This window comes from Mytilus trossulus, chromosome 4 (assembly GCF_036588685.1).
Source record: "Mytilus trossulus isolate FHL-02 chromosome 4, PNRI_Mtr1.1.1.hap1, whole genome shotgun sequence".
NCBI lineage: Eukaryota > Metazoa > Mollusca > Bivalvia > Mytilida > Mytilidae > Mytilus > Mytilus trossulus.
Window position 1 is genome coordinate 3,500,885 of NC_086376.1, and position 144,179 is coordinate 3,645,063.

Genomic DNA, 144,179 nt, shown 5'->3' on the forward strand with positions numbered 1-144,179 from the left:
ATCGAGACCTTTGTTGGCAAAGGAAAGATTTAGAAAAGATCTTTTCTCTTTTTCATCTTTTCCAATGCGAACTGGCTTGAAAAGTCTGTGACTAGCAATATCCGAAATTATAGCTTGTAGTTTGTATTGATTTGAATGAGGGTTTGTTACAGTGGATTCCAAACATAAATTGAACAGAGAATGAAGTTTTGAAAGGGGTAATGAATAAAGTTTCGTGCGAATGTGATGAATACCTAACGGTTTTTGTGTGCATGGCAGCAAGTCATTAATAGAGACATCATGCAGAGAGGGTGATGTATAATGACGATGGCCATGACTACGTCTACGTCGAGGTTATAAGTGATCCCAACTGTCTTTCGTTTAGCACATAAAATAGATAAATATATACACACACACATATTTATTTCATTGAAAGTCCTCATCAATATCCTTTTTTTAAGAATAGCTCTTATAATATTATCCAGAAAAGGAGAACTATTAGTTCATGCTAACGTTTTATCAGACAAAAATAATTGATTCTGTTCTATTGGATTTTCTCATTCCTCTCTTCAAACAGGCATCTTGCGGCATGTTTAGGTTGAACGTCTATTAGAAGATCAAAAGGAAGGCACGTTCCATTTATGCATTTTTTGTGATCATCTGTAATATATAAAATCATTTTACTATTTCACTACTTGTACTTCTATAAATAAAAAGAATTAGAGGCTCTATAGAGCATGTGTCGCTCATCTTGGTCTATGAGCATATCAGACGACATTGACCACGAAAATAGGCTTCATGACAAAAATCTCTTTTTTGCTGATCTTGTATTACTGCGGTATGGGCTTTGCTCATTGTTGAAGGCCGTACGGTGACCTATAGTCTGTCATTTTGGTCTTTTGTGGACAGTTGTCTCATTGGCAATCATACCACATCTTCTTTTTATATATACATTGTATACCGCTGCTCGAAAGTCATTAATCGATTGAGAGAATACAAGTCCGGGTTACAAATTAAAACCAAGGGAACACAACAACTATAAGAGAAAAACAATGAAACAACAGAAACACTAAAGTGCAACAAAAAAAACCCAAACGACAATGTTACACACACATAAACCAGCTAAAAGATAACAACTGCTATGTTTCTGACTTAGTATAGTACATTTTGAGAAAAAAATGGTGGGTTGAACCAGGTTTTGTTGCTAGCCAATTATTGCACTTTTGTTGCAATGTTAAATATAACGCTAGAACTGAAGGACAACATTACATGACAGGACTACATGATCTGATGAGTTAAGCCTTTTCCAACTGATTTTTATAGTTCGTTCTTATGTTGTACTGTTATACCACTGTCCCAGGTTAGGGGAGGGTTGGGATCCCGCTAGCATGTTTAACCCCGCCACATTATTTATGTATGTGCCTGTCCCAAGTCAGGAGCTTGTAATTCAGTGGTTGTCCTTTGTTAATGTGTTACATACTTGTTTTTCGTTCATTTGTTTACAAAAATAAAGCCGTTAGTTTTCTCGCTTGAATTGTTTTACATTGTCTTATCGGGGCCTTTTATAGCTGACTATATGCGGTATGGGCTTTGCTCATTGTTGAAGGCCGTACGGTGACCTATAATTATTAATGTTTGTTTCATTTTGGTCTTTTGTGGATAGTTGTCTCATTGGCAATCATACCACATCTTCTTTTTTATATACAGTACAGATAAATACAAGACCCATCAGAACAGATAAATACAAGAAAATTCAGGTCAGAGGAATACACAAATAAACAATCGAAATATACATTTCGACATGCTATTTGAGGTCATCATTATGAACCTATTTTCTTCTTTCAGATTTGCTCTATTTATAAAGGTTCAAAATATAATAGTCAAAACTTGCATTTTACACCTATGTTCTATTTTTAGCCATGTCAATCATGTTGGTAGGAAGGCACGGATATGTGACACATTTTTTAAATAAGCTAACTTAAGGATGGTAGTGGCTCTGCCTCAGTTTCGTTTAATTTGTCTGAGTGGTTTCAGAGAAGATAATTGTAAAAGGTTACAAAAATTAAAAACTTTATCGGAAAATTTTTCTTTATGGGGTCATATTTGTCATGTTGACTTATTTGTAGATCTTACTTTAAGATATTACTTAAGTCTGGAGCTGGCATGTCAGTTAACTGCTAGTAGTCTGTTGTTATTTATGTATTATTGTCATTTGGTTTATTTTCTTTGGTTACTTCTTCTGACATCAGACTCGGACTTCTCTTGAACTGAATTTTAATGTACGTATTGTTATGCGTTTACTTTTCTGCATTGGCTAGATGTATAGTGGGAGGGTTAAGATCTCACAAACATGTTTAACCCTGTCGCATTTTTGCGCCTGTCCCAAGTCAGGATCCTCTGGTCTTTGTTGGTCTTGTTTTATTTTAATTTTAGTTTCTTGTGTACAATTTGGAAATTAGTATGGGGTTCATTATCACTGAACTAGTATATATTTGTTTAGGGCCAGCTGAAGGACGCCTCCGGTTGCGGGAATTTCTCGCTACATTGAAGACCTGTTGATGATCTTCTGCTGTTGTTTTTTTCTACGGTCGGGTTGTTGTCTCTTTGACACATTCCCGATTTCCATTCTCAATTTATTGAACAAATTTGCTGCTTTTAACAGTTTATATCTGTTTATTATAATATTAAAAAAGTCTAAATGTGCTTCAAATGATCAATTTAAGCAACCCAATAACCGGTTGTCTTATGCGTCTAAATTTTTTTATCACAGATAAATCCTGCCCTTGTGAACTTTTTTAATCCCATGTCAGATAGGTCAAAATTCTTTAGTGTCAGAGCTGTAAGCCAAACTTAATTTTACCCTTCTTTTTTTAGACTTAGCGGCCATCTTGATTGATGCGCGAGGTAATCGGAAACAATTTTTAATTAGTTACTATAAGGATGATGCAGGCCAAGTTTGGTGTCATTTGGCCAAGCAGTGTTAGGGAAGATATTTGTAAAATTAAACGGACGACGATGGACGTCGGCAATCAACGGACGCCAAGTGATATGACAGCCTCACTTGGCCATTTGGGTCCAGGTGAGCTAATGAAATAACATTGAAATTAAAATTGAAATATATATTAAAAAAATCAGCTTACAAGTATATTACTTTGAGTAAAAACAAATGCATTAACAGTGAACCAGGGAAACAAAAGTTTCGTTCCTTGATTTCGTGTTTGACGAATGCGGCTGGGAATGTTTTTGTTTAATTCATGCAAGACTTACTAGTAAATTGATATCAAAGGTACCAGGATTATAATTTAATACGCCAGATGCACGTTTCGTCTACATAGTACTCACCAGCGACGCTCATATCGAAATAGTTAAAAAGCATAACGAGTACCAAGTTGAGGAGCATTGAGAACCCAAAATTCCAAAAAGTGCTTTATATGACCAAACTTTCGGAATTATAGGTCTTCAATGCTCTCAAACTTCGTAATTTGGTTAGTCATTTAACCTATTTTGATTTGATAGTATCTGATGGCGTGGCAATATTTGTTGTAGACGAAACGTGCGCCTGACGTCTATGATGTGATGTGATTGCTCATGAAATAACTTTTCAACGGAAACCAAATGCCGTGAACGTAGGCAGGCAACAAAATAAGTTCAGAGTAGTATAATGTTAAAAAAAAGTGTAATGACAATGTCGTAATTATGATATTTATAGGCAAACCAATCAAGATTGTTCTGCTATTTAATGTATTTTAACAACCAGTTAAATTTACCATATGAACAAATATGCAATGAGACCGTTTCCGCGAATATTGTCTCCAGACATTAATGGTTAGATATGCATTGACGTATATATCCAATCAACATTTACAGTGTTAATTTAACAATAATGTATATTTCTTTATAGATGTTAATTTTAATCAGCTAAATTCAAAATTAATTGTGCTTCGTATTAGGATTTTGTCTATATAATGAATAGACTTTTTGCATTTTAATATTGCATTTTTTTCTGTTTTTTTTTAAATTTGAGATTTTTGATATAATTTCTTAATATACACAGGTCTTAAATGTCAAATATTTGAACATCTGTAACTAATAATGAAGAGTTTAATAAGTTGCAATAGTTATCAAAGGTACCAGGATTCTAATCTAGTACGCCAGACGCGCGTTTCAACTACAGAAGACTCATCAGTCACGCTCATGTCAAAAGATTTATAAGTCAAACAAGTACAAAGTTGAACAGCATTGAGGATCAAAAATTCCAAAAAGTTGAGCTAAATACGACTAAGGTAATCTATGCATGGGATAAGAAAATTCTTAGTTTTTCGAAAAATTCTAATTATTTTAAACAGGAAATTCATAAACATGACCACATTATTGATATTCATGTCAACGACTACTGGGCTGATGCTATCCTCGGGAAGAAACGTCTACCTGCAGTGGCATTGACCAGGTGGTGTTAATAGTTATCAAAGGTATTAGGAATATAATTTAGTATGCCAGACGCGCGTTTCGTCTACATAAGAATCATCAGTGACGCTCATATCAAAATATTTCCAACCGAGATTCACAAGAAATGTCTTACATGAATGTTAATATCTACCTCAAGCACAGATAACCTAAGCTGTATTTGGCAAAACATTTAGGAATTTTGGTCCTCACTGCTTTCAATTGTATTTGGCCTTTTTATATTTTTTGGATTCGAGCGTCACTGATGAATCTTTTTTAGACGAAACGCGCGTCTGGCGTATATACAAATTTTATTCCTGGTATCTATGATGAGTTTATATACCCCAAATGACGTAATCCCATTCATTACGATATAACTGATATTATTTCTTTACGATTCATGCATATATTTGAGCTCTTACAGCTACTAAGTACTACAATTCATTAGAGGACTTACCTTTGTAATATGCATCTTTACAAGCTAGGAATAAAAAGAAAGACTTCAATTTCAATAATATTAATCTTAATATTTTATTTAACATTACAATCGATATATGGGGATTTTATGTACGCACGGATTTTAAGCGTGTATCTTTCTTATCATAAGTTATAGAATATCTGTATATAACATGTTTAACATGTATATCGTGTATATACAACTCCATGCATTTCACGTACATGCATATCTACAATGTGTGTATTTCAGGTTTAGAATGCCAAGGAACGTATCCTATTATAAAGCTTAAAAAAATCACTTTATCGTTCATTTAAAGTTTTTATTAATCCAGATATTCAGAAATGAACTGGAATTGAATTAATGTTTTCTGAATTGTCCACATTCAATGACCCTATCATCACCCAATCTTTTGAAATTAGGCAATCGTACTGCACATTTTAATGTTCGAAACGGACATACAGGACACCATTAAGTATAAGGCATGTATTGGTTCAATAACTTTCTAGATATTATAATCATAACAAACTCATGTCCTATGCCTGGAAGCAATGTTTCATTTTTCGAGCTGAAATATATAATCGGCCAATACATGTTATTTTGTAAATTCTCTGAAGAAAATAGATTAATATGATACAGCTGTTAGATTTATGAAAATAAAAATTTTGCTTACATGCACTTTTTTGGCGATACAATGTTCTTATCACATCAAATATATGAAGAGGTACGTTCAAAGGTATTGGAAATCTTTTACTGTAATCGCTTATGATAGAATATCTCCAGAACTTCCAAAGTCTGTCAGAATTATTTTGTACCTCTTCAAATCTATAACTGAAACAAAACACATAATTACATGTAAATTTTCATTATTATATAGTTCTGTGCATGTGAATTTTTCTTCTTATCTATATCACATAAGTGCCCAGAAAATCAATCTGACAATATAAGAGTAGACCATGATTACTGAATTCTTCCCCGAGCTGGACTTTAACCTGTACTGTTTATTTGTACGACAACACCACCTAGCATTGCACAGACGCCTTAAAGATAATAAGTTAGCAATATCCTTTAACTCTACTTTCCGCTATATAGATGACGTTCTTTCACTAAACAATTCAAAATTTGGTGACTATGTGGAACGCATCTATCCCATCGAATTGGAGATAAAGGATACTACAGATACAGTTAAGTTGGCTTCATATCTTGACTTACATCTAGAAACTGACAATGAGGGTCGGTTGAAAACAAAACTTTACGACAAAAGAGATGATTTCAGCTTTCCAATTGTGAACTTTCCATTTCTAAGTAGCAACATTCCAGCAGCACCTGCATACGGGGAATATATCTCCCAATTGATACGATATTCCCGTGCTTGCATTTCCTATCATGATTTTTCTGATAGAGGGTCACTGCTCACAAGGAAGCTATTAAACCAAGAGTTCCAAATGGTGAAGTTGAAATCATCCCTTCGTAAATTTTACGGACGCCATCACGAGTTGGTTGACCGTTATGGAATAACCGTTTCACAAATGATATCGGATATGTTCCTTACGTCGTAACTACAATCACCTTCCCTTTCATGAATTTGACCTAACGAATTAGACTATTTACCGGATTTGTAATCACATAAGCAACACGACGGGTGCCGCATGTGGAGCAGGATCTGCTTACCCTTCTGGAGCACCTGAGATCACTCCTTGTTTTTGGTGGGGTTCGTGTTGTTTATTCATTAGTTTTCTATGTTGTGTCATGTGTATTATTGTTTTTCTGTTTGTCTTTTTCATTTTTAGCCATGGCGTTGTCAGTTTGTTTAAGATTTACGAGTTTGACTGTCCCTTTGGTATCTTTCGTCCCTCTGTTAACACATATCGCCACGTGCAGTGTTTATAATAATAATTGCAGTGACACAAATATACTAATTGAATTTTGTAGTAGTTGTAACAATAAAGGTGTATCTTATTGGCTGTGAGATAATTTGACCCTGCCGCTTTAGTCATGTTTACTGGCGACTATATTTATAGACTTTTGAAATATTCCGTAGAGGTCAGTTTAAGATCAACCGCACATGGCAAACTAGTAACGACATTTTGTTGGTAGTTAGTTTTTGCATAGGTTCGTTCATTTCCATGGTAATTATTTGACACCGCCTCCATTTACTTCGTGTACAAGTAATGCCATTTAAAACAATTCAATATTTGTTGTATTGTACCATATTATCGACATTGCACGTTCACAGGTATGGCATGTTGTTAATATATACAGTTGATTATGTTTTTTAGTTTAATGAAAAAAGTATGGAAAAGGAGGATAGTAAGTATTTCCGTGAGTTTATGAAGCACCAGGGTAATTACGTTAAACATCAATATGCTCAATAAGCTCAAATCAATATGTAAAATTTCACATAAATGGTTTCACATTGTCATACGCAATATCTAAAACAAATAACCAAATAATAAACGACTGAAATGACCGCACCTTAACAGATTGCATAAAAACGAACATTTTTAAGAAAAAAATAAATTTGTTATGTAAAGCTGTAAACCTATATGTTGTCTTCCTGCTACAGTTCAATTTGTTTGAACAAGAGACGTTTTTCACAGTAATTCTTCAGAAAAAATAAATTTGTTATGTAAAGCTGTAAAACTATATGTTGTCTTCCTGCTACAGTTCAATTTGTTTGAACAAGAGACGTTTTTCACAGTAATTCTTCAGAAAAAATAAATTTGTTATGTAAAGCTGGAAAACTATATGTTGTCTTCATGCTACTGTAACAGTTCAATTTGTTTGAACAAAAGACGTTTTTCACAGTATGATTTTAGAAAAAGTTAGTGCAATATAGTATTGTTTAGAAATGTTTAAAACAACATGTTGATACTTGAAACAAGACTTGGTAAGGATTTATAATTATACCTGAATAAGGCAATTACTAAATTGACCAACAAAAGGTTTGATATAAGCATGTATATGGCTGCAATAATCATAATTGCCCAGTCGTACTCAACACATCTCTCTATACTTGGATCACTCTCCCATTCTGATTGGATAAAGGTGCAAGACCCGTTGCTGTTATTTTCACCTGAAGAAATCAATAAATGGTCAGTTTAACATTTTCAGTGCAATACAATATGTGTAATTCGAAAAGATACTGAACAGTTGTGCGTTGCATTAAATATTTTATTGTTTTGCTTTTTTATTAAATTGGTGTTGTATGCAGATCTATATAAAGGATAAATGTTCGTAATAACTCCAATCATCTTTAATGCAAATAATTTTCTCTCTCTCACTCCGGATGGAATTTAATGACACCAAATAAATCGTATTAGGCCAGCAGCACTTTAATCTTACCAACGGCCTAACAAGTGCCGACATCGACACGAATTGTTTCATTCACAACAATGATCCTGACATTGAAAATTTGGTTAAATCGCATAATTCCGATCTCAAGGCAGTTTCAGACAAACATGCACCGATTCAAACAAAAATCATAACGATGCGACCGAACACGGAATGGTATGGCGACAAAATCCGCAAAGCAAAGGTCGAGCGTCGGAAAGCTGAGAGAACTATGCGGAAAACAAAGCTCGAGGTTCACAAGTTGATATACAAAGAATTATGTGTTACATCAAATAAAATACTAATACAGAGTAAAACTGATTACTATTCAAACAAAATTTCGGATATTGGAAATGATCACAACAAACTTTTCAAATTAACCAACGTACTTTTTGGAAATAGTAATGACGTCATCCTTCCATCACATCAAAGCGAGTTTGAACTGTCAAATCGTTTCGGACATTTTTTTCTTGAGAAAATCGAAAACATCAGGACAAGTTTACTTTCGGGTAATAATTCTATCGACGATATTGACCCTCTACGAGCAGATATACGTTTTGAAGGCAACACTCTCACCGACTTCCACCCTGCGTCAATTGATGAAGTGTCGAAAATAATTCTAAAAGCGTCAAGTAAATCTTGTGAACTCGACCCAATCCCGACTACGCTTTTGAAAACTTGCGAACAGCTTTGCCAGCAATATTACGATGATCATAAACAAGTCATTATCAACTTCTACTGTACAAGTATCGTATAAAGAGGCTATTGTGCGACCTCTGTTGAAGAAACCCGGTTTAGATAAAGACACACTGAACAACTATCGCCCGGTTTTGAACCTTCCTTTCGATTCTAAAGTTCTCGAAAAAGTTATTGAAAGTCGTCTAGAAGAGCATCTATTGTCAAACACTCTTCATGACACTGCTCAATCTGCCTATCGTGCGGGACACTCAACCGAAACAACGTTACTTCGAGTTCACCAAGACATTGCAAGTGCGCTAGACAGAAACTGTTGTGCCGTTTTTTTGATGCTCGACCTTTCTGCGGCGTTTGATGTGATTGACCATAACATTATCGAAGCTAGATTAGAATATGCTTTTGGAATCTCAGGTTCTGCTCTGAAATGGTTACTCTCTTACCTCCGAGATAGGACACAGCGTATAGCAGTAGGCTCGGCCCACTCCAACGAATTTCGTCTTAATTGCGGTGTGCCGCAGGGCTCCGTGCTTGGCCCGAAGCTATATGCTATATTTTCGAAGCCGATCGGCGAAATCTGTAGACGTCACAACATGTTTTATCAATGCTTCGCCGATGATACGCAGATCTATTTAGTTTTCGAACCTCTTGATAACTGGAAAAACACATCGAATCGAATTGAGGACTGTTTGGCCGATATAAGTTCCTGGATGTGTGTAAACATGCTTAAACTGAACGAGGACAAAACGGAACTGATGCTATCATCATTACAAGTTCTGAGTGTATTAAAAATCTGGGCGTTCATTTTGATAACACTCTGTCAATGCACCAACAAGTCAGTTCAGTTTCGAGATCATGTTTTTATCAAATACGAAATATAGGCCGCATACGTCCGTATATCAACGAGGATGCATGTTAAACTCTGGTCAATTCGTTAATCATTTCTAGATTGGATTATGGCAACGTTTTACTCTATGGACTACCAGCTTACATGATTCAGAGAATACAAAGAGTTCAGAACACTGCCGCGCAAGTGGTTACAAGAAAAAAGAAATACGAACACATTACTTCGACACTTGAGTCTCTTCACTGGCTGTCTGTGCCATACAGGGTGCAATACGAAATATTGTGATATGTATTTAAGTCCGTGAAACATGAAGCGCCATTATATCTTAGTAAATTTATACAGGCCATCAAGATCATTAAGGTCTGAAAACAACTTAAAGTCATAAGAAACCTCAAATAAAAAAAAATTAATGCATATGCTTTTTATAACTCAATGGATAGTTTTCATTATAAAACTTATGTACATATACTTTTTTCTGAAGAAAATTCTTTAATTTATTCATAGTTAGAAGAAGTTTACTTTATTTCAATTGCTTGCTTCCAGCAACCAATTCCCCCGACATATTTTCCGTATGCAAAGTGACCTCAGTGTGACCCATCTCGTAAAAATCCGGTGATCACAATACGCATGGATGTCCTTAAAATAAACTATTATCTGAATTTACAATTAAACACGTGCTCTCTTTCCATGCTTTTTTGTTTATTTTTTGTCGATTGTTGACAAACAGGTGACCATCGTTAAACTTCGGCTTCAAAACACGAACTGTTATTACCTGCCATATTTTTTAAACAACACTGACTGATTGACAAAAAAAATTGACGATTATACGAAATTTACACGAAAAAATTATAAATTCGTGCACAGAAGACTAAGTTTATGATGTTTGTATGCATTGGTTCAAGATTTGGAAGAACATAATTTTTCACCGGTCACTCGTTTCTTATGACTTTAACACTCGTAACTCCTATTGTGCGAACCAAAACCTACGGCAATAGAAGATTTGATCAAGCAGGGGCCATCCATTGGAATGCATTACCAAAAAACTTCAAAATGCAAAGTCTGTGCCTGTATTCAAAAAGAACTTAAAAACTCACTTTTGTCGACAAGCATTTTTGATCCCTTAAATTCGTTTCTGTGATACATTGTGCCATAGACGTTAGCCTGCTTTTGATTTATCGAACCTTTCTCTTAACTGGAGATATGTTTCATTTATAATATGTACATTGTATGTTTTTAGTAGCACACATATTTTTCATTTCAGTAATTATATTTTTACATGGTAATATTCCTTTTTCATCTTTTGAATACGTTTTCAAATTTTTAACTTATATTTGATAGTTTTTAATAGCAATCTTATTTTAGACTTTTTGGCTATTTATTTTACCAACTTTATTCAGTATAATTTTTTTAACTCGTTTTTTTTTTATTATTTTGATTCATTGATATATATATTCCACGTTTTTGTAAAAAAAATCCACATTATTAATCCTTTTATCTAGAAAAGTTTTAACACTTAAAGATTTATTTTGTTTGTTCATGTTTTATATTTTTATCACTGTCTGTTTGTATATTTCGTTTAACATGTGATGTAAAGCGCTTTGAGTAATATTGTGTTAGATTTAACGCTATAGAAAAATTGTAATAATAAATAATAATAAAGTGATATATAGACTAGTGGCCTATCAAAGTCATTTTAAAAGTCTCCAATATAACGATCCATTTGGTATATGAAAAAAGATGTCAACAGATATAACAACCTGTTAACTTTAATGTGTTTTCTGAATGAATTATAACGGCTTTTATTCCTACATTAAAATGAAATACGCCAACTAACACAATTTAAAAAAATACAGTATCCACGCGGTCGTTTTTAACTAATGCTATTCTCAGCCCATCCATAATTTATTGACTACTCTATATATTGTATTAGGTCTGTAGCACACTGTGTAAGTAATAATAAGTACTTTGTATATATTTTTTTTAAAAATACAGAAATCATTTGCACCTCTAGTTTCAAGAATTGGTGCGTACATTTGTAATCACCAATAGTAATTAATTTACAAAATGTTATATACGAAACAGGTGCTAAAGATAATTGAAAATCATAAAGCGAAAAAAATTGAGAACGCCAGTGAAAGAAGAAAATAGACCAAATACAATCACCAGTGTACAAACACATATGAATGAAAACACGAACACAACAATATTATCAGGGGTGATCTAAGGTGCTTCAGAAGAGTTTGAGTCACATGGAGATAGTCGTTTTCAGTAGGTCGTATTTAAAAACAAAACCTGCAATTTATAACAAGTTACCTTTCAGATCGTCAAGAAAAAGTTCTCCATAGATTTGCCAATATGGGAGCGATATTATTTTCCAGAGTCTCCAATAGAGCACTCCTGTTCCACGACTTGGCCACATGTCGTAGTGATGTGGGTACATGTTTGAATGATACAACACCCCAGCGCACATGATGAAAATAAACAGAATCCAGCTGAATTGTATTAACTCTTTTAGCTTGTAAAATAAACAAAAACATGATTCACCATATATGTAAGAATACGATGTTAAAAGTTATTTTGAGAAGATAATATATCGTATGGGGTTGAATAATTTTCTTTATATGTAATATCATGCATATAGTTCAAACTTTTATTTCGATATGCTAATTTCTTTCGTATTTTGTAATACATTTTTTTTTATTCTGCGGATCGATGTCATTAACAAAGTTGTCGATAAGATATAATTAGGGAATGTTTTGTATTAATATTGCTTTAATTATATTTCAGCCAATTCAGCAATTCGATGTCAACGATGTGATCACTTTCGAATATGTAGTCGATTTGAGATGCAACTGGTTTCATATTTGACTATGCAGCATGGGCTTTTTGTACTGATTGTTGAAGCTTATAACTGCTAATGTATTTGTTATGTTATCTCTTTTTGAGCGTTGTCTCATTTGCAATCACATAATGTCTTCTTATTTTGATATTTACCTTTCTTTATGTAAAATGTCATAGTATTTTAACATTCTAAATAAATTATTTAAAACAAACTATTTTTGCACTCCTTATCACTACATCAAATGTTTTGATTTTCCCGCCAAAAAATAAGCTTACCATTTTGCCGATCATTATTATCTTCGGACCAAAGTAAGTGAGTACCAACATACTCTTCAAAAATCTCATGTACATTATGAACAGCCCTAGGCTATACAGTCTTATTTCTGTGCGTTTGTATTCATCTGCAGAAACAATTCTGACCATAAAGGCTGCTCCAATGATAATGTATGATAACCAGGCCAGAAGTTTCCAAAAATCTTTTAGATATGCAATCAGTCGAAACTTTGGCATTTGGAAGAGTAGAAGCGACCTCATATGTCTCTGAAAGTAAGGAAATTCTATTGTTTGAAAGAGCCAATTAACTTTTATTTTTAGGACACTTGGAAAACAGATGCTTAAGATTTTCCTCTTTTCTAAAAGGCACCATAGTAACTCCATTCTGTTTGTGAAAACCATTTCTACAATATGTTTGTCTCTAACCTTGTCAACCAAACTAATTATCAGAATTTATTGTCTTTAACCAAACTTATAAATTAAGCCATTAGTTGTCACGTTTTAATTGTTTCCATTTGTCTTTTCACGGCCTTTTATAGCTGACTATGCGCTATATTTTGCTCATTGTTTAAAGTCGTACCGTGACCAAATGTTGTTAATTTCTGTTGTGTCCTTTTGTCTCTTGTGGAGAGTTCGTTTCATCGTCAATCATACCACATCTTTTGTATGGGCTATAGTTACGATACAATTGTCAGGTCATTAAAGATGGCATATTTTGGAATTATTTAAGATATAATCAAAGGGTCTTTGCTTCAAAAATAAACACACATCTATTTTAAGCAGTTGTTGGATCTCTTTTCATATATTTAATGATGGCATGATACTAAACACATAATGGGAGGGCTCAAGTTTGATTTTCATATGATGAAGACAAAATAATTAAATCAGTTTAATGAATGTTTATAGCTAGAGCTGGGATGTTAGTTTCTGCATTTAGTCTTTTATAAATTTTAATGAACTATTGCCATTTTCCTCTGTTACATATTCTGACCCGGACTTCTTTTAAGCGAGTTAACTGTGCGTATTGATGTGCGTTTGTTACTTCTACATTGCTAGTGGTATAGGGGAAGGTTTGAGATCTTCACCGCATTAATGAGCCATTGCCAAGTTATGAACCTCTGGATTTGTTAGTCTTGTATTTTAATTTTTAATTTTAATTCAATAATGTGTCAGAGTTAAGTGTGATGTTCATTTTCACTGAGCTATTACACATTCATGTTTATGGCCAGCTGAAGCCCACCTCCATGTGCAGGATTTTCCTACTGTGAAAAAGGCAATCGATGACGCTGTTGTCTCTTTAACGCATTCTTCATTACCATTCTTAATTTAATTTTCATACACTTTATAAATATATGTGGATATCTTGTAATTGATGTCAAGATACGTCACGCATTACCAATTTAAAAAAAAAATCTTTTATTAGTTCTGTCCACTTAAGCTTCTGTGTGGAAAGACCTTTTGTATTTATTTTGATTGTTATTTTTTTCGTCTTTGATATGGCATGACATATACCAAATAGTGTGTCAAAATCAAATTGTTAGGCAATTTATATAAGTGTATAGTGAATGGGACAGCAAGGCGAAAGGAAAAGAAACATCTTTCAGATGCACCAGCTTCATACTTAAGCACCTGGTGGGCTTAATAAAAAAAAGACGAGAAAAGATACAAGAAAGGAAACGAACAATTACTTATCAATCCTGTCTATTTCTGTAACGAAAATTTCTGTTTTGACCAATGGAGGATGCAAACTCTAGATTACTAATTTCGTCATTAAACAAATAGTCTTGAACTTCATTCTATCTTTTTGTTTACTTTTTTTTGTTTACTTTTTTTTGTTTTGTTTTTTTATCTACGCCCAATTTCCCCAGCATAGATGCTCGCTTGATGAAGCAAGTTTGTGTAGCAAAATATTATGTTTATTCCGTATCATTATATATATCTTTAACAATTTAATTATACAAACATGTGTTAAAATTACATTGTTAGGGAATTCTTGAATTTTATTTGGGTATGTATTAATCTTCTAAATAATACACGCGTAATATATATATATATATATTATATATGTCCGTTTCTTTCATATTACTATAGTGAATGTCAATAAAAAGACTTTGGTAGTATCGAATAACATCTCAATATACTTACAAGAAGTACTTCCTCTAATAAATCCAGTAATATCCAAAGATGAAGAATAAATTCTAAAGCTCCAATTCCTCCGAGAGCATTCTCACTTTTTACATCCATTAAAATGAATGCACTGTAAATTACCAACATAACCAACACCACAAACTTAAAATACAAAAATATAAAATCGATTTCTATGAAATACCAGAATATGCAATATGCAATAAAATAATATACAGAAGAGCCAAATATATGAAATAAAAACCTAAAAAAGCATACAGTTTGATTAAAACAAATCATAGATAAAAATTAACAATATTACACAGAGTAACTACTAAACCAAGTTTGAATAAGTAAAAACAAAATGGCACACGGTGTTTAAATGTGACTTGAAATGGATTGCTGCAGTTGATAGTTTGATTCTACACTCCCCTAAAGAAAAAAAAATAATTTAAAACTAAAACGAATAATAGCACAAGGCAGTATAAGGTATATATAGTTTTGACATGAAATAACTGCGACTTTATATCAAATTAAGACAAAGTAGCCGTTAATGCTTAAAAATGAAGAATTTAACAAAGAAAGTGAACGGGCTATGAGTTAGTGGTTTTATACCTTTAACCTAGTAAGTGTAGTTATATGTTAATGTGTTTTCAATATTTGCGTGGCTGTAGTGTAATGAGAAATATTAACCCCGCCACATGTTTGCGCCTGTCGCAAGTCAGGAGCCACTAGACTTTGTTAGTATTGTATATTTTATAAAATTTACTAATAGTTCATTTATATGTTTTGGTGTTTGGTGTGACGATCATTTCTACTGAACTACTAAACTTTTTGTTAGGGTCAAGTTAAAGCCCGCCTTCTGATGCTGAATTTGCCTCGCTGTATTGAAGATCCTTTGGTGTCATTCGTATGTGTCCTGCACACGTTGTTCTCTATTTGACACATTTCCTATTATTTTCATCCTCAATTTCAATTCAGTTATTGAAAGATTAAGAAAACTAAGCACAATCTCAAAGCAATGATTCTTATCAATATTAATGTTCTTTTGAAAAATATAATCTTAAAATGCACTAGTTCAATGATATTCATCTTATTCCATATATCTAGAAATTCGTTTTTTTATCAACATTTTTTCATGATTTTATATGTGGCGCCACTTACGTAATGTACAGCAAATGTCATTGCTGGAGAAAACCAAGCTTTCGTCATGTTTTCGAAACGTCTATGACCTCGACCATAGCAAAATAGACTCTGCAATAAATGCAATTGAATTGTTTTAATCAACAACAAAAAGTTCTTTGTATAACAGTATAAAACGATTTCAATTAGTTGGCTTCTCTAATTAAAAACAAGGCCAGTAGTATGACGTGTTTGCAGGTTTAACAATACAATTAAGGTAGATCGTGTGGAGACAGAGGCTCAAAACTGACAATTAACTATATTGTCTTAGAAATGCACCATATGCAAATGGTTTAAACTCAAAGAGATGTATAAGACATTTACATTAACATTGTTTTTTGATTTTGCCATGTGATTATGGACTTTCCAAATTGATTTTCCTCTGAGTTCAGTATTTTTGTGATTTTACTTTTTACTTCAAAACGTTTTATATTATTACGAATCTAATAAACATTATTTTAGTCTTGGAATGGATTTTTTGCTAGTAAATTAGGAATCTAATAATTGGTTCTTAATATTGTCCTTGAATATCACATTAAAGGAAATAACCTTATACCACTGTGGCAACTGAACTGCAGAATCATTGTACCATATTTTACTCAGGAGGCGCTGGACACAAGGGTGACCGATCACGTCAACCATTCCGTTTTCATAAGCACATTTTATTGGACCAACGCTCATACCCCATATATCGTCTACAGAATTTACTAGCGACATACAACCTTTTTCATCTTCGTCATACAATGTATTCTGAAGTTCCAATGCCCTTTTTTCAAAAAGCCTAAAACACAGCAAAATATGATATGATCTGTTTTAAATTGAATATCTTTTTATCTGAAGCAGCGACATATATAATGATAAAGTACACGATACAAGTGTTTTGTCTTGCGAATAAAAGTGCTGCTGAAACACAATTATTACAAATACCTTGCCCATGAACAATGCTTCTGCCAAGGAAAAACGAGTAAAAATAATGTTTTTATTCAATATATAATAAATTGACCAGGATAAATGACTAACAATACTTAATAATGATCTCTTAATGACAATTTATTCTTTCATAGTGTATTAATTTGCGTTTTACGATTTAGTTAAGCCTGCCAATTGATATTTTATCGTGTGTATTTCTATGTTGTGATGTTATGCTATTGTTTCAGAAAAAAGGGAGAAGGTTAATTCCGCTGTAAATGTTTGCGTCTGTCCTGAGTCAGGAATCTGCTGTACAGTAGTTGTTGTTTGTTTTGTAATACTTTTTTTAAATTGTTATTTGGATGGAGAGTTGTCTCATTGGCACTCACACCTCATCTTCCTTTATCTATGTATTTATAGAACAGATGTCATATAAAATAACATTGATGTAAAAAAATATCAAATAACATTTTTATAGGCAAAACATATCACCTTGAATGTTGTGTTAAATCTTCATGTAACTTCCGATCTTTGCCTGTGTGAACTTTCTTAGCCATATTCCTTAAAACACTACTTGCCATAATCGCTGTAACTGTTAGAAATAACGTTATTAGATTTGAAGATTATAAAGACTATATAAAAGTTTTCTTTGGGAAAGTAAATTAAATGGCACCGCAATACATTATTTTACTGATGTGTCTAAAAGAAAAAAACACTGTGTAATACCATTACTAAATCTATGGTATTTCGTATAGCTTATGTTTTATGGGCAATCTATATAAGTAAAATGGTTTTAAACAAATGTATATTGATTTCGAAACCATAGTTTTCCATTGGGCAAGGAATTGTAAATCGTCGTGATTATGTAGTTTTAATATGTCCCGTACTTCTATAAAGATCTATCAATTGGTAACATAATTGACAGTTAAATTTAAAACTAAAAATAAATCAGAAACAGCTTTTAAATATCAATCTGAAAACATCATTATAGAGATTAACATAAGACAAAATTATCTGAAGAAACAATATAATCTGTGTTCCGGATTTCTACTCATATAGATATCAAAAGTACCAGGATTTTAATTTTATACGCCAGACGCGCGTTTCGTCTACATAAGACTCATCAGTGACGCTCAGATCAAAATAGTTAAAAAGTCAAATAAATACAAAGTTGAAGAGCATTGAGGATCCAAAATTCCAAAAAGTTGTGCCAAATATGGCTAAGGTAATCTACTCCTGGGGTAAGAAAATCCTTAGTTTTTCGAAAAATTCAAAATTTTGTAAACAGAAAATTTATTAAAATGACCATATAATTGATATGATTGTTTTGGCTATTGTGTACATATAAAAAAAAAAAGATATGGTATTATGGCCAATAAATCAACTCTCCACAAGAGAACAAAATGACACAGACATTAACAAATATAGGTCACCGTACGACCTTTAACAATGAGTAAAGCCCTTACCGCCTAGTCAGCTATAAAAGACTCCGAAATAACGATGTAAAACAATTCAAACGAGAAAACTAACGGCCATGTTTATGTACAATAAATGAACGAACAACAAGTATGTAAAACATAAACAAACGACAACCACTGAATTACAGGCTCCTGAATTGGGACAGGCACATAAATTGAGGATATAGCATATTTTATATGATGCCTGTGGCTATCTAATTAAAAACCAATTTATCATCGCTCCCGTTTTCTGATACCTCAAAGCGGGTTTCGTTAGATCTCCCACGTAACATATCATAAAACGGAGCGATGAGAGATTGGTTTTTAATTAGATTGTGTCTTTGGTTCCGAATACCCTTTCAATATAACATTTCTGTAATCGTGTTAAATATTGTTATACAGTGTGTGAATAGCTGTCTCGTCGTAAAATAAGAATGAACAGAAATTGATACAATGAAATGGAAACACAAAAAATATGAAGCATTTAAAACATGATGAAGAAAGAAAAAATGTTACAAGAATTTTTCAATAAAACACTTCTACCAACTTTTAAAATTAAATATATACTTACGTAATGGATTTTTGCATTTGGACCAAAATACTCCGGCTAATTCTTTTCTGTTTGCAAATAAAGCCCATGCTAATAAATCTTGATATAAATCATCTACAAAGATTAACGACTATATATGTTTATATGATTATATGCTATGATCGTGACAGAATATGTCCCGGGTGATCACAGATATGAACATTATTATAAAGCTGACGTTATTTTTATATAATTTAATTTTGGTTGTAACGCCTCTTCTGATCGGCTGACGTTATTTTGTTATCACCCCATATACATAATTTGGTCATGTGACCGTGACGTCATCAATGTTTTTCATGGTTTTCTACAGTTTAAAACGAAATTTAGAATTAAATCATAAGAATTGACTGTAATTTTTGTCTGTCTATTCGAAATAACATAAAAAGAAATGTGGTGGACACTGTTAAATAACCAGCTACAGGCTTAACTTAACAACTCTTTAGGTTATTTCAGACAGAAAAACAATATACAGTCATTCCTTAAATGTATAGTAAATATAAGCTCTGCTAATCCTTTATTATTTTTTACTACGCAATCTAGACTTTATATTTTGACCGGAAATTTACTTTATAATACTCATATTAGAACCAATTTGGTGACGTTACTGGACGGACTGTGACTAACATTTAGAATACACAGAGATGGCATGTACATGTAAATGTCATCCCGGCAAAAGTTTGACGACATTCTAACACATTAGGTATACAGACATTTATTGAAATAGAAAACTCTCTAAATTAAGTTTTTCTCACATTAATACTCATTTATCAGAATTATAGACTTAAAGAAATCACTGTGTAAACTCTAAGTTTTCTTTACTATACATTTTATACCCCCTCTCCTGTTTCAATTTTTCAAAGAATTTGAAAACAAGACTTTTATTATTGCCAGCTCACCCTATTTGCATATTTTCTGATAAAAGATGCCTAGAACCTGTTAAAAACCGTTTTGATAGCATATTGAAAGCATATCAGAATATTATAAATGTAATGTTTAGCAGTCAATCATTACAACATTCAAGATTATATAAAGTATCCAATCCAGCCTCGGTCTCCAGTCCACATCTTACTGTATGCCTATTTGTCAATTAAAGAACACATTTTCTGCCTCAAATGGTCAATTTGGAATTCTTGTCACAACAGTATCATCTGTAACCATATATCTGACACAATTTAACTACTATATACTAGAAGTTTTAAAACAAAGCCATATTTGCAATAGTTGTTGTATGCAGATACCAATCTGAGATATACATTCACTTAAAATGTTGTAGAGATGACTGCTAACATCTGATTTTTGCATAACTACCAAGCATAGTTATTGTTTTCTATATCAAGAACTTTAGAATCATAAAATTATAGAATTTACAAGTTTAATTATTTGTTTTTTGACCCAGGGGGTAGGCAATTTATAACTTATACAGTTATCATAATAAACACCCCTCGAATTCCGTACCTTTAGACAAGTCTTCGTTTTTACCTTCATCTCTATTTGCTAGAAAAAGTAAACAATCGTCAAAACAAGATACATAATAACACAATCAATTGTAGTGCATAGAAAAAATACGTTTTACGTACATTATCGATTGAAACAAATAGAAACATTATAGAGAATTTTAATTCAAACAGTAGTATTCAAAATGCAGACTTTGCAAGTGGCATTAAGTATATTTGTAGATGTGGTGTAAAGAACACGCATCATTACCAACAATAGACAATGTTCTTCATCGGATGTTGTATATGATATAATTGAATGCTGTTTTCACGAGCGCTTCGTTGAAGGTCACTCTCCTTGATTAATTAGATGCTAAAAATTCTATGTCCGTGGGTGCTATCATACGAGATGGGGTCTTTCAAATGAAAAAAAGATTAACAAATATTAAAAAAACTAAACCTGAATTATTATTTTTAAAAAGGTGAACAAATAATAGGGTTTATATCAAGCATTATACATTTTTTGGTACACAAGTGGACCACGCGGAATAGAGCTGTCATAGCTCTGACTTGGTACATGCGTTTCCCGAAAAAAAATGAGAGTTCATATCAAACTATATCAAAATCGCACTGTTATTAAACATATAGGTGTAAACAGGTTGACAAATAAAATCCAACTTGAATATAGCAAATAAGACAGTGATTCATGACATAACTAGACGTAGTATAAAATGAAAGATAAATCATCAGAGTTATAATTGGTTAAGCAATTGTTTGGAATTCTCAAGCAAACTGTTTTGAATGACTGAGCGAGAAACTATACACATGGAAAAAGTATTGCAACACATTGATTTTTTAAAAACTTTAAAAATTAGTTTCTTTTTTTGGATGGAATATGATAAAATATTTGTAAAATAATATTGAAACGTAGTTAATGATAACATTGGCATGAAAACGATAAAAAAAATTATGAAAAAAATGTTTTATCTAACTAGAATATCACATCATGGTAGATCGTTTTACGCCAAAGAATTAGTACTTTGTGCGCAGCCTCCATTCAAACGGATAACCACATCTTAACGTCTTCTGATTCCTGCCATAAGTCGACTTATTTGTTCTTCTTTAGTTACAGAAAACCATCATTATTTTGCCTGAATGAAGTGGCTTTTTAAAATTAATTTCAATTTCTTTATTTTTTTAAGCTTTACAATTTTTCTTGAACTTTGAATTTTTTACATTTTTTTAATTTTTTTTTAAATTAAGATAAAAACAATAGGTACATTTAGTTTAGGTGAGAACAGGTTTTAAGGAGTACTTCATGGGTAATTGCATCCTTAAGGTTGTCTGAAGAAGTTTTGTTTGAAATTTCAGGTGGTAATTTATTCCGGTTGAATGTTTGGCTGAAGAATGAGAATTTAAAAGTGTCTTTATTGCATTGGAGCTGTCTGAATGTTAATTGATGAGTAGAACTTGTTTTGGACTGGCTCTTTATGAGAATATGTTGAGATGGTATTGCAATTTCGTTATTTATTACTTTGTGGAACATTTGTAATCTGGTTTTCAGCCTTTGTTCTTGTAACGTTTGCCATTTCAGATGTTGAAGCATATCAGAGACACTGCTGGTGTTGTGAAATTTGTTGCAAGTATATCGTGCAGCTCTTCTTTGCACTTGTTCCAGTCTGTATATAATTTCTGATGTGTGTGGGTCCCATAATGTACAGCAGTATTCAAGTTTTGGTCTTACTTTTGTTTGATATGCTCTTTAATTCACTAATTTTGAACTTGGTGTTGCAATACTTTTTTCCATATTTCCGTTTGTAAAGTTATATGAGTTTTTGCAGTGATTTAGTTTCTGAAAAGGACATTGCGGTTGAGAGGACTCAAGCAAACTTATCATTTGAACCATTGCAAGGTTCATAGTAGAAGTTTTTATTTCCTCGGGGGATATTGCTATTATAGACGCCGCCATATATTTGATAGCATCTGATCAAGACAACATTCGTTCTGATATTTGTATTTCTTTCATGTGCTTGTTTCTGAGCTAATAATGAAGTGGAAGATAAAATATACACATATATTGATTCGACTTGATAGTTATATAAAAATGCTTCAAGTTGCGCTAATAAAAACCAGAATGTCTAAAATAAAGAACTAACTTTCTGAATATGTCAAGAGAATAGAACATAACTGCCTTGCATTATCAATGACATCACTTCTGCGTATCACACAAAGATGATTCAAATGATTATTGCATGTGCACCAAACCTTTCGACAACGAGTTGATGACACACCCTGAAATGTATGTACAAAAAAAAATATAACTGAATCGCATAGTGACTCAAACAGAAAAAAATATTCAAAAGACTACTATTACATGTATTATACGAGGATCAAATTTGCTATCTTATGTTGAGTACTTCGGTCTTTTTCTAAACAGACAGATTATTTTTAATTTACTTAATGAGGAAACCTATTTTGTGTGTCTGGTCACCTTCTTGTCCGTAAAGCTTTTTAAATTCTTATTCCTTCTGTCATTAAGATCGGTTTGGATTTATGCATACTTCTTCCACCTTCTATACATTGCGCATGTACAGAGTATTTTGATTTTTTTTGAAGCACCTTAAATTTTAAAAAGTAAAATCACAAAAATACTGCACTTCTAGGTTAAATTTAAAACGGAATGTACCTACGCAAATGGCAAAATAAAGAGCTCAAACAAATCAAAAGAATGGATATTAACTGTCATATGCCTGACTGTGTTCAGACATGTTCTTAAAAATAGTTGTATAGCTAGCAAACCTCTCACTTGTATGACAGCCGCATCAAATTTTATTATATTGACAACTGTGTGTGAACCAAAACAATGTTTTGACTAGTTTGTCAAATTCTGGTATATTTTTCTTCTTCAGTAATACATACAATATATAAGTATTCGTTACAATCTAATATGTTGTTACATTCACGAGCGAATCGAACAAGTTAACTGAGATATATAAACACAAAGATATCGACTGCAAAACTTTAGCCAGACTATAATTTTCCTCGGAGTTCATTATTTTTGTAACGTTAGTATTTTCGTAGTGTTGTGAATAATGACATAAGCGGGCGAAGATTTCTCTTCTTGAAAATTAAACAAGACTCAGCAGGACATGGTTACTGCAATCTTCTTACTTCGGTCAATTTTCATCTAACTGGTAGTTAACAAATTATTGTTTATTTGTCTCTCTATTGGCTCTTGCCAACTTTTGGGATATTTGGATTGTGTAAAATTATTGCTTCGCAAAAAATGCATGTTGCAAGACTTTTGCAATCTCATCCTTTATAACGTTTTTTCATTTGTTTGGAAAAACAATATATTCACACCTATTCAACAAATAAAAAGATATTTGCGTATGTGTGCACTATACAATGATTACATTAGTAATTGTGCGGTCATCTTAATTACATCTACATTATAACCAAAATATGGAAATAACAGTTGTAATTATAATAATAATCATTGGTTCATAAAAAAAGTATAAGATGATGAAATATATCCATTTAATCAGCTACGAATGTTTATAAGCAAACAGTACTCACAAAATGGATAGCATGTATCTTTGTACAGTCGATACCGTCGCAGTTCTTGCACTGAAGGGTCTAAAATGACAGACAACAATCTAAAAATTCAATTTAATCATTCGCAATTTATTTATTAATGTTTGCTAAATGCCTATGGTGCATCTTTCACAAATAAAGGAGACTGACAAACGCCTAACACCAAACTTGTATTTTTTATGTGGTCCAGAAAATGTTTAACAAAAATTACAAGTTCCTCGTACATCTCGGCGCACATGTATTTAAACATAACTAAATTCAGGTTGTTCATATATGTTATATCATCGTTGTTACGATATGATCGTGCATGTTCACAATATACGAAAAACATATACTTGAATATGCTCCTTACAAAGAAACTGCCCCAACAGAGTTATGAGGAGGACACATGTCATTCCGTACATTATACATTTTATGGACACCTTCAGGAATTGGCCGATCTATACGATGTGACTGTGTATTCTAACACTTGACACTTTTAACACGTCTGGCGTACTAAATTATAATCCTGGTACATTTGATAACTATTAACACATCTTAGATTGTAGTCAAACCTCGTGGTTGTTTGTCTGCAAAGTGCCAAACGTAATATTATAGCGTATATAGCGTATGACTGTTGTACGGACTGTGAATTGACTTGGCAAATACGACATTTCTCAGTATTTTTATATATCCAACATTCATGTATTTATTGATGATATATCTATTGTGATTTCGGCTGGATATTGTATTACATGTTTTATTTGTCAGTATATTTGAATTAGATTTCATTTTTCCTGGATAAAGTATTGTGTTAATCCTAATAATTATAACGTCATCAAATCATTTATTTTCAAATTTAGCCTTTCAATACCGTCATAATCATGATAATTTTTTAGGGTTACCCTTTTTTAGACTTGTAATGTGAAATTAATTGTATGAGTTTCAAAATTATATATTCGTTACAAACAAACATCACTGTTACAGAACTCATTTGCTGACTGCCGTCAATGGAAGCTGTTCGTTGTTATCCTACAATTTACATGGTGTAACGACTATTATATAATATCTATGTGTGCGTTTCTCTGTGCTGAGTGATCCTGAGTTTGTTTTTACTGTATTTCTATTACGTAGTGTTGTCATTTTAGCGACTTTTTGTACCGTCATATAAACGAGAGGTTTAAAACATAAGCCGTAATAATTGGTTCTATCAAATTTTAAAAAAAACATATTATAAAATGTTCGGTACCGAGTCAGGAATATGGCAGTTGTTATCAAATTATTAAGTTCGTTTCTATATATATATTGGCGTTTTTTTTTTGGTTTCACTTCAGGGTTTCTTTTGTTCCGTTGTTGTTTTATACTAATAGTTGATGGGGTTTTCCTCGGTTTTAGTATATTACCAGATTTGTGTTTTTATTTCAGAAATTAGTAATGAAATATAGAAAAATATTTATTCCTTGGCTATTAAATGTATTATAGATAGCAAACAACAAGTTTTCCAATATAATATCTTACGCAGAATACACTCATATTTATGTTCTTGAAAAAGATAATTTTTCTGAATCTAATAATAAAATTGAGAATGGAAATGCGGAATGTGTCAAAGAGACAACAACCCGACCATAGAAAAAACAATAGCAGAAGGTCACCAACAGGTCTTCAATGTAGCTAGAAATTCCCGCATCTGGAAGCGTCCTTCAGAATACTCCAGTTGTAAAAATATAAATACTATAGAGAGCACATACTTTTAGAATGCATAGAAATTAAACATTTAAGATCGCAGTAATGTCGTGGTACGGGTGTGGTTATGTCTTTATGATAAGTGTGGACCAACTTCGAACATATTTAAACAAACCGTGGTGCGGTTGTGTCGAAATGAGTAGTTAGATTGCAATTATGTCGATGTAAAAACGCAAAGGTCACTGTACCACCTCAATACGACCATCAAGTTCTCTTCACTACATAAACGATTCAATCTTTTACGACTATTATATGTTTATACCACGCTGTGCAGGACCAAAGTATGATTCTAGCAAGTTCATGTCGTCTTCTTCACGCTGTTCTTATAACATATGTACGTTCTTACTTCGACCATGTTTACGTCCTCAGTACGACAATTTAGAGATCTAGTCATTCTTATTGTTATTGACAAATGAAATATGTAAAACCTCTCCAGGTATTTTTATACATTTTTATTGAGAGAGGAAATATAATAAGAAATGTTAAGACGGCGTAGGTCCTGTTTGGTTCGTCCTTGGTCATTAACCGAAAGAAGAGGATGAACCTTCCTTCTTTCATTTTTTTGAATGGCCATGACTGTGTTGTTTCCGAGAAATGTACGTATTTATTAGAATTAGAAGGAATGAAGCAGTATTTAAATAGAACACGATGTTTACGTTATTGCTGAAAACCGTAGACAGATCGTGGTATGAGCGTAGTAAGATCGTAGTTTGTACGTAGTAAGCGACAGTCGAAGCGTGGTAAGATCGAATAAATCGTAGTATGGTCGTAGTAAGAACGTAATGAGAGTAGTAAGATCGTCAGAATCATAGTGAGATTGAAAAATCAGCGAGATGATAATGTGGTATATGTAGCGGGAACATCACAGTTAGTCTAAAGAGGATCGGACTCAGAAGCATCGTGAAAATATTTTCTTGCCGCTCATACCGCTACCTCACCACGATCTGAATTTATTTTAGATAACGATGAGCGTGATGCAATCGTGGTCTAGTGTGACGGGGGCTTAAATTTTCGAAGACTTATGGAAATGTTATAATATTAAATCGTTCTATACATGAGAGATTTATCGACAGATTTGGGGGGGGGGGATTTTAGAATGTACTTAATTTATTTTGAATATGATTGCATATTCGATGAACTCAACACAATTCTAAGATGTATCATATACTGTGTATTCACACCGTAGAGTTGTAAATTTGTACTAATTCGTAGTTGCATTATAACAATTGCAACAATGTCATATGGTGTGTATATATGTGTGTATCACAGAAGTTTAAACACCAAAAATATATAAAAAAAAAAAAAAAAAGATTCATCTAACCATACCTCGCTATAAAGAGTGTTCATATTATTGCGATCGAATTTTATCCCATGTTGAATTAATGACGATACATAATCATCTCGATCAGCAATAATTGCATGAAGAAGAAGCACTTGCAAATCCTATAAAATACAAAAAAGTTATTCAATCTAGGTTTATAGCACAATGTGATCAATTGTTAAATACAAGTTTAAGCGACTTAAATTGAATACCTGGTTTGATTCAAGAAGATACTTGTATCTACGTTTGTCATTTTTTATATGAAGCAAAGTAGGACAAACTATTTCAATTTGTCTTTTAGTTTTGAAAAATGGATCTTAAATGTGTTAAAAAGTAAAATCACAAAAATACTGAACTTCGAGGAAAATCAATTCGGAAAGTCCATAATCTCTTGGCAAAATCAAAAAACAAAACGCATCAAAAAAGAATGGACAAGAACTGTCATATTCCTGACTTGGTACAGGCATTTTAAATGTTAAATAATGTAATGGACAAGAACTGTCATATTCCTGACTTGGTACAGGCATTTTAAATGTTAAATAATGTTTGCTAGATTGACAGAGTCTAATATTTAATGAACTATAAAATATCTTTGGACTTCATTTAGTAACCACATCTCATTTAAGCCATCTTCAAAATAGGTAGTTTCACAAAAACCTAAAAGCCCGGCTGTAATTGTTGTTCAGAATTAAAGAGCCTTCGAAGAGCAAATGAAAGATCCAGCAATATAACGTTGGTTGTTATTTAGGTATTCAATACAGTGGAGAATGATCCTGTTCTTTATCTTTGTTTAAAATTCTCAAGATCATAGAACAAGTATATGATATGTTTCTTGGTTGTATTAAGAGGGGGACATGTTGAATTTGCAAGTGATTTTTTCTATACCTAATTCATTTACTAATCAGGCCATGTAATGTGGAATAAAAACAAAAACGATGTTTTTACTTTTTTATCTACGTGGACAACATATTTGTCATGAAGGTTGGACAGGGGTTTTGCAAGATTTTGGTCTTAAAAGATTGTGTATAACGTGTTTTCTGAATCAACTGTTTCAACAGCCATAAGGAAAGAAAATTTAGGTCTGCTTTACTGAGTGGCTAGCACAATTCCAAGCTTAATTCAAAGGGCCAGCCAGGACAGTTAAAAATCTAAAAATCTAGATAATAAAAAAGAAATTAAACAATATTTTTTGTAAACTGTATTTACAAGAAAGAAATAATATGTGTTTAACTCATATATTTTTGGATCATTTTTATAAAATGAATGGATTTGTCATGTTTGCATTGTTTTACAGTTAAATGACCATGTACACTAGATGGAAACTTTCAAACATTCTGTCATATCTTTTAAGTTATGTACGAACTTGATTGGTCTAAGTCTTAAAGGCGTTTTTGCGGTAGTTTATGTTTTATATACATAAATAGATAAAAGCATCTTAGATATTTTTACAGATGTTATTGTCAAAGTTGAGTATCAACTACTCCCTCTTTAGTAATAAAAATAATGAACGTGCTGCAAAATATTTTTTTTATCTATCGATTTTTGATGCCATGACAAAATGATTTATAGCTATGAACTCATACGATTGTACTGACACCATAAACACAATTCCACATTATTATGAATATTAAGGAACGTCAAGATGGAAATGTCCACCTTAGATAATGCATAAAAATGGGATAACATTGATACCGAAAGCAGATGATTTGAAATAAATCCTTATTAGTTGCAATGTTTGAACCAAAAATTCTGAATGAAAGAACTAGAATTGAATGTTTTGTACTATTTCATTCATTATAGGATTAAACACATTTTTTCTAGAGGTTATTGGTGTGTAAACCGGGGCGATTAACTTACAAACTGAATAAAAGTCAAAGGACTTTTATGTTGAGTTTATAAGTAAGAGCCCCGGTTTACACATCAATAACCTCTAGAAGAAATGTGTTTAATCCTTATAATTCTTCAGCCAAACATTTGTTTTTTTTGTTGATGGCTACTAAATATATTTACCATCAAAAGCACAATGGCAAGTCGTAACAAAGGAGTACGCCGCCATCTTGACTTTCTAAAAACCATAAATGTCCGATAAATACAACGGAATCTTAAATGAAATAGCACATACCTCAAAAATTTCTTTTTAATTAAAATGTTATCCGAATTTGAGACGTAAACGTAACGAAATAATCTTTCCCTTGAAATATTCTAATTCGCCAAATCTTTCATGAAATTTCGCGGAATTTTATCAATTTTATTTTATATATTTTCGAACTTTTAGTGCATTATTTTTTTATTTTTTTTGGTCATATATGCACTAGGATAGTCACAACTGTTATGCAATCGTTTTTAAATCTCAATTTGCTGAAAATCCCGGGATCGGTGCAAGCTTGTGTTATCGCGCATGAATAGATTACAAAATTAGTTTCGGAAACATGGTTTATCGAATTGTAATCTTAGAGAAAAATTCTAATTGACCAATCAAATTCAAGTATTTATAGATATGCAAATCATATAAAAATTATTTACTAATGACCTGTTTGTATTGTATTGAATAAACGCTTGGTCATTACTCCTGCTGTTGAAATAATGATTATGGGGTATCATTTATTTTTAAAATATTTTATTAATAATTTTTTATCTAACCTCTGTTGTGTCTTTCAAATGTCCGCTCTCTTTAATATATTGGTAAACTATGTAAAAGTATAGCGCTAATGATCCAGGTGTAAGAATAACCGGATACAATTCCTTTAAGCTTCCAAGGTTTTCTGCACCTATAAATCAAATTGGACAATTTTATTGCTTTCTATCAAATCAACGTCACGTTTTAATGACGAGTGAAATAAAACTGTTAGATTTAACCATATGATAATTTTTTGTTAAGAATAATTGATATTTCGTTACATTTTACAAACAATACAATCCATATAACTTCGGATATTTTTCTGACATTACAATACTTAGAAATCGTTCGAAATGCTAAAACATATGTGCATTGATTTTGTTTATCAGTTTTAGAAATTAAATAAAGTTCTAGTCATAGATGTACTTATATCAGATTATAACATGGCATTTTTCATATCGCATGTAGTATCAGTCCTAGGTTCAATATCAGCCCAAGAGCTGCATGGATCGAGGGTTGATATTGACCGAGGGCTGATAAAAGAGGGACGAAAGATACCAAAGGGACAGTCAAACTCATAAATCTAAAACAAACTGACAACGCCATGGCTAAAAATGTAATATATGTGATATGAAAATTGACATGTTATGATCTTGTTATCATATGCTTCAACAATTGAGAAAAAAACCAGATTGATATATAATTGATCCTTTTACGTGGTTCCCAAATAGAATTTCAAAGAGAGAAAAGTTCACGGACGTCGGTCCCTAATTTTAGTACATTCGATATGAAATCTTTTTACCATATGCCTCAATAGAGAAGAAAAAGATTTTAAGATGGACGAATCGACAAAAAAAATCATCAATTAACATAATTAACACTGTTTGGAAAAGTCAACTTTTAAAAGTAGCTTTCTAAATTATGTTTGAAACTTTTAAAAAAATCTATTTATCTAATAATTTGTTTGTTGTTTTTTAACCATTATTTTACACAATATACTTTTCAGTATCCAAATAATTGTTTTGTACACTACTTTATACTTTGAATTACAAAATACGTTGAACCACAAACGTCAAAATTATTCAATTAAGAAATACAATTAACTTTTAGTGGATTCTTTTGAATTCTATATAACTTTTGGACTATTTTAAATCTCGGTCTATTTCTGAAATTTATGCTTACATACTTTTAATTTTTTAACCCTGTATGCTAACATTGCGAAATGTGAAATTTTAAAATTGTTTGTATTTACATTGAACGAAAAATATATGTGACATATGCAATTTTCTGACGTTAGACACGTGTAGATAGATGTTTTTGTGTTCTGTTAAATTGTTCCTTTTAAAATTGTTACACGATGATGACTGCTGTATCCATATTGTGACTATTTTATTTAGTGTGTCTGTTTAGTTGATATTGAGTTACGGGTTGATTTCTTGAAGTTATTTTCATACCAAAAAAATAAATGAAAGAAGACCAGATTCATCTTTATCGGTTAAAAAAACCCTGAAGCATATCTAATCTTAAAACAGTTGTTTTTTCACTCGTTTTTTTGATTAATAACGCATGAGTTTATTACTTATTTTGGACTTTCCCATTTTGAATTTATCATGTAGTTCGGTATTTTTGTTACCATGTTTTGCTATACTGACTATCTTCATACTGTTAAAACTAATTATTCAAAACCGGGATATTCATCAATGATCGCTGTCTCAATTATGATGTTCCATATTTATACCGGAAATAATGTCATTTAATTGAATAAAATGTTTTAGGTTTATAAAATGAACTTAGTTTTTTTGCGTAAACCCCTGAGGGTTTACGCAGTATATATTGGACGAGTGATGTAGTCTTTCGGAACACCGGATGTTATTCGGAACACTTCTGTTCTTTCTATGACCACCTTTCAAATACATGCGCAATAGCTATGACCACTTTTCAAATGCATGCGCAAAAGCTTACTAATCTGTTGAATATGCATTAGCATCTTAAGTTGCTATAGAGATATTTTACGTATGTTCTGAAATTTATATAATACTTTCTTGCACACGATTACAAGCTGCTAATATTAACCTACATGCGTAGTATTTTAATTAGTCAAACGATGTAACCAGCTGTGCTAGATATGAGATAAGATTTTATGTAAACAATGCGCTTTATATTCTGAACGAGAATAATTAAAAATAAAATCTTTAGAAAGAGCTTTAGTAGCATTTTATTTTAGATTTTACGTTAAGTGAAGATGTACATGTTTTTTATACTGAAATTAAAGGGAAGTCTTTCTTGCATATGATTAAATTACATTTTTTTTTTAAATGTTGCAACTTTAATAAAAAAAAAATGGTTATCAAAAATAAAATTAAATAGATATTGAATATGAAAAAATAAAATATTTTGAACGAGAACAATTAAAAATAAAATCTTTAAAAAAATTATTAGCACTTTTTGAAATTTTACGTCTAGGATAGACGAAGGACATGGGAATCGTAAATAAGTGCCTCAAAAAGGTGTAAAAACGAGGATTCGTTTATTGAAAATAACGTTGAAATTAATTATGAAAGTTATGTCCGTATTTATTTTCATTAATATTGCAAATTTAAAGTTATTTTCTTTGTTTAAATATTGCAACATTCTTTACTTTTTTTTAAAAACCAGGAGGTCACATAATAACCTCTGAATCCTTTTCGTCATTAAAATGCGACTGATAAGTATAGATATTCAATATGAAAAGGGGGGAAATAACCGTGACTGAAATCTAAATCTAAAATTTGTTTAAAAAAAAAACACATTTGACCATGCAGATGTAAGAAATGATACTTCAAGCAATGAAACTACGAATTAAATGTGCCACTTTCATTACGACTGATAACCTAAAAATGAATTATGCATGCATTTTTAGCAGACTAAACCAGGTCGGCGATAAGATGTCGAATATAAAAAAGATATGCCACGGTTTGGTGTCAATGAGACAACTATCTACAAGAAACCAAAATAACACAGGAGTACAAACTATGTGTCTCCGTACGGCCTTCAACAACAGACAAAGCACGTACCGCATAGTTGGCTATAAAAGGCCCCGAAAAGACAATGTAAAATAATCAGTCAAAAAAGAAAATTAACCAAGTCCGTATCATCGTATGCGTAACTTAGTTGCTCACCAGAGGAACGCTACGCAAGCATTTAAACCCGCGTTCCATAAGTTTGAAGTACGTCGAAAAGCAAAGGTATGCGCTTGGTGAACGCTTTTCCTGCAGGAAAATTTTAATGGAACATAAAAAATTTCATTCAGCTCAAGCGTTTGTCAAGCGTATACCTGTAAACTGCACGTAAATATTATACACTCTGCACGAGCGTTGAAAACGCTACAGATAAGTTTTAGACACGTTAAGGGCACATTGCATACAAAAATACTCGTCGCCTTAAAGCTTTCATTTAGGAGAAGTCCGATACGGGTGAAACTTCATCAAACCTACAGAAGATATTACACCCTCTCCAACCATGCAACATGGGACAAGACATAGAAGTACAGGAACTACTCCCATTAGTTTCAGCTGTACAAGATCTACAAAAATATCCCGTCTGCCTCAAAGGTGCATAGGATCGACCATGGTCCAGCACTAATGATACAAGTATCAACCAGAGTTACAATGACGTGGTAGTAAGTCTTGAAAGGCCACCGAGCGGCCTCCAAAAATGAAAAAAACTCTATTTAGTCGGCTGTCAGTTTCTAATTCTTATGCACAACAAAAGTAATATAAAACAATACATCTTTATTAAACAATTATCTAATATATATATAATATAATGCCAAACAAGCATTTGGGTTTACGATTGCATTTCTTTTTTTAAAGAAAGCAACTTGTTTTATCCTTTAGCTATATCAAATTGATTACAAAGTTACGTTTATGTTGAAATGAACGCAGTACGTACCAGTGTTTTCAACAACATTCAATGTAGTAGATTTCTTTGTTGGCTGTTCTTTCCCTTGGGATGTATCATTTGTAACGTTTGCATTTGGATCCTCTTATGTAATATACAAATACAAATAATTGAAAATTAAATTGCTTTCTTTATATGTATTGTCACATTTACTTAGTATGTTTCATTGGTTTGATCACACAATGTCGTCAATATAACGGAACCATAAACAACCGATATACATGTGGGAGATTTAGTTATAAGACCGGGTTTAATCCATATTATTCAGAAAATGCGTATTCCGAGTAAAAAAAATGACAGTTAATGTTCACTTGTCCGTTGATTGGTAATGTTTTGCTTTTGTCAGTTTTATGAACATACTCTTTGTAAATGTGTCTTGTTGTTCAGTATTTTTGATATATTTTTTGTATCCATATTTTTAAAAACTTTTTTGTTTAAAATCGGAATATTCTTCTGTTTGCTGTCCCAGAGACGTTGTTACCGGATATTGCAACGTTTGATCAATTAAAAAATGTTAAGAATTTAATATAATAAACTTATCACTGTTGTATAAATTTTCTATATTTTTTATCATTTATCTAGTACCTACCAGTTTTGTCAATCGTATTCGATATAGAAGAGTGTTGTTGTTTTTGTTCTTTCTCGTTAGAAGTCTTGTTTTCTTTCGGGTTTGTTACAATTGCATGTGATACAGGTGGGATGTTCTTAATATCTTCGGTGAAATATCAAACATATCATCGCAAATTAAATTCTATAACTACATTTTCTTTATTTTCATTTTTCTAAAGTATAACGTATTTTGTAAAAGTGGAATATTCTTTTAGAGGTGCTGTCTCATTGACATTGGTTAAATAAATACAGCATACATAGTTCAAAATTAGTTGTTTGATATTGAACATAGTTACCATTTACGACCTCGACCAGAGACCTCAAAACGTTTATGAATTTCTCAATTTGTATTTGTCTTAAATTATATTTGATATCCTATGTCATAATTACGGGGCGCCGAATGGGACAATTGTGGTTTTGTACTCAAAATTCAATTTTGTACGGACAAAAGTGACTTTTGTTCAACAAAAATGAGTTCAGTTTAACAAAATTTGTATCATACTACAAATTTAAAATTTTGTCATACAAAATTATCTATCAGCGGACAAAAGTCACTTTTGTCATGACAAAATTCATGTTTGTTACACAGACTTTACTTTTGTTACCTAATTTGAAAATTGGGTGACAAAAGTGAATTTTGTATTCAAATTAGTTAAGTTTGGTTTCTGTGAACAAATTTGCATACAAAATCGACTTTTGTTACACAAAATTGACAAAATTGACTTTTGTCTCAACAAAATTGACAAAATTGACTTTTGTCTCAACAAAATTGACAAAATTGACTTTTGTCTCAACAAAATTGACAAAATTGACTTTTGTTAGACAAAATTGACCAATGTGATCAACAAAATTGACAAAATTGACTTTTGTGAGACAAAATTGACCAATGTGAGACAAAATTGACATTTGTCTCAACAAAATTGACAAAATTGAATTTTGTCTCAACAAAATTGATTTTTGTCTCACGATAGTCAATTTTGTCTCACGAAAGTCAATTTTGTCTCATAAAAGTCAATTTTGTTGTTACAAAATTGAATTTTGTCGTGACAAAAATGAATTTGGCTCAACAAAATTGACTTTTGTCTCAACAAAATTGACAAAATTGACTTTTGTCTCAACAAAATTAACAAAATTGACTTTTGTCTCAACAAAATTAACAAAATTGACTTTTGTCTCAACAAAATTAACAAAATTGACTTTTGTCTCAACAAAATTGACAAAATTGAATTTTGTCTCACAAATGTTAATTTTGTCTCACAAAAGTCAATTTTGTCTCACAAAAGTCAATTTTGTCTCACAAAAGTCAATTTTGTCTCACAAAAGTCAATTTTGTCTCACAAAAGTCAATTTTGTCTCACAAAAGTCAATTTTGTATGCAAATATGTTTATATTTGCATACCTTTTAGACAAAATTGACTTTTGTCATGACAAATATGAATTTTGTCTACAAAAATGAATTTTGTCATGACAAAAATGAATTTTGTCTACACAAATGAATTTTGTAATCACAAAATTGATGTTCTCACAAAACAAGTCTGTAGCACATAGTTTTGTAAGACAAAAATGATTTTGTTATGACAGAATTGAATTTTGTACAAAACCACAAGAGTCCCATTCGGCGCCCCATAATAATTGCCTTCAAATTATGTTAGTCCATGTGCATTGGAAATGTTTTATTAAGATAAACGCTTGATTGACCTACTTCAGTTGTTTATCCGATCACGTTTAGTAATTCTTAATATGACGGAGGGATACTCTTTGTTTTATGTGTAATTAATGTAAAATATTAACAAGAAACTCAAACTTAATACTGATGAACAGGAAAACAATCGTCTCAACAAATTCCTCAAGATATAAAGGATCAAAAACCCTCTTTCCCCAAAAATGTATTGAATTGACCTCAACATCTCTTAGCGTGTGTTAAATGTATAAACAAACTCAGTTTTGGTAATTTACACCAATTTTATTGGAAAAAATGCAAAGGCAACTACACCAAATTCACTTATTTCTGTTGCTTTCAAAAAACGTGATAAGTATCGAAAATCACTAAATAAATAGTTCCATGTTTCTTATTTATGTACAACCTCATTCCCCCTATGAAAAAAAATTGTGGATTAACCATGTTCAAAACCGAATATCTGAAAGCCAAAGATGCATAAGAACAGAAACAGTTGAAGAGCAAAACGTACTATTGCACAAAAACTAATAATCTATTTTTAACCATGCATTTAATAAACATTCCTTTATTAATCAAACAACACATTTATCTATTTTTTTAACACTAATTTGTGTTAATGTGTGAGACATGTTTAATGCTTTTCTGCCTTGACTCGAATTAATAAGCTATTATTCAAGATTTAGAAAGAGGTGAGCGCTCACAAACATGTTTAAAACCGCTTTATTTTTTATGTGTCTGTTCCAAGTCAATACCCGTTAGTTTGGTCGCTGGTTTATTTAATTAGAAAATGCCTGTACCAAGTCAGGAATATGACAGTTATTATCCATTCATTTGATGTGTTTGGACTTTTGATTTTTCGTTCATTGTTTCGTTATGAATTAGGCCGTTAGCTTAGTTTAATTTTTGGGTCGGATCTTTTATAGCCTATTTTTGCTTAAATGCACTTTATTTGAACTGTGGTAGATTTTTGTCTCATTAGCAACCATATCTTATAAACTTATTTTTATATCACTTGTGTGTCATTTTGAACAATAAAACATGTATCAAAAGTTTCAAAATAGTTTGGTAAAGAAGTGCACGCTCTTAAATTAGATTCTAAATACGGAAGATAGCTCTTTGTTTTCTGTAACAAATTAAAGAAAATATTAGAAAATTAATTGTTACAAACCAGATGATTTGGATGAAGCCGACGACATTGTTCTTGATGTTATGTCGTCGTTACTTTTAACCATAATAACTGGTGACAAAGGCCTAACATTTGTCATACTGTCTGTGTCTGCTGAATACAAGATACACAAATTAAAATAAAGTTCGCATCGTTTTGGTATCCTTTGTAGATACTCTTTGTTTTTAAAAGTGCGACGTGTTTTCGGTCATAATGCAACGAATTTCATATATCTAATTATTAGGACGAGTAAAAAAAAGGGGCGAAAGAGATCAGAGGGACATTGAAACTCATAGATGGAAAATAAACTGACAACGTCATGGATAAAAAAGAAAAAAACCAAACAGACACTTTGAATGGTTTTACACCAGTAATTTTGGGGCCCTTTATAGCTTGTTGTTCGGTGTGAGCCAAGGCTCCGTGTTGAAGGCCGTACTTTAACCAATAATGGTTTACTTTTTAATTGTTATTTGGATGGAGAGTTGTCTCATTGGCACTCACACCACATCTTCCTATATCTACATAAAAGTACACACGACACAACATAGACCACTAAAAACTAAGCAAAACGAACCTCATCATAACTGGGGGTGATCTCAGGTACTCCGTGAGGGTAAGCAGATCATGCTCCACATTTGACACCCGTCGTGTTGCTAATGTTGTTACAAACCCGGTCAAAAGAATATTTCGGTGGGTCATATTCGTAAAAAAGGAACAAGATTGTTGTTACGACATTATGAACATATCAGAACAGGCTTTAACAAAAGTCTTTAAAGTACATAACCCTATTAAAACGTTTCCGGGGATAATTCTATGAATATAGAAATAAATACGGCGAAATATAGTCTTAGTTGTGGTCCACTACAGTATTACATCATATTGCAATAAAGTTTGATTTAAAATTATTACAATATGCATCTTTGAACTTTGACAATATATTGTGCTTCTGTCGGTAAGACTGATGTCGACAGCGGATTATGCCTTTAATTGCTGGCGGCTGATTTCTTAGCAGATTAAACAATTGTAACATACCTTGTGTATCAACTATACTAACCAGTTTGCAACAGAAGTTATTTCACTATAATTTTGGGAAATGTGAAAAGAGCAAATGACGTTTTATACAGTACATGTAAGTACCTATAGATGTTTCCCAACTTTCTTTGAATATATTGCACTGATCTGTTTTATGCACATGTCAGGAAACTATGTGTATTGAGAACAAATATTTTATATTCTATTTTTCAGTAAGTCTACATAACGAATCCATGATATCTCGGTCTATAACAAAATCGGACTATAATAAACTCGGCCTCCCAAAATCGGACTATAACAAACTCGGACTATACCAAACTCGGACTACTAGAAAAATATAAGTATGATGTTGTGGTTGTTGTTGTTATTGAAAATTTATTTTCAATTCTTAATTTAAAATGAATTTTTATCTTCAATTAATTAAATAATTTATTTTTGAACATTTTTGAAGGGGATGAAAAAAAAATACGTTAACAAGATATATTTAAAAATAAAAGTACAAAAAAAATCTTTTTGATATTCATATATTGAAAATTTACCACTGATTTGTAGTATTAATTGTAATATAAATGTCCCTCTCAGAATAAATTTTTATTATGTCTCGGTTATTGTAATAGAAAGGTATATACTATGAAAATTAGAACGAGGGGCTTTGCCCCAAGCTCTTATTTTCATAGTATATACCTTGTTATACAATATAAAATTAAGCACATATTTACAAATTGAGTAATCCTGTAATTAGTCTATTGATATGTTTTGGCTGACTGGAAGTAGCTCATTTACGTAGTTTTGTAAATCTACTCACTATAATATCATTGTAAAAGTGGGATTTCAAAAGGCACTTGACTTTAGAATGTAAAGAAAGTAGCTGCTGGTGTAAGTATGTTTATTGATATAAAGCGTTGTTTTACTATACATGTACTTATTTACATGGTAAGATGACAAAATGAATTGACCAAGAGCAGACAATTCTGAAATTGCAGTGAAAGCTTTACATTCTTGAAAACATTTTTTTTATTTCACAAAGAACCTAAAACTATCTTGAAAATGCTTTTGAATGAGTACAAACAGTTGGATCCCCCTCTCACATCTTTGGTTGAAACACCTTTTTAAAATGGCTGGATCTGCCACTGGTATGTACCCATAGGTAGTCTAGTCGATAGTGTATATGCATGAAATATTTGTCACTTGACATTAAGCAACAAATTATCGTCCAATTTATAACTAAATTTATCAAATTGCTTTATTAATAATTTAATTAAAATGCAATGCGCCCATTTCAATTGCTGAATCCATTACAGTTTAGTGGAATTGTTAAGAAGCCATTCACTGTCAATCAAATTTCTCTTTGTTTATTTACTAATCATAAACATCAAGGATTAAACACAATAAAAACAGGAACACACGTCAATCATACATATCTTTTGTCAATAAACATCATAAATCACAATAATATTTAAAATATAAGTTAATTGTCCTCATTTTAACATATCTAATTCAACTCATGTAACAAATATTAATCATTTCTATATACGATTTTTTTTTTTAAATATTCATTATAATCTCATAAATTCGTATATAAGTTTTGTTTTATTACAGTAATCTTCTAATCGTAGTCCTAGTTTGTTCAATATATTTCTGCATACAAATAATGGTAGGCCGAGTTTGTTATGGTCCGAGTTATTTATAGTCCAATTTTTGTATAGTCCGACTGTGCTTTAGTCCGAGTTTTCCAGCAGCGTACATAACACGCGCCGATATAAAGCTGAACATGCATTACTATTGGTACTTAGAGTTAGAAAGGACACTACGACGCACTAAAGATATCGAACAGCACAACGAATCACTCCAATCACAAAAACATGACTCCACCAAACCAAAATATACTTACTACAGTCCTCTGTTGGTTCAAACTTCCACAAAAACCATGTATGGTGTATGGCAAATGGTGCAATGGTAGAAGGTGTATGATGTAGAGTGAATGGTGTAATGGTTTATGGTGTAATGGAGTATGGTGAATGGGGTATGGTGAATAGTAAATGGTGTATGGTGTATGGTATAATGGTGAATGGTGAATGGTGAAATAGTGTATGCTGTAATTGTGTATGGTGTAATGGTGTATGGTGAATGGTGTAATGGTGAATGGTGTTATGGTGTATGGTGAATGATGTATAGTGTCAGTGGGAAAATTACATCATCCAAGAACTGTAGCTAAAACTGAGAGAACAAAACAACAAAAGGTCCTAAAATAAGGCACACAATATAGTGTTGTATTTCTAATTGTTTGTGTCCTTTAGATGTGTATTGTTTAATAAGATAATTGTTTTATAAAATGGAGTTTACATTTCCCTTTATTCACATTTAAAATTTATAAAGTGCATATTTGACATTGTATTCAATACATCATATACATACATACCATAAATGTTCTTTCGATCAGGCATCCCCTGTTCTATTTTTGGAATATCTAGTAAAAACAGGTTAAGGGTTATTTAATACATATAATTGATTAAAGTAATGACTAAACATACGCTCTCGATATCAGTGAACACGACACGGTTTTCTACAATATATATATATATATATATATATACAACTCGTCTAAACATCAACCCAACAATGTTAGATCTGTAAATTTGCTTTCGCAAATTTTTGGTTCTTCCCTCGCCGGGATTCGAACCCATGCTACTGTGATATCGTGACACCAAATCGCCTGCACTGCAGCCGTCCCGCTAGACCACACGACCACCTGGGCTTTCAAAAAAAGAGCTTTCGGTGGCCATATGTTACCTTTCCACGTCAGTTTTAATCTAGCGGCGTACTACAGTACATGATATATTAGGCATGCAGATGTTATTGTTACAGATCAGCTAAATTATCTATAGTAAAGGATCCTACAAATTAATGTAAGATACAGTCACAGAAAATAATTATATTCATAAGTACGTCTGAGTCAGTGACAAACCTACAACAGATGTGTCCATCGGATCGCCATCAATGATGGTGATCCGATGGACACATCTGTTGTAGGGTTGTCACTGACGCAGACGTACTTATATATATATATATATATATATATATACAATCTTATAGTTCACTTGTATCAAAGGGATAGTAACACAAACACCTATCATAAAAAATACAGTGATCACAGGTGATCAGACAGGGAAACGGGATGCTGCTCCGCATGTGACACACGTGATATTGAACCTTAAAGAATATAGTCGATAACAGTTGTTATCTGATTGTTTTTGGTTTGACTAATAGTGTCATACACAAAAGAGTAAAATTTGCATGCATCTTAGGGAAAGACATAATTCTTTTAGTTAAAGTCAAGTGTATGATGTATAATAACCAGTTTTAACTCATCGATGGATTATTTATGATTACATTTCAGTGTGAAAGTCAAAATTCAAAACGATTATCAAGTAACAAGTCCATTTTCAGTAAACTTTGTATCTTATTTTTTGCTTAGTCTATATTGTAAATACCTTTATCAGGTTTATCTGGAACATTTGGTACCCAAGTTTTAAATCTAGTGTATGGCTGAGGGCTCTCAGTAGGTGATGTTTGTGCTACATAAACAAGAATTAATCAAGTTTAAACCTCGATATAAAATGACTTAAAGTAAAATTGTGTATCCCTTATTACATTTACGCTAACCTAATCTAAATCAATATTTTGATGTTTAGAATATTTTTTTGGCGATCTTGGTGAAATGGCACAATTCAACTGTAAAATAAAACCAAAAGACATTTTTGAATTACATTAATCAGAAATAAAATTGCTTTACAGCGTTCAAGAGTTCTGTTTACACGATAACAGAATTATAAGGCGATCATTTAAGAAACCTTTTAAAAGATGAAAAAAGGTCTGCGTGAAGAAAATCCAATGACTTTATGATGTATACTTTGATGAATTTGTAAACCGTACCATGTACTCCTTGAAGAGACCATCCTTTCAGAATTGCTCTTACAATTACGTCTTCCATTTTCCCACCATTTTTGCTGTGCAAGTCAAAAATTGTTACCTAAAATAATATAAACATGAAATCATTAATACATATATTTCATGAAAGAGATTTACTGCTCAAAACATTTGCCTCCAAAAGTTTGTACGACATTGAGGCTTTACTGGCTTACTACAGAATTGATATGGGTAAGGTTTCCTGTTAATGTAGACTAGTGTTTAGTTCGAATATAAGACACACATCAATTAGTACCTTTATTGCAGTTATATTTGTATAATTTGTTAAAACTTTGTTAAATTCTAATAGTACTTGAAGCCAAAATATATAGAAATACAAAATGTAATGAAATAACAAAGAAACCATCACTGATGGTACAATAGAAAAACATTTTTATGCTTATAGGTTTAGACTGTGCTTGAAGGAAAACTGTATTGAACAAATACTGCTTTTCAACGTTGAGAATGCTAATCTCTTTTTTACCTCACTATTCGTACATGCTCTGAAAGGTGTAGACAAAAGGCGAATAATATATGACGAGCAAATATCATAAATGTTTAAAGTCATTAAAAAAAAAATCATGAAAAAGTTAATGTGGATATATTTTAGAGATGTTACCTACAAAAGACAAGTGTGAGTAACATATTTGTGAATATATGAAACGTTAAAAACACATTGACCGTTAGTTGACCTCCAGCCAATTTTGTTTTTCGTCAATAGATTACTCTCTTGTCAAACTTAAGCACCATTTTTAGTAATTTGAGAGCCCCATCATCCAAACTAGAGGTATCGAACTCCTTGACGAAAGTCAATCAAGATCACAACCCGTCCTCTGTCAAACTACCATTGATATATTTCAAATATTTTTTTTTCAATTAAGTTTTGAAGTTTTCGTAATAACTTTTCTCACCATGTAACGATATTTCTCTATTTCCTCCATCATTGTCTTTAAATTCATATATTCTTCACTGTTTATGCAGATTCCAAGTAATAAAGCAGCATTTTCGGCTAAAATTCGGTCTTTCTCACTAAAATTCAGAACTTACTTTGTTATATTACTTCACCGAGATGATTTGAAAACTCATTTATAGAAGAAAATAAGAAAAACAAATTACCGTGATAACACGACAAAAGACAAAAAATATATTAAAGAACATGAACCAAACACTAAACTTAGAGTAAATGTAGATGCCCAAGCAGGATAGGCGATTTCCTGCACCAGTAAGTAATATAAAAGTGATAAAGAGAACTGAACATTTGATGACCGAAAGTTCTTGTAGATTGTCACAAGCGCTTATTTCAGAAAAAAATTGTAAGCGTTCCGCGGAACCCAGTGTCTCGCCTACTTTTGCTGTAACAAAAATGAGGGGGAAAATACAAATATTCTTCTTGATACTATCTTCTGATTGTAAGAAGCTTCTTTCCAAGTTTGGTAAAAATCCAGGATAGTTTATGAATATAATAAATGTTTAAAAACTTTAACTGCAGACTGTATGTAATGTTAATTTATAAGTAAAATACAAAATATTAACAAAATTTCCTTCTTAATACTAGCTTTTGATCATAAACAAGCTTGGTACAAATTAAAAGTAGTATAAGAAAGATATTTTTTTTTTAAATTCAACCACAGAGTGAATGTGTTGTTTCTTGGCCATTTATAAGTAAAAGAAGGAAAATATGTAATTTTATTTTTTCAAAATTTACTTCTGGATACTATCTTTTGATCATACACAAGCTTCTGTCCACGTTTGGAAGTAATCCAGTATAGTTTAAGAAAGTTATTAAAATTTCAAAAACTTTAACCACAGAGTGAATATTTGTGGACGCTGCCGACACCGACGACGACGGAATTTAGGATCGCTTAGTCTCGCTTTTTCGACAAAAGTCGAAGGCTCGACAAAAGTCGAAGGCTCGACAAAAATCGCATCACTATTCCTGAATTAGACCCGTACCGTCTTCGATTATCTCCACTTTATTGAGATCGATAGTGAGTGTAATCTAACGCGAAAGTTACATAATGGAAATCCTCATGGTCATCCGCTGTAGAAATCGTTTTTTCCTCTGTGAATTTCGTTAATATATAGATTATTTAAGGTAACTATGAACCATACACCAGCGGTTTGATGACAGCCTCTTGTTTATCTTTAAATCATCTTAATCTGTTTAGATTAGGCAATATTGAGTGTTTCGCCTGCCTGGCTGGTCATGATTGAATTTGTGTGTTTTGAAATAACGTTTTTTACTACAGTTTTACATGTAAATAAACTACAGATTGTCAAAAATCTATAAAGATAAGATCAATTTCAGATAAAACCATAGAAGCATTTCATTGACTTACAAGAAATGAATTGCTTAATTCCTATTGGCTTGACTTGGATATAGTATTGAGATCATAAATATACTAATTGCTGAAGTCAATCGTAGTCCGTTGCAGACGGACATACAACAAGTTATAAGAACAGCTAACACTGCTTATTTAAAAGAGGGACACAAGAGACCAAAGGGACAGTCAAACTCATAAATCCAAAACAAACTGACAACGCCATGGCTAAAAATGATAAAGACAAACAGAAAAACAATAGTACACATGACACAACATAGAAAACTAAAGAATAAACAACACGAACCCCCACCAAAATTAGGGGTAAATCTCAGGTGCTCCGGAAGGGTAAGGAGATCCTGCTCCACATGTGGCACCCGTCGTGTTGCTTATGTGATTACACATCCGGTAAATAGTCTAATTCGGTAGGTCACATTTATGAAAGGGAAGGGGATTGTAGTTACGACGTAAGGAACATATCCGATATCATTTGTGAAACGTTTTTTTCATAACGTGAACCACCTCGTGATGGCGTTCGTAACATTTACGAAGGAATGATTTCAACTTCACCATTTAGAACTCTTGGTTTGAAAGCTTCCTTGTGAGCAGTAACCCTCTATTGAGAAAATCATGATTTAAACTAGAATTATTATCAATTAAAAGAGACCGGTTGGACTATTAGAAGTTGACATGAATATCAAGTATATTGTCATTTTATAAATGTCCTGTTACAAAACTTAGAACTTTGCGAAAAAACTAAGGATTTTCTTATCCCAGGACTAGATAACCTTAGACTAATTTGGCACACCGTTTTGGAATTTTGGATACTCAATGCTCTTCAACTTTGTTGTTGTTTAGCTTTATAACTTTTTGATTTGAGTGTCACTGAGGAGTTTTTTTAAATGAAACGTTAGTCTGGCGAAAATATGAAATTTTAATCCTGATATCTATGATTGTATTTCTGCTCGAATCCAAACAAGTTTAATAGGCCAAATAAAGTATGAATTTGAAGAGCATTGAGAACAAACAGTTCATGAAAGTTTAGTCAAAAACAGCTATAAGGTACTTTGTTCATAAGGTAGTAAAAATTAAGTAATTTAAAAATTACTTAGTTTTGTAAACAGATAATTTAGAACTATGACAACAGCCGCATCGAACAAGTGGTTGTGGAATAAAATCATCAAAGAAACCAGGATTAAAATTTTGTATTTGCGTAGACAACCGACCACCATATTAGATTTCAAGATGCAAGTCAAAATATAAAGCAGACTAAGCTGTATCTGAATTTCAAATTATTAAGTGAGAGAAAACCATCCATATACCGAAATGTAAAGTTAATAGGCAATGCTACCTTCTTTGCATTAATTGAAAATAATTTGTTTGAATCAGAATGAATGTGTACAAATTATGATCTATCCATCCTTCTTGTATCTGCGTTCATGATATTGTTTCTACGTTCATAATTTTCAATCTGGAACACAGTAGGACCAAAGAGTTTAATTTGACTTTTAGGCAAGAATAGGGAATACTTGTAAAGGGTAGAAGATATCAATTGTTTTAAACTATAGCAAAAAGTCAAATCACAAAAATACTGAACTCCGGGGAAATTTAAAACGGAAAGTCACTAATCAAATGGAAAAATCAAATGATAAAACACATCAACCGAATGGACAACAAATGTCATTTTCGTGACATGGTACAGGCGTTTAAAATGTAGAAAATGGTGGATTGCATTAGTTGTATTAGATTATATGTGTTCTTAAATACATGTCCATAGCCCCATCAAGGCTTTGTTATAAATGAATTTTTGCATATAAGACATTATTATAACCGTAACTCATTAGGAGAGAGTATGCGTGTCCTGTTTTCTGATTCACCATGCTCTCCCTATCGAGATTATCCTTCGTTAACTTGTATATATGACATTTTCTAAAGTCTTATGCATCAATAATAACTGACCTGCTGGATGTTTCTTTGATGTATTCAATAATAAAATCTACTGCTTTACCAGAACCTTTTACTAAAAGAACTGGTACTTTTCTTTGAATAAACGACAGTATTTGATGGACAGTAGTGACGTCACCTTCTACTGCAATAATTACTACTGGAACTCTCATGTTGAGAACAGCTGCAACAATTGAAAGTTATTACACACATAGGCAGTTATAATAAACAGCTTTCCTTAGAAGAAAGATTTGTAAAATAAGGTGAAGTTGAGTATTACGGGGTAAAACTGACTTAAATACAGACTTAATGGATGCTTAATTCATACTCAAATCGTGAGCGACAAACCAATTATGTCATGACAATATGTGACACAAATCAAATTAACACAACATCAGCCTAAAAGCATTTAAATTTAAAGAAAAGAAAAAGAATATCAAATGTTTTCTCTATACGTTACGCATTTTGACATAGTTTGAGAACATGGTAATATAAATTGTGCAATAAAAAAGACAAAATTAATAATATCGAACATTCGACCTTCATGTCCCACATTTTAATTTATCGCACCGCGGGTAAAAAATTAAATCATAAAAATATTGAACTTAAAGGAAAATCAATTCGCAAAATTCATAATCACATGGCAATATCAAATAACAAAAAGTACCAAAAACGAATGGACAAATTATCGCGTTGTGATTGGTTTAACGCCGTTACATGGTGACCCTCTATGAGACAGAAGGGAGTTAGTAAATTTCATAGGGGGTTCATGCCGCGTTAATGGTGACGTAATGTATTAGTGTTGTTGTGTTGCATTGTTTATTATTCAACAAAACGCAGCAGAAAAAGTCCAGCGTGTTTCACATTTTTATTTAGTGTTTTCTATGTAAAAATGACATTTATTAACTGGACAGTTATTCCAGTGTTTATTATATTGATTTAAATTTAGTTTTCGGGAAGTCATTAAGAGATAGATTCTTGGATTATTTATCGACAAAATATTATCAAGATAACGATAAGTGTTGATTGGTCTTTTCTTAGTTTGTACCTACACTGTCTCGGGTGGGCGGGAAGTGATTAAAGGGGGAATTTCGCTGGTTTTCTATTACCCCACTCTTTTTATATAATTTAGATTTATGTATATCTTTTCATATATTATGAGGTAAAAATGTTATCTTTTACCATAGTGTTTGTGTTTCGTTTGGTGTGTAATGTAACAGTGGAATACAAAAGTACCGAAAGAGAGAAAATTGGTTGATAAAACGATCAGGAACACCAAGAAAGACGACAGCCAAAGATACGGGAACTTATCATATATTTCTGATAGTTTCCCGACATATAAACATATTTTCAGGCAATTAAAAATGGAAATTTGAAATGTGTAAAAGACAACAACTCGACCAAAGGACAGAAAACAGCCGAAACTGTGAATCATAACCATACTTGATAAAGTCTGCTTCATTTTGTATTAAAGGGGGACAAGAAATGTCAATGGTAATATCAAAAATATGTCTTTTAATGCTCTTCAACTTCGTACTTTATTTGGCTTTTTTAAAACTTTTTTGGATTGAGCGTCACTGATGAGTCTTTTGTAGACGAAACGCGTGTCTGGCGTATATATAAAATTTAGTCCTGGTATCTATGATGAGTTTATTTAACTGTATTGCCGTTATACACGTGCTTACCCCCAATCTGCATGCTTCTTTGTTGATTGTTTACTTCGGTGACAATCGGGAAAACTCGGCTTCAAAACACGACTATCAATTAGCTGCTATCTTTTCACAACAGACCGAGTGAAAAATGTTTATTACGATTATACACAATGGATGCGTAAAAAATGATAAAATCGTGTACAGAAGACTAAAGTTATGATGTATACATGCATTGTTCAAGAATTTGATTAACACTATTTTTCACTAGAAACTAGTTTCATAACTTTATTAACATGAGTTGCATCAAATAAATTTCAAAAGAAGGAAACTTTTGGCATTTTTAACTTTTTTTGGATTCGAGCGTCACTGATGAGTCTTTTGTAGACGAAACGCGCCTCTGGCGTATACACTAAATTTAGTCCTGGTATCTATGATGAGTTTATTGTTCATTAATAATTCCTCTTTTCTACAATATCTATAAATAAACAGATTTGCAAATCGTTGATATAAACGTCCATAATATTAAATTGAAAACACGTTTAATAAATTTAGCGCTCGAAGCACTTTTCTGGATTAACCTCCACCAGAAACGCTCAAAGACAAATATTTGAATGCCGAGTATGTATAAGTACCGAATCGAAACAGCTGAGGAGCTATATGAAAACAATACCTAAAAAATGTAAGTGAAATTCCATCTAAGGTCAAATGTATAAGTGATTTTTATCATTTAGAGGTGGAGATAAAACGATATTTTACAGTTTTTTTCTTGTAGTTTAAAATCTATATCAATTAAGCTTATCATTAACTTATTGGTAATAGAAAGGATTTGTGCTCTATACTTATCCTTGGTAATCGAGTTCAGTTGATTAATGTGTTAAACTTGCAATATAGTTGGATGTTTTATGTATACTAAATAGTTCTCGAATGTATCATCAGGTCTATAATTTTTTATACGCCAGACGCGCGATTTGTATGCATAAGATCATCAGTGACACTTACATCAAAATAGTTATAAAGCCAAACAAGTACATATTTGAAGAGCGTTTTAGACCAAGAATTCCAAAAAGTTGTGCTTAATCCGGCTAACGTAATCTATTCCTGGGATAAGAATATCCTTAGTTTTTCGAAAAATTCAACGTTTTGTAACAGGAAATTCATTAAAATTACCATATAATTGACATTCATGTCAACACCGAAGTGCTGAGTACTGGGCTGGTGATACCCCCTCCGGGATGAAACGTCCACCAGCAGTAGCATCGACCCAGTTGTGTAAACAGTTTAGGCTAGTCACACTGTTACGTTTTAAGAGCTACGTTTCACAACGTTTTGAAAGCGTATCGAAACGGGAATATACGTAACAAAGCGTATCGGTATCGAAACGTAGTGATCCCTTGCTCAAAACTGGACCTGTCCGTATATTTTGAAAATTCAACAACAAACGTAGCGAAAATTGAAACGAAGTAGATACCTAGAAAATACGTATAAAAGATTAGCGTAACACAACAAAACGTGCTTACTACATATCGAAACGCATCAATGAGTGGTGAAAACGTGGGTCGTGCTTATACGTAACAAAACGTAATATAAGAAAAGAGTACAAACCTAGTAAAAACCTAGTTTTCATAATAGCGTAACATTTTTGTTCAAACCGTAGTTAAAACGTAGTAAAACTTGACAGCGTTATCGGGGCTTTATTAAAGGTATTAGGTCAATAATTTAATACGCCAGACAATCACAAAGTTGAAGAGTAAGGTAATACGTGTTGATGCTTGTTAAATTAATTTTTTTTAATAGTGTTTGTGCATTCAAAAAAAAAATTTATGTTCAGTATTACATTTGCGAGATCGCTTCAAAATTGTAATGAGTGCTTAAAGTTGTCATACATTTAATTTGGTCTCTATAGAAGAGACATTGATGTAAATTATTAATAAATAAACGTGTTGAAATATTAATATGTAAATCTTATATGATTAAAGTATTGCGGGTAGTTCTTCACTCTGTTTATTCCACATTGTAACATGTTCTGTTTACCAGTCAATTCAAACATTGCACGTTTGAATTGTCTTATGATATGTTTGTTTATTTTCCTTTCGCGAAATCTGTTTTAGGAAAAAAAAACAATTATCAACCTGTGCATAAGTGATAGTCTACCTTTACTTTTGTTGGTCAGTAGTGGTGTATACTGTTGTGATAACTCTGAAAGTAGATTAGCTAAGAAGTTGTTGAACCATTTAAAATCCTTTTCGATATTTCGACCATTTTCCTCGGTATTCTTTTTTTCAGTTTTTTCACTTGTTGTTGGAACCTGTGGGTTGAGCTGAAAAGTCCATCTGTCATTCTTTTTCTGCAGAACAATAGTATATTCACCATTAAGGGCAATTTGATGACGAGAAAAAACAGAAGGTACCTTTATTTTAGATAACAATTTTATATTAAGATTCATCTTGTACTCATCTTTGAAAACCTTTACCACGTTTTCAAGTATACGTGTTTTAGCTTTTGTCAATGTACTTGTCAAAGCCAAAGTCAATTCTTTTTGACTATTGTTATGCGTTTATTTTTCTACATTGGTTAGAGGTATAGGGGGAGGGTTGAGATCTCACAAACATGTTTAACCCCGCCGCATTTTTGCGCCTGTCCCAAGTTAGGAGCCTCTGGCCTTTGTTAGTCTAGTATTATTTTTATATTAGTTTCTTGTGTACAATTTGGAAATTAGTATGGCGTTCATTATCACTGAACCAGTATATATTTGTTTAGGGGCCAGCTGAATGACGCCTCCGGGTGCGGGAATTTCTCGCTACATTGAAGACCTGTTGGTGACCTTCTGCTGCTGTTTTTTATTTGGTCGGGTTGTTGTCTCTTTGACACATTCCCCATTTCCATTCTCAATTTTATTTGTCAATTTTTTGCAATATATAGAATATACAGATCAACCAAAAATAACAAAAGACACTATAAGTGGGAAATTTGTTAGAAGCGACAAATTATGTATCGACATTTTGACGAAAGGCCAGCTATTGTTACTAGGTGGATCGTACAATTTTGACTAAGTTTTCATCTGTTAATTTAAAGTTATCAAATACAATCATGTGTTGGACTCAGTTTAAGGCGCCTCTATATCTAAAAACATGTTTGTAGCATCATTCACTTCACCTGTAAAAGTTGCGTGCTTTTATTATAAAGTGACTAATCATACCAATATGTTGGCATATTGTCTATTGTTGGGCATTTTGAAATTGGTGGACATTATGGAATTTGTTTTAAATGGCCTTATATTAAAAAACAATTTAAGCATTACTATGAACGTTTTTTTCCTACTTTTACCGAAAAGCAATCAGTTGTTCTAACTTGTTGAAGGTAGGCGTAAAACAATAGAAAGACGAAAACAATTTTCAATAGTACTCCAATGCCTCTCCAACATGCGAAACATGTAGGTAACCAATTGCAGGGCTTGTAAAAACGCTGCAATGCATTGTCAATAGCTGATCCACTATGACCGCTGGATATCGAGAGTCATGTAAATGCATAAAAGCAACATTAAAACACAAAGCATTTATTATTTCTCTTCTTAAAAGACTTAAGAATGTGTTGCTAAATGTTTATTCTCTTGCATTTGCATTTTTTTCTCTCAACTATCAGTTACTGTTAAATTTTTTTTTATAAAGTTGTTACTTTTGAGACGCCATTTTATTTTCTATCACATTTTGAAGAAAGTAAATCTTTGTCTCTATAGGGTTTCAAACGTATTTTGCATTGTTAGAAATTTAAAAGATGATATGAAGTCATGTAAACATAAACTAGAACTGTGTAAATTGTTTGAACCACCATTCAAATTGAATTGAACATTTTTATTTCAACGTTAAAGCCACATATAACATGTATAACAAACATAATTTTGGTTTGCATTTGTTTCCAAAACAATTTTCATTATGTTTGCACGATTTTAAACATTATGTTTGTTTTACATTTCTTACGGTGCCATAAAGCATTTTGAATTATGTCGTCATTTTAAATTGTGTCGTCTTTTTGAAAACATAATCTATTTCCCTAGTCTGTGTCTATAACATATCATCAGCTAACCAAATGTGTTAAAAAATATTGAAAACAACACGTTTAATAATTTCTTGTGTCCGAAGCGCTTTTCTGGATTTACCTCCATCAGGAACGCTCAAAGCCAAACAATTGAAATATAAAGATATATAAGTACCAACAATCTTCGAAGAGCTATATGTCAAAAAGCCCCTAAGTAATTGTCAAATTCATCTGAAGCCAACTTTGCTTGAGGAGTTTAAACCTTAGTTTCATAATAATTTCAAAATTTATTAACGGATAATTTCAGTACATTTTGCTAAATCATGTCAGTACCGAAGCACTGACTGCTGAGCTGATGATACCCTCGGGGACTGACAGTCCACCAGCAGAGGTATCGACAAAGTGCTGTAAAATATTGAAAACAACACGTTTAATAATTTCTTGCGTCCGAAACGCTTTTCTGGACTAACCTGCACCAGGAACGCTCAAAGCCAAACATTTGGAATCCGAAAATATCCAAATACCGAAAATCGTTGAAGAGCTATATGTCAAAAATACCTTTTACAGTTCGGTGTTTTTGTGTTTTTACTTTATTTCATCTGTTTGTCCTTTTCCGTTTTGACGATGCTGTTGTTTCGTTTTCTTCAATTTATGTTCTCTTAGTCTTAATCATCATACAAAAATTCATAAATATTGGCATAATATAGTATGTAAGTGAGGAGAAACGCGAACCGGTCATTCATGAACGAATACAAAACTGTCATTAATGAAAAAAATAAGGGAATAAAATCCAAATTTAAACATCGAAGAAATTTTCTTTTCAATTCTATAGACATTTCTGAGCAATTTATACTTTTTGATGTCTGCCTAATACATTTGGAGACAGACAAGCATGTCAGAATCATTTGACACTCTCATAAAAAGTAGCCGCAATACAAGTATCTAAATGAGCGCTTTTTTCATTTGTGTCGAAGTTTTAGAATACATGTAGCAATTTGAAATCATTTATTCAAACAACACTTTTTTTTTATAAATGTTACCTTATCTTTTACATCGCTTGTTTTAACTATCGTGTCATTCCATGGTTTGATTGCAACTAACGTTACTTTCTGGTTTCTGTCATTCGTCTCATCATCTTGATCTGTATCATCCACCAATGGGCTGCCTTTTAAAGCCATGTCTACCAGAGAACTAACGCCATCTTTCTCTCCTCTATATATAATCCAGCTTTCTGCAATGAAAGAGTTGTGAGCAATACTATAATGTCCTTTTGCGGAAGTCCTCTCACTTTTGACTTTGCTATTACACATTGTTGATAAGGTTCTGGTATCTTGCAAAAGACTACAGCGAACATAAAGTCAGTGTAAAAATATTTCGTAACGATAGCTACACAAGTATATACTCTTGCATAATTATACTGGCATATGTGAATGGATGATTAATTAGTTGATGGATTGGTCTTAAACGCCACTTTCAACACGATCATGATATTACGTGGCTATTCCAGGATGCTTAGGCTAGAATGAATTTGTTATATAACTCATTTAAGAATTGTTCAGGCTCTCCTGAAAGTATACCGTTATCAACTTATTGATTTTCATATGATGAAAACATTATCTTTACAAATTGACGTATATAATATATTTGTTGAAAAGCTTGACGCCTCAATGTAATTACCTTTCCAGATTTTTCTGTCTAGGAATATTTACAATACTTTTTACAGAACTCTCAGATTTTAACATCTGACGCCAGTCTTTTGGAATGGCTTTTTTTAAATATTTATTTCTGAAATCATATCATTCATACATAAGTTTTTCAGGATAAAATGTTGAGATAAAAAAGAGGAAGGTTTGGCATGCCACAAAACCAGGTTTAACCCACCATTTTTCCTTTAAAAATGTCCTGTACCAAGTCAGGAATATGGCAATTGTTATTGGCTACTTGCTGACTTGTTTCTTTATTATTATGAGGCAGACTTCATGCAGGAACTTCTCAGGAAGAAAGATAAGAAGTTAGCAATATCCTTTAACTCTACTTTCCGCTATATAGATGACGTTCTTTCACTAAACAATTCAAAATTTGGTGACTATGTGGAACGCATCTATCCAATCGAATTGGAGATAAAGGATACTACAGATACAGTTAAGTCGGCTTCATATCTTGACTTACATCTAGAAATTGACAATGAGGGTCGGTAGATTTTTCTGGGTGTTGCCAAAGCTTGAGACGAATGTAAAAAAACATCCCGTTGACCGACTTCTGAGGCCTGCTTCTAATGATCCCTACAACAATGATAGTCGTGTCATATACCATTGTATATATGAATCAATTTAAATTTACGGCATATAAAGTTAAAGTAGGTTTGACAACCGAGAAATAAAAAAATAACGTGAATTCAGGACTGGGTGTCAAAAACTTTAGTTAAGGTGGTACCCAACACTTTCACTAAAATTAATTTCGCTGGTTTAATTTTCATAAAATTTTGGCAAAGTATTTACTTTGACCCTATGACAAAAATATAAAACTTTCAAAAAATTTGAACCAAGAATTTTATTAGAAAAATTACACTGTTTATATAGCAGTTTGACAAGAACTAATTTTGATCATTGAGGAGCTTAATATTCCCTTAACAACACAACGTCATTAAAACGTTTAGGTGATTTTACAGAGTTATCTCCCTGTAGTGTTAGGTACCACCTTAAGTACCTTGTGTTATATTAAGGTATATAGGAAAACATTTTTCTGAGACAAGTGCCTGTAGATTTTTTGTCTGCCTACCGCCTGATATTACCCAACATTTAAATACTTCTCTATAAAATTCAGGGATATTTTTGTCATTGTACTAGTAAAATCTTTGTTTGGGGCCAGCTGGTACCCGCCTCGGGTACGGGATTTGGCTCGCTGTGTTTTGACCCATTAATGGCTGTCGGCTTTTTACTGTTCTTTGGCCGGGTTGTTGTTTTTTACCAATTCACTATTTCCATTTTCAATTGTATTGAAAAAGTCCTTTATTATATACGTATGCTCTCCATTTGTATGCAAAACCTTTCGCATTTAGATTTTTCTTGTCATTGTTGAAGGTCGTACGGTGGTGTATAGTTGTTACCAATTAATATATTAGGTTTCTGATGGACACTTGTCCATTGGCAAACATACCACTTCATTGTTTTTGTATATGTATTGGATACTTTACACCGTATTTTGATGGTTATGCAAAGGATCATAATGCCGAAAATCTAATGCATATTTTCTTATCTCAAATCAAAATAACAGTTCACAACAATGTCAATTCTAAGAAAACAGATAACAGCTAATTAGTCAATAACAGTTAACAGAACATATATCTTCCAAAACAACTTAAAAAGGCTCCAAAAAACTCAACAGTAAAGATTTTGCATCCCCACTCAAAAGTCAAATTAAAACAAAAAGAGATCTACTTTGCTCATATGAAATATCTACAAAATATATAATAGGTATATTTACTATCAATTACACAAATTTTCTGCATCAATGAATTGGAATATTTGACACCTTTAATTACAATTTAAAGGCACAGAACCAGGAAATATGTGCACAGAACCAAGATCGTTTTTAAAATCACCAGCACATCGTCAGGACAGAGAAAAAATAAGCAACAGAATGGTTGTTTTATTGCCGATCTGGTATAATGTAAACCAACCCAAGAGCAAAAAATCGGGACCCACTAGCACAGAACGTTCTCTCGCAGGACAACCTTACCCACCGTGTATTATAGACCCATCGATTAAAGTCATATAAAACGAGAGACTGCTGAAAAATAATGTTTATCCAATTCTTGAACCAATGCATGTATATATCATAAACTTAGTCTTCTGTGTACGAATTTATTATGTTTTACTCAAGCATATCGTATAATCGTCATTTTTTTTTCTCTCTGACTATAATGAAGAGAAACTGTGGCTGCTAATTAATTGTCGTGATATAAAGCCGTAGTTTACCGATTGCCACCTTAAAGCAAACAATCAACAACGAAGCATAGCTATTTAGCACGTGTATTACATGAACAATAAGGTAATAGTTTAGTTTAATGACAGTCAGATTCATGCGTATTGGTATCACCAGATTTTTACAAGAAGGATCAGGCAAAGGTCACTTTGCATACGGACAATCAGAATATTTGCACAGAATATAAGTACATTTGCACATCATATAAGTACATTTGCACATCATATAAGTACATTTGAACATCAAATTATGATATTTTCACATCGTATAATGATATTTTTACATCATATAATGATATTTTTACATCGTATAATGATATTTTTACATCATATAATGATATTTTCACATCATATAATGATATTTTTACATCATAGAATGTTTGCACATCTTCTAAATATGGAAAGACATCATATAAGTACATATGCACATCATATAAGTATGTATACACATCATATGAATATATTTGCACATTATATAACATGTTCGGACTATAAAGATACTGTAGGTATATTTGCATGTCATATAAAGGTGTTTGCACATCATATATATACAATTGCACATCATATAAAGGTAAATGCACATCATATTCAAACGTATTTATGCACATCATATTATGAAAATGATCATAACAGTTTCAGCGTTCCATACTTGTGTATACATAAGGTTAATTGATAATAGATTCGTTAATGATACCTTCTTCCAAAACAGTTCGTACTCATATCCCTTAAGTTAAACAACGTCGTCCGTTGAAGGGACATATCCTTACGTATTGTACCAGGGTGACGCGACTTCAATGGACTCGGGAACGGATTCAATGGAATATGCTTACGTGGATAAAGGTTCTATTTACCGACGAAGTGAAATTCAACTCAAAATTTTGCGACGACAGAGCCAGTGCCTACATGAAGCGCAATGAACGGTTTTCGGATGTGTGCGCACAGGTAACAGCTTGGTTGGTGATGGAGGAAGTATGGTAAAAGGCGGAATAAAACATACCAGGAACGCACCAATATCAAAAGCATTGATGGTTACCTAAATGCAAAAAAGGTATAGAAAAGGACATTCTGCCTACAGTTGATCTCCCGTTTCACAACATGCATAGCTTTAACTACATTTGCAGCAGGACAAAACCTGTTCGATGAGAAGGTCGATGTGGAATTCGATGAGACTGTCATTAAAGTGAGAGGGTTAGCGCTAAAGAACCAGGTTTAATCCACCATTTTTTACATTTGAAAATGCCTGTACCAAGTCAGGAATATGACAGTTCTTTGATTTTGCCATGTGATTATGGACTTTCCGAATTGATTTTCCTCTAAGTGCTTTTACTTTTTGCCATGTTGAACACATTTTGCATGAAATTTGGCATATAGCTTCCTCAACTATTATTCTTTTATTTCAGATAGGGAGGCATTTGAAAAAAAATGTCTCACTTCCGGTTAAATCCAAAATAGCGGACGACACGATTAAATCAGCCCAATATCGAAGGCTAGTGTGTAAAATGTGTTATTATCATGCTACTATCTTAATATTTGGTACAAACCTTTGTTCTTTACTACTTTTTGATAAATTAAATAGATTAGATGTCTGCAGAAACCCTACTTTCGGTTAAAATCCAACATGGTGGACAATTGTACTTAAATAAGCTTATTTTTAGGGAGGGTAATTGAAATATGTTTTAACGTATTGCTACTATCATTACATTGTGCAGGAACCCTTCTTTGGTGCTTCTGGTGGATACAATATATAAGACATATGTATTAAAAACCCTTACTTCAGGTAATATACAAAATGGCGGACATAGAAATATCAATTTATTATTCAAATTTTCATCTTTTTTTCAAATGTAAAGAAAATGATTTTTTTTTGTGCTGGTCATTAAACTTTTGGCTTTAAGTTATCCCCAAAACCTCTTATTCTATCATGTTGTAAATGTTTAAATATAAAGTTGACACTTCCTGTAAAAAGAAGACGTAAATTTTAAAGATGAGTCCTCAATCTATTTCTTTGATGTAGAGTTTTGGATAGATTGATTAAAACAAAATTAAATCACTATAGTACTAAAACATAATTAAAATTACTACAATTTTCGGCTAAAAATAACGATCACCACGACATGCACACATCGCAGTGAACGGGATACCCGATTTTCCACATTAAAAATTACCACGGCATCCTTTCTTACATCCACAATGTACAAGCTTCTGACAAAATGATGAGGCCTCAGAAACATTTTTTTTTAAAAGTTATCCTCTTTGTCCCCGCCTGGAGTGGGTAGCATAAGAGCCAATCACAAGCTCGTCTCCCTAAACACCTACCTAAGTATATTAAATGATTTACATGCTGGGAAAGACTAGAACACGTTGAGGGAATATCATCAAAAAGCCTTCCCTTTTGCGCAAATAGTTATTGTCTTGCTTCGTTAACCATGTTATACCCATCTGTTAAGTTTTTGCGATCTTACAGTAAAACACGGGTGATAAAGTCTAATCAATCATCATTTTTGTTGTTGATGTCACATCTTCAAATGCAATCAATGTCTCCCACATAGTCTTTTCCCGCCTTGCAAGCAAAGAGAGAACCATATCATAACAGGTTAAGGCATGGATAACAATAAATGTGTCAGATCACTCATTGCCTAGTGCATTTAGAAGGTCATTGATAGATATAAATTTGTTGCCTTCCCAAACACAATCCATAGTGTGTCTACCACTATGTCACGGAATATCGAAACAGAAATGACAGCATCATCATTAACGACTGTTCGAATCATGACTCGCCTAAGTTCAAGTTTCACTGCATCAGACACATGCACCATGATTTTAGTGTCTGTCTTTAAATGTAAACTTGGTGCTCAACTTGAAATACATCACGTGGTGGATAAAATAGAATATCTTGACCATTTGTTGCTATAACTACCATACGCATTCAAGACTTCATCCACTTGTATTACAGTTTCAAGGTATTCTATTAAGGTAAGGACATAATACCCAATCAGCATACTCGTTAGGTCGCAATTCACAATCGGAGAGCTGATTTCCAACATTTACAAAGACTGGTATTGTTTCTCACATCCATAAATTCCAAAAACACATATTTGTTAACCCAGTCTGTTTCTTTTTTTGATCTTGCAACAAAACCACGTATTGTTTTCAATGACATTAAATTGATCAAATCCATATGGTGATGTTGGCTGGTCAATCATCATTCTAAATGCTAAAGTCACATCTTCAAACTCCCGTTAATGTCACCAACGCAGTTCCTTTTCCAGCAAACGTGTTATCTTTTAATGCCTAGTGCATTTGAAAGGTCATGGATTGATATATATCTTATGCTTTTCCCCCTTCCAAATTCAAACCAAAGTTTGTCTGCCCCTATGTCACGGAATAGCGAAACAGCAATGACATCAGTATCGACTGTTCGAGTCATGACTCAGTTAATTTTGTGTTTCACTGCATCAGACACATCGATCTTGATTATAGTGTCAGTCTCTTCGTGTAAACATGGTGCTAAACTTCAAATATCATCATGTGGTGGATAACACTGAACATCCTGAGCGTTTGTTGCTACAACTACCTTGTACTCAAAATTGTCTTGAGCAAGCTGCTGTGAATGAAAACTTAAAAGTTTTTTCTTATTGTACTCATCTCTCAGAAAACTTTGCCAATTTTGAGGATGTTTTTAACCCTGAATTCGTCTGTGTATTCCCTTTCCCCCCAAATGTTGCACTTGCTTATTTTAGCAGCTTTCATACTACCAGTATTGTCTATGTTCTCATCCAACACTACATCCACTGTTGTTACAGTTTCAACGTGTTTCCTAACGAGTATGATGATTGGGTGTTATGTCCTTACCTTAATAAAATACCTTGAAACTGTAACAAGAGTGGACGAAGTCTTTGATGAGTATGGTTGTTGTTGCAACAAATGCTCAGGATAGTATATCTTATCCACCACGTGATGTATTTCAAGTGTAGCACCATGTTCACATAAGAGATAAACACTAACATCATGGTCCATGTGTCTGATGCATTGAAACACGAACTTAAACGAGTCATAATTTGCAGTCACTGATGATGCTGTCAATACTATTTCGCTATTTCGTGACATAGGGGCAGACGAACTATGAATTGTGTTTGAGGAGGCAAAAATCTTTGGATTAATATCTATTAATGGCCTCTCAACTGCACTAGGCAATGAGTGATCACACACACTTATTTCTGAACCATACCTTTACCGGTTGTGATACGGTTCTCTCTTTGCTGGGAAAGGAAAAAAGACTGAGTGGGAGACATTGATGGTATTTGAAGATGTGACTTTAACATATTGAATGATGATTGATCAGCCTAAATCACAGGAGTTTTACTGTTAAATCGCACACACTTATCAAATGGAGCACACATGATTAACGAAACGAGAGAAAATCATTTTTTGCACAAAAGGGAAGGCTAATTATAAAGGAGGCTATTCCCACAACTAGGTTTAGTCTTTTCAAGCACGTAAAACGTGCAATATACTAATGCAGGTGTTTAGTAAAAAGAGCATGGGATTGGCTCGTATGCTACTTAGTCCAGTCACTAATGGATTGCGAAGGGACAAAGAGGGTCCCTTTAAAAAAAAATCTTTCTGAGGCCTCATCAATTTTTCAGAAGCTTGTACATTGTGGATGTAAGAAAGGATGCCGTGATCATTTTTAATGTGAAAAATGGGGTCTCCCGTGCACTTTCTTGTGTGCATGTGGTGTTGACTGTGAATAAACATGTATTCTTGACCAAATAGTAGTAATTTTAAATAAATTTAAGTACTAAAGTGATTTTATTTTGTTTTAATCTATCTATCCAAAACTCTACATCGAAGAAATGGATTAAGGACTTATCTTTGAAATTTTCGTCATATTTTTACCGGAAGTGTCAACTTTATATTAAAACATTTACATGATTTACAACATGATAGAATTAGTGGTTTTGGGAATAACTTAAAGCCAAAAGTTTAATGACCAGCACAAAAAAAAAATCATTTTCTTTACATTTTAAAAAAAAGTTGAAAATTTGAATAAATTGATATTTCTATGTCCGCCATTTTGGATATAACCGGAAGTAAGGGTTTTTAATACACATGTCTTATTCATTGTATCTATCAGAAGCACCAAAGAAAGGTTCCTGCACAATGTAATGAAAGTAAAACACATTACAATTACCCTCCCTAAAAATAAGCTTATTTATGTACAATGTCCTTCATGTTGGATTTTAACCGAAAGTAAGTTTTCTGAAGACATGTAATCTATTTAATTTATCCTAAAGTAGTAACACACAAAGGTGTGTACCAAATATTAAGATAGTAGCATGATAATAACACATTTTTACACACTAGCCCTCGATATTGGGCTGATTTCAGTATGACGTCCGCCATTTTGGATTTTACTGGAAGTGAGACATTTTTTACAAATGCCTCCCTATCTGAAATAAAATAGTAATAGTTGAGGAAGGTCTATGCCAAATTTCATGCTTGTAGCAGGATGTGCACAATTCGCCTGAAATATGCTTGTAGCCGCCGGACTAGATGATGTTTTGTGGAATAATCAAATTCGTATATTGCCATGGCCAGCAATGTCTACAGATTTATTGCCGATCGAAAATCTTGCGAACGAACTTGAACGACGTTTCAAAAATAACTAAAATTTACTAAAAACGCACGCCCAGCTCCGAACAGCATTTTTCAGAGAACGGACCAACATTTCGTATTACTTTATTTGACGTCAAATTGATTAAATGCGACGGAGGTGTCGTACGGTGATAAATGCAGTAGATTGTTAAACACGGTTTTGACCTTATGATTTTCTTATCCCAGGCATAGATTAACTTAGCTGTATTATGCAAAACGTTTTGGAATTTCGGTCCTCAATGCTCAATATCTTTGTACTTGTTTGGCTTTATAACATTTTTTTTATCTGCACGTCACTAATGAGTCTTATGTAGACGCGCATCTGGCGTATTAAATTATATGCCTGGTATCTTTGATAACCATTTACAACACTTTTTCGATGCAACTGCTAGTGGACGTTTTGTCCCCGAGTGTATCGCAAGACCAGTAGTCAGCCCTTCAGTGTTGACATGCCTATCAATTGTGTGGTCAATTTTATAAGATTTCCTGTTTACATAAGTATACTTTTTTCGAAATACTTAAGGATTTTTTTTTATTCCGAGCATAGATTACCTTTTCTGTATTTGGCACAACTTTCTGGAATTTGGATCCTCAATGCTCTTCAACTTTGTACTTGTTTGGCTTTATAACGGTTTTGATCTGAACATCACTGGTGAGTCTAATGAAGACGAAACGCGCGTCTGGCGTATTACATTATTAGCCTAGTACTTTTTATACCTACTGACAACTTGAGATTTGTTTTGTTATAATTGTCCGAAATGTGTAATATTGTTTCAAGCAGAGAAAACTTGTGGTTTTCTTCTTAAAAATGATGTAAGTTAGCTATCCATTAAATTATTATCATTTTTGAGTGAAAAATATAGAAATGATCATGTATCCTTTTTATTTTTCGCTGTATAGTTAAATTATCGAATTTCAAAGTCCGAACCTCGGATAAAATTATCGTAATTTGACAAATCAGGTGATCCACGAGTAACTATGTAAGAATATGTTTCTCTAATGATTATCAAATTAATTTTAAGTTAAATAAAAATCCATTGATAATGATTACCACATTCCTGATTTCTACGTCATACATCCTTTGTTTTTTTGTTACATAAAGGTTTTATATCTCTCTAAGCACAGTTCTAGAAAGCTGATAAAGATTATGACTTCAGGTACTGAGATCAGAGGCAACCACGTGTTTTTGATTTATTCAACAATGAGTCCAGAAAGGTCAAAATACCACAAAATTAAAAAAGGGTATACATAAGCATTAAACAATTGTTTCACAGTAGTTTGAATTACTTTAAACGAACCAACGTTACAGTAAGTCATAATTTGCTTACCCTTTGCACCTTTGACGGTCTGAAGTAGCCCCGACTCAAATTCTGTTGTATTCCATGATTTTGGAACATAACTTTCGGAATCTCCAATGACTGATAGAACAAGTCCTGGAAAGGACTTGTCTTGGTTGTCAGAAATAGCTCCCGTAGACTCTCGTATAGTATTGTATATTTTGCTATACACTTTGGTTGTTTCCTGGTTTGATTCTTTGGTTGACACATGTACGTCAAGCTTAAAATCCCTATCAATGAGTAATAATTCTTGTTTAAAAAGGAATTATACATTAAACAAAACTGAAGTATGATAAAGAACATCCATGAAAATGTCTGTTTGGAAATTTATAATCACACAATTTCTGTTGAGTCGAGTCGGCACGAAGATAATTTTAAAGGTTTACAAATTAATTAGCAATTAACATATAAGAACAATCCAGAAATTGCATTCATTTCTATTGCTACATATAAACATGTATATTATATAGATATGATTATTTCTCCAAAAAAATATAATGTTCCGTACATTACATGTGTTAAATTATTGAATAGTCTTATCTATAAACATGTTTATAGTCTTATCTATAAACATGTTTATATGTAGGAGCGTAATTAATGATCTGTATGTGGAATAGGTCACAAGTAAGGCTTCCTTAAAAATTTATCATAAAAAGCGATTGAAAAAACTCTGAGCATGTTGACACAAAAACACAAAACAACCTTTTTAACATGTTTATTGCTATCATTTTTATGTTGTACTGTTACACCACTGTTCAAGATAATGTGAGGAGGGTTAGGACCCCCCTGACATGACTAACCCCGCCGCCCTGTTTGTCTTGTTCATTTCTAGCCAAGGCATTGTTATTTTCGAATTATGAGTTTGACTGTTCCTCTGGTATCTTTTGTCCCTCTTTTCTTTAACTACGTGAAATGATAATACTGTCCAACAATTAAAATAAATATATGTACAATATATCAATTTAAAGATATCTGCACAACATAGATTTGCTTTCAATAAATCGCGATTAGGCTATATTTGTATATTGGATAGTGGGAAATGAAGCATTTACGTCGCTGCTGTGGAACTATATAATACAATATTTTTCAATTTCATAGTTTGGATATTTTTTTTCAATGAATGAAGATGTTGAGGAGAGTTTATCTATACTTAAAGTTGCAATACTTTTTTTCTCTTCATATAGCTGGGTTTTTTCTCGGTTGTTCGATATTACAAGAAGGATGGTTGAATGTTAGAAACAATTTGTATGATCATATCTTTTCTACAACTTATATAATTATATCTTTTCTACAACTTATATAATTATATCTTTTCTACAACTTATATAATTATATCTTTTCTACAACTCATATAATTATATCTTTTCTACAACTTATATAATTATATCTTTTCTAAAATGTGAACGATTTTTCTTCGAACCTGACCAATATTTGTTTATTGATGAATGCCGTTTATATCGTTATGTTCATGTCGTAATAGTGATAAGATCAAACTTTTGACAAGATGAAAACATTTTTTTTAATCTCTTTTCATGGAAATGGCAAATACCACATAATTATAACAGATAAGATAGGTATCCTAAATGCATCCAACTTTCTTTCCGTAAATACGGTTAAGGATCAAGGTATGTACAGCCTTACAAATATAAAGACTGTCTTTCGAGTTATATAATATTGCGAATAAAGCTATCATGAAAAATTAAAAGTCATCAAACAATTATTTAAGGAGGTAAACACGACTTATTATACCTAAAGGCATATTCTATCGTTAGTTATTATTACACCCTCATTTTACAAGTTATCTATACGAGAAAGATATATACTTACTTCGATGATCTCTCCTGTGAACTGGAATTGGAAGGTCCAGGTTCGGCGGAAACTCCTGACATTCTCCAATCCTTCTATGTGTTCAATATCTCATATGTTAATATCTGAAACAAAATACATTGAACAATACTATAGTGCATACATTTGCAAACATTAAAAAAGTTACTACGTAGTGAATTATATTAATTTTGATACCTAAATAGCAATTAGGCAGAGGATAAAAGTGAACTTACAGAAATTTCCAAGAACTAGTTTTAATTACTGTTTATCAACAAGATTCATGTTGCCATGAGCTAACATTTATTTCTTACACACGACAATATACACACTCAAGTACTAATACCAGTGTATGTATTGTTCCAATTTACTTATATGGAAGACTGCAGGTCAAAAAATATAATTAATAGTTGAAAGTAGGTCAATAAAATGAACATTTAACGTTAGCTATTTTACTACTGTAGAATTTTTCGAAAATTTAGTTTGTAACATAATCGTACCTTATGTAAAATGCATTGTAAATTTAAACAATAACGATGCATAAATCACATTGTAGAAATACAGTAACGTTAGATATATCTCAATGTTATGCCTTTCATAATATAATAAATAATAAAACAATGACCTATAACTTCAACTTAATTTTTTAACGCTGATTTTTCAATTTTCAAACCAATCTTACTTTCTTTGCATGGTGTTTGCCTACGTAAATATTGAATACTTATTTCAATTTTTACTTGCAGATTTCACTTTTCTTCCATGTTTTGTACATAAATACTTGAATGTCAATCAATTAGTGCATTAATTTTGCTATTTTAGTTCTAGTAAATGAAAAACTGAAACCACAAGTTACAAATGCAGGTATAAATTCGAAGACCTGTTGATCTTTGCAAATACATGTATAAATGAAAGAAAAAATATGTTTCTTATGTAAGAATCCTACAAAATTAGACAGACATAAATAAGATATAACATGTCTTCAAATCTTCCCGCCTTCAGACTTCAGAGATCAAGAATCCAAATTAATGACAAATGAATCTGCATAACATCTCAAATGCTTTTCGTTGGACAAAGGTACAAACAGTAACTTAAGTCAATTAGTCTAGTATTTTTTTTATAATTGTGGCCGAGGAAAAGAAAACAACAAAATGAATAAATCTTATCTAATTTTAACATAATGTGTTAAATCTATTGATGTTAAAGCTAGATCCTCACCACACACGCTTATGTTTGCAATACTAGTATATATGTGCCTGTACTGGTTCAGTGAAGATGAAGACATCATCTTTCAATCAGTGAAGTTCAGTGAAGTCTGGAGCTCGCATGTCAGTTAAATGCTAGTAGTCTGTTGTTGTTTTTTTTTCTATGTATTATTTTTATTTTATTTATTTTCTTTGGTTACACCTTCTGACATCAGACTTGGACTTCTCTTGAACTGAATTTTAATGTGCGTATTGTTATGCGTTTACTTTTCTACATTGACTAGAGGTATAGAGGGAGGGTTGAGATCTCATAAACATGTTTAACCCCGCAGCATTTTTGCGCCTGTCCCAAGTCAGGAGCCCCTGGCCTTTGTTAGTCTTATTTTTAATTTTAGTTTCTTGTGTACAATTTGGAGTTTAGTATGGCGTTCATTATCGGGTGTGGGAATTTCTCGCTGCATTGAAGACCTGTTGGTGACCTGATGCTGTTATCTGCTCTATGGTCGGGTTGTTGTCTCTGTGACACATTCCCCATTTCCATTCTCAATTTTATTTGGTATCAGGTTGTCCATACATTGAATCAAAAATCTCTGTTGAAATAGTTAGGAAAGATCACGTCTAGTTTATCCTTCAAAACTAGAGTGTTTTTGTTCTTTTCTGATATTAATTTGAATATTTGTTAGATAACACCAACAAGACTAATTTAGAAATGCGGGATATACACGTAGCTATTGTGTCACAGTCAATTTTTTAATTGTTATTTCACTATTCACCGCTTCAACTTGAAAAATGTAACATAAACTATTTCATTATTAATTATTCATCACTCAAAATTGAACAGTGAACTATTTCATTATTGAATTTTGAATATTGAAAAATGAAAAATAATGGACGTACTTCAGCGCGGTTCTTTGTTTCTTGTTTTGTATAGGTCTTGTGTTGTTCTGTTACAACACTGCCCCTGGAATTGGCTTTGCTAATTGTGAAAGGCCATTACTGGTTAGTGTCTGTGTCATATGGTCTCGTGGGAAGAGTTTGGCAATCATACCACTGTATATATAAGTTCTAAGTCATTGGGCTATTCTTTATTTAAGGAATGTCAGGTACATTCACTCTTATTTATTCTGAAGTAGTCAAAGTTAATGTTTACTATTAAAGTACTTAGATACAAGTAACCCATGTCCTACAACATTTAAGATGTATAAAGTATATCCTTAACTTTAGTTTATCATAACTACACATATAAAATGGTGTAAGTGCTGATTTCCTGTTAAATTAGTCAAACGTTTGTGTGTTTCCGTATTATGATTTACAATGGAATTCTTTGTTCTGTTGTTGAATTAACATACACAAAAGTAAGTTATTTAGATATATTTTGGATAAATAATGTTGGTATCTTTATGTTTTGCTACTTAATTAAAATAGATATAAGAAGGTGTGATATGAGTAATGTGAGTGTCAATGAGACAACTCTCAATCCAAGTCACACTTTGAAAAAAGAAATCACTAAAGATCAATATACGGTCTTCAACACGGAGCCTTGGCTCACACTGAACAATGAGCTATAAAAGGCCTACAAAATGATTAGTGTAAAACCATTCAAGCGGGAAACCAACGGTCTTATCTATATAAATAACGAGAAGACCTGTTACGTCTAAAATGTTTGATTAAAAAGCATTAACCTGTCAGACGTATGTCTATATTCAAAAGGCCGAAATGCTAGCTATGTCAGTATTTCGTCATTTGGTCTATAATGATAGAAATTTGGAAACGAACTTTTCATGATGGCCATGATTGTATATTTATGAACTTTCGATTGTTTCATTGCGCCATGGCTTATTTTTATGCTTGTTTTAAACATGTTAAAAGACGCCCGAAAAAATATTTCATTTTGTGGTAAAAATCATTGATTTCAAGTTTCGATAGCTGTCTTGAAATCTCTAATAATATAGGATATTGGATACTGTTTTTTGTATTCAAAATGTTTTGAGAATAGAAGGAGAAAAATAATGGATCCCCTTAAAGAATGGCATTTCAATCTCAGTTATTAAAAGGTTACGAATTAACAGTTGACCTAACTTGACAATTATTTGTTGAGATGACAATACTTGACGAGGGATTCTATGAAGTGAGAAGCATTTTACACATTTTTATCAGTTATTTAGTTCCTAAACGTTGGGTATTGTGGATAAACTGACGCCAAGAAAATGTTTTATGTAAATATTTTCACTATGGATGTTTAAAGCATATTGCCTTGACTGAAGAAGCATCGACGATGCTTTGATTTGAAAACATTTTTATTTCAGATATTTCATATTCGTCAATATCTTTGATTTATTTTAGATGAGAGGGTATACAGTCTTTTGTAATTTTATGACAATTTCTACAGTTGTGTATCTGCTCAGAGCGGAATTGATTGACGATCCTAAAGGAGCGGGTATGTTTAAATTTAAGTAGTTTTCTTTGCATTCATTTATGTATACACTTATAGTCGAGTGAACAGAAAAGAAACCCTCACATCACTGCAAGTTCAAGACGACCCACAGCACCGGTTTGGGCAGAGTTCTTTAGTGAAGGAATGTAAAAGAAATACAACGACTGGTATGTGTAATTCTGGATTATTACATTTTCAACCTTAGATACATATGAAGTCTTAGTAGAAAGGACATGAAGAATCCATCCATAAAAAAACTATACTGAGTGCCAATGAAACACTTTTATTTTAAAAAAAAATCTTCTAATTTTTATTTTATTTATATTAGAATTTTATATAGTTGGTTTAAAACGACTTTTAAGACAATTGACGACAACTTTACGGTTGAGTGATTTTTGGAACAAATGCGAAGTAAGGGTTATTTTGAACGGACATAAACCGAGTTCACCGCTTTTTAACATACGCACCGTTTTCACGATTTTGTCATTTAAAGCTTGGCTAATGTCATGAATTTTCCCGCCCTTATTGTAAGGGCACTGCAATAAACATCTGAGTAAATGCCAGGACTTTCTGACATCCAGCGACATGCAGTTTTGGGCATGATCCAATGAAGCCTTTCAGTACATACAATTACGAGAAGACTGAAGTTGTAGCCTCTACAATAACCCAAATCATTCACAAATTCAACCAAAATGGATCATTTAATGATAAGCGACATCCCGGGGTACAAAAAGCAAGAAACGCTCAGCCGGACCCATACATTTGGTCTTAAACATATTCGATATTTAATCTGATGGGTGTACAAAGGTCACGAGAGTTAAATGGTGGTCACGGTAGATCCTTTGGAGCAATTTCAGTAAAGCATCATTTGTGCAGAAATCGTTAAAAAGCATCAAAATCTTTCCTTAGTGACATCTAAACGGCCGTAAGGCGTAAATATCGAATTCTGTAGACCATAAATCATTCATTGTGTACCAAAAACCGTCAGTGGATGTTACATAGACATTTGGCACCCATCTTGGCCAAATGTGACGTGTTTCGCCCGATTTTGGTTCGATCGTGCAAATTTTGCATCAGATTGGACATGATTTAGACGATGAAAACCACCACCAATATCATAAAGTCAGCTTGAGTTTGATATGCGGGACAAGTGGAACAACATTCCTCGAGATCACATTAAACGTCCGGGTTGATTAATTCCACGGGGCTGTCGAGATTGCGCTACACAACTGGGTTGTAACATGTTTTGTTAGGACTGTGAGTTGATGATTGGACATTGGATGTTTCGTTTACCTATAGCGTCTGAAAGATGACAATGGAACATTTTTGTTTGATATCGATCTATTGTTAGAATTGTTAATTTTCAAAAACAATTTATTTTGAGAGACTATCATTTCTAATATAAATTTAATTTTTGAAAAACCAAGTGTTGCGTTTTCATTGGCACTCAGTATATATACGTACAGCAAAAATCTGCCTTTTTGTTTGTTTTATTCCTATTTTGTTTATTCCATGCATAGCCATGTCCTGTATAATCATTTAATTTATAAACAAAGAACCCTGAGTGTTAATTTCCTATAATAATTTCCTTAGAAACACAAATCATTGATGTCGTTGGGTTACTTGTATTGTCGAATTGCTGTCCGCTAGATGTTGTTGGGTTTCTAGTATCGTCGAATTGCTGTCCATTCTATGACGTGCGGTTACTAGTATCTTCTATTTCATTGAAATGTTTCCTATTTATCTTTACATTTTCTCTTCCTTATTCTCTACATTTTAATCTTACATTAATGAGAATTTTTCTCATGAACTGTTTAAAACTATGATATTTTTACATTAAAGGGCAAGATGCTTTGCCTATCTTGGTTAACTGGCCTGATAAAAATGTGCAAATTACATGTACAAAGCAGAAGGATCAGGTAGGTATTAATAAAGTGACCATGTACATTGGTTGTCTACACTTATCAGCTTCATTGTATCGTTGGGGTATTATACATAGAAATAAAAGGATATGGTTTGAGTGCCAATGAGAATACTTTCCATCCAAGTAACAACTTGTAAAAATAAATCATAATAGACATGTAGTTTGGATTACGGTCTCCAACACGGGTTTGGCTTTACTTTTGGCCCGCTTGGTGTAATCAGTTTTTCAACTTTGTATGAGGAATAAGATTTTCCAATATTTTGCGTCGATTATTACTGAAGAGACCTTAACTCGGAATAATCCATCTGGTGCAGTAAAATTAGAACGGTTCATATTTTTAAAACAAAAGCTTAAATAGAACACTACTACAACATTTATTACAATGGACAGCATTGAAAAAGTATTCCTCTCAAAGGATCAAAGTTGTAATTAGCAAATTTAGGTTTTCAGTCTGTCCATCCATCAGTCTGGCAAATCAGTTTTCCGCCCTTTTTTCTCCATTATTGGAGATATTGATTTGATAATTGGTATTGTTTTGTAATGGCACATTAAAGCTAAAGTTTGAATTTTGTTCTGATGAATTTGTGCAGAGTTATGGTCCGTGCACGTAGCAAATTCACTTAGATAATCAGTTTTTGACGCTTATTTTACTTAATATTTGTTACATAATAAGTTTGCACCGTGACAAGTTATCCCAGATGCTTAGTAAGACCAAACAACAAATTGGCAGTATTTGGCCACAGCCTTTAATATTATTATTCTCATAATTTATACATGTTGTATATAACTGAAAAATGAGGTTACCCGCATATTGCTGATTATGGCAACCGTACTGTCATATATATATATATATATAAATTACTACCACAGATAATGGTAACTGAAGATAGGATTAAAACAATTTGGAAATCAGGAAATCACCGTGGGAACACAGGTGATGGATCGAAACCCTTACATTGTTCATCTAGATCTGTAGTAAATGATCCTATTCATAAAACAAAATGTTTTTTGATGCAGCGAATTATGCAAATCACAGGCCTAATAAATTCAAAGTCTTTGTTGGAAGGTTTGATAACTTCAATAGACTTCTTCTCAGGTCCTGTCTGTCCAATGGCCAAATACATATAGGTGTTCAAACAATTGACAACTGAAACATCACCTGAAATTATAAATTACAACACAGGCAGTATCTTATTCTAATACATTGTATTTACAATAAATATACATTTTGGGAGGAGGGAGGGATTTTGAATAAAATTTTCCTCTGATAAAAACAAGTTATTTTAAAAGCAGCCTGTTGGACCCGAATTAAAAAAGGATCTTGACGTCAAATTGTATGGTTCACTAACCACCAATGAAATTTGAGTTTTCTTAAACTCACTAATAACCAACCAATGTAATAGTACAGCGCACCGTGATAACTGAATTTAAGTACAGGACTTAAATTCTATTATTGTGTGATCACGTAAACGTTTTTTTTAACTTCTTAAAGTTCGCCTTAATGCGTTCTGATTTTGCTACATTTGTAAACATTTGTTAAAGGGTAACTTCGTTATAAGTATTGTATATGTTCGTTAATTAAATCACAGATGGGATATAACCTCAAAACAGAAATTTGTAAATATATGTGATGAATAATAATAAACATTTGTATTACAGGTTGACGATAAAATTTTGTGGTATCATGGAGAACATACTTTTATTTCGTATGGTGCACATAAACCTAGTAATAACGATTACTCAGTTAAAAAAAATAGTTACGGAGAAATTGAACTGACAATTAAAAAGATTTCAAAAGGAACTCTTGGGAAATATTCATGTGTTAATGGCAATACTAATAGAAAGATAAAGACTGTCGAGTTAAAGATTATAGGTAAATATTAAAAATACGATCATCTGTTTCATTATGTCTATTAAGTTTGGCATGTAAACTATACTCCTTTCTTGTTTTGTCTATTGTTTTTGGCATGTAAACTACACTCCTCTCTTGTTTGTCTATTAAGTTTGGCATGTAAACTATACTCTATTCTTATTTGTCTATTGGTTTTTGCACGCAAACTATATTCCATTCTTTTTTGTCTATTGCTTTTGGCATGTTAACTATACTCCATTCTTGTTTGTCTATTGATTTTGGCATGTAAACTACTCTGCTTTCTTTTTTGTCTATTGGTTTTTGCATGCCAACTATATTCCATTCTTTTTTGTCTATTGATTTTGGCATGTAAACTATACTCTTTTCTTATTTGTCTATTGATTTTGGCATGTAAACTATACTCCTTTCTTTTTTGTCTATTGATTTTGGCATGTAAACTACTCTCCTTTCTTTTTTGTCTATTGATTTTGGCATGTAAACTATACTCTATTCTTATTTGTCTATTAAGTTTGGCATGTAAACTATACTCCTTTCTTGTTTGTCTATTGATTTTGGCATGTAAACTATACTCCTTTCTTTTTTGTCTATTGATTTTGGCATGTAAACTATACTCCTTTCTTTTTTGTCTATTAGTTTTTGCATGCAAACTATACTCCATTCTTTTTTTGTCTATTGAGTTTGGCATGTAAACTATACTCCTTTCTTGTTTGTCTATTGATTTTGGCATGTAAACTATACTCCATTCTTTTTGTCTATTGATTTTGGCATGTAAACTATACTCCTTTCTTGTTTGTCTATTAAGTTTGGCATGTAAACTATACTCCTTTCTTGTTTGTCTATTAAGTTTTGCATGTAAACTATACTCCATTCTTGTTTGTCTATTGATTTTTGCATGTAAACTACTCTCCTTTCTTTTTTGTCTATTGGTTTTTGCATGCAAATTATATTCCATTCTTTTTTGTCTATTGATTTTGGCATGTAAACTATACTCTTTTCTTATTTGTCTATTGATTTTGGCATGTAAACTATACTCTTTTCTTATTTGTCTATTGATTTTGGCATGTAAACTATACTCCTTTCTTTTTTGTCTATTGATTTTGGCATGTAAACTACTCTCCTTTCTTTTTTGTCTATTGATTTTGGCATGTAAACTATACTCCATTCTTTTTTTGTCTATTGAGTTTGGCATGTACACTATACTCCTTTCTTATTTGTCTATTAAGTTTGGCATGTAAACTATACTCCATTCTTTTTTTGTCTATTGATTTTGGCATGTAAACTATACTCCTTTCTTGTTTGTCTATTAAGTTTGGCATGTAAACAATACTTCATTCTGTTTTGTCTATTGATTTGACCATGTAAACTATACTCCATTCCTTTTTGTCTTGATTTTGGCATGTAAACTATACTCCTTTCTTGTTTGTCTATTAAGTTTGGCATGTAAACTATACTCCATTCTTTTTTTGTCTATTGATTTTGGCATGTAAACTATACTCCTTTCTTGTTTGTCTATTAAGTTTGGCATGTAAACAATACTTCATTCTGTTTTGTCTATTGATTTGACCATGTAAACTATACTCCATTCTTTTTTTGTCTATTGATTTTGGCATGTACACTATACTCCTTTCTTATTTGTCTATTAAGTTTGGCATGCAAACTATACTCCATTCTTTTTTTGTCTATTGATTTTGGCATGTAAACTATACTCCTTTCTTGTTTGTCTATTAAGTTTGGCATGTAAACAATACTTCATTCTGTTTTGTCTATTGATTTGACCATGTAAACTATACTCCATTCCTTTTTGTCTTGATTTTGGCATGTAAACTATACTCCTTTCGTGTTTGTCTATTAAGTTTGGCATGTAAACTATACTCCATTCTTTTTTGTCTATTGATTTTGGCATGTAAACTATACTACATTCTTTTTTGTCTATTGATTTCGGCATGTAAACTAAACTCTTTTCTTATTTGTCTATTGAGTTTGGCATGTTAACTATACTCCATTCTTGTTTGTCTATTGATTTTGGCATGTAAACTACTCTCCTTTCTTTTTTGTCTATTGATTTTGGCATGTAAACTATACTACATTCTTTTTTGTCTATTGATTTTGGCATGTAAACTATACTCTTTTCTTATTTGTCTATTGAGTTTGGCATGTTAACTATACTCCATTCTTGTTTGTCTATTGATTTTGGCATGTAAACTACTCTCCTTTCTTTTTTGTCTATTAGTTTTTGCATGCAAACTATATTCCATTCTTTTTTGTCTATTGATTTTGGCATGTAAACTATACTCTTTTCTTATTTGTCTATTGATTTTGGCATGTAAACTATACTCCTTTCTTTTTTGTCTATTGATTTTGGCATGTAAACTACTCTCCATTCTTTTTTGTCTATTGAGTTTGGCATGTAAACTATACTCCTTTCTTATTTGTCTATTGAGTTTTGCATGCAAACTATATTCCATTCTTTTTTGTCTATTGATTTTGGCATGTAAACTATACTCCTTTCTTGTTTGTCTATTAAGTTTGGCATGTAAACAATACTTCATTCTGTTTTGTCTATTGATTTGGCCATGTAAACTATACTCCATTCTTTTTTGTCTTCATTTTAGCATGTAAACTATACTCCTTTCTTGTTTGTCTATTAAGTTTGGTATGTAAACTATGCTCCTTTCTTGTTTGTCTATTGATTTTGGCATGTAAAATTTACTCCTTTCTTTTTTGTCTATTAAGTTTGGCATGTAAACTATACTCTTTTCTTCTTTGTCTATTAAGTTTGGCATGTAAACTATACTCGTTTCTTGTTTGTCTATTGAGTTTGGCATGTAAACTATACTCCTTTCTTATTTGTCTATTGAGTTTGGCATGTAAACTATTCTCCTTTCTTTTTTGTCTATTGATTTTGGCATGTAAACTATACTACATTCTTTTTTGTCTATTGATTTCGGCATGTAAACTATACTCTTTTCTTATTTGTCTATTGAGTTTGGCATGTTAACTATACTCCATTCTTGTTTGTCTATTGATTTTGGCATGTAAACTACTCTCCTTTCTTTTTTGTCTATTGATTTTGGCATGTAAACTATACTACATTCTTTTTTGTCTATTGATTTTGGCATGTAAACTATACTCTTTTCTTATTTGTCTATTGCGTTTGGCATGTTAACTATACTCCATTCTTGTTTGTCTATTGATTTTGGCATGTAAACTACTCTCCTTTCTTTTTTGTCTATTAGTTCTTGCATGCAAACTATATTCCATTCTTTTTTGTCTATTGATTTTGGCATGTAACCTATACTCTTTTCTTATTTGTCTATTGATTTTTGCATGCAAACTATATTCCATTCTTTTTTGTCTATTGATTTTGGCATGTAAACTATACTCTTTTCTTATTTGTCTATTGATTTTGGCATGTAAACTATACTCCTTTCTTTTTTGTCTATTGATTTTGGCATGTAAACTACTCTCCTTTCTTTTTTGTCTATTGATTTTGGCATGTAAACTATACTCTTTTCTTATTTGTCTATTGAGTTTGGCATGTAAACTATACTCCTTTCTTTTTTGTCTATTGATTTTGGCATGTAAACTATACTCCTTTCTTATTTGTCTATTGATTTTGGCATGTAAACTATACTCCTTTCTTATTTGTCTATTAAGTTTGGCATGTAAACTATACTCCTTTCTTATTTGTCTATTGCTTTTGGCATGTTAACTATACTCTATTCTTATTTGTCTATTGAGTTTGCCATATAAACTATACTCCTTTCTTATTTGTCTATTGATTTGGCCATTTAAATTATACTCCATTCTTTTTTGTCTATTGATTTTGGCATGTAAACTTTACTCCTTTCTTATTTGTCTATTAAGTTTGGCATGTAAACTATACTCCTTTCTTATTTGTCTATTGCTTTTGGCATGTTAACTATACTCCATTCTTATTTGTCTATTGAGTTTGCCATATAAACTATACTCCTTTCTTATTTGTCTATTGATTTGGCCATGTAAATTATACTCCATTCTTTTTTGTCTATTGATTTTGGCATGTAAACTTTACTCCTTTCTTATTTGTCTATTGAGTTTGGCATGTAAACTATACTCCTTTCTTATTTGTCTATTGATTTGGCCATGTAAAATTTACTCCATTCTTTTTTGTCTATTGAGTTTGGCATGTAAACTATACTCCTTTCTTATTTGACTATTGAGTTTGGCATGTAAACTATACTCCATTCTTTTTTGTCTATTGATTTTGGCATGTAAACTATACTCCTTTCTTGTTTGTCTATTGATTTTGGCCATGTAAACTATACTCCTTTCTTGTTTGTCTATTGATTTTGGCCATGTAAACTATACTCCTTTCTTGTTTGTCTATTAGGTTTGCCATGTAAACTATACTCCTTTCTTGTTTGTCTATTGAGTTTGGCATGTAAACTATACTCCTTTCTTGTTTGTCTATTGAGTTTGCCATGTAAACTATACTCCTTTCTTGTTTGTCTATTAAGTTTGCCATGTAAACTATACTCCTTTCTTGTTTGTCTATTGAGTTTGGCATGTAAACTATACTCCTTTCTTGTTTGTCTATTAAGTTTGGCATGTAAACTATACTCATTTCTTGTTTGTCTATTAAGTTTTGCATGTAAACTATACTCCTTTCTTATTTGTCTATTGATTTGGCCATGAAAACTATACTCCATTCCTTTTGTCTATTGCTGTTGGCATGTAAACAATACTTTTAATTCTATTTAAAAATTTTATCTTATGTTTTTATCTTAAATTTCGAATATAACTAGGTACATATTGACTAAAGCGTTCATTATCAATGAACTAGTATATATTTGTTTAGGGGCCAGCTGAAGGACGCCTCCGGGTGCGGGAATTTCTCGCTACATTGAAGACCTGTTGGTGACCTTCTGCTGTTGTTTTTTTCTACGATCGGGTTGTTGTCTCTTTGACACTTTCCCCATTTCCATTCTCAATTTTGAATACGATTCAGGAGCCCTTACAGAACAAATGTTTATTACCAGGACCCTTAAACAGAGCGGATAATGGTATACTCTGTTATATAACTGTTATTATCAAGACACTCCTATCGACGGAATAATGATATCCACTCTTATTACCAGAACAATTCAACATGACAAAAATAAATACCATCTGTTATTATCAAGACACTCAGAGAGACGCCTGTTATTATCAAGACACTATTTTCCTTCCCAAAATCACCCCCTTGTTATGACAGATGATTTACATAAAGTTATTATATACATTGTACAAACATATCACTTGCTTAACATATTATACGAAAAAATCTCTGATAGTTTGCTCTTCTTATTATCGCAGAGAAGCCAAGTATTGTTAACCATTCCAATACAACGTTGACGATTACAGAGGGAAATACTACTGAACTGTGGTGCGAGGTGGAATCAGTGATTGAATACAAGATAGACTGGTTCCTTCATGATGATAGATTAGATCTTCCTGTCGGTGAGAGTCTTAAAATTAAAAAACATATATTCCCCAAATATTGATAACCAAAATACATCAGCTAATTCATAACAGTACAGAAAATAATAATCACATAGTAAATTGAACACATAAGTCTACTGAAAAGGCTAGACTGCACATAAATAGAATTGAGAATGGAAATTGGGAATGTGTCAAATATACAATAACCCAACCAAAGAGCAGATAACAGCCGAAGACCACGATACTTTGATATGGAAATGTCGATAAACTGGACCGAATAAGCTTAAGATAATAAAATCTTTCTGATAAAAATAAATAAATAAAGGACAAGGGAAACAATTATAAACAAATTCTAAAACAGAAAACTAAAAATAGTGAAGTCTCAGATCTTATTACTATACAAGTTCTCTGTATAATGCATTTAAGGGTTAACAATACATGTAGTTTCCATATATATATAAAGTGTGAGGAAAAAAATACATTTGTATATATACATTGTAATAATTAATACATGATTTGTTTTGTGCGGCAGCAATTTTCACTGTATATAATACATTCATATTGTTACGAGTGGCAATAATCTTCTATTCCTTTCAGGCATCAATGGGAGCAGATTAACTATTGTTAACATAACCAGACATTGCTCTGCTATATACAGATGTTTGGTTACAAATGCCAAGGGAAACAATTCAGTTGACTTCGATGTAATTGTCATACGTAAGAATCATTTAGTAACGTTAAAGATTTTTTAGTGCTTTGTAATTTATGTTGTTATGTATTTTTGTATTTTATTTATTTTTAAATGTGAAGCGCTTAGAATTATTGTTGTTGTTACATAATGTGCTCTGTACATATTGTATTTATGTATTCATTATCGGCTTGAACAAGCATGAAATATTTGCCCCAAACGTAAGGCAATCAACAATCATTTATTCATAGCTAAAATTGTGTTAAGTTACGTATTTGAATGTAATTAATTCTGTGATTCCTAGCAGAGTTTTAATTGCGTAGCTCAGGTTTGGTCGCTAAACAAGGATTTTGACTCCTCGCGAGTTTAGTATATGATGTAAAATGTGTACAAAAAATGATTTCAGAGAGCAACCCAACATCACTTTTTCTATAGCACAACACAATATATGTTTTCCAGAGCACAACCCAACATATGTTTTTAACTCACCTGGTCCAAAAGCAGGTGAAGAGGTTTGTCATCGTCCGTCGTCATCGTCTGTTTACTTTTACAAACATCTTCTTCACAAAACTACTGGGCCAAAATTAACCAATTGTTCAACCAAAATCATTATTATGGTATTTAATTTTAAGAATGTTTCTGGTGACCTCACCTATGAAGTTTTAATCAACAATTAAAGTTTTGTTTGTTATCTTGAAAATTACTATATGTATGAATTGAATAAATCTTATGGGGCGTTTAAAATGATGAGATCTCAATATTGTCTACACACAAAAGAACTGTTAGACGACATCTTATTGGAGTAATTGCCCTTTTTTTTTAAATTGTGTGTATAATCTTCAAAACTATGATAGATAGCGAGAAAACTTTAACTGCCAAAAAATAAAAAAGACAAGATCTACAAATAAGCTGAATAAAATATAGAACATTGCTGAAATCTTTCGATGATCCTTGATTCTTTACTAGAGTTATTGCCCTTTGATTATGAATTTAACTTATACTTGTATAAAAATGAAAATGGAAATGGGAAATGTGACAAAAAAACAACAACCCGACCATAGAGCATACAACAGCCGAAGGTCACCAATAGATCTTAAATGCAGCGAGAAACTCCATCACCCGGATGTGTCCTTCAGCTGGTTCATACACATTTATATTTACTAGTTCACTGAAATGAACGTCATACTAAACTCCGAATTATACACAAGAAACTGAAATTGAAAGTCATACAAGACTAACAAAGGACAGAGGCTCCTGACTTGGGACAGGCGCAAAAATGCGGTAGAGTTAAACATGTTTTTGAAATCTCAACATTCCCCTATACCTCTAGCTAATGGAAAAAAACCAAAAGCACAACAATACGCACAGTAAAACTCAGTTTAAGAGAAGTACGAGTCCGATGTCGGAAGAGGTAACAAAAGAAAAGGATCAAAATGACAATAATACATAAATAACAAAAGAGACTACTAGCAGTTACTGACATGCCAGCTCCAGACCTCAATTAAACTGATTGAAAGATTATGTCTTCATCATATACATATCAGGCAAAATCCCTCTCGTAGAAGAACATAACTCGTGTCATGCAAACAACTGGTTTCAAAAATAAATGTGTTTAATTCAGATGCAAAGGCCCTTTAAGTGAATCAATATTAAAGCCAAACTATGCAATCTTTAATGACTTGGCACCAGTATCGTACCTATATCCCTTCTTAAAATAAGTCTTGTTTCAAGGTTTTGATAGTTTTTAAGGTGAATACTGACCTTTTTGTGTTTGTGCTTGTAACATCTGAAAAACTATAATAGATACATGTAGACAAAGACGATGCAAAAATAAGGAAGAACTAAAGAATAGTCATTCAAGACTTGACCCAATACCCGATTAATGAATAATTCGGCCTTTACTGATTTACTAGTTTTAGTTTGTAACCCGGATTTTTTTTTCTCTCAATCTTTTCATGAATTTCGAACAGCAGTATACTACTGTTGCCTTTATTTAAGCTGAGATAGTTATTGTTTTTATTATTTGATAAAGAATATAAACGAAAAATTACCGATAAACCACCAAATTTTCGAAATCCAAAGCGAGTCAATATATGCACAAAAGAGATAAATAATATATTTCCTTTACTTTTATGATAGGCTTAATGTGATGAGTTTGCCTTTATATTATTATAACAATCCTCATTTTTATCTAATCTTTCCTCCTTTTAAAAAGCAATGATGTTACCTGTCTTCATACGACTTATACATGTAGTTGTTGATTTACTTTGATATTTCAGACAAACCTATTGTGAAGATAGAAGTCAATACCCTGTATACGACCTATAGTTGTTGATTTACTTTTATATTTCAGACAAACTTATGGTGAAGATAGAAGTCAATACACTGTATACGACTTATAGTTGTTGATTTACTTTGTTATTTCAGACAAACCTATGGTGAAGATAGAAGTCAATACACTGTATACGACTTATAGTTGTTGATTTACTTTGATATTTCAGACAAACTTATGGTGAAGATAGAAGTCAATACACTGTATACGACTTAACGTTGGTGATTTACTTTGTTATTTCAGACAAACCTATGGTGAAGATAGAAGTCAATACACTGTATACGACTTATAGTTGTTGATTTACTTTGATATTTCAGACAAACCTATGGTGAAGATAGAAGTCAATACACTGTATACCACTTATAGTTGTTGATTTACTTTGATATTTCAGACAAACTTATGGTGAAGATAGAAGTCAATACACTGTATACGACCTATAGTTGTTGATTTACTTTGATATTTCAGACAAACTTATGGTGAAGATAGAAGTCAATACCCTGTATACGACCTATAGTTGTTGATTTACTTTGATATTTCAGACAAACCTATGGTGAAGATAGAAGTCAATACACTGTATACGACCTATAGTTGCCGATTTACTTTTATATTTCAGACAAACCTATGGTGAAGATAGAAGTCAATACACTGTATACGACTTATAGTTGTTGATTTACTTTGATATTTCAGACAAACTTATGGTGAAGATAGAAGTCAGTACACTGTATACGACTTATAGTTGTTGATTTACTTTTATATTTCAGACAAACTTATGGTGAAGATAGAAGTCAATACACTGTATACGACTTATAGTTGTTGATTTACTTTTATATTTCAGACAAACCTATGGTGAAGATAGAAGTCAATACACTGTATACGACTTATAGTTGTTGATTTACTTTGATATTTCAGACAAACTTATGGTGAAGATAGAAGTCAATACACTGTATACGACCTATAGTTGTTGATTTACTTTGATATTTCAGACAAACTTATGGTGAAGATAGAAGTCAATACCCTGTATACGACCTATAGTTGTTGATTTACTTTGATATTTCAGACAAACCTATGGTGAAGATAGAAGTCAATACACTGTATACGACCTATAGTTGCCGATTTACTTTTATATTTCAGACAAACCTATGGTGAAGATAGAAGTCAATACACTGTATACGACTTATAGTTGTTGATTTACTTTGATATTTCAGACAAACTTATGGTGAAGATAGAAGTCAATACACTGTATACGACTTATAGTTGTTGATTTACTTTTATATTTCAGACAAACTTATGGTGAAGATAGAAGTCAATACACTGTATACGACTTATAGTTGTTGATTTACTTTGATATTTCAGACAAACTTATGGTGAAGATAGAAGTCAATACACTGTATACGACTTATAGTTGTTGATTTACTTTTATATTTCAGACAAACTTATGGTGAAGATAGAAGTCAATACACTGTATACGACTTATAGTTGTTGATTCACTTTGATATTTCAGACAAACCTATGGTGAAGATAGAAGTCAATACACTGTATACGACTTATAGTTGTTGATTTACTTTGATATTTCAGACAAACCTATGGTGAAGATAGAAGTCAATACACTGTATACGACTTATAGTTGTTGATTTACTTTGATATTTCAGACAAACCTATGGTGAAGATAGAAGTCAATACACTGTATACGACTTAACGTTGCCGATTTACTTTGATATTTCAGACAAACCTATGGTGAAGATAGAAGTCAATACACTGTATACGACTTATAGTTGTTGATTTACTTTGATATTTCAGACAAACCTATGGTGAAGATAGAAGTCAATACACTGTATACGACTTATAGTTGTTGATTTACTTTGATATTTCAGACAAACCTATGGTGAAGATAGAAGTCAATACACTGTATACGACTTATAGTTGTTGATTTACTTTGATATTTCAGACAAACTTATGGTGAAGATAGAAGTCAATACCCTGTATACGACTTATAGTTGTTGATTTACTTTGATATTTCAGACAAACTTATGGTGAAGATAGAAGTCAATACACTGTATACCACTTATAGTTGTTGATTTACTTTGATATTTCAGACAAACCTATGGTGAAGATAGAAGTCAATACACTGTATACGACCTATAGTTGTTGATTCACTTTTATATTTCAGACAAACCTATGGTGAAGATAGAAGTCAATACCCTGTATACGACCTATAGTTGTTGATTCACTTTTATATTTCAGACAAACCTATGGTGAAGATAGAAGTCAATACACTGTATACGACTTATAGTTGTTGATTTACTTTTATATTTCAGACAAACCTATTGTGAAGATAGAAGTCAATACCCTGTATACGACTTATAGTTGTTGATTTACTTTGATATTTCAGACAAACCTATTGTGAAGATAGAAGTCAATACACTGTATACGACTTAACGTTGGTGATTTACCTTGATATTTCAGACAAACCTATGGTGAAGATAGAAGTCAATACCCTGTATACGACCTATAGTTGTTGATTCACTTTTATATTTCAGGCAAACCTATGGTGAAGATAGAAGTCAATACCCTGTATACGACCTATAGTTGTTGATTCACTTTTATATTTCAGACAAACCTATGGTGAAGATAGAAGTCAATACACTGTATACGACTTATAGTTGTTGATTTACTTTTATATTTCAGACAAACCTATTGTGAAGATAGAAGTCAATACCCTGTATACGACTTATAGTTGTTGATTTACTTTGATATTTCAGACAAACCTATTGTGAAGATAGAAGTCAATACCCTGTATACGACTTATAGTTGTTGATTTACTTTGATATTTCAGACAAACCTATTGTGAAGATAGAAGTCAATACACTGTATACGACTTATAGTTGTTGATTAACTTTGTTATTTCAGACAAACATATGGTGAAGATAGAAGTCAATACCCTGTATACGAACTATAGTTGTTGATTCACTTTTATATTTCAGACAAACCTATGGTGAAGATAGAAGTCAATACACTGTATACGACTTATAGTTGTTGATTTACTTTTATATTTCAGACAAACCTATTGTGAAGATAGAAGTCAATACCCTGTATACGACTTATAGTTGTTGATTTACTTTGATATTTCAGACAAACCTATGGTGAAGATAGAAGTCAATACACTGTATACGACCTATAGTTGTTGATTTACTTTGATATTTCAGACAAACCTATGGTGAAGATAGAAGTCAATACAATGTATACGACTTATAGTTGTTGATTAACTTTGATATTTCAGACAAACCTATAGTGAAGATAGAAGTCAATACACTGTATACGACCTATAGTTGTTGATTTACTTTTATATTTAAGACAAACCTATGGTGAAGATAGAAGTCAATACCCTGTATACGACCTATAGTTGTTGATTTACTTTGATATTTCAGACAAACCTATGGTGAAGATAGAAGTCAATACACTGTATACGACTTAACGTAGGTGATTTACTTTGATATTTCAGACAAACCTATGGTGAAGATAGAAGTCAATACCCTGTATACGACTTATAGTTGTTGATTTACTTTGATATTTCAGACAAACCTATAGTGAAGATAGAAGTCAATACACTGTATACGACCTATAGTTGTTGATTTACTTTTATATTTAAGACAAACCTATGGTGAAGATAGAAGTCAATACCCTGTATACGACCTATAGTTGTTGATTTACTTTGATATTTCAGACAAACCTATGGTGAAGATAGAAGTCAATACACTGTATACGACTTATAGTTGTTGATTTACTTTGATATTTCAGACAAACCTATGGTGAAGATAGAAGTCAATACACTGTATACGACTTATAGTTGTTGATTTACTTTGATATTTCAGACAAACTTATGGTGAAGATAGAAGTCAATACACTGTATACGACTTATAGTTGTTGATTTACTTTGATATTTCAGACAAACCTATGGTGAAGATAGAAGTCAATACACTGTATACGACTTATAGTTGTTGATTTACTTTGATATTTCAGACAAACCTATGGTGAAGATAGAAGTCAATACACTGTATACGACTTATAGTTGTTGATTTACTTTGTTATTTCAGACAAACTTATGGTGAAGATAGAAGTCAATACACTGTATACGACTTATAGTTGTTGATTTACTTTGATATTTCAGACAAACCTATGGTGAAGATAGAAGTCAATACCCTGTATACGACTTATAGTTGTTGATTTACTTTGATATTTCAGACAAACCTATGGTGAAGATAGAAGTCAATACAACACATGATAACGTGGTAACCAAGAAAACTGATGTTAAGATTTCAAAGAAGAAGAAAATAACGGTAGAGTGTATCATAAACGCTGAACCACGAACTGATTATATTGAATGGTCAGTCGGAAAAAAACGCATTGGCTCCTGGAATAAAACGTCAGGATTGCTAGAAACTTACAAACCCTTCAAAGCACGTTACATACTTACTAAAGACGAACCAACTATTTCTTCAGCCCACGAGATTCTGAAGCTTCAAATACTAAAACCATCAAAGGATGATGTAGGAACCTTCAAATGTTCAGCAACAAATACTGTAGACTCACAGACGGCGGAAGTGGAGCTTGTTTAGGTACCAATCTGTCACAGTCGGTGGAAGTAGAGCTTGGTTAGGTACCAGTCTGAGTAGGCTCACGGTCGGCGGAAGTGGAGCTTGTTTAGGTACCAACAACTTACGATTAAGATTGATCGTAAGTGATCAACAAATCATTATACTTCCGATAAATCTTAGTCGTAACTATTTTTTGTGAAAATGACTCCACTTTGAGATAGAAGTTATCTGTATATATAAACATGTTCAAGAGACGTCAGATGAAGATGACGCTCAGGTTGTTTAGATGCTAGATTTTTACGGCATGTTCCTCATTGAAACCAGCATATAATAATATTGTTTTGACTGATAAATTATTTATTTGACTTGAAGAACTGTTATTTGTTTGATATTCTATTTGATGCCTTGATTCGTTGATTACTTTGGTTGTCTAAATTTTTGGTGGATCTGTATTATTTTTGTTTTGAGAGGTGATATTTTGAAAGCATGTTGTTTCCACAAGTAAGAATATTAATAAGAAGAAGATTAAAAAGAAGTCGACCAAACTTGGGACAACCGAAGAAGAGGGAGAGAGAGAGGAAGATGGAGAGGGAGGGAGAGAGAGAGAGGAGAGAGAGAGAGAGAGAGAGAGAGAGAGAGAGAGAGAGAGAGAGAGGGAGTTTGGGATTTGTACATACACAGGCTCTGTGGTAAATAAGAATTAATGAATTTAAAACTGATGAATGATATAATTATATTATCCGAAACTGTTTTGTTTTTGTTTTCTATATTAAAGATAGATCTTGAGTTTCTCATATTATTCATTTTACAAGTAAAACGGGGGGGGGGGGGGGGGGGGGGGGTATTACCAAATTTATCATACAGTAAGAGGGAGGTTCAAACATTGAAAGTTTTAATGTCTGAAAAGCATATGAACTGTGTTGGAATCATTATGAAGTCATTTCTTGGGATAGGTGTAAGACTGCAAAATGTGTGTACGTTCGAAAATCATTTGTAAGTAGGTGTAATTCGTCGACCAACATTCGAAAATCTATCACGAATTGTTGTTATGATTTGCGTCCTGAATATTTAAGACCTATTTTTCACTAGATGTCGTTAAATCAACAACCAATCAAGCAAACCTGCATAACATTTGATTATATTTATCAGTACATCGTCTGACTCATTATAAATAAGGAGCACTGGTGTACTGGCTAGTTGTTTCACTATCTATCATATCCATATCTTCGTGTTTATCTTTAGTTTACTGGCTAGTAGTTCATTAATTATAATACCACATATCTGTGTTTTTATCTAAATAATTTACTGGCTAGTAGTTCATTAAATACCATACCACATATCTTCGTGTGTATCTTAATAATTTACTGGCTAGTAGTTCATTAACTACCATACCACATATCTTCGTGTTTATCTAAATAGTTTACTGGCTAGTTGTTCATTAACTATCATACCCCATATCTTCGTGTTTATCTAAATAGTTTACTGGCTAGTTGTTTCATTAACTATCATAACACATATCTGTGTGTTTATTTTAATAGTATACTGGATAGTTGTTTCATTAACTATCATACCACATATCTGTGTGTTTATTTTAATAGTATACTGGATAGTTGTTTCATTAACTAGCATACCACATATACTATATCTTCGTGTGTATCTTAGTAGTTTACTGGCTAATTGTAGATTTACTATCATACCACATATCGTCGTGTACATCTTTATAGATTACTGGCTAGTTCTTTCATTAACTATTATACTACATATCTTCGTGTTTATCTAAATAGTTTACTGGCTAGTAGTTTCATTAACTACCATACCACATATCTTTGTGAGTATCTTAATAGTTTACTGTCTAGTTGTTAATTACCTATCATACCACATAACTGTGTGTTTATCTGAACAGTTTACAAGCTAGTTGTTAATAATTTTTATTAACTATCATACCACATATCTTCATGTGTATCTAAAGAGTTTACTGGATAGCTGTTTCTTTACTATCATACCACATATCTTCGTGTTTATCTTAATAGTTTTCTGGCTAGTAGTTCATAAACTATCATACCACATATCTTCGTGTGTATTTAAATAGTTTACTGTCTAGTTGTTCATCAATTATCATACCACATATCTTCGTGTGTATTTTAATAGTATACTGGCTAGTTGTTCATTAACTATCATACCACATGTCTGTGTGTTTATTTTAATAGTATACTGGATAGTTGTTTCATTAACTATCATACCACATATACTATATCTTCGTGTGTATCTTAGTAGTTTACTGGCTAATTGTAGATTTACTATCATACCACAAATACTATTTCTTCGTGTGTATCTTAGTAGTTTACTGGCTAATTGTAGATTTACTATCATACCACAAATACTATTTCTTCGTGTGTATCTTAGTAGTTTACTGGCTAATTGTTCATCAATTATTATACCACATATCTTCGTGTGTATCTTAATAATTTACTGGCTAGTTGTTCATTAACTATCATACCACATATCTTCGTATGTATCTTAATAGTTTACTGGCTAATAGTTCATTAACTATCATACCACATATCTGTGTGTCTATATCATACACACAGGCAAGTGTGTCACTTGAAGTAATACAATCAGTGGCGGATCCAGAGGGGGGGGGGGTTCCGGGGGTGCGCACCCCCCCTTTATTTTTGCCGATCAATGCATTTGTATCGGGACATATGTTTTGCACCCCCCCCCCCTTTTGCCCTGGGTTAGCACCCCCCCTTTCGAAAATTCCTGCATCCGCCCATGACAATTAAATATGGATGCTAAGCGGGAAGACAGCTGACGTAAACAAGGATGTCTACATAAATACAGATAATGTACATGTGCTCTTTGTATATCACACTTTGTGATGTGAGTTGATGATATAAATCAGTATAAACGACATGAGAGTCCGTTTAGCATCCTAAGCTTGCACTTATATACATATTAGGTCACTGTAAGAAAACATAAACATTTTGTATAAGGCTGAGAAACTGGGGAAGGGCGATGTTCTATCGATCACGTCCCAAGTTTTGCGCCGAATACAAAAAAGTTTATATTATTCTGACATTGATCTAATGTTTTTATACTGCAACTTTAATCAATACATTGATAGCTATTTAAAATGTAAAACTAGTTTCAAACTTATTTTCATCCTTTAAGGAACCTAGCTTTGATTGTAGAAAAGTTCTTCGTGAAGAAATTTATATTGCTGTATTTCTATATTTAGGACATTAACACAGCAACTTGGAGTATAACACAATTTATTGTTTAATATCAATATTTGCCCAATTTTGTTCCGAGTTCTCAAAGCTCCTCCCATTCGTGCTATACGTAACATTCAAGGAACAACTCTATAAGGGCCTCTCTAATTCTTTGGTAAAATCGTATACGTGCCTAGCATACCAGCTGACATATGTAATCCTAAATGACAATGAACAAACCACGTGCCTGGATTATCTGCAAACATTTCTACAGTTTCGTATGAACCTGGAACAACACCAACTACATCATCCCGAAAAGATAACGCGGAAGTTTTGATAAAAGTTTGTTCATGAAAATGATTTGAATGTGCACCTAGGAAGGAACCGAATGAGTAAGTATACCATGCTATTGTATCTCCTTCTATCATGTCTAGGTTCGGTATGTTAGAAAAAATGAATCCATTAATACTAAACTTATTATTAGATTGCTGGAAAATAGAGTCACCCCGGTTGGTTCTGTTCGGAGCTCTCTCTTGTACATTTTCGTCAAAGTAATGGTTGTTAGCTTCATTGAAGATAACAAAAGCCAACGCAAATTCTCTGTTTGTTTTGTCAATTCTGTTGCCATAAATATCCAAAACATCCCTTTTACAAATAAGTAGTGGTCCAATCAGACCGGTGGCAATATCCTTATTAGGGTAAACAGGCGAATTGTATGTATATCCAACACAGTTAGGCTCATTTCTACCAGGACCGGATCGTTCTGGAACTCGCCAGCTGTAAACTTTCACATCTCCTGGTTTTACACCATTTCTTAAGTGTTTAGACATTTCATTATCTAGTGGTAGATTCTTCAAGTATATAGAATTATCAAAAGAAGCCATATTTTTAAAAACTACTTCAATGACTTCTCCAACTGCTGCCTTAATGAATGGTCCAAGTATTCCAAGATGCTTATCTTTTTCTGTACGCTTTACCTGTCTTGAGAATGTTCCATCATATAATTCCCTATATACAGTCTTTTTATACTGTGTACCAATGAACATGTCATTATTACGAACATAAAGATTCCCTGGCCTAAAATTAAAACGTCATGTAAAAGTACAAATTAAATACTTGATGAATAATCAAAATTAAAATAAATCGCACACTGAATAGATCCAAAGTTAATAAAGCGCTGATACGTCCATGTATGATTGTTTCTCGGTACATAGTCATCATGTATCTAATTAACATTATGTTTCTTTAAAATTTGTAACCAAAACCGATCAGTTAATACACATGTTATATTATAAATAATAGGTAAACTTTCTCGACATCTTTAAATATAAATAACTAATTAATTTAATGCATATGGAAAGCTTTTTTTAATCAATTAATTATTTCCAATAGACCGATGATATCACCTAACTTACGTGTTTGGATCCCTGAGATCCCCCATTGTCACAATATTTATTTTTCTTGGTGCATAATCCCAGATAACATCCACCGCTGCTATATAATATTTGCGAATCATAGTTTTCCTAAGGACAGATACAGGCACAGACAGGGATCGAGACACGGACATGGGGCGATAACACGTGTATACACTATATTTGGTTATCATACCGTCTATCTGAGATCCTAACTGACCAGCATGTAGAAGCCAATCCCCTATTAATATAAAGAAATCAAAAATCCAACCAGTCCAAAAATAATTTAAGCTTTGAAACAAGACTTATCATTTGGTGAGCAGGACTAAACTTATAGTTGCGGTCGAATCAAAACCATTGGAAGAAACAATAAAACTGATTTGGTTGTAAGCCTTAATCATAGTCACCGACCTGCAACATATCGGCGACTAATTAGGTTGTTGTTGCTTAGTTTTGGAAATATGGAAACGATATTATATTCTTCTAGATCGTATGTAGATTTAGACAAAAATCCAACAAAAGGTTTCACGAATAAATATTTTTTTCTAAATTCTGGCATCAATACAATTTGGTATTTAGAAAGTCCATTAAAATGTGTGATGAGAGTTAAAGATTGATAACATTGATAGCCTTCACAAAAGATTAACAATGATTTGAAACATCAACAAAAAGAGTTTGTCCGAGAGTATAGAAATTACTTTAGACAATGGCAAAATAACTCAATAAACAGGAATAACAGAATGTCACAGATCGCTAATGTTAAGATTAGTTAAAAAGATAAATAACACTTTGCATGTTTATACATTTGTGTCGCTCGAAACATTTCAATGGATCATATTTTATCGAGAATGACCGAACCTAAGATTTAGGAAATAGAAATATTATTAGCAAAACAAATCGTGCATACTTCAGATTCAAAAGCAAATAAAATAATCAATATATATATATGTGATAAGTAATTATTTTAAAATGGCGTGAATATCAACTAAAACTAATAGATTCGCACCGTGATGGGAATATATAGTCTGACGGTGGTTCTCACTTAAAGAGCAGGACATGTTGATCATTCCGATGAGTCTGGTTGTACCAGGGTACACAGTGCTCAATCTTTTTATTTTATATGAAGTGGTTTGTTGAATCATTATTTTCCGAAGTTTTTCTAATGATTATCTTCTAAAAAAAGAAAATTTCAAATTACCTGGATTATCTGGAATCATCAAAACAGTCTGACTAGTGCCTGGGAAAACAGTCACGTGGTCAACCATTCGACCATCATATTTGACATTATTTTCTTCAAACACTGGATTATGGTAATCAAATGTTTCACCAAAACCAAGAACATGCCAAGATACTCGGTCTCCTATACACATGTCAAAACCGCCAATGTTACCGAAAACTCGACCGTTAATGGCTGTCACAAAATATACATGCATGATGTTAAAAGTGTGCATCATTAGAAAGCATCATGGCCTTGGGGTGTTCAAGTTATCACATATTTTTTGGCCAATATAATAATCACTTATTCATTTAACATTTTTTTTCAACAAGATAATCTAAAATAATCAGTGGGAGACTACTATCTTATAATCAAAATATGATGAAATATTTAGTCTGGTCATCAAATAATTACTATAAAAACTGTCGAGTAATCATAAATGAGGCCCATACGAGAGACATACACACGTGCAATGTTGATTGTATATATATTTGTAGATTAAGCTAGATGGATAGAACAGACATAATGTTTGGAATTTAGGGGCAAAATAATTTTAGAAAGTAACATGTTACTGAGGAACAACGAATTAACATGATAAACTGCAAATATAGACAATGTTCAAAGTTATGATGTCCTCGTGGATGCTGTCTCATTACCGTTTTCCCATACTGTCGTATGTGTAAGAAGCAGTAAGACACATATTTGGTTTGGTGATACTAGATCTTCATTTGCTTATAAGTTTTTTGACACATTTTTAGCATTAGATGTTTGATTGAATGAAATACTCATCACAAATGCCAAGATACCACAAATGCTTAAATACCCTAAAACGCTAAGAAACCACAAACAATGCTATATTGCGTAATAAATTATAATCCTGGTACCTTTGATAACTATAAACACTACTAGGTCGATGCCACTGCTGATGGACGTTTCGTCCCCGAGGGTATAACCAGCCCAGTAGTCCACACTTCGGTGTTAACATGAATATCAATTATATGGTCATTTGTTTTAAATTTACTGTTTGCAAAAGTCTGAATTATTAGAAATACTAAGTATTTTTTTTATTCCATGCATATATAAGTACTTAGCACAACATTTGTAATATTGGATCCTCAATGCTCTTCAACTTAATAACTGTTTGGGTTTTTAACAATTCTGATCTGAGCGTCACTGGTGAGTTTTATGTAGACGAAACGCGCGTCTGGCGTAATAAATTATAAGTCTGGTACGTTCAATAACTACTATTCCATCTGCTCTAATGTACCAGTCAGCATTGTCAAGGCTTTAGTATTAATTAATGAAAGTGGTGCCATCTATCATATGTTTAACAACAGGATATATACCTCTTAAAGTGTTTACATCTCTCAACATTGCATTTTCCTGGTCAACCATTTTACCATTCGTCATGGCCAAAGATATACTTTGATTGAAGTACCAACTATTTTGTTCAAACCAATTCATCATCATTAGGAAAAATTCTTTGTTTACACCATGATTTAAACCAAATATCAAAATTGAATTGACAAATCGTGCGATTAAGAACACTGACGGGGAATTTGTGACCGCATTCCCTGTAAATTCGACTCAGGCGATAAATAACAATGGCAGGGAATTTGTTTCCACATTCATTCCCTGTAAAATCGACTCAGACGGTTAAGAACACGTACAGTAAAAAATATCATACATAGGAAGTTGGTAAAAAAAAGTAAAATCACAAAAATACTAAACTCCGAGGAAAATCCAATCGGAAAGTCCATAATCACATGGCACAATCAAATGACAAAACACATCAAAAACGAATGGAAATAAACTGTCATATTCCTGACTAGGTACAGGCATTCTCAAATGTAGAAAATGGTGGTTTGAACCTGGTTTTATAGTGCTGGATCTCTCCCTTTGATAACAGTCTGAAAAAATTTCCATTATAATTACAATGATGCGAGAAATAAACAGACATACTTTTTGGAATTTTGGGTCCTCAATGCTCTTCAACTTTGTAATTATTTGGCTTTTTGAACTATTTTGATCTGAGCGTCACTGATGAGTCTTATGTAGACGAAACGCGCGTCTGGCGTATGAAATTATAATCCTGGTACTTTTGATAACTATTTACACCACAGGGTCGATGCCACTGTTGGTGGACGTTTCTTCCATGAGGGTATCACCAGCCCAGTAGTCAGCACTTCGGTGTTGACATGAATATCAATTATATGGTCATTTTTATAAATTTTCTGTTTACAAAACTTTGATTTTTTCGAAAAACTAAGGATTTTCTTACCCCAGGAGTAGATTACCTTAGCCGTATTTGGCACAACTTTTTGGAATTTTGGGTCCTCAATGCTCTTCAACTTTGTAATTATTTGGCTTTTTGAACTATTTTGATCTGAGCGTCACTGATGAGTCTTATGTAGACGAAACGCGCGTCTGGCGTATGAAATTATAATCCTGGTACCTTTGATAACTATTTACACCACTGGGTCGATGCCACTGCTGGTGGACGTTTCGTCCCCGAGGGTATCACCAGCCCAGTAGTCAGCACTTCGGTGTTGACATGAATATCAATTATATGGTCATTTTTTTTAAATTTTCTGTTTACAAAACTTTGATTTTTTCGAAAAACTAAGGATTTTCTTACCCCAGGAGTAGATTACCTTAGCCGTATTTGGCACAACTTTTTGGAATTTTGGGTCCTCAATGCTCTTCAACTTTGTAATTATTTGGCTTTTTGAACTATTTTGATCTGAGCGTCACTGATGAGTCTTATGTAGACGAAACGCGCGTCTGGCGTATGAAATTATAATCCTGGTACTTTTGATAACTATAAGAAATAAAATAGTCAAAATACGGGTACAGCAGTCAACATCGCGTAACAATTTTAAAAGGAACAATTTAACAGAACTCAAAGGTGTCTAATTGCTCATTATGTAAAAAAAATAGTTCTATAGATGTTGTCTTGTTATTACTGCTGGCGGATAAAAGAAATATAAAACACTTACAGGAAATTATGAACTGACATCCTCTGTGAAAGAAGACATAAAACACTAGCAGTGAATTATGAGTACACATCGTCTGTGAAAGGTTGCTAAAGAGATATACACAATGACAAGACATTATGAGCCCACATTCCCTGTTAAAGGTGGCTTTTGAAACATAATCACTGACAAGGATTTATGAGACTACACTCTGTGAAAGGTGGTTCAGGTGATGTAAACAAAAATACAAGGAATTATAAGCCTATATCCCATGTGACAGGTGGCTCAGGAGTTATAATAAACACAGACAAGGAATTATGAGCCTATATTCCCTGCAAAGGTGGCTCATGAGATATTAGACACTGATAGGAAATAATGAGCCAATATCCTCTGTGAAGGTCGTTCAGAGGATATTATAAACCGACAGGGAAATATGAGCCCACATCCTATGTGGAAGGTGGCTCAGGAGTTATAAAACAGTGAAAGTGAATTATGAGCAAACACCCTTTGTAAAGGTGGCTTAGGGGGCAAAATACACTGAAAGGGAAATATGAGCCTATATCCCTTGTGAAGTTTGGAACTGCATATATAAAAGGGCTCATACTATCTTTGACAGGTGGCCCAGGAGATATACTAGCAACACAAAGTGTTTTACCTGCCTTCCTTTAGCGTTTAAAGAGCCTGGTTTACAAATAAGGAGTGGGCCGATCAAACCGGAGTACTGTTCCCTAGCATAATCAACAAATGATTGATACGTTTCTGTCACACATTGTGGATCTTCCTTTGTTGGTCCATAATCCCATGGTACATTAAAGATATAGCGACGTTGTTGTCCAGGCATTGCAGCAGGCAGCTCTGGAGACTCTACTGCCTGAAAGATAAACGATTGATACATCGTATAATGACGACTGAATAATCGTAAAGTGTCAATTCTGTTCAAAACTGAATACCTTATATCATAACATTAATTGATTCAGACTAGTGGCCTTCTGGTCCACCACATTGTTGGATGCGTTGTCGGCCTGTACAAGCACCAGCCGGTTTGAAAGTACCCGAAATGTTTTTCTTATTGTAGCAATAGGTGCTTTAGGTACTCAGACGGACTCACTTTAAATGCATACTCAAGTAGATGTGGTACGATTGCCAATAGGACCAAAATTACATAGAAATGAACAGCTATAGGTCACCGTACGGCCCTCAGCAATGAGTTAACCCCATACATGTATCGCGATGAATTTATCAACAAGATATGATAAGCAAGACTTAACAGTTATAGTTATCATCGTTTATTGTAATGTAACTTACTGTTTCTTTCGTTTTTATAAAATGCTCCTTCGTTATCTTTAGTGAATGCAAGACCAAATGGATCAAAGGAGTAAGGCCGGCTTGCATTATTCAAAAGTATAATTTCTAGCATTTCCCCAACTTCAACTCTAACTGGAGGTCCAAGTATCCCCAAATGTTTCTCGTCTTTACGGCGCCTTTTTCGTCTTTGAAATGTTCCGTCTGTATACTCAATGTAAACTGCTTTAACAAAACTACCTCCAACAGCTCCATCACTTGTAAAGAATCGTTCCTCTATCCTAGATATATTTAATAGTTTTGATATTTAGATTTCGATAGAGTCGACAAGATCGATATTTATTCAAGAATCGGATGTTTTCTCTTATTATTCTAAAACGTAATATGTAGATGATATGTGCATGAAGGTGAAGGACGCCTCCGGGTGCGGGAATTGCTCGCTTCATTGAAGACCTATTGGTGACCTTCTGCTGTTGTTTTTTTCTATGGTCGGGTTGTTGACTCTTTGACACATTCCCCATTTCCATTATCAATTTTATGATTAACGCTTACACACCCTATAAACAGCATTCAAATCATTGTATATATGCTACAATGTAGTCATAAAACCATGAGTTTTATCAGGCGTTTGGATTGATTTCTCTTGCACTGTTGTGACCTTGTAATGACAAACATGAGCAGTGATGATTGGTGCATATAAGTGAGGAACAGGGATGATGATAAAGACTGGTGTAAAGAACCTTTATTAGATATTCACAATTTCTGTACTTAGTACTGAACATATGATATACACCATTAAACATAAAAAGGCAACACTCTTCACTAGTTAAGCTAACCTTGATCTTTCAGTTGAACCTTTACCAACTCTCGCCAACACCTTTCCAGACGGTCTGTAGTCCGATACAACTTCCTCTACAGCTATGTAATAACGACGTGTTCTTCTTATTAAAGCTGGTGGTAGTAGTCCTGGTCTGGGCATCACATTTACAAAAGCTGCCATTCCATCTATAAATTTGATAGATGCTTTTGCGATGTTTTGTTAAATGTTTGTTTGTTTTGAGATTATGACACAGTGATGAATGCTGTACCTATATTTTGACTACTTTACCTATTATGTCTGTTTTGTTCACGATTCGTTGTAAATTTGATGCGGCTGTCATACAAGTGAGAGGTTTAGCGCTATAAAACCAGGTTCAATCCACCATTTTCTACATTTGAAAATGCCTGTACCAAATCAGGAATATGACAGTTGTTGTCCATTAGTTTGATGTGTTGAATCATTTGATTTTGCCATTTGATTAGGGACTTTCCATTTTGAATTTTCCTCGGAGTTCAGTATTTTTGAGATTTTGCTTTTTGAAATATATCAGATACTGCTATTTTATTTATTTATTTATGTGACTGTTGCCTTCTGTGTTCATCCAGATATTCATATGACTCACGATTAAAATGGTGATTGACTTTACAAAATATCATCCATCTACCAGGGTTTCTGGCTGTCATGTATAACCCTTCAAACGATGCTATACCAAATACTACAGCATGTGTTCTGAAAAGGCACAAGATATCAGGAAGTAAAAAACAAGTTTAAGCCAACGAAGGATAAACCCTGCAATAACTATTGGAAATAAAACAGGAAAAAAGAAAGACGTAAGACATGTTATTACGAACAATACCTCAGGGAACGTTTATAGTGTTATAATACAGTGTCTATACTGCATGAGAAAGTTTAGTAGTGAATGATACATTGAGAAAACGTCTTCAAATGGTCTAATCAAGTGGAAGTAAATGATGCTATAAAGAGGCAGTTGGAACCTCGAAGAATCTATTATGTTGAAAACGATGTGTGAAAAAAAGAACAAACATAATAGGTAAAAATGTCAAACATATTGGTAACTATTAAGAGCAATTCTCTGTAATCACCAAAATATTTCGGCACGCACTAAAATATATTTGTTTTAAACTTTATTAGTTCAATAGAGCCACATGAGCTTAATAAAAAATATTACTACACTTAGCCTCTTATGTTTACCGTTTCCATGGTAACAGGACTTAAAGTGGCAAAAAAGGGAGAAAATGAGGTGTTTACAAATTATGATCAATTATGACTTATAAAAAGAAAATAATATAAATATTCAGACATTTATAACTTTTTTCAGTTTAAATAAAACAAATGAAAATTGTATTCAGCAGTAAAATTTCTTTAAAAAAATCTATTTAGCTTAAATAGGGTAAACAGTGCAATAAAAGGGGGATTTTAGAGCCTATTTTGATCAGGTGTTGTAAAAAAAAATGCAGCCATTTCTTATATTGTTGATTATAAGAATAGAGAGAATGAATTCAGGTTAAACAAGAAAATAAAAAAAATCAGTGGGCAACTTGACTGTGTTGAAATAAATTGACCCTGAAAAGTCGAGTTGTCCTGTATTTACCTAATCAAATTACCTCCCTTTGCGGAGTTCTCTTGTAGAGAAACACATTAAAAACAGGAGGGAAAATGTAAACAAATGCAGACAACAAGGTTATTTTACGATTTTTTTCCAATGTTTTATATATTAAAGCATAATGGGAAATGGATAATTTTTTCACAGTGATGTTAGCCTACACTTTTATATATGATTAAGTTGGTATGATGTGCTCATATTATGAAAATATTGTCTGAACAAAGGAACTATGTCTGTAGACAGTGTATAAAAAGACTTTGCTTGCCGTAACTAACTTTTTTAGCGTATTTATTCATACATGTAGAATCTATAATATTCGATTTATAAAATGAGTGGCTTCAAAGATTTCCTACGCAATTGTGACAAGTGCAGTGATGACAGGTATTTTTGAAACCGCTTTCATTTGAAAGAGACATGCATAATTTTTTGTCAAAATTTTCTTTACTTGAATCTGACATCCCTTTCCATTGTACACCACAACTGAGGACTTGTGATATTCATAGCAATGTTATCATCCAAAACTTACAAGAAATATAGATGGAATAATTGTTGTGTGCCTTCAGTAATTGCTGCAATAGCTGGGGATCGACATGTTGCACCCAAGATGTTTCAAAGACTTGTTACAAAGACACAGACATTTTCATTCCTATTGGAACAAGTAAGTAGATAATATTTACCTAATAATTTGTTTCTGTAAAAAAGATACAGTGATCATAAATGCGCTTATAAGACCAAAAAGTAAACAAATGTAGCTGTCAGGTACCCCTCCAAAAATAAAAAATAAAACACAAAAATAAACCACAAAAACACAAAAAAACAAAAAAACAAACCTAAGAGTTTATCTACCATTTGGCCTTATTATCATGAATGATATCCCTTTTTTTAAATTATTAAACATAAAATAATGTGAAGTTGTTTTAATCTTGTTTTTGAGAGAGAAAAAAAATAACATAAATGCTGTTTTATGTCTCCATTCCTTTACAATATTTGTAAGGTTTTGTACATGATATTCACATCATTTCATGCAAGTCCTTATGAAATACAAAATGTTGCGGCAAGAATGCTGCAAAATTGTGACTTAAAAGCCGCAATCTGATGAGGGTTATCAGAACATTGATGGCGTTGTAGTGCTGAAAGATGCCGTTACTGACATCATTCTGGCTACAATGAAGTGCTATTTCAATCCATTACAAAACGCCTGCCACAAAGCAAACATATAATTTTCTCATTTATCATTCTAAATATACTAAAATGATGCCAGAATAAGCCCATTAATGATTTCACCATATGTTGCTTGAGCTTATGATTTGAGTGAGGAATTGGGTGTTCAATTATTGTGAAGACTTGTATGTAAATGTATATTGGCATGATTTAAGTAAATATTAATGTATTAAAGTTCAATCTCTCATGTAGTTAAATCAATGAAATTGTCCTATCCTGATATACCTGAAGAGCATTTTCAAAAAGTTGTAATATCTCCAGGGACGAACTATCATGTAATAGGGCGAGTTGGTACCTTATGATATATTAGTCGTCGTTTCCCTTCCATTTCTTAATTTAACCGTCACTAAATTTTGAAGTGCATGCAGAAAGAAGTTTGGTCAATTGTGTCTTTGTTACCCTCTATAGTCAGCTTGAAAGTGTTATTTGTTTGAAAAAAAATGTAGCATAATCACGAGTTTAGATTGCTTATTAGACAAAACACATCACCTTTTACTGATGTGAGGGGGCTCCTGTTGGGATCATGGAAATTATGTTGGTGTTATTGAAGGTATGATCAGGTATGGATGTTGCATGTTGACAGTTCATGAGTTACACATTTTAACTTTCCTTTCTTTTAATGTGGGAATGTTCAGTTCATTACATTATTTTGTACATATACAGGAATAACCTCTAATAGAACTTTACTTTTTGTAACAGAAAAAGTTATTATAATAACCCTGAGTGCACAACAAATTCATTATGCAATTAAAGGAGTTAAAACCTTTTATCATGGAATACTGACCACTATACGTATGTACCTTAGACATTACTTGACCTTAGTCACTGAGCATCATAGCTGTAATGTCGCCACAACTATATGTGCCAGAAGGATTTATACGGGCGGACGACCTTCTTTTATTCATGTTTACTTGAGATAGATTTTTAAATTTATGTTTTTATGTACATACAAGTAAAATAGTAAATAGTTCTGATAGTTATACACAGAATGAGATCAATACACAGCGGATGTTAATAATACATTGTACATTAGTTTTCTGTATTGGCCATATCATTGGTCCAAGACATTCCGTATTGGCTGGAGGCAAAGCCGCAGGCTTATATAGCTGGCCGAGGACCAATAACAAGGCAAATACAAAAATACACGTAATAGTATCTTTATTGATTAACTACAGCGTTACAATATATTTTCATATATAAAGATATTAAAATATTTTTACTTTGAAGTGGAACTATCCAAATCTCGGTTTCTTTTTATAAGATACAATATCTAATAATTTGCTGCTGTTTCTATGTGTCTTCGGCATTTTCTCGTCTGGTGTTTTTTCTACCCTTTCCAGTCACTATAAAGTCCGTCTCTTTCAACGGTTCCGATATAACTGAATGTAACGAAACTATATACAGAATAGGATAACCTTCGGGAAACACCAGTAACGGTTCGACAAAAAAATTTATGAATTTGGGTCCTCAATGCTCTTTAACTCCGTTCTTTATTTGACTTTTTTTTTTAATTTGTTCGGATTTGGGCGTCACTGATGAGTCTTGTGTAGACGAAACGCGCGTCTGTCGTTTAGTTTTGTTATTTGATTTTGCCATGTGATTATGGACTTTCCGTATTGATTTTCCTCTGAGTTCAGTATTTTTGTGATTTTACTTTTAAGACAAAAATTTAACCTTAGTATCTATGATGAGTTTATTTTCTGGCACAGTTGAAGTTAAAAACACTATAGAAAGTCAAAAATACTTTTAAATCCCATCAAACTAGAGATAAAGGATACTACAGATACAGTTATGTCGGCTTCATATCTTGACTTACATCTAGAAATTGACAATGAGGGTTGGTTGAAAACAAAACTTTACGACAAAAGAGATGATTTCAGCTTTCCAATTGTGAACTTTCAATTTCTAAGTAGCAACATTCCAGCAGCGCCTGCATACGGGGTATATACCTCCCAATTAATACGATAATCCCGTGCTTGCATTTCCTATCATGATTTTCTTGATAGAGGGTTGCTGCTTACAAGGAAGCTATTTAACCAAGAGTTCCAAATGGTGAAGTTGAAATCATCCCTTCGTAAATTTTACGGACGCCATCACGAGTTGGTTGACCGTTATGGAATAACCGTTTCACAAATGATATCGGATATGTTCCTTACGTCGTAACTACAATCCCCTTCCCTTTCATGAATGTGAACTACCGAATTAGACTATTTACCGGATTTGTAATCACATTAGCAACACGATCTGCTTAACCTTCCGGAGCACCTGAGATCACTCCTAGTTTTTGGTGGGGTTCGTGTTGTTTATTCTTTAATTTTCTATGTTGTGTCATGTGTACTATAATTGTTTTTTTGTTTTTTTTTAAATTTTAGCCATGGCTTTGTTAGTTTGTTTTAGATTTATGAGTTTGACTCCCTTTGGTATCTTTCGTCCCTCTTTCAAGGGGACGTATTTTGGCGGTTCCGACACAGTGAGCCTAAGGATAAGGAGCCTTTGAAGTTAACAGCACTAAATAAAGGTTATCGATCCTCCTAGGGATTGTCTTATATCGGTTCAGCACATTGGAAGTTTATTAAACGTAAGGCAATTAATACTTAAAGAGAACATGCTTTAGCAGTTTCATCACAGTGGACGTTAATTAAACACTGTAGAAATGCAATTGTTACACTTATAAAAGATCTTGTAGTGGATCCAAAACTGTGGAAGTTGAAATCACCATTGATACACAGTGAACGTCTCCTAGCGGTTCTGACATAATAGACATAGTATGTCTTCAAAATCAAGTAATCATATATATTTAGATATGGCGTGTCATGATAAACAAGTCAATATATTATATTTATCGCACCGCGGGTAATTATCATTTTTTGATTGGTTTAAAGCCATCACGTGGTGACCCCCTATTGATCTGTAGTTTTTTTTTAATTTCATAGGGGTTCTGGAAGTCACATAAGCAGCAGAAGAAGTCCAGCAAACGATACATTTGTTATTGGGTTAACTACTGACCCCTACGCACAATAGAGTGTGGATAAAGTCCATAGGGTATTCAGCCTCCGGCCTCACACCCTATGGATTTTACTAACACTCTATGGATCTGTAAGGGGTCAGCAGCGAACCATATAACTGATAATATCTAGATATGACATGTAATGATTGAAAAGTCAATAAATTTATCTTATCTCCTTAACATTTCTTGAAACCATTGTTTTTATGATATTTATGGACTGCATTTCAAGACTTTACCATAAATGTATAAACATTAATCTCGATATACCATCTTTTAATAATACAATGCATTCGAGTTAAAATGATTAAATAATCAAACAGTTTCACATTTCTATTTCCCTTAAGGATGTGACAATTATAAGTTTTTGCTTGACGATGCAAACGACAACAGAACTCGCCTCCGCTTTCTCACTTTAATGTTACTTAAATGACGGATCATAAGCAAACTACGAAACCAATATGTGTTACAAATGTAACTCTTTTTTTTCCGAATTAATCAATCATTACTACCTGCCGATTATTTATTTCAATCAGCGAAAAACAGAAATTAAATTCATTACAAATCATCTTATTAAAATATCATGACGGTTACCACGTGTCATCCATATTAATCTAACTTAGAAACATATGATGTTATTCTGTTATTTAAAACTTACCGAATACATTAACGTGTCCCCAATAAAGGCCGCATTTTTCTCGTTGAAAAGTTGTCGACATCTTTGTGGATTTAGACATAGATTTAAGCTCTCGTCTATCAACCAACTGTTAGTTTCATTGACTGTGTCAGCATACAGAACAAACTCTCTATCCACATCCTTCCTGGAGTTATCTGGATTCAATGTTCCTGTCAAATATTTGTTATATGTTAATGCTTACCTAGAGTTATCTGGATTCAATATTCCTGTCATGTATATGTCATGTGTGTATGTTTACCTAGAGTTATCGGGATCTTATGTTTCTGTCATGTATATGTCATGAGTAAATGTTTACCTTGAATTATCGGGATCTAATGTTCCTGTTATGTGTATGTCATGAGTAAATGTTTACTTAGAGTTATCGGGATCTTATGTTCCTGTCATGTATATGTCATGTGTTAATGTTTACCTACAGTTATCGGGATCTTATGTTCCTGTCATGTATATGTCATGTGTTTATGTTTACCTACAGTAATCGGGATCTAATGTTCCTGTTATGTGTATGTCATGTGTTAATGTTTACCTAGAGCTATCTGGATTTAATATTCCTGTCATGTATATGTCATGTGTTAATGTTTACCTACATTTATCGGATCTAATGTTACTGTCATGTATATGTCATGTGTTAATGTTTACCTAGAGTTATCTGGATTCAATATTCCTGTCATGTATATGTCATGTGTTAATGTTTACCTACAGTTATCGGATCTAATGTTCCTGTCGTGTATATGTCATTTGTTAATGTTTACCTACAGTTATCGGGATCTAATGTTCCTGTTATGTGTATGTCATGTGTTAATGTTTACCTAGAGCTATCTGGATTTAATATTCCTGTCATGTATATGTTATGTGTGAATGTTTATCTAGAGTTATCGGGATCTTATGTTACTGTCATGTATATGTCATGTGTTTATGTTTACCTAGAGTTATATCGATCTAATTTTGCTGTCATGAATATGTCATGTGCTTATGTTTACCTAGAGTTATCGGGATCTAATGTTCCTGTGATATATATGTTATGTGTTAATTTTTACCTACAGTTATCGGGATATAATGTTCCTTTGATGTATTTGTCATGTGTTAATATTTACCTAGAGTTATATGGATCTAATGGTCCTTTAATGTATTTGTCATGTGTTAATGACTTAGAGTTATCTTGATCGAATTTTGCTGTCATGATTATGTCATCTGATAATGTGCCGAGAGTAATTTGAGTTCAATGTTCCTGTCATGTATATGTCATGTGTTAATGTTCTGAGAGTAATCTGGATTTAATGTTCCTGTCATGTATATGTCATGTGTTAATTCTTACCTAGAGTTATCGGGATTTAATGTTACTGTCATGTATACGTCATGTGTTCATATTTACCTAGAATTATCGGGATCTAATGTTCCTTTTACGTATATGTCATGTGTTAATGTTTTATGGTATAATTATGAAAATCATACCATAGATAGCTATAGTATAACTTCCGGTTATTGATATTTTTTCTTGTTGCATTCCCATAGGTTACATTGTACAGCTATAGGTTAATAATTCTTATTTTATTAAAAACCACAATAATAAAATGTAGAATGGAAATTGGGAATGTATCAAAGAGACAACAACCCGACCATAGAAAAAACAACAGCGGAAGGTCACCAACAGGTCTTCAATGTAACGAGAAATTCTCGCACCCGGAGGTGTCCTTCAGCTGGCCCCTAAACAAATATATAGTAGTTCAGTGATAATGAACGCCATACTAATTTCCAAATTGAACACAAGAAACTAAGATTAAAATAATACAAAACTAACAATGACTAGAGTCTCCTGACTTGGGACAGGCGCAAAAATGCGGCGGGGTTAAACATGTTTATGAGATCTCAACCCTCCCCCTATACCTCTAGCCAATGTAGAAAAGTAAATGCATAACAATACGCACATTTAAAATTAAATTCAAGAGAAGTCCGAGTCTGATGTCAGAAGATGTAACCAAAGTAAATAATGTACTAGAAAATATACCAAAGATATTATTTAAATGCTGGATTTTTTTATCGACTATATATTTGGTGAGTTTTGAAGATTGATATTTCAACAAACAGTCGGTATTCTAATGGGATCTTATTGTGCACCCTAACTGGCCGATTAGTTTTGTTCTCGTATAAAGCAGAATTCATTCACAACCTTTAAAGACAAAAAAAGAAATGCACCTTGCGAAATTCATAAAAAAATCAGATATATTGATGATTTCCTATCAATGAGTCCATGTTTCAACCAATATAAAATATCATATATCCAAGTGAACTTGAAATTAGGTATACTTCTGATACTAGAAGGACTGCTTCATACCTTGATCTTTCCCTCCATATTGACACAGATGGACGACTTCACATAACCATATATGGCAAACTTCTCTATTATCGATTTCCAATTTCTCAGCTGTAATTTACCTTTTGGCCCATCGTATGTTTTGTACAAATCGTAGTGGATACGTTATATTTTTGCATATTGACACTATATAGACTTCATATACAGGAGTGTGCTCCTAACGCAGAAACTGCTCAAACAAAGTTATGAGGAGGTAAGATTAACCAGATGCTTCGCAGGGCGTAGCTTTATACGACCGCAGAGGTTGAACCCTGAACGGTTGGGGCAAGTATGGACACAACATTCAAGCTGGATTCAGCTCTAAATTTGGATTGTGATTAAATAGTTGACACATCATATGTTTCTGACACAGAATGAATGTGTTCTAATGAACTTAAATTTTTTGTTTTCTCTTAGAGCAATTCACTATGCTGTTCAATATTAATCCTCTCAAAATAATGTTTGAAGAAATTTTCTTTTTATTTATGAAATTTCAAATGAGAAAAATTGAACCCAATTTTTTAATCACATCCCCCTTTCCCTTATTCCAAAACTAATCTCAATTAAAATATTCTAATGGAGTTTGCAACAATAACTACTCATTTAAATACATCATAAAATAAACTGTAAATAAAATGTAAAAAAACTGCTTGTTATCACTGAATGGTAAAGATTATTTAAATTTATCAGTTGGTAGTAAAAAGTGAATATACATTGTATATTGTATATAACAAAGATTTAAGTTGATTCTGGACAAATAAAGATAACTCCAATTAAAAAAAATTCTTGCAATAAGATATTTCTTGCTTACTATTTTGGACAAAGAAAGATAACTCTAATTAAAAAAAAATTTGCTATTTCACAATATTGTGAAATTAGATATTTCTTGCCATTGCACAATACTGTGCAATTGAAAAGACTTGCTATTCCACAATACTTAATATAATAATTTTAGATCCTGATTTGGACCAACTTGAAAACTGGGCCCATATTCAAAAATCTAAGTACATGTTTAGATTCAGCATATCAAAGAGGCCCAAGAATTTAATTTTTGTTAAATCAAACTTATTTTAATTTTGGACTCTTTGGACCTTAATGTAGGCCAATTTGAAAACGGGACCAAAAATGAAGAATCTACATACACAGTTAGATTTGGCATATCAAAGAACCCCATTTATTCAATTTTTGATGAAATCAAAAAAGTTTAATTTTGGACCCCGATTTGGGCCAACTTGAAAACTGGGCCAATAATAAAAAATCTAAGTTCATTTTTAGATTCAGCATATCAAAGAACCCCAAGGATTCAATTTTTGTTAAAATCAAACTAAGTTTAATTTTGAACCCTTTGGACCTTAATGTAGACCAATTTGAAAACGGGACCAAAAGTTAAGAATCTACATACACAGTTAGATTCGGCATATTAAAGAACCCCAATTATTCAATTTTGATGAAATCAAACAAAGTTTAATTTTGGACCCTTTGGGCCCCTTTTTCCTAAACTGTTGGGACCAAAACTCCCAAAATCAATACCAACTTTCCTTTTATGGTCATAAACCTTGTGTTTAAATTTCATAGATTTCTATTTACTTATACTAACGTTATGGTGCGAAAACCAAGAAAAATGCTTATTTTGGTCCCTTTTTGGCCCCTTATTCCTAAACTGTTTGGACCTAAACTCCCAAAATCAATACCAATCTTCCTTTTGTGGTCATAAACATTAAGTTTAAATTTCATTGATTTCTATTTACCTAAACTAAAGTTATTGTGCGAAAACCCAGAATAATGCTTATTTGGGCCCTTTTCTGGCCCCTAATTCCTAAACTGTTAAAACCAAAACTCCCAAAATCAATCCCAACCTTTCTTTTGTGGTCATCAACCTTGTGTCGAAATTTCATAGATTTCTATTAACTTAAACTAAAGTTATAGTGCGAAAACCAAGAAAATGCTTATTTGGGCCCTTTTTGGCCCCTAATTCCTAAAATGTTGGGACCAAAACTCCCAAAATCAATACCAACCTTCCTTTTATGGTCATTAACCCTGTGTTAAAATTTCATAGATTTCTATTCACTTTTACTAAAGTTAGAGTGCGAAAACTAAAAGTATTCGGACGACGACGACGACGACGACGACGACGACGACGACGCCAACGTGATAGCAATATACGACGAAATTTTTTCAAAATTTGCGGTCGTATAAAAACAATATAGGCAACAAGATATTCGATAAAATTATGAATGAAGGACAAATGGTGCAGTTTATTCTGGACTCATCATCTGAAAAGATCAAGGAAATAGTTAACATCAAACATCAAAATATCAGAGACATTGAGAATATCACAAAAATGACACTCCGTAGATTGTATGGACACCATCACGAATTTGTTGATCCATACGATGTGTCAGTGTCTCAACTAACTAAGGACAGGTTGATCATGTTTTAGATTGTGATTTACCATTTACGTCGTCTAATCGTTTAATTACCAAACATAACCTTTTCCCGAAAATGAGTGTGATTTGCATTGCCATAAGACGTAACACGGTACTTGTAATCTGTAATATTGTAACTTTCATTCATTCATAAACATTTATAGAGTTCAGAGTTCACGCACGTGTTGTGTTGATGGACATAGCAGATAAGGTCGCGTCTTATTGCTTGATGTATTTGTGTTGATTACTTAGCTCAAGCATTATATTAAAGAATGTTAATCAGTACACATGGCTTGTCTCTAACTTAATATATATAGGCTACCAACGTTACATTATCCACCATTACTGTATTTGTAATTCTGATCGGATATTGCTAAATGTCGTATACTACAAACGATAAGACAATTAACAATACAAAAATTCTACCTTTGTTATTTTCTATTTGGTTTAAAAGTAAAGATAATAAATCACCTAGTTCATTTCTAAGATTTTAGTTTTAGTTTTACTATATGCCTTAGTTAGAAATTTCCTGATCTTGAATAAATGCGTTTTATACATTTACCTGTGATGTTACTTTTGTTCCGTTGTTCCAGTCGTGTGATCGACAGTTCATGGTTCTTTTGTGCTGTTTTATGTGCTGTTTTATGTGCTGTCCAATGTAGTTTTACGTGTTCGTTTTTATTCTGTGGTTAGCAGTCGAAATGAACTATTGTGTTGTTTTTTTGTGTATTTCTCTGTCCTAAATGTTGTTATATTTATCTGTACGGTATTCCGGTCCTATAATGATTTCATTTTAGTGTTATATTCAACATTGCCATAAACGTGCGAGGTTTGGCTAGCCACAAAACCAGGTTGAATCAAATATTTTTCAAATGTCAGGAAATGGTAGTTGTTTGTTCCCCTCCGTGTTTCGTTACTTTCCTCTTGAAGTAATTCATTCCCCTTCGGTTTTAGTTTGTAATCCGGATTTTTTTTTGTCTCAATCGACTTATGACTTTCAAACAGTGGTATACTACGGTTGTCCTTAGGTATGTAGCCACTAATTTTATATACTAAATTATTACCACTAAATATTACTTAGTGCAATTGTTTGAGTTTACAGTTTTCATCATAAGTTTTTATTCTAGCTATCTTTAGATTTATTCTTTAATTTATTTTGTAAATTCTGTTGTAAACGAGAGTTTTAAAGAGATCAAATTATTCAAGTCCTTGTTATTATTAACTTTATCTAAAAGGCCTGGGTTGAGTGAAATATTCTTGGCAAATGTATATCAACAATATGTATTATGCCAAGTTCTGCGCTAATGTAGTCAGGGGATAATTAGTAATAATTCATTTAAAAAAAGATGCAAACGAACTATTGAATACAACGTGCATCATTCACAATAACTTTTTGTATGCCGGTGACTAAAAAAATAATAATAATTATTTAAATGATTCTTTGATTTGTTTTCAAATGCTTGTCCAAATTTCTAACGTATCTTTAATTTTTTTGTAATACACAAGACTCTCACCAAGAAAAAATAAAAAAAAATGAGAAAAAAAAATGAGAAAAAAATAAATTACAAAACGAATTAATAAAAAACGTGTAATGTCAATATTAAAGAAAACATAAGTTACCAGTACCTGTAAATGTAAATGAAATATACAACCCTGATTAATTTCAACAGGAACAGAATAAGTTAAAAACACCAGCCTATGTTTGATGACCCCAATAAATGGCTAACATCTCAAAAGTGAATATCCAATCAATGGTAATCATTAGATACTGACCATTCAAGAGGGTAGGTATAGTTAACGACGTAATACACAACGGATACCCCTATTAGTCTTTTCTAAATTTGCACTTTTCTAAAAAATATGCAGAAACTATATTTGTTTTAAATAAAAAAATACTTGGTATGTGTAAATTTTGAACCTGTTCTGTACTATACGAAAAATAATTTAAAAAGGTGAAATGTCCATTCTAAAAAAAATGAGTTACTTGTACAGTTAAATATAAATGAAATATACAACACTGATTAATTTCAACAGGAACATAATAAGCAACAAACTTAAGTAACCTCAAGTTTCCAAAATATTTCGTAGAAACCCATAATACAACAATAATGGTGCTCTGAAATACCCAAGATATAGGTTTTTGACTAGAAATGTTAAACTGCAATGAAATGTAGGATTGATTACCTACAAATGTCAAATTCAAGGGAATATTTCTTCCCGACATATTTTTGTATGCATTCGGATAAGACTTACTATTTTTTGGTGGTTTCACACATTAAGAAGATGTCACAGGTTATATTGTTTTAAACTTAATATTAGTAATTATACAAATATGATGCAAGAAGCAAACTATTGCAATGTGTACAAGTATTATTAGTAACAAAAAATCACGACAAGCTGTGTACTAGTATTATTCGTAATACAAAATCACGATGCGCTTTTAAAAAAAACCCAAAAGAATCGAAAATGTTTGTTCTTCATCTCAAAGTAAATGTGGTACACACAACAAAAGCAAAAGCAAGTACATTATATGGTACTTGTGCTGTATGTGAAATACTAACCAGACATACATTTACTTGCTGACATCAATATTACTTATTTTATATACAGATAATTACTTGCTGGCATGAATATTCCTTATCATATATGAATGCATTACCTATGCTTGATGACATCTAGATTCCTTGATATGAATTCATTCATTTGCTAATATCGAACTATCATTATAGACAATCTTACCAGGTTTACAAATCAATACGATCCCTACCAGCCCAGTATCAATGTCTTTGGTTGATCTGACATGGGGATGGTAGCCAACAGGAACACAGTTCTCGTCATCTTTGGTTGGAGCAAACAAATTTAGCATGGACCATCTGTATGTATACGTCTCTCCGGGTGGTACAGAATCATCTAACTTATCTCTACCGGAAGTGCCATCCATATACAACGATCCTATTTAACACATGAATATTAAAACTTTATTCAATGATGAAATACTGTAGAATGTATGTACATCTGTTAATATCAAACTTTAGCTATGCTAGGCAGTTTTATCGAAGAGGTCAAGATCTTCAGGTTAATGAAGTGATTCAGATACCTGTGGTAATTGTACATGCTGTCATTATTGTTTATGATATTCCCGTATTCTTGTCTTTCATTGTTTTGCTTTGTTCTTCATGTTCTTTGTATATATGACTTTTTATGTTTCTTTGTTACATATATATGACGTGACTCTGTACTTATACATCTCTTCATTGTGTCACTGTACTTTGGGTTATTGTGTATTATTGTCTTTAATTTGCCTGGTCTATTTTTACATTTATGCCTTTTATTTTGTTTTGTTCAAGCATCGCTGTCAATATAATGGAATTTGATGCGACTGCAATACAAATGAGAGGTTAAGCTAGCAATTAAACTTGGTCCAAACCACCATTTTCTACATAAGAAAATGTATGTAACACGTGAGGTTAAGACAGTTGTTATCCATTCGTATAATGTGTTTGAGCTTTAGATTTTTAAATTTCATTAGGGAATTTTCGTTTTGAATTTTCCTTTGTGAGGAAACTATAGTATGTACACTAAGGTCAGGCATAGATTACCTTAGCTGTATTTAGCAACACTTTTCGGAATTTTGGATTTCAATGCTCTTCAACTTTGTACTTTATTTGGCTTTTTTAAAACCTTTTTTGATTCGAGCGTCACTGATGAGTCTTTTGTAGACGAAACGCGCGTCTGGCGTAAATATAAATTTTAGTCCTGGTATCTATGATGAGTTTATTTAGTGAACATTTAGAAGTAAACTTTGTTTTAACATATTATGTGTTTGATGTAAACAGATAAAGTACCTTCGCTGTCTTTAAAATATTGTACACCATGAGGATGCAGTCCATAAGGCCTTGTTGCTAAGTTCCTGAAGTGAACATACAATACATCACCAATTTCTCCTTTTATTGTAGGTCCAACATAACCCATCCATGGTTCTGGTTTTATTTCCCTTGTGAAGGAAACATCAGTGAACTGTTTTAACATCACTTTCTTATGAACACTACCTATCCTGTCCTCTGTCGTTTGTATAAGTCTATCTGATATACTGAATGAAAAATTAAAGGTGTCAACATATATCTAACATAACAAAAACAATATGCACGAGTCCTTATCTGATATACGAAATAAATAAACAAACGGGACAGCAATATCTTTACATTGCAGACACAGTATGCCTGAGTTTTTCTGATATACCGAATAAATAAATAAACGTGTCAACAATATCTACTATTGCAGAAACTAAACATACATTCTTTTTTGAACATGCCATATGTAACAAATATAAACTGTTAGCTGCCTCTTTACAAGCAAAAACAGATTGTGTTGATATCATGGAGAGGACAGTGTCACAGAAATTAAAGGTGGCACGGTAGTATTTGCTTTCCAGAATTTAGGTTGCTCTTTTGTGTACCCTACTTAGGTAAATGTATCTAAACAGTGTGATAGGACAAAAAATACAGTATCAACTGAACATACTTTCCCAAACTGAGTGATGAATCAGGTGTAGAAAAATATGAAATAATTTTATATACAGATGAAAATGAATTTTTGAGATTTTTTTTAAATTTTGCATTCACTGCACCATAAAAGACCTAAAAGTACTAGTGGCCTTAGGATTTTAAAAATAGCAAAAAAAGTAAACGGTCATGGTACATATCCAAATTCATTTCTGAATGGTAAAATGAAAGTACTTCAGTTAACATCGAATGTAGAATTTTTTGCAGTGTTAGAAAGTGGTGTAAATTCTAAAAAGGCTATCATTATCCCTTATGGCCAGGAAATACTACCGTGCCACCTAAACGCTTATACGCAGTACAATAAAAACGGTGATACAAGAAATTGACCCGGTTCAATTTGTTCCGAATAATTATGAAAACGTATAGTAAACATCAAAAGGGAAACATAATAATCTAAATATAATGACAACTTCAGTATGTACACTAAAGAGATTTAACCTGCCTAACTGACTGAAGATAAAGCTAATACTAACAAGGAACACTGCCCTTTCCTGGATTTGATATTTATATTTTTAATGGGAAGCTTAATAAACAAATGTGTGATAAATGTTTTCATTTCCTTTTGTTAATGATCAATTGTTTTAGATGGCGAAGTTTCCTTGTCAGATTTATTCTAAAAGCAGTCAACCTAAAATATGAAATCATTTATTGGTTTATATTGGAAGGAGAAATAAGCATGTAGTTTAGTATTGTTCCATTTATTCATTCATAACTGCCACTGTTACAATATTGTCGGGTTGAAACAGTTCAAAAACAATATTAAAACTCTGATCAATTGAAGGTGTTTCCACCAGTAAGGATAAATTGTAAATGAAAAAAATTGTAGAATTTGATATTAAATGTCAGTTTCAGCGTCAAATGACAGCTTATTGCACGCAGATTCCAAAAATATAAGGATTTTATACAAAAAGATATAAAAAAGGTGATGATTTCAAACTTCCGGTTTAAAAGATGTTACTTCCGGTATTATTTGACAGTTAACATGACACTGATTCCAAAAATGTATATACTTTTAAATTGATTTACAGCTACTTTCGGCTTACAAGAGGTCACTGCCGGGTTGGTTTACCAAGGTCCCATTGCTTGCAATATAATGCAAAAAGTCCCGTGGCTTTATCATGTATACTTATGAAGTAAAGGCAAAGGTCAAAATCTAGAACGTTAAATTAACATATGACCTTGAGCTCAATTTCAAGGTCAGAGATCAAGGACATCTAATCAAACGACTATAGGCCTCTACCTTATACTATTAATGAGGTATTTAAGCATACGACTGATACTGGATATAAAAGGGGGCAAAATTCGCATCAAATATCTACGTACCCTTTCGACTAAAATTTGTGTCTTACGACATGTCGCTAATAACAATTGTGTGAAAATATTTTGTCCATATCTTTTGATATATGACTTTTGAATATAAGAGATCACAAGCAAAAACATGACCTTGACCTCATTTTAAATTTTTTGGACCAAGGATCTCAAATCAAAAGACCCTAGGCATCTATCACGTATGGTTTTCCAGTTGAAAGTACATTTCACTTATATCAAATACAAAAGGAGAAATAACTCTCAAATGGAATCTCTTTACGGCTTCGGTCAAAATAAAACAGAGCATCCCGATGATACGATATAACGAGCAATTTGGAAAAATACATTTTATATCTTATAAGGTTGCGATGCCTAAGAGATCACAAGAAAAACAGTGTTTGGGGAGATAACTCTTATATAGGAAAGTATTCGGTTAAGCAGAGTCAGTTTCAAAAGCGTATAAACTGTTCGATATCATAGTCAAAATCTTGCGAAAAAAAAAAACAGCAAAGGAAACAAATTTGGCGGAAGAAAATAAAAAATACTCAAAAGAAAACCAATAGGTCTTTCCATGGAAAAGTGGAAAGACCTAATAATCAGAAAAAAACCGATAGGTTTGTCCACGGAAAAGTGGAAATACCTTATTAAGACGGCAATATCATTCTATAAAACAGACTTATTTCAGACATAAACTAGGGAAAATCGCAAGGAAACGTGATAGTTAATTTGACTTTAATAAATGTATGCTACAGTATATCGAGTTTACGTACAGATAATTGTTTTTTTTAAACCACATCTATGAACATATTAAAGAATACTCTTCAGTTAGAATGACGCTTTTTATGGTCAACGGACAGAATTAGAGACAGATGCTGGTCATAAACTGGCATCTCAACAAGATGGTGTATCGCATCCTCACGTCAAATCACTGAATGCACATGGAAAACAAACAGTTTCTGAATAAAGAAGTACTAGAACAGATATCTGGGTTTTTTTTCGGTCCAATTTACAATAGAGAAACTCCTACATAGGAGGTTTAAAACGTTTTCGAATTTATCAGTACTTACAGCTTCGAAATCTTTTTAAATAACCTTAGTCAACGTGAGCATTAGTTTGAAGCCATAACATGCATTTAAATGCAAAAACAATAATAAGCTCGCTTATGCAATGAAAAATATAATTTAAAAAAAGAAGACACGAAGACATAGTTTGTTTAACAGTAAATGAAAAAGAACATTTACAGCTTGGAAATATACTAAACTAAAGCTACTCAAGCTAACTATGTTTTATACATACGTTGTGACGTTAGTAATAAGATTCTGTCTACTTGGTGCATAGTCCCACCAATGTTCCTCAGCTGTTATAAAATAATCTCGTCTAAGACAGCAAATGGACGAGAATATCGATATGAAAATACTCCATTGAAGCACAGATGAGACCATGACCACACTGATACGTACAAATACAGGTATGTTTTGCCTTGATGATTTCTATACTTTTCAGTTTTTTTGATATAATTAACCAGTGACATGTGATCAGTGACGTACTACTCATTGTAAAATTAAATGGAATAAAAGGAAGTCTGGAATACAAATGAAAATAAATAATTACGGATTAACGTATATAAAACGTCCCATTAAGCAAGGAGGTAACATTCCTTGGAACAACACATGATAAGTTAAGTCGAGGTAAATTAAAAACTGCTTGTTTTTATGAAATGTCACAGTTGAATATTTATATATTAAACACATTATTATAAAAGTTCACAAGTTACTCGATTATTTATATATGGGCCCTGTGATTAATGTTGAAACATTTCTTTAAAAAATAGTAATGTCTGATTGGCGATTATACCAGGATATAATAAGCAACTATCATATCTTCTATGACAAGGCGAAAGCTACTCCCGAGACGCAGATGTATGATTGATGTTGATGATTTGACAATAGGAGATAACTGATATCGGCTTAAAGTCAGTTATAGTTCTTTGAGATGTTGTCATTTTATAATTATCCAAGGTTGATGTGTATTTTTGTCTATTTCAAGACAATAACAATCAATAACAATCAAAACCAAGGAGTAAATAATGACTCACAAAACCAAAAATCATTTACATCAACAGTTATAAAAAATAAATAAGAAACAACACGAAAACTGGGAGTGAAAACAGGTTATAAGGAAGGGTAAGCATTTCCTGCACCGGTTACGACACCCGTCGTGTTATTTGTTTTTTTTAGTTCGGTAATGATGGAAGGTTATTATGACTGAGGGAGAATATAAGATATGATTGCTGGCCTATTTTTGTCATAATGGCCAATCAGCTCATGATGACGACCGTAATTTTTCTTCAGTGATGACCTTAATTTGATTGATTCATGGCACTGCCATAACAAATTTTGAGAAAGCAGTATTTCTCGTTCAACAAATTCAAGGTACTTTGAGCTACCTCTCGAGTTACGTATCAATTGGAAAAAAACATATACTCCATATGTTGTTGCTGCTGGGCTGCTGCTACACAGAAATGGAAAGTTGAATTTAGGAAAATTAAAATCATCGCGTTTGTCATGAATTTTGGTATTTATCCTACCAACAGTTGTCCTTTCTAGAAAAAGGTCTAAACATAAAGCAGATATATATCTGTGTCGGTAGTAACTTTAATTTTAAATGCATTTGGATATATTAGATGAAAGTGATCAATGAATCTATTATAATTAAGAGACAGTACATCATCAATATACCGAAAGGTGAAATTAAAAGACTGGGCTTTTCTCTTTTCTCCTTTCTGTACAAGCCCTTGGATCAATTTATCATTGCAATTTTGTCATTTAAGATTTACATGCGATTTGAATTTTTACGATTTTGAGGAAAAATCAAATTATATTCATATAGAATATTTCAAAATGCGAGTTTAAATTGTTGCGTTTACATTTCTGTCGCATTTAAAAAAAATAAAAAACCTCGCATTAATTTCTGAGTTTACTGTGTCTACAAAATTTTACGAGAAATTTCCACTTTCAATTGGAAATAAATTCATTGGAAATTAGCACTTTAAAAACAAATATGCGTTTATGCATTTGCTTAGTTACAGAAAATTATTGGCTTGTTTAATTTAGATTCAGATTAAGCAATTTCAAAAAGTTTTTAATATCTGTTTATTTAATCCAGGGGTTAGAAATTCATTATAATTTCGTAAAAGATGGATTTTTGCACTATATTTATTACTAAGATCATGTCAAATGAAGTTATGACTACTAAGCTGGTGATATCTAAGGTGAAAACACCATCATCACTGGTATGCCACACACAGTTCTATTATTAGAATATTAAATATTTTCTTAAATCAAAGTTATACATGTATTCAATAGTCATTGAAATGTCTTAAGTTTGGACAAACAAAGCCATGATAGTATGTTCCTACATGTATTCTAGCTTCAAGACGTGTTAAATTTTACAAATATATTTTACATAAAACATTCATAACTTATTATGATGACAACTGCTTTAGGCTTACGTACTTTTTCATTATTTTCAAGTTTGTTACATATGCATGCTACACAAATGTAGTAATATCCTGATCAAGCATGTAATATAAATGATGAAATCTCATAAATTATCGCATAACTTTCCGTTGTAGAAATTTATCTGATTTTGTTTACACATGCTTCTGCGCTTGAAAGAAGTTTTCAATGCATTATATTCGACTGAGTAATTTTTGTGCTGTTCTGTTATATATCGTTTAACACTACTTTTTTGAACTGAACTATATTTCACAAACTCAGGACATGTATTTAGAGCAATCTGTTCTACTACTTACGCACTTTTATGTCTGCATTGATCTATATTTAGTATAATATTTAATCTTATATCAAAAATAATGAAATTGTGCTACACTAAAAGTTTATGTTATTGAGTTCACATGACTTTAAATATTCTAATGCATTTGTTAATTTAAAATACATGTAACTTTAAATATTTATATTTGTCTCTTTTGTCCTCGCATTGATCGTTGTAAATTTAATGAAACTTAATGCGACTGTCATACAAGTGAGAAGTTTAGTGCTATAACACCGGGCTCTATCCATTATTTTCTATATTTGACAATGCCAGTCAGAAATATGACAGTTGTTGGTCATTCGTTTGATGTGTTTTATAATTTGAGTTTGCCATTTGATTTCGGACTTTCTGTATGAAATTTCCTCGGAACTCAGTATGTAAGTGATTTTACTTTTTAAAAATAAGATACTGATTGGTCTCAAAAATATAAATACTTTTCTGATTAAAGATGGAAACAAATTATTTGTCACAAGAAAATCTTTAGCAACGCCCCCTTTTTAGCCATACCTACCGCAGAAGAAAAATGTTTGGGCTCCCAAGGTCACAAATCAAATATAAGCTATAATGTTAGTTGGATGGAGAGTTGTCTCATTGGCACTTACACCACATCTTCCGATATCTATATAATGGTTTACAAATGTCCAATAAACTGAAACAAATCCGGTTCACATAATCATGGTGATATTGTCTCTAAATACGTCATTTTCATTTGATGATTAATGTATCCGTTATACAAACCAAAATCGAGGGAAACACATCAACTATAAAGAGCGAAAAAATGACCAATAGGAAGGCTGCAGTGGAATAAAAACCACCACACATAGACAGGAACTATTTGATCTCAATTGTCATATTCATGACATGTATTGGACATTGTATGACAACATGGTTGGCTGCACATGGTTCAATAAATGATAGAAAATAACTATTTTAGTGTGTGTGTACCATACAAGGTCGTAATACTAGTCAAACAGTTTTCATTTGACATCGACCTCATTTTTAGTAGAAACCATCTTGAAAGTACTAAAATTTAAGTAAACTTATATAATTTATGTTTTAGTTAGAAAATTAGCTAGCAGAATGATAATGTCAAAATAGTTCTGAACACTAAACATAGATTTTGGTAAAAATATTTTATGAATTGATTGATTGAATTCAAACGGATGACCCCATCACTTCGCTTTGGTGCGCTAGACGTTTTCAGTCTCTTTTTTAATTTGTTTGTTTATTGATGTCGGGTGTAAGCTTTACATGGCCTACGTTATTTTGTTAGTTACACAATATGGTTATTTTGTTAGTTACACAATATGGCACTTGTGTCCTTTTTATCGACAACTCTTTACATCTCCAAAAATGGTTTACGGCTCTTGATTCGATGCCGCAGGATCGGAACTAATTTTAACTGTACGTTTAAATATATAAAGGGTTGTTTTAATAACCATAAAAAAATAAATATATATATTATACGCTTTTTCTACAGAATTTAATGTTAAGTTGTTTTTATTTCACTTTTCAATATACACATAACGTAGACATTTGTTTTTAACAGGAATTGCTACGTTTTTTTCTAGTTTTGTTTATTCTTCAAAGAAAACACCATTAACACCATTAGTACCTTTATTTATGTTGCACACTTAATAAATAAAACAACACAATACAATATTTCTATTGACAATCAATGACGCCATAAGAGGGTAGTATAATAACAAACCATGTATAAAAAAAATTATTACTAGTTCTAAATAATTATTATGACAAAATATAGAATAGCTAGGGGAAATTAAAAACAAAAGAAAGGAAGGCCCCGGATATGTATATTTATCTTACCTCCTATACACTTCTAGGAATAGTATTGGTTAACAGCGACCGCATGAAGACCGTGTATATTTCATATTAAGTTAGTAAGGAGGAGGGGCTTAATTCATATACGGTTATTACTAGTAGTGGTGTTACGTCCCTTTATCAAAACATAACAGTTGAGAAAAATCTTAAAGGTGTCAACAGACGAGGAAATTGATGATTAAAATAGAAATCAATTCATAAAACACAAATCAACCTAACAAGTTGTTATTATTGGCATCTGTTTTTGTAGGATCAATGACAGTAGTTTCATAATGCTAACAGTATTGAAGACTTTCTCGTTTTGATAGGTCACTTAATTTCACACGTTAAGACAGTCGTTAAGATTAATTCGTTACATAGTGTGCTAGTGACGTAATACCATATTTATGGGGTAATTAAATTCCATATGGGGATTCGAGCTTCGCTCTTACCCCGTATATACCGTATTAGGTCACTAGTACACGGTGTAACTAATAATCTTTCACATTAAAAATTTCCGGCATATATTCAAATGTCTATGGATATCACTAGTGCCAGGAATTCAAATTTAGACTGAATGATTCAATATAGTGGAAATACATAATGTGTCAAGTATAACGCATACCACAATTTGTCATATGCCATTTGGAGGAGTCATATTGACTCATTAAACAGTCTCTTCATTAGGGTAAAATAATTACGTGTACTTAATTTAACAACTATTAAGTTTTAACTATTAAAAAATGCTACTTTAAGGTATTATAATAATTATGTACACTACGCTCTAAGAAAGATTATATATTCTAGCACAACATCACGGAAAGAGAGATAACCGATGTGAAATAAATAATTCAGTATCCTACCGTTGTCTATAATCGGTCATCTATTTGGTTCGTTCGGACATTGTTTTTGTACTTATTATATGGGTAAACTACGCATTGACGTTACAATGCTAGTACCAGCGTCCAAAATTAGTGCAGAATGCGTTTTTTCTGCACTTCTTAATAAAAAAAAAACATTTCTAAAGATATGTTTACATTGTTAGTCCAAAGTATTGCTAAAAAATGCCAATTTTCTAATGACCGTTTCAAACCTGACTTCCGAATGCCTACAACATTTCAGAACTTCAGAAAATCCGACTGCCGGCCTCCATTACTTTGTGTACATTCCATTCAGCGTCACTAATCTTGTGGCAGACAAAACAGGTCAAGCAAATCATATTGTTTTTAAAGTTTCAAAATGAAAAGCACCTTATGTCTTACGCGATTTTCCCGCGAAAAAAACCCCACCCGAAATGAAAGGAAAACTTTAGGAAAAAATTTTCATGCCATAGTTTTGTTCAGGAATAGAGCAAAATAATAAAAAACAATATATACATTTTTCATCATTAAAAAAATTGATTCAATACAAAAAGATCCATATTCTGACCATCCTTTATGTACGTACATAGTTATTCATTTAAAATTCCATTGATGTCAAATTGCATGGCTAAAAATGAGTCCTTTTTTTTTAAATTAACCTTCAACTTATTGCAAACCTTTTCAAAGCAATATCAAACAAACAAATAATACAATTGCCTTAGTTTAAAAAAATCTAATTGACAATGAGCACTTTGATTGGTTTCAATGCATCACGAAGTTTTGACGCCATTGGAATGTGAATGTAAATAGAACAGTGTCAGCAGCTTTAGTATGGAACAACACTGTACATTCAGCGACTGAGAAAAACATATGAGTAATCTTGCTTGATAATACACGGTAATAAAAATAAAGATAAAATTAATTCAATCTACAGAACTAAAGTGAGGAAAATGTCCTTAGATTAACGACTTACCCCCATTTAAGGGTATGCCAAATTCAAGACTTGTTTGTGCAACATAAATAAAAAGATGTTTATATACATTTAGGCTTTCACAAAACGTGTTCTTTAGAAGTAATACATGCATATTGAATAACAAATCTCATAATAATATATTATAACCAAATGCTTTCAATTTGGATGTGAACAAGGATTTTGAATGTTGTCAAGTATTTTATTGTGTTAATAAACATTACAACCATGCATTTTGAAATAAATATATAATTTCAAAAAAATTAGAGCAAAAGCCTCTTATGTGAGAATTCGTTATTTTTTCTCAATTTAGTCAATCCGGAGGAATTTCATTGTACAATTGACTCTAACATAGGAAAAAGTAAAAACACAAAAATACTGAACTCCGAGGAAAATTCAAAAAGGAAAATCTAAAATCAAAAGGCAAAATCAGAAGTCCAAACACATCCAAACGAATGGATAACAACTGTCATATTCCTGACTTTGCACAGGCATTTTCTAAAGTAGAAAATGGTGGATTGAACCTGGTTTTATAGCTAGCTAAACCTCTCAATTGAATGACAGGTGCATCAAATTCCATTACATCCAAACTCATCAAACGAATGGATAACAGCTGTCATATTACTGACCTGGTACAGGCATTTTCTAACGTAGAAAATGGTAGATTGAACCTGGTTTTATAGCTAGCTAAACCTTTCACTTGTATGACAGTCGCATCAAATTCCATTACATCCAAACACATCAAACGAATAAATAACAACTGTCATATTCCTGACTTGGTACAGAGGCAATTGGACCTATCATAGCATCTAATAAACAGAAGCCCAGCCACACAAATAATCAAAAATATGTTATTATGATGTTTACAAAAAGGTAAATTTTCATATCTCAATGGTTAAAAGAAACTAATGATGGCCAGTTAAATAAATGCGCTTACTTCAACATATATCGTTCAATTCAAAAGTTATGGTGATCACAAAATTCCAATTCTCAAAAGTAAAATTGTAAAGCGTATTTCTAAGTTTGACTTTAATGCACTCACCTAATACACGGCTATTTTTTTTAATGAAAAAATAATGATTAAACTTTGATTTTTGCCCGGTCGTCACAAAATCGTACAGTGCAGAAATTGACTCCAGTTTGAGATAGTAGTTATCTGTATATAAGAGACGCCAGATGAAGATGACGGTCAGGTTGTTTAGAAAGATGCTAGATTGTTACGGCATGTTCCTCATTGAAAACAATAGACTGGCTAGCATTAAATTATGTTGTTTTGACTGAAAAATTATTTATTTGACTTACAGATCTGTTATTTGTTTGATATTCTATTTGATGTCTTGATTCATTGATTACATTGGTTGTCCAAATGTTTGGTTGACCTGTATTTGTTTTGAGAGGTGATGTTTTCAAAAACATGTTGTTTCCACAAGTAAGAATATTAAAGAAGAAAATTAATAAGAAGTCAACCAAAATTGGGACAGCCGAAGTAGAGAGAGAGGGAAAGGGAGAGAGAGTTTGTGATGTGTACATACACAGGCTCTGTTGTAAATAAGAATGAATGGATTTAAAACTGATGAAGGATATAATTATCCGAAACTGGATTATTTTTGTTTTCTATATTAATAGATAGATCTTGAGTTTTTCATACTATTCATTGGATTTGCTTGTGTGTACTGAATGATTGATTCGTTAGTTTGGTAGAACAGGATTATTAGTTGTTAGGGAACAGTCATCATTTAGCATCGGACGGGTCGGTTCATTTTATATGTAAAAAAGGGTGATGGGTTCATTACCAAAAGTATAATACAGTAAGAGGGAGGTTCACACATAATCAATATAAGTTTTAATGTTTGAAAAGCATATGAACTGTGTTGGAATCATTATAAAGTAATTTCTAAGGAAATGTGTATGACTGCAAAATGTGTGTACGTTCGAAAATCATTTGTAAGTAGGTATAATTCGTCGACCAACACTCGAAAATCTATCACGAATTATTGTTATAATTTGCGTCCTGAATATTTAAGACCTATATGTTACTAGATGTCGTGAAATCAACAATCTATTAAGCAGACCTGCTTAACAATTAATTATATTTATCACTACATACATCGTCTGACTAATTATAAATAAGGGTCACTCATTTACTGGCTAGTTGTTTCACTAACTATGATACCCATATCTTTGTGTCTATATTAATGGTTTACTGGCTAGTTGTTAGTTAACTATCATACCACATATCTTCGTGTGTATCTTAATAGTTTACTGGCTAGTTGTTTCAAACCTATCATACCACATATCTTCGTAGTTATCTTAATAGTTTACTGGCTAGTAGTTCACTAACTAGCATACCACATATCTTCGTGTTTATCTTAATAGTTTACTGGCTAGTTGGTTCAAAAACTATTTAACCACATATCTTCGTATTTATCTAAATAGCTTACTGGCTAGTAGTTCATTAACTATCACACCACATTACTTCGTGTGTATCTCAATAGTTTACTGGCTAGTTGTTTCAAAACTATCATACCACATATCTTCGTGTGTATCTTAATAGTTTACTGGCTAGTTGTTTCAAAACTATCATACCACATATCTTCGTAGTTATTTTAATAGTTTACTGGCTAGTAGTTCATTAACTAGCATACCACATATCTTCGTGTTTATCTTAATAGTTTACTGGCTAGTTGTTTCAAAAACTATTTAACCACATATCTTCGTGTTTATCTAAATAGTTTACTGGCTAGTTGTTATAAATAATAAGTTAAATTCTATATTTAACAAAAGGTAACACATTTAACAATTACTAGTAGTTACTTAGGTACTAAGATAGTTATTTAAATTGCAATCATGTTTCAAACTTATTTTCATCCTTTAATGAACCCTTGATTGTAGAAAAGTTCTTCGTGATGAAATATAGCTGTGTTACTATATTTAGGACATTAACACAACTACTTGGAGTATCACACAATTTATTTGCTAATATCAATAAAATCTTTGCCCAATCTTGTTCCGAGTTCTCAAAGTTCCAACAATTACTGCTATACGTAACATTCAAGGAAAAACTTAATAAGGGCCTCTCTAATTCTTTGGGAAAATCGTATACGTGCCTAGCATACCATCTGACATATGTAATCCTAAATGACAATGAACAAACCACGTTCCTGGGTTATCTGCCAACATTTCAACAGTCTCGTATGAACCTGGAACAACACCAATTACATCATCCCGAAAAGATAACGCGGAAGTTTTGATAAAAGTTTGTCCATGAAAATGATTTGAATGTGCACCTAAGAAGGAACCAAATGAGTAAGTGTACCATGCTATTGTATCTCCTTCTATCATGTCTAGGTTCGGTATGTTAGAAAAAATGAATCCATTAATACTAAACTTATTATTAGATTGTTGGAAAATAGAGTCAGCCCGATTGGTTCTGTTCGGAGCTCTCTCTCGTACATTTTCGTCAAAGTAATGGCTGTTAGCTTCATTGAAGATAACAAAAGCTAACGCAAATTCTCTGTTTGTTTTGTCCATTCTGTTGCCATAAACATCCAAAACACCTCTCTTACAAATAAGTAACGGTCCAATCAGACCGGTGGCAATATCCTTATTAGGATAAACAGGCGAATTATATGTATATCCAACACAGTTAGGCTCACTTTCACCAGGACCGGATCGTTCTGGAACTCGCCAGCGGTACACTTTCACATCTCCTGGTTTTACACCATTTCGTAAGTTTTTAGACATTTCATTATCCAGTGGTAGATTCTTCAAGTATATAGAATTATCAAAAGAGGCCATGTTTTTAAAAACTATTTCAATGACATCTCCAACTGCTGCCTTAATGAATGGTCCAAGTATTCCAAGATGTTTATCTTTTTCTGTACGCTGTATTTGTCTTGAGAATGTTCCATCATAGAATTCCCTATATACAGTCTTTTTATACTGTGTGCCAATAAACATGTCATTATTACGAACAAAAAGATTCCCCGGCCTAAAATTGAATAAAAAAAACCACGTCATATTAAATAACAATTGATATTCTTGAATAATAATCAAAATCTTAATTAATCGCACATTGAATAGACCCAAAAGCTATTAAATCGCTGCTATGTCCATGTTATGATAATTGTATGATTGTTTCACGGTACATAGTCGTTTAGTTATTTAATTAACAATGGGTTTCTTCAAATAAGATCTAAGAAATCAATATGTGTAACTAAAACCAATCCACCAACAAACTTTAATATTCTGAATAATTCTTCCCTAATAGGTTTTGGACATCTTCAAATATTAATAACTTTCTTTATTCAATGGAAATGGAAATCTTTTTCAATTCATTCGTTGTTTCCAATAGACCGATGAAATGACCTTACTTACGTGTTTGGATCTCTGAGATCCCCCATCGTCACAATATTTATTTTTCTTGGTGCATAATCCCAGATAACATCCACCGCTGCTATGTAATATCTGCGAATTACAGTCTTCTCAAAGACAGGAACAGACACGGACATGGGGCGATTACACGTGTCTACATTATATCTGGTTACCATACCGTCTGTTTGAGATCCTAACTGACCAGCATGGAGGAGCCAATTTCCTATAAATAGAAAGAAATCAAAAATTCAACCAGTCCAAAAAATAATTTAAGCTTTGATACCATACTTATCATTCGGTATGCAGGACTAAAGTTATCATTGCGATCGAATCGAAACAATTGGGTGAGACTAACATACTGAAGCGTTAATCATAAAAGAGGGACACACGATACCAGCGGGAAAGTCAAACTTATAGATAGAAAATAACCTGACAACCCAATGGCTCAAGATAAAAAGACAATCAGACTAATAATAGTACAAAAGACAAAACATAGAAAACTAAACAATAAACAACAAGAACCTCACCAAAAACTAGGGGTGATCTCAGGTGCTCGTAGTCTCAATTGAATAAGTTGTTGATCAGTTTCGGAAATATGGAAAGATTATAATGTTCTTCTACATCTTTTTTAGATGTAGATTTCATAATGGATATATAATATAATGATTTTAAACATCAACAATATGAGAGTATAGAAATTACTTAAGACCATGGGAAATAACTGAATAAATAGGAGAAACAGAATGCCAGAAATTGATAAGTTAAGATAAGTTACAAAATCAAATAACACATTTGTGTCGTTCGAAATGGATTAACCTTCATCGGAAACGACAAAACCTAAGATTCGAATGTTATGGCATACTTGTTAAATGATATCAAAAGTTAATCGATTGAAAGGGTTACAATATAAACATGTAGCAAACCAATCCAAAGTGGCAACAAACATAATGTTACATACATTTTTAACTAAAACCTATCATATAATATACTTAATAGACACCACCGTCAATGTACTAGTATCTAATAAACCAGTTGTCTGCAAACCAAACGCATATGACTAAGAACAAGTTTGAGCTTTTCTCAGTTGTCACCACTTCGGTGTTGACATGAATATGAATTATATGGTAATTTTTATAAATTCCTGTTACAAAACTTTTAAATTTTGGAAAAAAACTAAGGATTTGAATCCAGGAATAGATTACCTTAGCCGTTTTTGTCACTAATTGTTTGGAATTTTGGGTCCTCAATGCTCTTCAATTTTGTATTTGTTTAACTTTATAACTTTTTTTTTTAGCGTCACTGATAATTCTTATGTAGACAAAACGCAGGTCTTGTGTTTATAATTATAATCCTGGTACCTTTGATAACTGTTTACACCACTAGGTCGATGCCACTGATGGTAGACGTTTCGTCCCCGAGGGTATCACCAGCCAAGCAGTTAACACTTCGGTGGTAACATGAATATCAATTATCTTATTAAACTTTTCAATTTTGGAAAAACTAAGGATTTTTTTATCACAGGAATAGATTGCTTTTATCCGTATTTTTTCAAATGTTGGTTCCTCATTGCTCTTCAACTTTGAATTTGTTTGACATTATAACGTTTGTGACCTGAGCGTCACTGATTAGTCGTATATAGACAAAACGCGAGTCTGGCGTATTAAGTTATAATCCTGGTACCTTTGATAACTATTCATTTCAATATTGAATTTTAATGTGCAATATATATATATATATATATGCATAATAAAACGAATATAAAATTAATGATACTTGATCGGAACTAAATAAACATAGTTAATTTTCCGGCAATTGAAAGTCTTATCTTTGAGACGAGAAATTCTGAAATTCTTTATTTCACTTGAGGCAATAGCTTTTGCTACATCTCAGCTGCATCATAAAACAATCAGAATCTATATGTGAAAAGTAATTAATTCTAAATGGCGTGTATATCAACTAAAACGAATAGATTTGCACCTTGAGGCGAATACATAATCTGGCGAGTAAAATGGCGGTTCTCACTTTAGGAGCAGGACATGTTGATAACTACGATGAGTTTGGTTGTACCAGGGTTCGCAGTGCTCAATCTTTTTATTTTCTATGAAGTGTTTTGTTGAATCATTATTTAAAAAAAATTTCTACTGATTGTCTTTAGCGAATTGGTAGTAAAAATTCTAATGCTTAGTAAAACAGTTAAAGTCATAAGAAACCTCAAATCAAAAAAAATTAATGCATATGTTTTTTATAACTCAATGGATAGTTTTCATTATAAAACTTATTTACATATACTTTTTCTGAAGAAAATTCTTTAATTTATTCATATTTAGAAGAAGTTTACTTTATTTTAATTGCTTGCTTCCAGAAACCAATTCCCCCGACATATTTTCCGTATGCAAAGTGACCTCAGTGTGACCCATCTCGTAAAAATCCGGTGATCACAATACGCATGGATGTCCTTAAAATAAACTGTTATCTGAATTCACATGTTAAACACGTGCTCTCTTTCCATGCTTTTTTGTTTATTTTTTGTCGATTGTTGACAAACAGGTGACCATCGTTAAACTTCGGCTTCAAAACACGAACTTTAATTACCTGCCATATTTTCACAACAACACTAACCGATTGAAAAAAAAATTGACGATTATACGAAATTTACACGAAAAAAATTATAAATTCATGCACAGAAGACTAAGTTTACGATGTGTGTATGCATTAGTTCAAGAATTGGAAGAACATAATTTTTCACCGGTCACACGTTTCTTATGACTTTAATGTAAAGAAAGAAATTATAAAAATACCTGGATTATCTGGAATCATAAGCACAGTCTGGCTAGTGCCTGGGAATACAGTTACGTAGTCAACCATTTTGCCATCATACTGGACATTGTTTCCTTCAAACACTGGATTCTGGTAATCAAATCTTTCACCAAAACCAAGAACATGCCAGGACACTCGGTCTCCAACACACATGTCAAAACCACCAATGTTACCGAAAACTCGACCGTTAATGGCTGTGACAAAATAGATGCATTATGTGAATAAAATGCATCATTGAAGAGGCCATAATGGAGTTATCCAAGTTATCACATATATTTTTTTCAATATAATCACATAATCATTTTAAACAATACACAAGTTAATCTGAAATAATCAGTGCGAGATTATCTAATAATCAAATTATCATAAAATGTTTAGTCTGGTCATTAAATAATCAATATAAAAACTGCCGAGTAATCATAAATGAGGCCCATACGAGAGACATACGCACGTGTAATGTTGATTGTAAATATACGTGTAAATTAAGGTAGATGGAGAGTGAGCAGACATGATGTTTGGAATATGGGAGCAAACTACTTTTAGACAGTAACATGTAACTGACGAACAACGAAGTAACATAATAAACCTCATATATAGACAATGTTCATAGTCATGGTGTTCTCATGGCCTCTGTCTCATAACAGTTCTCTATACTGTCGTATGTGTTGGAAGCAGTAAGACACATATTTGGCTAGGTGAAACTAGATATTTATTTGCTGATTTTGACACTTTGATGGCATTAGATGTTTCATGAAATGGAATAGTCATCGCAAATGCTTAAATACCACAAACGATAAGAAACCACACAAAATGATCTATGGAGTAATAAATTATAATCCTGGTACCTTCGATAACTATTTGCACCAACGGGTCGATGCTACTGCTGGAAGAAGTTTCGTCCACGAGGTTATTCCCAGATCAGTAGTCAGCACTTCGGTGTTGACACGAATATCAATTAGATGGCCATTTATATAAACTTACAGTTTACAAAAAAATGAATATTTCGAATTACTAAGAATTTTCTGATCCCAAGCATAGATAACCTTAGCCGTATTTGGCACAATGTTTTTGAATGTTGGGTCCTTGACGCTCTAAACTTTACAATAGTTTTTTTTTTTAACTATTTTAGATCTGAGCGTCACTAATGAGTCTTTTGTAGACAAAAAAAGTGTCTGGCGTAATAAATTATATAACCCTGGTACCTTTGATAACTAGTAATACGTCTGTCCTTATGTACCATTCAGCATTGTCAAGGCTTTAGAATAGGTTAATTAAAATGGTGCCATTTATCATATGTATATGTTCATAAACAGGATACATACCTCTTAGAGTGTTTACATCTCTAAACTTGGCATTTTCTTTGTCAACCATTTTGCCATTCGTCATGGCCAAAGATATACTTTGATTGAGGTACCAGCTATCTTGTTCAAACCAATTCATCATCATTAGGAAAAATTCTTTTTTTACACCATGCTTAAAATCAAAAATGATAAAATAAATTGACAAATCGGGCGATTAAGAACGATGACAGGGAATTTGTGACCGCATTCTTTGTAAAATCGACACAGGCGATGAAAAAAACTAACAGGGAAATTGTTACCACTTTCATTCCTTGTAAAATCGACTCAGGCGATAAAGAACACTAACATGGAATTTGGTACTACATTCATTCGTTGTAAAATCGATTCAGGCGATAATGGAAACTGCCAGGGAATAAATGACCTTATACCCTGTAAGTTGACTCACGCGATAAAGAACACTGATAGTTAAAATAAGCCCACAAGTGGGTGAAAAGTGTCTTATTGCTGATTATGTATAAAATATGTGTATACATGGTGTCTTGCTATTACTGCCGGAGGATGAAACAAATATAAAACACTAACAGGAAATTATGAGCTGTGAAAGATGACCCAGAAGACATACAACACTTACAGTGAATTATTAGTACACATCGTCTGTGAAAGGTTGCTAAAGAGACATGATCACTAACAAGGTATTTTGAGCCTATACTCCGTGAAAGGTTGTTCAGGAAATATAAAACAAATACAAGGAATTATAAGTCTATATCCCTTTTGACAGGCAGCTCAGGAGATATTAGACACTGAAAAGTGAATGATAAGCCTATATTACATTTTACAGGTGACTCATGAGATATTAGACACTGAAAAGGGAATGATAAGCCTATGTTGCCTTTGACAGGTAGCTTAGGAGATATTAGACACTGAAAAGGAAATGATAAGCCTATATCCCCTTTGATAGGTGGCTCAGGAGATATTAGACACTGAAAAGGGAACGATAAGCCTATATCGCATTTTACAGGTGGCTCAGGAGATATTAGACACTGAAAAGGGAATGACAAGCCTATATTGCCTTTGGCAGATGGATCAGGAGAGGAGATATAAAAAACACAGACAAGGAATTATGAGCATTTATCCCCTGCAAAGGTGGCTTATGAGATATTAGACACTGATAGGGAATTATGAGCCTATTTTGCTTTTGACAAGTGGCTCAGGATATATTAGACCCTGAAAAGGGAATTATGAGCCAACATCCTCTGTGAGAATGGTTCAGAAGATTTTGTACACCGACAGGGAAACATGAGCCCATAAGCCATGTGGAAGGTAGCTCAGGAGTTATAAAACACTCACAGGGAATTATGACCAAGCACCCTCTGTATAAGTGGCTCAGGGGGCATAATATTATAACTAATTTTTTTTATCATTTTTTTTTTTTTTTTCTTATTTTAAATTTTGTTAATTTAACTTATTTTTCCTCAAAATGTCAATTCTTAAAAAAAAACTATAAAAACTTGAATATAATATCTGTATGTTTGTTAAAACGAGTATTCTAATATGATGAATACAATTATTTGTGGTCCTTATTTTTGAACTTTTATTATGTTATTTTTTTTTAATGTAAATGTTAAATGTGGTATGATATTGGCACTACAGCTGATATATTTTTCTTTGTAAAATGAAATAACAAATACTAACACATATATATTTACATGATCTATTGTTAACATTAACGAAGCCGGGATAAGGTACCGGTATTCGATGTTTTCATTATTAACAAATGAACAGATTCCAAGAAAAAATGAAAATTAAAAACAAAATAATACACTGACAGAAAAATATGAGCCTATATCCCTTGTGAAAATTGGAACTGCATATCTAAAAGACTGACAAGGAATTATAAAGGTGGCTCAGGCGATATTCTAGCAACCCACAGTTTTTTTTACCTGCCTTCCTTTTGCGTTTAAAGAACCTGGTTTACAAATAAGTAGTGGACCAATCAAACCGGAGTACTGATCCCTAGAATAATCAACAAATGATTGGTACGTTTCTGTCACACACTGCGGATCTTCTTTTGTTGGTCCATAATCCCATGGTACAGTGAAGATATAGCGACGTTGTTGTCCAGGCATTGCAGCAGCACCAGTGACTTCACTGCCTGAAAGATAAACGATAATTACATTGTATAATGACGACAGCAAATGCTGTTACAACTGAATACCTTATACCATTACATTATTTAGGTTCATACTGGTCGTCTCCTGGTCCAACACATTGTTGGATGCTTTGTAGGCCTGTACAAGCACCATCTGCTTTAAAAGTACCCGAAATATTTTCTTCTGGTAGCAATAGGTGCATAAGGTACTCATAAGGTCTGACTTTACCATAATCAAGAAGATGTGGTACACTTATATTGCCAATGAGACAAAAATTACATCGATACTAAAAGCTATAGGTCAACGTACGGCCTTAAACAATGAATAAACCTCATACATGTATTGCGATGAATTTATAAACAAGATATAATAAACAAGACTTAACAGTTATAATTTTTAGTGTTTATTGTGATGTTACTTACTGTTTCTATCGTTTTTATAAAATGCTCCTTCGTTATCTTTAGTGAATGCAAGACCAAATGGATTAAAGGAATAAGGCCGGCTAGCTTTGTTCAAAAGTATAATTTCTAGCATTTCTCCTACTTCAACTCTAACTGGAGGTCCAAGTATCCCCAAATGTTTCTCGTCTTTACGGCGCCTTTTTCGTCTTTGAAATGTTCCGTCTGTATACTCAATAATAAACTGCTTTAACAAAACTACCTCCAACAGCTCCTTCGCTTGTAAAGAATCGTTCTTCTATCCTAAATATTTAATAGTTTTAATATTAAAACAGGGATAACTTTAATATATGGCACAGCCAAGATGATCGATATTTACTCGGTATTGGATGTTTCCTCTTGTTTTATTTAAATGTTGAAGCGTCGACCGCAATGCTAATACTATGTGCTTGATTAATGCTTTCGCACCCTATAAGCAGCATTTAATTCATTGTATATATGCTACAACGTATACATGATATTATGAAATTTATCAGGCGTTTGGTTTGTTTTCTTTTGCCTTGTGAAGTGATGAGTGTTGCATATTAGTGAGGAACAGGGTTGATGACGGGGAAAGGTTGGAGTTAAGAACCTTTATTTGTTATACACAATTTGTGCACTTATTACTAAATATATGATATACAACATAAAAAAGGCAAAACTCTTCACTAGTTAAGCTTACCTTGATCTTTCAGTTGAATCTTTACCAACTCTCGCCAACACTTTTCCAGACGGTCTGTAGTCCCATACAACTTCCTCTACAGCTATGTAATATCGACGTGTTCTTCTTATTATGTCTGGTGGTAAAACTCCTGGTCTGGGCATGACATTTACAAAAGCTGCCATTCCATCTATTTTTTTAAATGTTCATTAACTGTGATTAATAACTTCATTGTCTATTCTATCAAATATCGTGGTACAAACATGTTATCAATACCCTGTACTCGTTTAACTGGTTTTTAATTTGTCCTTTTTATACATAAATCGATGCAACGTTGTCATTCTACTAGTAGACCACCTTTTAAACATCTCTCGACACCTACAGTTGAGAACGACTACGACCGGTAAAATATGAAGGGTCGTCTCAAAAATAAAGAAATGAGATCATTATTGATTTTATTGCTTTCAATCATTGACAATGATAAAACTCTCCGACAGAGTCCAAATGATATGTTTTTTTTTCATTTATTATAAAGAAAAGGAATTTCAATTCACCAATGTGGTGTTCCACTTTAATTCTGCATTCACCAATCACTGCTTAAATGTTGTAACATTGAAACGAGGGGTCAATTATATTTTTTTTCAAAATTTATCAATAAAAAACTCGAACAAGATATCTTAAAGCGGAGAAGCAAAACCGTGAAAAAAATCGATATGTAATTATCCCTCCAGAAATATAATATGTAAATCAACGGACGGTCCAGTATCCTTTTTTATTATTGAAAAAAAAAACATAAAAGCTTTTACACCAACAAATTAAATCGTTATTGGCATGCGGCAAATATTTGGCGAGTGACTCACATAATCACAAAAGTGAAGAGAAAATGGGTTAGGATTCAAAATGTTTGGAATATTTGTGTAATCAATTCAACATGAAATGTCGTGCAAATACACACGAAATATGAATATTATATGACAGAGACATATGTATGGTGGACGGAAGAGAACGTTTCCCCTTTTCGTGTTCTTGGGTAAATCCTGAAATCGAGGAAGCGAAATCTAGGAATTGAAAAATCGGGAAATCGAGAAATAAAGAATTTGGAAATCGAGAAAAGAGAAAGCAAAAACGCAAAAGCCAGAATTTGTATCGCGTTTTTCGCGTTTTCGTGTTTTGGCGTTTTTGCTTGCTTGATTTCTTGATTTCCCGATCTTATCTATTTCCCAATCTCGATTTCCAGATCTTATCTATTTCCCAATTTTTCGATTTCCCTATTTCTCGATTCCCCGATTTCCCGATTTCTCAATTTCTCGATTTTGCTTTATCGATTTCTCGGATTCCCAATTTCGCGTTTGCAAAAGGAAAGGAGAAGTCACGGAAACGCAAACAGGTGAAATAAATGGCCGTATCCGGCCACCATACATATATTTATTTATTTATTTGGTTGATATATATTCTTAAACTATATAGTCGATACAGTATAAAACCGCCAATCCAATATGCTACGTAAGGATAATAATGATGTTTTTGTCTTTGAAACGACCCATCCATTTTACCTGTAAACTGTAGGTGTCATTAGTCGGTGTCGAGAGATGTTGAAAAGGTCTTATACTTATGCTTCTGTAATAAGGAAGAATTGCGATAATTTCTTCATTAACTGTAAAATTGAAACTCGAGATCCTTTCAAATATCTACAATATGGTATTATCATTCCTATCCCGACCGAATTTAAATTATAATTTTAGTTTTCCGAAGTAAATAGATAGGCTATATGATTCCCTATGAATTCAGTAGTACGTTGTGCCGATTCAGAATATCTGGTTTCAAACTGTTAAAAGTCCAGAGTATGAAAAGTGCCTTCGACTTCAATCTTCAAACAGATGTAGAATGGATTTGAATAGAGATATTTTTATAAAGTTAACTGTTCCTAAAAGATGGAGAAGCAATTTATATTTATTTATCATTTTGAGATATAACTTTGAAATACAAGTATATCATATTTTGCTGTTTTATTCCTGTAACAGTAACAGTTGCCTACTGTGTACATCTTAGATATCAATATGACTCACGATTAAAATGGTAGTTGACTTTACAAAATATCATCCATCTACCAGGGTTTCTGGCTGTCATGTATAACCCTTCAAACGATGCTATACCAAATACTACACCATGCGTTCTAAAAAGGTACAATATATCGGGAAGTAAAAAACAAAATTGAGATAATGAAGGACAAACCCAGCAATGACTACTGGAAATATAATAGATAAAAAAACGGAAGACGTATTATAATGATCAATACCTCAGGGAAGGTTCTTAGTTTTATAACCGTCCACTGTATCGGAAATGCTAGTAAGGAATGATACCTTGAGAAGACGTCTTCTAATCGCGTGGGAGTGAATGACACTAGTACTATAGAGAAGAATTTGATACCATAAGAAAGCTTTGAATCAATAACGATGTGTGTACAAAACAAACAGACATGATAGGTAAATATGTCAAAGATATTGGTACCGGTTCAGACACAATGGAAGTTAATAACACTATAAAAAGGTTTATGATACCATTAGGAAACGTCCTGTAACGGTTCCAAACCATTTGAATTATAGAAAGGCAAATGTTATCCTTAGGGAACATTTGTCGCGGCTCCGACACAATGGAATTTAATAACACAAGAAAAGGGTTAATCAAACAATTAGTAAACGTCTTAATACGGTTCAAAACAATTAAAAGTTAATAACATTATAGAAAGACAAATGTAAAAAGTAACTTACCTTTTATGTTTGAACGATAATGTTTGTCCTTGTACACCAATGACATGCAGTCCCAAGTTCAATCCCATGGCATAAAATGCTACTTTTTCTCCTTCATATACAGGGAAGTCAGGCAAATTTCCATAAATATACCCGTTTATCTAGAATTATCACATCGGTTACAATGAATTACAATGATTTCCCAGTTAAATAAAAACCGATAATTTCACATGTGAAATAATCGTGGTTATTTCACTCTCTGACGTCATACAACAATAGTCGTTGTCAAGACGTCGATAACGTCAATGCGTTGGAAAAAGATATAGTTCCTTACATTTTCTACATTAATTTCATAAAAAAAGTCATTTGCCAATGTAATAAAAAGAATAACTAATCGCCGTATTTGAATATGAAAAATAAGACAACTTGTGACCGAACGCCGCTATGGATTAAACTCATGCGGCGCACTCGTTAACTCCTTGCGTCGATCGGTCACGCGTTGTCTTATTTTCGATATTTAAATACGTCGATTAGTTATACTATAAATATCATTAAAATAAAGAAAACTACATCGAGTCTCTGACATCTATTCTCTATAGGATGTCTTCAAAATCAAGTCATCATATATGTTTAGCGTGTCACGATAAACAAGTCAATATCTCTCTCTATATATACTAGTATATCTAGTTATGAGATGTAATGATTTTAATACAAGTCAAACTATTTATCCTACTCCTATTCATTTCTAGGAGTGTGATGGCTAAACAGCAACGCGTGGAGACCGTGTATATTTCATATTAGGTTATCAGGCGGGGCTTTTTTAAATACACGAGTAGTAGTGGTGTAACAGCCCGTTATTAAAACAATACGGTGTTGAGGAAAAAATCTATAAAGTTTCAATAGACGATAAATTGTTGATGAACGATTGAAATAAATTCTTAAGCACATTTAAAGCTAGCAAGTTGTTATTGTTGGCATTTGTTTTAGTATAAACTAATAGAACTAGGTTCTTTATACTATCGGCATCGAAGACTTGATCACTTTGATAGGCAACAAGTCTGAATACCACATGATAATATACTCGATAAGACAGCTTCCTTTCAGAGTCAGTATATATATACAACTCGTCTAAGCATCAACCCGACAATGTTAGATCTGTAAATTCGCTTTCGCAAATTTTTGGTTCTTCACTCGCCGGGATTCGAACCCATGCTACTGTGATATCGTGACACCGAAGCGCCTGCACTGCAGCCGTCCCGCTAGACCACACGACCACGTGGGCTCTACAAAAATAGAGCTTTCGCTGGCCGTGTGTTACTTTTCCACGTCAGTTTTAATCTAGCGGCGTACTACAGTACATGATATATAAGGCATGAAGATGTTAATGTTACAGATCAGCTAAATTATCTATAGTAAAGGATCCTACAAATTAATGTAAGATACAGTCACAGAAAATAATAATATTTATAAGTACGTCTGAGTCAGTGACAACTCTTTAACAGATGTATCCATCGGATCGCCATCAATGATGGTGATACATGGCTGTTTACATAATGTATATACAACTCGTCTAAACATCATTACTAGACTGGGAATTAGGACTACCGCTAAATGTCGCAGATTTTCATTAAACATGAACAGTGTAATACAATTAAATAAATCATGTGGTTATTTTACAGTTCATTTATACAAAGTATTGTTTACCCTCGAACATATTCATAAAGATTGAACACTAGTATGAAGTGCTAAGAACGTTTGATATGTGGAATGTCATTATATATACATAATTACGTCTGAGCCAGTGAAAACTCTAAAACATATATATATATCTACATTTGAAATGTCATGATAAACAAGTCAATACATTTATCAATAATGGACTTTTGACGAGGTCAATACGTTATATATGGACCTATTCAGAAGTCCTAGTGTCAATATATAATCTAACAGGTTCATATTTAACATATTGACTGATTAAAAGTCATTATTTTTGTATTGGGGAAATGATGATCAATCTTCCCTGTGTGTAGTTTTTAATTTTGTTTGAAAGAATTTTAACATGTTATTGAAAATATAATTTAAACAAAAACTTCATAGCTTGTTGCATTAGAAATCTTGAATTCTTATCGTCTGCATTTAACATGAAATTCTTGAAATCATATGATAAACTTGCAAATTCTAAATCCGAAGCGGCGCTTCTTCCATGGTTGTTATGTGTGACGTTATGATATTAAAGCAAGATGTTTTGTATATTGACCAACAACATACATATGATTCGAAAAATAGCGTCAACTTCCGCAAAATATAGAAACAAGGAGTCGGATACGCAAAATTGTTTTTCAAGCACGTGATAGCCATACCAATGAAACAGCAGAATGCTACACCATATGTGATATATCTATATATGGGATGTCTTGATAAACATGTCAATAAATATCTATGTAAATTCTGATTTTTTAAAACTTATCTCAAAACAAGTATTGTTCCTCATTGAATTAAATAGTATCAAATAGATATACAAATGTAGGAAGTTGTGGTGTGATTGCCAATGAGACAACTCTCCATCCAAATAACAATTTATAAAAGTAAACCATTACAGGTCGATGTACGGTCTTCAACACGGAGCAATGGTTCACACCGAACAACAAGCTATAAAGGGCTCTAAAATTACTTGTGTAAAACCATCCAAGTGGGAAAACCAACGGTATAATTTATATAAAAAAACGAGTTACGAGAAACACGTATAAATTACATAAACAAACGACAACAATTGTACACGGATTCCTGACTTAGGACACATTTGTGGTTTCAAATGAGGCTCATACTTCTTAAATTCAATTCTAAACACGAAACGATTGTTTTAATAACATCTATGGACTGAGTGTAAAGACTATACAAGTATAAACATTAATTTCGATATACCAACTTTTACAATAACATGCATCCGAAATAAAATTATTAAATAATAAAAAAAAATCACAATTCTTTTTCTGTTAAACACGAGAGAATAAAACGCTTAAAGATGCAAAATACAAAAAAAAATCGTCTCAGCCTTCTCACCATAACGTATCCTTAATGACGGACCAAAAGCTTACTACCAAACAAATATGTGTTAACTCGTTTTTTCCGAAATAATCAATCATTATTACATGCCGATTAAATATCTAAATCAGCTAAGAACAGAAACAAAATTCATTATGGATCATTTTATAATAATATCATAACGGCTACCATATTTCTTTCATATTAATATAAATTAGAAACAAATGATGTAAATTGGTTATTTGAATCTTACCGAATACATTAATGTGTCCAAAATAAAGGCCCCATTTTTCTCGTTAAAAAGTTTTCGACATCTTTGTGGATTAAGACATAGATTTAAGCTCTGGTCTACCAACCAACTGTTAGTTTCATTGACGATATCAGCATACAGAACGAATTCTTTGTCCACATCCTTCCTAGAGTTATCTGGATTCAAGGTTCCTGTCATGTATATGTCATGTATTTATGTTTCACTCAAAGTTAGGTGGATTCAATATTCTTATCATGTATATGTCATGTATTAATGTTTCACTTAAAGCTATGCGGATTAAATATTCTTGTCATGTATATGTCATATGTTAATGGTTTACTTGAAGTTATGTGGATTCAATATTCTTGTCATGTGTTGATGTTTGCCTAGAGTTCCTTTCATGTACATGTCATGTGTTAAATATTTACTGCAATATTGAAAACTATAAGAAAAAAACAGATTTATCGGGTGTTTATTAGTATGGTTATCAATATATTGCGCTCAGAATGTTTGCTATTCGCAGAAGTTTCAAAAACTGTTGGCATTCACATTGCTTTTACACTAGTGTGAAGTGCCACAGATGTTTTGGTATCCCAAAATAATACACTAGTGTGAAGTGCCACAGATGTTTTGGTATCCCAAGATAATACACTAGTGTGAAGTTCCAAGAACGTTTGGTATGATCAAAGGTTTGTACACCGGTGTGAAGTGCAATTATCGTTTAGTATCCACAGATGTTGTACACTAGTGCGAAGTGCCACATATGTTTTGGTATCCACAGACAATTCACTAGTGTAAAATTCCAAGAACGTTTGTTACACCCAGAGGTTTGTACACTAGTGTAAAGTACCAAGAACGTTTGGTATCCGCAGACTTTACGCTAGTATGAAGTTCAAAGAACGTTTGGTATCACCAGAGATTTGTACACTAGTGTTAGTGCCAAGAACGTTTGGTATCACCAGAGATTTGTACACTAGTGTTAGTGCCAAGAACGTTTGGTATCACAAGAGGTTTGTTCACTAGTGTGAAGTATCAAGAACGTTTGGTATCAAAAGAAACTAGTAAGAAAGTGTCAAAACATGAGGTATCTTCAAAGAACACAAGTGTGAAGTGCCCAGAACACCTAATAGTTATATAGGCTGTCCACTATTGTGACCATTATGTAGTACTTACCCTGTGTGTAGACATGCAAACAATAACTCGCTGACGTATATATTCATATTTGACACAAGTATGAAGTGCTAAGAACGTTTGATGTCAATAAAGTTTGTTCACTATCTCAATTTGTTTTATATACAGTTATATCTATGATATTATATTAATAATGTGCAGAGGGGTGTAATAAGAATTATGGTTATCATGATTGCCCTTTGTGACCATCATTTTAACCCCTGTTGCTTATCTAATACACAAGATATTAATCAAAACTAGTCTTATTAACAATGTAGGTCAAATTTATTCGTTAATTGTGTGTTAATTTGCGGTTTTTTTTTATTCAATTTAGGCTTCCAACTCATAGTTTATTGTGTGTCTTTCTATGTTGTGAAATTATACTATTGTTTCAGAAAAAGGATAGGTTTTGTACCATTTAAACATTTAATCCCGCTGCAAATGTTTGCACCAGTCCTAAATTAGAAATCTGATGTATAGTAGTTGTCACCTGTTTATATAGTTATTACGTGTTTCTCGTTCCACATTTTTATGTAGATTAGACCTTTGGTTTCCCCCCTTTGAATGGTTTTTATATATGTTTATGACTAGAAACATTTTACTGCAATAAAATGTAGGATACATTACCTACAACTGTCAAACCAAGGGCATATTTTGTCCGACCTATTTGTGTATGCAACCGGATGTGACGTACTAGCTATGATTTGGTGTTATGAACCCTTAAGAGGACGAAACAGGATGTTCTGGTGTACACTAAATATTAGTAATAATATAAATATGATGCAAAATATCACATTGTGTACTAGTTTGATTAGTAACACAAAATCACGACACGCTCTTCATAAAGAAAACCACAAAGATCCAAAATAAAATTGAGAATGGAAATGGGGAATGTGTGAAAGAGACAACAACCCGACCAAATAAAAAACAACAACAGAAGGTCACCAACAGGTCTTCAATGTAGCGAGAAATTCCTGCACCCGGAGGCGTCCTACAGCTGGCCCCTAAACAAATATATACTAGTTCTGTGATAATGAACGCCATACTAATTATCAAATTGTACACAAGAAACTAAAATTAAAATAATACAAGACTAACAAAGTCCAGATTGCCCATGACTTGGAACAGGCGCAAAAGTGTGGTGGGGTTAAACATGTTTGTGAGATCTCAACCCTCCCCCTATACCTCTAACCAATGTAGAAGAGTAAACGCATAACAATACGCACATTAAAATTCAGTTCAAGAGAAGTCCGAGTCTGACGTCAGAAGATGTAACCAAAGAAAATAAACAAAATGACAATAATGCATAAATAACAACAGACTACTAGCAGTTAACTGACATGACAGCTCCAGACATCAATTGAACTGACTGAAAGATTATGATTTCATCATATGAACATCAGGCACAATCCTTCCCGTTAGGGGTTTAGTATCATACCATCATAACATATATGAGAAGAACATAACCCGTGTCATGCCAACAACTGTTTTTATAATAAAAGTGTTTAGTTCCGATGCAAAGACTTTATCAGTGACTCAATATTAACGCCAACATATGCAATCTTTAATGACTTGACAACAGTATCGTAATTATATCCCTTCTTAATAAGTCTATTCAAAGCTTTTGTTAGTTTCTGAGGTGAATACTGACACCTTTGTTTGTTCTTAATTTAAAGGAAAATTTGTTCTCCCAACAAAAGCAACAGCTAGCACATTAAATGGTTCTTGCATTGTGTGTGAAATACTTACCAAACATACATTTACTTGAATAATTACAGCAGCCCGTTTTACCAGAAATCGTAAGTGTGAAATTGATATTTAGATAAAAATATTAAGTTAAATTGTTAAGGAATATTTTAGACTTATATATGTATACGATACATTTTACACATAAGTTTTTTTGTGATAAGGGCTTAAAGTTTCAAAAAGACATTTACTCGTTGACATCAAAATTACTTATTTAATATAAAGTAGTGTTGTCAACGGTTAACCGGTTAACCGGTTAATCGGTCGAACGACCGAATACCGAATACCAAAATCGTTAACCGGTTAACCGGACTTTTTTCAATTTTGACAGATTTTATATAAAATTGTAATGAAATCATTAAATAGTTAGGTTTTATTTATTAATTGTCATCTTGGTAATTAATTTGACAGATCAATTGTCCAGTAAATTGATTGCTACTGTTAATCCTATACACATAAAAATAAAATTAATTAATTAATTAGAACTTGTCTCTCAGCTCGGGGCAGGATCTTAAAGAAACATAATTAGTATATTTGTTTTTTAACAGTAACTCTAAATCAGTAATGCGATTCAATTTTACGATTTACTTCATTACTTCGCTACTGATCTAATAGTGTGTAAACCTCAATGTATACGTGACAGTACGAGTAACATGCGAACAAAGTAAAGAAACGGTGACCTATAGTTGTGAATTTCTGTGTCATTTCGATCTCTTTGGGAGAATTGTCTCATTGGCAATCATCTTCTTTTTTATAATTAATCATTTTAATTGAAACACTCCACATTATTTTCGGAGTCAACAAGTGAAAAGAAAAGAATAATCAGTTTCAGACATATTCAATTCTACGAGATCAAGAAGGTGTTTCTATTTTCAATCTGAAGTTGGTACAAACGCTATAGTTGATACGGTGTAGTTGATTATTAAAAGTCAAACTTCGACAGGAATCCTCACACACAAGCCTTATAACAAAGAGGACAAACAAACTTCAATTGTAAAAGCGTAAGTTTATGACTTGGATGGAAGGTTGTCAAATTGACACTCAGACCACATGTGTAGGGTACTATTGATAAGGCTTTCCAGCACCAACTCAAACTACCGGTTAACCGGTTAATCGGTCGAACGATTATCCGAGTAACCGGTTAGGCAAAAGTGTACGATTTGACAACACTAATATAAAGATATTTACTGGCTGACATCAAAATACCTTGTCAGATATAAGTACATTCACTTGCTGATATCGGCCTTTTTTACAGACAATCTTACCAGGTTTACAAATCAATAAGATCCCAATTAACCCAGTATCAATGTCTTTGGTTGATCTGACATGTGGATGGTAGCCAACAGGGACGCAGTTCTCGTCATCTTTTGTTGGGGCAAATGATTTTTGCATGGACCATCTGTATGTATACGTATGTCCTGGTGGTACAGAATCATCTAATTTATCTCTACCAGAAGTTCCATCCATATACAAAGATCCTATTTAACACATGAATATTCAACCTTTATTCAATGATGATCACGAAATCAAATATCCACGATCATGTAAGTATTCCTTAGACCATGACATTTGTTGCCCACGAAAACATAGATGAATCTACAGTACACAAACCGTGCCAAGTATATTTGAGAGATGAAGACATTTCTTCATAAAAATTAAAAAAATATATATATGTACTACGAGATAGTAACACTTCTTAAAACCTAAGCTGATTTCTATAAGATATAATAAGAAGATAATTTACGGCGTTTGTACTCAACTAGGCAGTGTTATCGAAGAGGTTAACATCTTTAGTTGGACGATGTGATTAATACATTTGAGGTTATTGTAAATGCTGTCATTATTGTTTATGATATTCTCGTATTCTTGTTTTTAATTATTTTGCTATGTTCTTTGTCTAAATGCCTTTTCATATTTCTTTGATACATATATGAAGTGACTCTGTACTTATATATCTCTTAATTTTTTCATTGTACTATGGGGAATTTGTGTATTCTTGTCTTTAATTTGCTTGGTCTATATGCCATTTTGTACTTCTTATTTACATTGGGGTATTTTTTTGTGGTCAAGATTATAGCTCAACATTTAATGTTGAGTCGAAGTAGACTGAAGCATGTTTTACATGTTTGCCTTTTATTTTGTTCACGCATCAATGTCAACATAATGGAATTTGATGCGACTGTCATACCAGTGAGAGGTTAAGCTAGCAATAACACTTGGTCCAATCTACTATTTTCTACATAAGAAAATGTATGTAACACGTCAGGAATATGCCAGTAGTTAACCATTCGTATAATGTGTTTTAGCTTTTGATTTTGCCATTTCATTAGGAACTTTCCGTTTTGAATTACCTGTGCGAGGAAACAATGCACACTTAGTAAATATTTAGGAGTAAATTTTGTTTTAACATA

At 32.6% G+C, this 144,179-nt stretch overlaps 3 protein-coding genes across 3 annotated transcripts; 1 reads left to right on the plus strand and 2 right to left on the minus strand.

The window, feature by feature from the left end:
* Positions 1-484: 484 nt before the first annotated feature.
* Positions 485-65,063, minus strand: LOC134714505 (transient receptor potential cation channel subfamily M member-like 2). Its single transcript, XM_063575801.1, has 27 exons — positions 64,958-65,063; positions 63,122-63,360; positions 53,193-53,383; positions 50,272-50,464; positions 46,484-46,652; positions 43,115-43,232; positions 42,171-42,267; positions 41,729-41,812; positions 40,657-40,704; positions 37,209-37,319; positions 33,745-33,837; positions 29,838-29,965; positions 27,203-27,319; positions 24,137-24,196; positions 22,714-22,849; positions 20,580-20,618; positions 19,107-19,199; positions 17,571-17,670; positions 16,719-16,950; positions 16,152-16,241; positions 15,009-15,152; positions 12,867-13,130; positions 12,063-12,264; positions 7,787-7,952; positions 5,550-5,707; positions 4,880-4,903; positions 485-639 (listed from the first exon to the last, which is right to left on the minus strand). The coding sequence occupies exons 1-27, from the start codon at positions 65,017-65,019 to the stop codon at positions 524-526; spliced, it is 3,474 nt and encodes a 1,157-aa protein (XP_063431871.1). The 5' UTR covers positions 65,020-65,063; the 3' UTR covers positions 485-523.
* Positions 65,064-67,407: 2,344 nt separating this feature from the next.
* Positions 67,408-86,248, plus strand: LOC134714507 (basement membrane-specific heparan sulfate proteoglycan core protein-like). Its single transcript, XM_063575804.1, has 7 exons — positions 67,408-67,511; positions 68,500-68,593; positions 70,433-70,509; positions 72,174-72,387; positions 77,725-77,868; positions 78,448-78,567; positions 85,110-86,248. The coding sequence occupies exons 1-7, from the start codon at positions 67,461-67,463 to the stop codon at positions 85,481-85,483; spliced, it is 1,074 nt and encodes a 357-aa protein (XP_063431874.1). The 5' UTR covers positions 67,408-67,460; the 3' UTR covers positions 85,484-86,248.
* Positions 86,249-88,838: 2,590 nt separating this feature from the next.
* On the minus strand, positions 88,839-113,634 carry LOC134714387 (ferroxidase HEPHL1-like). The gene is made up of 14 exons (XM_063575629.1): positions 113,630-113,634; positions 111,564-111,808; positions 110,458-110,670; positions 102,907-103,094; positions 98,701-98,714; positions 97,022-97,128; positions 96,416-96,584; positions 95,583-95,860; positions 94,933-95,144; positions 94,302-94,324; positions 92,649-92,743; positions 91,285-91,497; positions 90,090-90,327; positions 88,839-89,751 (listed from the first exon to the last, which is right to left on the minus strand). The coding sequence occupies exons 1-14, from the start codon at positions 113,632-113,634 to the stop codon at positions 88,839-88,841; spliced, it is 2,913 nt and encodes a 970-aa protein (XP_063431699.1).
* Positions 113,635-144,179: the final 30,545 nt, after the last annotated feature.

Coding starts and splice junctions, on each gene's coding strand:
- LOC134714507 (XM_063575804.1), top strand. CDS start 67,461: ATGATTTACAATGGAATTCTTTGTTCTGTTGTTGAATTAACATACACA. Junction 68,594..70,432: donor TGACGATCCTAAAGGAGCGG/GTATGTTTAAAT, acceptor TTTACATTAAAG/GGCAAGATGCTTTGCCTATC. Junction 72,388..77,724: donor TGTCGAGTTAAAGATTATAG/GTAAATATTAAA, acceptor TTATTATCGCAG/AGAAGCCAAGTATTGTTAAC.
- LOC134714387 (XM_063575629.1), bottom strand. Junction 103,095..110,457: donor CGTATTGATTTGTAAACCTG/GTAAGATTGTCT, acceptor AATATTTGACAG/GAACATTGAATCCAGATAAC. Junction 92,744..94,301: donor ATGTCAGTTCATAATTTCCT/GTAAGTGTTTTA, acceptor TGAACAAAATAG/TTGGTACTTCAATCAAAGTA.
- LOC134714505 (XM_063575801.1), bottom strand. CDS start 65,019: ATGTCAGGAGTTTCCGCCGAACCTGGACCTTCCAATTCCAGTTCACAG. Junction 40,705..41,728: donor TCCAGATAAACCTGATAAAG/GTATTTACAATA, acceptor TGTTTTTACTAG/ATATTCCAAAAATAGAACAG. Junction 4,904..5,549: donor GTATCGCCAAAAAAGTGCAT/GTAAGCAAAATT, acceptor TTTTATTCCTAG/CTTGTAAAGATGCATATTAC.